We start from the raw sequence: 144,179 nt of genomic DNA on the forward strand, positions 1-144,179 counted from the left end.
TATTTTTAATATTCTTTGCAAGTCTTAAACAGCAGTACATGGTGCAGGGTATACGGTGCAGGATACCCAAAGCACACACAAATCTTGAAGGACAGCCTGAATATTTTGTCCCATCAGTATTAGCCTTGTAGTTGCAGTCTTAACAATAATACAGATAGAAGAGGGCACAGCCAGTAGATCTGTAACCCTCTTCCAGCAATCACAGTCCTTAAGCAGCAACCTATGGCATCTTGTCCTCAAGGAGTACTTTAATAACTTGAGCTACAGGCGAAAGGAACCCACCTCTACATCTGAGCTTCCACAGGCCAATTTCTTCAGGCCCCAAACCTATAGCACACACTGAGGCCTAGTAGCAGTAGCTTCTCTGAAACACAAAAAACATTCTCCTTCCCAGGGGTGAAGCCCCAGTGGGAAAAGAGAGACTGATCAGGCCCTCCAAAATATTTACAAGGTATATTCTCCCCAGCCACACCTTCTGGCTCAGAAAAACATCCCAATGACATAAATCAAATGGAAAAGATGTTCCCCCTTAATGGGACTTTAATGGCCCTAGTGATTGAAGAGTCAATCACAATATGCAATACACAAGTTATAATAGGAAAAAGTTGTAGAAAAATATATAATTTTATTAAATACACATATTATAAAATAAGAATCTGTATATGCAAACGAGATAAGTGGCTGAACAATATAAAAGTCAACATGGCATGGCAATGACTACGTTATACTCATAAGTCCTGGACTGCTGTGATTGGGAGACAAAGCAGAGTCCAGGGATCACACCACACCATGCCATGTTGACTTTTATGTTGTTCAGTCACTTATATTGTTTATATGTACAGATTCCTCTTTTATAATATATGTATTTAATAAAATTGTATATTTATCTACAACTTTTCCTATTATATCTTATGTATTGCATATTGTGATTGATTCTTCAATCACTAGGGCCATTAACCACTTCCCGACCGCCGCACGACGATGTACGTCGACAGAATGGCACGGGCAGGCATAAGGGCTTACATGTACGTCCTTGCCTTCCCGTGGGTCGGGGGCCCGATCGGGCCCCCGCCCGGTGCCTGCAGCGGTCGGTATTCGTTCAGGAGCGATCCCGGATGAGGGGACGGCCATTCATTCATGGCCACCCCCTCGCGATCGCTCCCGACGAATAGAAATCCTTCGTCACATCACTTCCTCTCCTGTAATGTAAACACAGGAGAGGAAGTGATGTAATCTCTCCTCCGTGTCGGTATTTTTCGTTCCGACACCGAGGAGAGAGGATCGGTGAGTTGCACCAACACGACACTACACAGTAGAACATGCCAGGCACACTCACACCCCCCCCGATCACCCCCCAATTACCCCTGCCCCCCAGTCACAGTGACACCAATGTCATTTTTTTTTTTTGCATTGGTGTCATTTGTGACTGTAATAACTGTTAGGGCAGTTAGGGTTAGCCCCCTTTAGTTCTAATGTACCCCCCTAACCCCCCAATAAAGATTTAACCCCGTGATCACCCCCCGTCGCCAGTGTCACTAAGGCTGGGTTCACATTGCAGCGGTTTATGAGAACGAATGTGATTCGCACCGCACTGCAGTGCAAATCACATCCGATCTCTGTGCGATTCGAGTTCAGCCATACAGATAGTATGGCTGAATTCGCATCGCACCCGCCGCAAATTCGCACGGGACCCTTTTTTTGGCCCGCAGCAGAATCGGATCGCATGGGTGTTCACACCATGCGATCCGAGTTTGCAGATCGCACTGCGATATGCGAACTGATCTGGGGGTGTCATTAACATTTCACTGACACTCCCAGCAGTTCGCATAGGGCAGTGTGAACTGCCGCCGGGAGGCATGCGATGCGGGAACCCGCCGCGGATTCGTGGCGTTCCCGCATCGCTCCAGTGTGAACCCAGCCTAATAAGCGATCGTTTTTCTGATCGCTGTATTAGTGTCACAGGTGACGCTAGTTAGGCAGGTAGGTATTTAGGTTCGCCGCAGCTTTTTATAGCGCCAGGGACCCCCATATACTACCGCATAAAGCCCCCTGATTGCCCCCTAGTTAACCCTTTCACCAGTGATCACCATATAACTGTTACAGGTGACGCTGGTTGGTTAGTTATTTTTTTATAGTTTCAGGGCACCCGCCATTTATTACCTAGTCTCACTAGTGTACCCCTAAATTTAGGGGTGTCTACTTTCCAAAATGGGGTAATTTGGGGGGGGGTTTGTGCCATCTTGGCATTTTATGGCCTTCAAAACTGTAACGCCCTTAGAAAGCCTGAAGGCGGTGCTTGGTTTTCGGGGCCCCGTACGCGGCTAGCCTCCCAAAAAGTCCCACATATGTGGTATCCCCGTACTCAGGAGAAGCAGCAGAATTTATTTTGGGGTGTCATTTCACATATGCCCATGGCATGCGTGAGCAATATATCATTTAGTGACAACTTTGTGAAAAAAAAAAAAAAAGTTTGTAATTTTCCCGCAACTTGTGGCAAAATATAAAATATTCCATGGACTCAACATGCCTCTCAGCAAATAGCTTGGGGTGTCTACTTTCTAAAATGGGGTCATTTGTGGGGGTTTTGTGCCATCTTGGCATTTTATGGCCTTCAAAACTGTAATAGGTAGTGAGGAGTGAAGTCAAATATTTACGCCCTTAGAAAACCTGAAGGCGGTTCTTGGTTTCGGGGCCCCGTACGCGGCTAGGCTCCCAAAAAGTCCCACATATGTGGTATACCCGTACTCAGGAGAAGCAGCAGAATTTATTTTGGGGTGTCATTTCACATATGCCCATAGCATGTGTGAGCAATATATCATTTAGTGACAACTTTGTGAAAAAAAAATAAAAAAAAATTAAAGTTTGTAATTTTCCCGCAACTTGTGGCAAAATATAAAATATTCCATGGACTCAAAATGCCTCTCAGCAAATAGCTTGGGGTGTCTACTTTCTAAAATGGGGTCATTTGTGGGGGTTTTGTGCCATCTTGGCATTTTATGGCCTTCAAAACTGTAATAGGTAGTGAGAAGTGAAATCAAAAATTTACGCCCTTAGAAAGCCTGAAGGCGGTGCTTGGTTTTCGGGGCCCCGTACGCGGCTAGGCTCCCAAAAAGTCCCACATATGTGGTATCCCCGTACTCAGGAGAAGCAGCAGAATTTATTTTGGGGTGTCATTTCACATATGCCCATAGCATGTGTGAGCAATATATCATTTAGTGACAACTTTGTGTAAAAAAAAAAAAAAATGTTTTTTTTGTCATTATTCAATCGCTTGAGGCAAAAAAATAAAATATTCAATGGGCTCAACATGCCACTTATCAATTTCCTTAGGGGGTCTACTTTCCAAAATGGGGTCATTTGGGGGGGGGGTTTTGTACTGCCCTGCCATTTTAGCACCTCAAGAAATGAGATAGGCAGTCGTAAACTAAAAGCTGCGTAAATTCCAGAAAACGTACCTTAGTTTGTAGATGTGACAACTTTTGCGCAAACCAATAAATATACAATTATTGACTTTTTTTTTACCAAAGACATGTGGCTGAATACATTTTGGCCTAAATGTATGACTAAAATTGAGTTTATTGGATTTTTCTAATAACAAAAAGTAGAAAATATCATTTTTTTTCAAAATTTGCGGTCTTTTTACGTTTATATCGCAAAAAATAAAAATCGCAGAGGCAATCAAATACCATCAACAGAAAGCTCTATTTGTGGGAAGAAAAGGACGCAAATTTTGTTTGGGTACAACATTGCATGACCGCGCAATTACCAGTTAAAGCAGCGCAGTGCCAAATTGTAAAAAGACCTCTGGTCATTTACCAGCAAAATGGTCCGGTCTGAAAGTGGTTAAAGTCCCATTAAGGGGGAACATCTTTTCCGCTCCATAGATACAGTACGGTAAGTAAACGTTATCACCCTAGGACATGAAATGTGTTACTGGCAGGATAACAGGATAAAAATAAAGGAAACATAAAGCTAATTCAGCCACCACATCTAAGGACTGCTAAACTGCATTATAATAAATATTTACTTAGATGCACCTTAAAGCTCAGAAAGACTAACAACTGCAAAGAGAATTTACCTCTCTCTCTCTGACTTCTTTTTTACTTTTTTATTACAAGACAAATTGCAGACAGCACAATATTGAAAGTGACCTACCCTGTCCAATTTTTCTTTTTTACGATAAGTCTAATAACTAGTTTTTATTACACATTATGCTTTTAGAATGGTTTGTCCTAGTCATATTTTGTGGGCCTTTTGATGCAATCATTCTCTTTTACTTTTGCATGTTAAAGTTTGCAATATTTTGTCATTATATTTTAAATTTTGGGAATACAAGCTTATGCAGCCATTCTCTGTAATTCATATTTAGCTGATTAAGTGGAACACTCTGTGAATATTCTGTATATAGCTTCAAACTGCATTTTCCCAGTGAATAGAGTATGTATGAGCTTGTGAATATAAAAAGTTAAACTACAATTTAAATTGACCTAAGGGAATCTATCATAAAATTATATTTCTAGCAGAAATATTTTCTTGACATCCTCAACCTGATTGTTTAAAAATATTCCACATCGAAGATCCTGATTACATCTGCCACAATCTGTGACCTACAGAGAGGATACCTGTCTATGGACTACTTGAGTCATCCTGGAGCTAATTGTAAGAGAGTAAGACATGTCCTGTAGCCTTATATTTAAAATATATTATCTTCACCCCTAAAAGCAAGGACAGACTTCAGTAATTTCCTCACAGGGCAACTTTGCTGTATTATACCCCTATGGCCATAAATCCTGGCATCTAAGAAGATATATTTATTCTACAAGTGAGGACACATGATAATTTCTCAATGCTTTTTTTTTTTTCTCCATCACATATCATCACATATCATAAATACAAGGGTTCTTCAAAAAGTTTCCACACTTTTTTAAACGTTATATAGCTAAAAGTGCAGACATTTTTTTTAAGACCCCTTGTATGTATATATTTCTATGTATATATATATTACATATAAATAGAGCATATTTAAAGATACAGACATACTGAATGCCAGCTATCATCAAGGGCTGTGTTAAAAACGCTAGGTAAAATTAATACAAGTGTAATGAAAACATGTGTATAACCATGATATAATGCTAGGGGTTTTATTTCTTTGGTAGACTTATTAACCTATAAGTGTTTAGTTTTTGGGCACTAATACCAATCACTGTAGCTGGATGGATAGATAGATAGATAGATGGATGGATAGATAGATGGATGGATAGATAGATAGATAGATAGATAGATAGATAGATAGATAGATAGATAGATAGATAGATTGATAGATAAATAGATAGATTATGATGCCTTGACTCTCAGGACAAAACGGAACACCTCCAAATAGTTTGAAAAGAAAATACTAAAAGAAATTAAATTTTTTTAAGAAAGTGCCCAACAACACTTGGATATAACAAAATGGAAAGAGTGTTCCTGATTTCTCACCTTACCTAGTTGTAAGCAGCATCTAGATCTACCTGACAGCAGATGGGCATCCCAGCACCTGCCTGGCCCTTTTACAGTAGTACACTTTACAAATGGTGTGTCCAACCCTGGTCTGATTTAACAAATCCTGAACAATGCAAATAAGCCTGGTTTCTAAGTCACCTAATGTTTAAATGTTTGCTCTCCAACCCACAATTAAACCTGGGATTTCATAAGCGCTTATGAATTGCAGCTTTAGGTTAATAATAAAAAGGGAAATAATAAGTTTCAACCCATAGACATGCATTTGCCTTAAAACACCACGCCGCAAAAAAACAATATTTCAGCTCTGGGCAGATACTGGTAGGTTAAATAACTTCTAAAAAAAACACGGTCGGACTTTCCGACAACAAGCTCACATCGAACATTTCCCGACGGAAATTCCGGCATAAGTGTGTGGTTAGGAGAGCCCAGTTCAAACTTCTCAAAAGCAAACACATCAGCTCCAGGACCAATATGATATTTCGAGAGTATTTGGGCTGTTTGATTACACTTGACAACCACAGAAAAAATATGGGAGCACAATACCCAAAGAATGGCTACTTAATTTGACTCACAGGTGGATTAAAGAAATAATTCTTAAGTGACAGGGATGTGTGTTAGACAGTTTGTGTTTGTCTGTTTAACTTTTTATTTGGTTAAAAAAAAAAATTGAGGCAATACCGTGGCAGGTTTTAAGCAATGGTTTTGAAGAAGGAACTTGCCACTAGGCAGAATAGACCTATGTTTTCATGATGGGAAATGGATAGCTGTTTTTATTACATTTTCCATAGATCTTGTATTGTCTATTATATGTAAGGCAACCAATCAGAAGGTGCGCGCATACAGCCTGCACCACTTACCCAGACTTCTTACAGTGTGACAATGAATACCAAGTCCATGTATGAAACAATCCAAATGGCAAAGATGAAGATCACGACAAAAGAAAAACTCCTGTAAGAATCTGAGAAGTATCCACTCACATGTAGAAAGAAAGGCACAAACGGGGCGCTGGCGTTAGTGGAATTGTCTGGTCATGGATCACTATCCACAAACTAAATTTATATCATTTTTTCATACAAATAGAGCGTTCTTTTGGTGGTATTTGATCACCACAGTTTTTTTTTTATTTGCTCCTTATATAAATAAAAAAAAGACAACGAAAATTTAAAAAACAAAACAATATTTGTTGCTTTCTGCTTTAAAAAACATATGCAATAAAAAAAGTCTTCATAAATTTTGGGCAAAATGTATTCTGCTACATGTCTTTAGGCTCCTTCTGCTAATTTCATGTTAGTAGACGTTCGGTGAGTGTTGATTTGCGCTTTTCATTTTGCACTTTTCATTTTGCGCTTTTCAGTTCATTTCTGAATGCCCATTTGTCAACCAGCCATGTTGTGGAAATGGAGGAGCGAACATACTATTATTGGCCATGGAGTTATTGCTTTGACCCAAGTCCAGTCCAGGAACAGGAGGAGGAGGATTTCTTGGACCAAAAATGGGTTGCTTAATCGTGAACAATTATGTCATGCCTTTGCTGAGGGAGCTCCAGGAGAATAATCCAGATGATTTTCGGAATTATCTCCGGATGATGGATCCCTGCTTTCACCAACTCTTGGCATTGTTGACCCCCTATTTTAAGAAGCAGAACACATGTGTTATATTTTATATATTTTTGGATACATAGAATACACTTTTTGGTTAAGTTCTATTGGCAGATAGCATGACAAATTTTTTTTGTTTTCTTTTTTTAACCTCCCTGACAGTATTCCCGAGTGTGGCTTGGGGAATATTTTCAGTACCAAAAGCGGTATCCCCGAGCCACACTCGGGATCGCATTGCAGGATCTAGGTACAGTTACTTATTTTGTCCCCAGGATCCTGCGATGTCCTCCCCAATCTGTGTGCGAGCCGCCCTCCGCTCAATGTATCACAGCGCCGGACTCCATTCCCTGCAAATGTGGCGACGCACAGGGACGGAGCACAGGGCCAAATTCAAAAAGTGAAACACACCCTATACATACAGTACATAGTAATCTTACAGATTATATTACTGTATCAAATAATTTCACATCCGTTTTGTTCCTAGTGGTTTATCCAGTGCCCTGCATACAGTTTATATTATAAATACTGTTCTTTCTGCCCGGAAACTGAGATTGTCCATAGAAACCAAAACTGTCCATTTACATCAAAAGTGGTTTTAAACTATCTAGAAAACAGCGATAATAAATTAGAATCACTTGCAGAATTGAGTGATAGTGATTTGTGGGGAAATTTGTCATCAAATACTGAAAGTAATGACAGTGACAATTCTGCAACTGGGCAAATTTCAGTGTTTTTGATTTGATTACATTATTGAATCATTTTTATTATTATTATATTATTATTTGTTATAATTATTTATAGTTATTTGTTATTTTATAATTTATGATTTTGTGTTTCAAACTTTATCATACCGGGGCTGCCTACTAGACAGCCCCGGACAGTGTGTTATTCTTAAGAATTACAGACCTACGATATAAAATGCCAAATTTCCATGCAAAACATTGTATCGCTTTGAGCATCAAAAATCTGAAATAATCATACCACCAGGGAGGTTAATGCACAATAAAAATAATTGTGTAGAATAATACTTGGCTATGTGTTTTACTTCAAATGACAGTTTGGAAGTAGGCCAGTACATTTTCAAAAATAAAATGTAAAATGAACAAGGGACACTAATATATTTTTATCTTTGAGATTAAAAACTAGGGGATAATGATGTTGTGGTAACTTGGCTGAAAAAACCCCCCAAAAAAACAAGCATAATAATATTATTTTGATATCACTAAAAAACAAAAGCATTTTCAAATACATTTGCCATAACTCCATCAGTATCAGCAGCTTCATTATTATTCCCAGAAGAGAAATGTGTGCTGCATTTCACCAATTCATAATTTGCTGCATCACAAATGTTAATTCTCCATTACTAAGAGCCGGTTCACACAGCGGGCGATGCGAGGCAACACGACTCGCCTCGCCTCGCCTCGCTCTCGCAAGTCGCCCCCGTTCTGTACAATGGAACCGTTCTGAGAGGAGCGACTCGAGTCGCTCCGACTCAGAAAAAGGTTCCTGTACTACTTTTGGGCGACCTCGGGGCGACTTGCATTGACTTCTATACAGAAGTCATCTGCAAGTTGCCGCTGAGGTCGCGGCGAGGCAAGTCGGAGTCGCCTCACCGCGCCTGCAGTGTGAACCGGCCCTAATGCTAATTTACAAGACCGACCGCTTCTGTCTCATCCCTGCTTCCGAGCATGCATGTTTGTACTTGGGACTTTTGTGTGACGGACTTGTGTACACACGATAGGAAAATCTGACAACAGACCAGTGTTCGCTGAAAATGTATTAGCCTGCTAACCAACACTAATGCACTGATTTTAGGCAAACAGTCTGTCATTACACAATTCCCTGTCGAAAATCCAATCATGTGTACGAAGTTTAAGTGTATATTGATTGGTTTGAGTGAAAGTTCTAGCATCTACAAGCACCGTGTTCGGTGTGAAACATGTCAGCGGCTGTGCAGTTAGTCTGTTTTCCTACCTAAATGCTATGATTTTAATTACATTTTTGAAATAAAGTTGAAAAATTCGGAGTGCGGCTATCCAGCTACATCTTTTCTACTTCAGTTCCTGTTGCAAACAGAGCCAGCACCCTGTGGGATTGTGGAGACAGCTGTTTTGGGAGAAGTCATTACCTTAGAGTGGTAATTCTTTGTATCTACAAACTATGTTATATATTGGAATTTTTTTAAATACTTTTAATGGCATTGTTCAGCGACTTATAATGGGACACTAACTGATGCTGGGGAGGACAACGACTGACTAACACTGACATTACCAGTGACACTAATACATTGATCTGTGCTAATACTATACACTGTTGCTGTACTAATGACACTGTCACTGTACCTAACAATGTGCAATGTGTGCAAAATATGCTGCTTTTTACTAAGGATCTTTTTGCAGGGATAAGACACAGAGAGAGTATTCCCTTTGTACAGAGCCCAGTGTTTATTGTCAACACAGGGCTCTGGGTTGTGATTGGACACAGCCAATCAGCAGGTCCCGGCCTTAAATCATTGGCTGGGACCTGCTGACAGACTCTTGCTGTGTACAATCACAGCGGGTGTTGGCTGGTGGACTTGCATGCGTACCCTAAACCCAGAAACACTCAGCGACGTACCAGTATGTAATTTTGCCTGTACAGGCCACCCATCTGTGGTACATTGGGTGCTGTCCAAACGTGGTTGAAGATGCTGACAGAAACTCAGAAAGAGCAGGCAAACTGGTGGTGTCTACATAATGAATATAAAGGGGTGGGTCCTGCGCAAATCGTGCCACTCAAATAAAATACACAAATTCAAAATAATATAAATATGTGCATACATACAATGCCGTGAAAAAAAATATAGTCCAAAAAACAGCACGCATAAAAATATATAAAAAATATATAAAAAAATGGAAAAAAGGTTTAATGATAGAACAATAATAAAATGTCCGCTACTCAAGGCTCCCAGAACTCTCACCTTTAAACGAAGTGAATAAGCAAATCAAACAAACTCCAGGATTCTCTTATTTCATTCATAAATAATAAATAATAGCCATCAAGCAATCCAAAGGAGGGATGCAATGATACAATTCCGCCACTAGAGGGCCAGTCCCAGCTTCCAGAATAGCTGAAATGGATCTTCACTTCTATTTCACAGTGTATGGCTCAAAATAAGAGAGAGGAGGGGGAGAGAGAGAAACAGGAGACTTCCATAGTGTAGTAGTTTAAAAAACGGCAGGTAAATTTATTAAAAAGCAGTAAAGACTCTCACATTTTAATTGCAAAAACAAGCACAATCAGGAAGAGGGTATAATGACAACTTCCTCCCGCCTTACTCTACTTCCGGTTCGTCCTCTGGCCAATCCCTACGCGTTACGTCATGTGGCTTCTTCATGGGGATCCGAAGTTTAAGTGTATATTGATTGGTTTGAGTGAAAGTTCTAGCATCTACAAGCACCGTGTTCGGTGTGAAACATGTCAGCGGCTGTGCAGTTAGTCTGTTTTCCTACCTAAATGCTATGATTTTAATTACATTTTTGAAATAAAGTTGAAAAATTCGGAGTGCGGCTATCCAGCTACATCTTTTCTACTTCAGTTCCTGTTGCAAACAGAGCCAGCACCCTGTGGGATTGTGGAGACAGCTGTTTTGGGAGAAGTCATTACCTTAGAGTGGTAATTCTTTGTATCTACAAACTATGTTATATATTGGAATTTTTTTAAATACTTTTAATGGCATTGTTCAGCGACTTATAATGGGACACTAACTGATGCTGGGGAGGACAACGACTGACTAACACTGACATTACCAGTGACACTAATACATTGATCTGTGCTAATACTATACACTGTTGCTGTACTAATGACACTGTCACTGTACCTAACAATGTGCAATGTGTGCAAAATATGCTGCTTTTTACTAAGGATCTTTTTGCAGGGATAAGACACAGAGAGAGTATTCCCTTTGTACAGAGCCCAGTGTTTATTGTCAACACAGGGCTCTGGGTTGTGATTGGACACAGCCAATCAGCAGGTCCCGGCCTTAAATCATTGGCTGGGACCTGCTGACAGACTCTTGCTGTGTACAATCACAGCGGGTGTTGGCTGGTGGACTTGCATGCGTACCCTAAACCCAGAAACACTCAGCGACGTACCAGTATGTAATTTTGCCTGTACAGGCCACCCATCTGTGGTACATTGGGTGCTGTCCAAACGTGGTTGAAGATGCTGACAGAAACTCAGAAAGAGCAGGCAAACTGGTGGTGTCTACAGCCACAAGTAGAGGTGGCTAGATCAGCAAGGGTCTGTCAGATGTGAGCTACGTGCTTCAGGGGCCCCGTCCCCTTTATCAGGAATTTTATAGTATGGTTATTTTGAATCATATTATGTATGGAGTGATGTTGTTGCTCACACAACCATGATCTAAATTAACAGGAGTAGTACAGAGAGTGTGATATGCACTTTGAATGTCCTGGCAGATCTACTAGGAATTCAAGTGCAAAGATGTTATCAGGGCAATCTTTAAAAAAAAAACAAGAAGATAATTAGAGAATGATTTGCCAGCGCCTTTCAAAAAATTAAGTCAGTTTTCAGTATGTTAATTATGCCTTGCCTTTTCCAGTTTATTTTTCCCTGCACAATATTATTATGTAATTTGTATTCTATACTACAGCATTATGGTGAAACAGTATATGCTAATATCATGTGCTGATAAAACCAAAGTTTTGTCTTTAAAGCTGAACTCCAGACAGATATGATACAACACCAATTAAAGCGGTTGTATGCCCTGAAAAAAAACTCTGTAAGACAAAGGCATAATGAGCTAGTATGCATCCCATACTAGCTCATTATGAAATACTTACCCTAGAACAAAGCGCCCGCACCGCCTTTCAGTCACCGCTGAGGAAGCTGACATGTTGCATCTGGATATCTTCTGGGTTCGAAGCCCCAGCGCTGTGAGTGGTAGGAGCTTCTCATCAATCAAGTGTGTTTGGGGAAATGACAGCAAGAGAGCAAATTGTTTTGCAAACTTTATTTTTTATTTTTGCAACAGGGTCACTTTAATAAGAACTGTTTACCAGTACATGGTTATGTTTTGTTTTTTGTTTTTTATGTGTTTTCAGCTTCAAACCACTTCAAGTTAACCACCTTCTGGCCTTTACTGAACAGACAACTATAATATCATCACAGATGAAATCCTTTAATATCATCATACATATACATAAGCTTCCCACACATTTCCTTTTTTCCTGTACAGTATGTGATAAGCACATTTCTGCTGTGAAATAGTATGTTTATTGATTCTCAAGCAGCGGGTAGTATAAGAGGATTCGGCTTGATTTAATAGTGTAACTGTCACCATAATTTAAAGAAGTGAAGTGAGTCATTTAAGAGGAGATATATTCCATGATTTATTATGTACTAATATTTGTACTCTTCGAAAACCCTGTATCACTATATATTTTTAAAGCTAAAAACGTAAATTTTTCACAACAGGACTAGCTTACGTTTACTATTTTATAATCCAAAAAATGACATATGTTTTGGCTGCATTTATATTTTAAGTGTAAGACTTAAAGGGGATTATTTACTAAAACTAGAGAAAAAAACTCAGCTTCCAGGTTTAATTGCCAAAGCTTAATTGAACAAGCTGAAGTCAGAAGCTGATTGGCTAAGATGCACATCTGCACCAGATTCTGAGTGCACCAGTTTTTAGTAAATTTCCCCCCAAAATGTCACTAAATCCACATCATAAAAAAATATCAATAAATGCTTAATTACATCCTGTTCATACTCACTTAGTCACTATGAGATTTGTTTTCTGTATTCTGAAAAAAAAACTGATTTACCCTGGTGCTCTCTATCTCCACCTTCTGTTCATCTCCCCAATTCAGCTAGGAATTTTGCAGCTGTAGTGGCAACTCTGCACATGCTCAGTTTTCAGTGAGTTTCTGAGCACTTTTTCCCTATCACATCTGAACAGCCCATGTGACTATAGAGTCACAAATGTGGGTGTATACACAGTGGTAAATGACAGCCCACTCCCTCCTCCTCCTCCTCCTCCTCCATGCCCACTAATCAGCTAAACACAATGGGGACAGGATGTTATATGTAGATTAATGGTGGCTTCACCTCCCTTCCTTATTCTAAGAAACAGGCTGGAGGGGCGTGACACAGCCCGTGACTGGCAGAAATCTGCCCACACCATGTTAATTCGTTTGTATGGTCATTTAATACAGTTTATTAATATTATTTATTTATTTTTACTCCATATTCCAAAGGCTATTTTTTGGCTATTTTCTTTTTATTTTGAACATGTGATTAGCAGGACTAGATGCTCCTCCTGCTTATGTTTCCTTGCAGACAAGATGGGAACGATCTGGGTCATGTAACAACTGTATATCAATTTGGAAAAAGGTACTTAGATTTTTTTTTTTTATTAAAATAATTACAGTGCCATCATCCACATACAGAAAGACAAGGGAGAATGGAAATTAAGCTGTTGGGGTTTATTTACTACAGCTGGAAAGTGCAAAATCAGGTTCACCTCTGCATAGAAACCAATGAGCTTCTAAGTGTTATTGCCAAAGCTTAATTGAACAAGCTGAGGTTAGAAGCTGATTAGTTTCTATGCAGAATAGAGCCTGATTTTGTACTCTCTGGCTTTAGTAAATAAACCCCAGTGTGTGTTTAATATCACTTTAAGTGTTAGACTTGCAAACTGATGTGTTCATAGATGTTTATAAATTGGGGTAACCATGGTCATAGCCATAGTTTAAGTGAGCATGGCTTAGTAAAGCCTACATGCCACAGCCATCCTATATATATGCTGTATGGAAAAGTTCAGTTCATCAGGAATTGCACATTTTCTACAGTTATAGCTCTCAATGAGCTTTAAAATGCAGCAGGTTTAGTAGAGTTTGGGAGAATTATAAAAATATGCATCCTTTGTCAGAGAGGAGCATATTACAGGCAAGAAACTTATTAGAAAAAAGTGTCCATAAGCACAAATGTAACTTACTGTAAAAGTGGGTACATCACAGGGAAATTCTATACTTTAAGGATGCAACCATATTGCAAAGAGATTTCTTACAACAGGAGTGTAGCCATATTAGAGGAAGGTTCATAATTACAGAGGTGTGCATTATTGATAAAAATGCAGTTTGCTCATTTTGCACTAAAAATCTGTCACATCACTGAAAATGCACCACTATTGAAGAACATCTATAACATTGAGTATAGAGTCTAGTCATACACTAGCATGCTGCAACATCAAGCTTGATCCTCCAGCCATCCACTACAGAGTAGCACCATTATGGAACATGTAGGAAATCCAATCACCAGATATCAGCAATATCACTAAGAATGTACTGATTATACATTAGACAAGTTACTGAGAATACAGATTTTTTTTCACTTTCACTGGAGGCATTATGTGCTGGTGGGGGGGGGGGGGGGACACACAGTCACCCAGATGGGATTTACAAGACTCTATCACTTAAAATAAAATAAAAACTGGTCTCAGGAATAAAGTGCAGGCTTCCTGCACATACAATACCTTCAGAAGCTCTCATTCCCCTTTGCTATGGCTGAATACTGAGTCATTCTGTGATGACAAAGCTCGAAATCTAACATGTAACATGGGTTCTTGCCATAGGTTGTACACAGCCTATTGCATTAAGGTGTGCATCCTAAAGCTCAAACACACATGTGTGTTTCTACATATACAGTATATGAACCAGCACATTGATCTCCCTTCCAGCACAGTAAAAGAGCGTAAATACTTCTCTTATGGCATAGCCGGCAAGAGAGAGGTCTTTCCCATCTTCCTGATGTAACACGGAACAATAATACTAATGTGCATGGGGTGCTTAGGGTGTGTCCAGGCACATCCAGCACACCTTGTGCTCACACCTATGGTTCTTGCCTTCCAAACCCTCTTATTCATATTAACCTATTGCATTCACTGTTTGCTTTGTTGATCAGTAGAAATCTATGTGAGGCAGAGGTGCTGGGCAAGTTGTCTCTAGCAGTAATTAGTGGTATGTAGCTGTAACAAAGGGGAATCAGGTGCCTTTAGATGCCTGCAATTTGTATCTGCTAGTAGACAATTTGTTTTCAGGCCCACTCATCTGCCCCAATCACATTTAACCACTCAGATGTGCAGTTACACACAACCAGCCATGGCGCCTGTCATAGCTTGTTCACTCTGCTGGCCACGGTAGATCAAAAACATCTGTGCACACATACCACAGAGAAATTCTGACACTTGGCATCATTGAGAATGCAGCCTATCTATTCACTAGAGACACTGAAGAGAGTACAGCCTATCTATGTACTAAAGACATAATTTGGATTACAGTCTACCTATTAATTTTAATGCCTGGCAACAGCTATAAGCTATTTTATAGCTCATGGAAAGACTCAGATTACAAGATAAAACACACAGTTTGTAGGGCTCCTGGGCAAGAAGCAGTAATAAAATATTGCAGACAAGCATAAGCTCACCAGATCGGAAATGTGGAAAGAGGAACAATGCTGTTATTTCAAATCTACTATCCTTTCAATTTGTAGCACTGTTTTACAAACAACATTTCTTTCTTTTTCTAAAGCTGTTACAGTCTGAGTGGAAAAGCCTATCCCCTGCCAGCATACTGCAGAGAGGGATCCTTGTTCTCTGCATGAAAACTATGATATTTTTGCAGAGGTCTGACACATCCCTTGTTGTGTCAGAACTAAAGTTCTCCAATCAGCAGGGAGTGTAGTAGAGGGTGTGTCAGACCTCTGCAGAGAAACCACTGCTTCCACACAAAGAGCAAACTGTTGAAGACTTTTTTGCTCAGGCAGTGGATGCTTTAGGAAGAAAACAAAGTGTAACATCATGAACACCTTTTGTTTTGATGCACCCAGAATGCATTCTTCTGATTTAAACTGAAGGTTTTGTTTTACATAGAAAGAAAGAGTTAGAAGTCTGTCAGCATTTTAATGTCAGTGTTTCTGCTGGGTTCCCCTCACTATTAGTTCTGGTGACCATTTTGCCTCTATCCATGAAAAAAAAATGTTTGGGCTTTACATACACATTAGCCCCTAAACGATCAAAATGACCCCTTTGGGTGCCAGAACTAACAGTTCTACTACTATAGCACTTCTTTACCACTTCAATACTGGACACTTTTACCCCCTTCCTGCCCAGGCCAATTTTCAGCTTTCAGTGCGACCACACTTTGAAACAATTGAGTGATTATGCAACACTGTACCCATATGAAATTTTTATATATTTTTTTTTTACACAAATAGAGCTTTCTATCAGTGGTATTTAATCGCTGCTGGGTTTTTATGCTAAAAAAAAAACTAAAAAGGACCAAACATTTTGAAAAAAATAAGTATTTTTCTTTGTTTCTGTTATAAAATTTTGTAAATAAACTTTTTTCATAAATTTACAGTCCAAAAACTATGGTATACACTGTATATCTGAAGTAAATCAATCAATCCTGATGTACTGATGATCTCCTTTCTTGAGGCCTGACAATTACAAGACAGTACAAATATCCCCTAAATTACCCCTTTTTGGAAAGTAGAAAGTCCACAGTATTTAGTAAGAGGCATGACAAGTTTTTTAAAGTTATATTTTTTGTCACAATTGTTTGTAATATAAAACAAATTATCTTTTTTGTTCCTTTTTTTTTTACATGTTTTTTTTTTACATACAGCGACCAGAGCAATACAGTAACATAGTAACACTGTACTACTCTTTTTCTGAATGAAAACTATTCATTCATTGTTTACTATTGGGATTAGCTGTAACTGGCCACAAGGTACAGATGGGCTATGATTGGCCTTGTCTGTACCATGTGATCACTGGGACCAATCACAAAGCTCATCACAATAGTGCACAATGAAAGGTATGAATTAAAGCCTTTCATTGTGAAAAATTGTCATGTGATCTGCTGTAATTGGTCACAGCAATCACATGGTACCTACAATGGGCCGGTACAGTGGTCTGTGATTGGTTGTGGACACAGCAGGTGAGAGATCAGGCCAGAGCACAGCATGATCCTGGGAGGACGTCATATGATCAAGGGGTTAAACTTATAGGGGGTTACACTTATAAAGATATGGGTAGGATGGTGCATAGTTGATTATGTTTGCAATTATACACAGACACATATGCGTGCATGTTTTCTTAGAATATTACAATATTATGCTCCCTGTATATTTTATTATATACAATAAAAATAAAACGTGGCTGTGGGAGCATAAGTATTTTAGGATTACTAATGATCATTTAAGGAATTGTCATATATAAAAAATTCACACTGCATAAAGCTACAATAGAAAACATGGTGCTCTCGGATCACCATCCGATTACCCTGACCCTAAGATTCCCCCAGAGGGAGACGTTCACCAAGATCTGGAGACTGGACTCGTCCCTTCTCACAGATCTTGGTAAATTCACTGATATTAAGCAGACCATAAGTGACTACTTCAGCCACAATGACACTCCAGATGTATCCCCTATAACTCAGTGGGAAGCACATCAATGTGTGGTGAGGGGACATCTGATAGCCATAGCAGCTAAGAAAAAGAAGCAACACCAGGCCATGGTCTGGGAGTTGACGACCAAAATTTCCAAACTGGAAGCGCAACATAAATGTTCACTGCCCGTCAGGGTTGCTTCCGAGCTAGCAGATACACGAGCCCTCTTGTTAGAGGAATTGTTTGAAAGAGCTAGGAAACAACAGTTACTATCCCAGAAGTTTTTCTATGAACATAGTAATAAACCCGGGAGACTCCTGGCCAGATTCACACAAAATTTTACCCTTGCCCATACGGTCCACCACATAACAGATAACTCTGGGGTGATCCATTCTAGAAATGAAGACATAGGGCTCCGGTTCCACATCTATTATAGCCGACTGTATGACATCAAATCGAATGAGCATGACCCTGCCTCCGCCAATACGAAATCTAATTTAATAAGAGATTTTCTTCATAAGTATAGCCCTAGTCCATTAATGGCCGAGGACCAGCAAGCTCTTGAAGTCCCGCTCTCATTAGAAGAATCGGATAAAGCACTAAAAGCCATGAAGCCAGGCAAAAGCCCAGGACCGGACGACTTTATGGCACAATATTACAAGAGCTTTGCAGACATCCTAGGCCCGAACTTTCTTAAAGCATTCAATTCTTTGTTAGCCAACCAGGGCTCTTCTAGTAGCTTGCTTGAAGCGTATATTTTGGTGATACCAAAGGAAAACAAAGACCCGGCCCAGGTAGTGAACTACAGACCGATCTCGCTACTAAACGTAGACGTAAAACTTTTTTCCAAAATAATAGCAACCCGGCTGTCGTATCACGTTTCTGCCTGGGTGGGTCTTGACCAAGTGGGTTTCATCCCTGGCAGGGAGGCCAGGGATAACACCATTAAGGCTCTAAACCTACACCACTGGCTTACTTCCACACAGCGCAGTGGGTTCTTTCTATCTATGGATGCTGAGAAGGCCTTCGATCGAGTGGCATGAGACTACCTGGATGCAGTTCTCCAGGCACTGGGTCTGGGGACCTGTATACGAGGATTTATCAGTGCCCTATATGCAAATCCAAGTGCACGAGTCAGGGTCAATGGTCACTGGTCGGAGGCCTTCTCAATCCAGAACGGAACCAGACAGGGCTGCCCCCTTTCTCCTTTACTATACATCCTTACATTGGAACCCTTACTACGCTGTATACGGGAAAACCCGAATATAAAAGGCATTGAAGTCCATGGAAGTGAATATAAAATCGCAGCTTTTGCAGACGATGTTCTGCTTTTTCTCTCATCCCCACTGACGTCCCTGCCGAACCTGATGCAGAGCCTAGAGCAAGTCTGCCTGATCTCTAATTTGAAAATTAATCTTTCAAAATCATTTGCGCTGAACGTTAACCTACCCCCTGACCTAGTGCAACAATGCCGGATAAACTTCCCTTTCACCTGGAAGGATGATGCCATTACCTACCCGGGCATTCAATTACCCAACAAGCTAGCGGACCTGTATTCTATACATTTTATGGCAGAACTGAAAAAGTTACAGCAAGACCTCTTTAGGTGGAATGCACCCACCATCTCTTGGTTTGGACGAGCATCCATTCTAAAGATGACAGTTCTCCCCCGCATTTTGTATAAAATGCAGACTATTCCAATCAGCTTGCCACAATCCTTCTTTGCGGCCTATAAAAAAATGTGCAGGTCCTTTCTATGGGGATCCAAAAGGGCGCGGGTTAAATGGGCGAAATTGGTACTCCCAAAATCAGAAGGTGGCATAGGCCTCCCTGATTTACAAAGATACTATTGGGCCACCCAGCTGGCTCGGATAGTAGATTGGAAGATACATACCCCCCCCCCCCCACATGTAAGGGATGGAGTTCCCCTGGAACAATTAATTGCAGGACTTGATCTTGGCTCAGCTCCATGGACCTCTAGAAAACATACCCCTTCAGATATCCATTCTCACCCCCTTATTGGTGCAACACTGCAGGCTTTTGATAGGGCCTGTAGGGCCCATGCGGTCTCTGCGAAGGAATGTGCCCTGACCCCTATTAAGGAAAACCCAGACTTTGCTCCAGGGTTATCCAAGACGTACTTATCTGCGGAATGGCCTTATGCAGATATGCAGGCCAGACTTTTTTTTCCAGGGGCAGGTTCCTCCGTCAGAGAGAGCCGTCAGCCCTCTCACTGACCAAGTCCTTCCCCTTCTGGGCTTATTTACAACTCAAACACTACTTAGATAAACCAATGGCTAGGGTAAGCTTCACAAAAACCCCTACCATCTTCGAATCATTATGCTCGGGCCCCTCCCCACAGCGACACCTAATCTCAATACTCTTGAAACATGGCTTCCATGTTTCAGGATTCAGGCAGTACACTACAGACAGAATGGGACTTTTGGGAAGCCCAGTTAAATACTGTATTACCAGACTCTAGCTGGGACCATATTCACTTCCACATTCACAAAGGATCACTGAATACTCACACACAGGAGAATGGGTACAAAATTAAGTCACGTTGGTACAAAACGCCAGAAGTACTTCACAAGTTCTTGTCCACAGTCTCTGATCACTGTTGGAGGTGTGAGCAAGACCTGGGTACCTTCTTCCACATTTGGTGGGAATGCCCAAGGATTCAGCCATACTGGCGGAAAGTACATGATGTGACGACGGCGGTCTCTTCGCTCCCCCTGGAATTCACTCCGGCACAATACCTTCTTCATCATTCCAATATACCCAAGAAAAGATACCATAAATCGATAGCTATGCATATGATAAATGTCTAGGCTGTGCCTACCGGTTCATTGGAAATCTAGGTCGCCTCCGTCAATGAAAGAACGGGCATCACGTATTAACCATATGGCATAGATAGAGGAGCTGATATACATCACCCAAGATCGGGCTACACGATTAGGTAAACGCCTCGGATGTTGGGCTATGAGGAGCAGATTTGTAGTGGTGGCCTTTCCACCCCCTCCCCCAACAACTTTTACCCTTTAACTCACCCCCCAATTTCTTTATCTGTCTCCCTCATCCCCCTTTCCCCTCTCCCCTCCTGCTCTCTTCCCTGTTTCCCCCCCTTTTCTTTTTCCTCTCTTACATTAACCTTCACGAGTCGGGGGCATGGACTGAGGAGCGGCCCCAGGGGCCAGCTCCCTTAGTGCATGCCACCCTCTAAAATAGACATACAGAATGCTAATTTTACTACACAGCAGGGACCCATCTTATGTGAGCTGTAGACAAATAGGCAGGAAGAATTGTGACCATACACAAACCTCAGGATGGGAGAATATTTGAAGATGTCACATAAACATGACTTATTGGAGAATGTTATTGACCTTATAGGAATGGTGGTTTTGAATCCGCATGTTAAAATGTACACTGTGTTGGCGCTCCAGTTGGAGCCGTCTTGCCTTGTAACGTTATTTCTGTACTTTTTTACATTATCATAAATAAGAGAAAATTCTTTATGGAAAAAAATAAATAAATCACAAAAGCTTATGGACCTTACCAGAAGAGTGCTTCAGGCTAAATGAATCACAGTCTAGATCATATGAGGCTTATCTAGCATGATGGCTGAATGCAGTCTACCCAGTTGGATTATTCACATTTGTCTAGCAATCTAATTGTATTTTCCTACTACTATCAGTCTGAAAAATTACTTTTTGACATGGAATAACTACTGATCTCCATTCCTCCTTATAATAGCCTTTACTTTGGCTTTTCCTGTGCCACCCAACTAAAGGACATGATGATGTTGACAATTCTGTGATTAGGACAGAAGAAGGATGTCTAAAAAAGCAGCTTTGGCCAAAATGTTACCTGTATATTTTTTGTTCAGGATCTTTATTTTTATTTTTCACAACCATAAGTTATGAGCACACTAAAAATGGTAAAAACTCTTAGCATAATTTCTATATGTTACGTGTATAAACACAAAAGGAATGTTTGGCTGTGTAAAAAATTTTTTTTTTACCTACTGGTTACTTGGTTTGATGGTACATTTAGGATTGAAAATGTTTTCTATTGTCATTTTAACAGATATCACACTGAACAACATAAGGAGTTACATTCCTTAGACAGTCACAAATAACCATATACGGTGAGTCAGCCCAGTGGCTATGGCCCATAGCTGGACTCCCTTTATTATTCAATATAGTGCTAATATTGATGACTGTCGCTCAACCTCGAGAGCCATTTTGGCCAAGGGATCATGTTGTTCGGCAAAAAAAAAAAAAAAAGAAATTCCATATGTATATAAATAAAAACAAAAAAGAAGGAGAGTCTAGGTCAGAAAGAAACCAGAAGGGGGAGAAAAAAAGAGAAATAACAGATGTGAAAGGAGAACAAAGAGAGAAGAAGAGAGTGAGAGTAGAAGGGAAGCACCAGAACTGCTGAAGAGACTTTCATCGAAAGAAGAACATAGTAGACATGAAATGCGGGAAACAGGGATTATGCAGGTTGTTCCAGTTAAATGATGGATTAGATGGATCACAGTAACTTATATTTTTCAAGGGTATTGTTGAGAGCCAGCATCTCCTCCATTCTTATGGTATCATTCATAATCAAGACCCACCAGGACAGAGGAGGAGTGGTGGTCATTTTGCAGAAGGATGGGATGAGCTGTCTCGCAGAGGACATAAAAATACGGAGAAGACTCTGCTTCTGGGACAACACCAGCCCAGGGAGAATAGAAAGGAGGGCAATCTTAGGGGAAGGCAGTAGTGGTTTATCATAAATTTTACTGTACCATTGAAAGACCTGGGTCCAGAAGGGGCGGACCCTCATACATTCCCACCAGACATGGAGATAGGTTGCTGTAGAGGAGTTTCAGCGCCAACAGGAGGCCAAAGTGGATGGGAACATTTTGTGTAGTGTGGTGGGATCTCTATACCACCCGGACAGGATCTTGTGATTCTTCTCTTGAGTAGCATAATATTGTTGACTTGTGAGTGAAGTGGAACAATGGCTACCACTCCGGCCTGGATATGTCCTTTCCCAAGTCTGCAGACCACATCCTGGTATAAGGTGGCAAGTCATTGTGTGTAAGAGCTTGTAGGAGACTATATATGTTTGAAAGAAGGTGTCTAGGAGTTTCAGAGAGGCAGCACAGTCTTTCAAATTCAGTATGGGGACAGTGTATCTGGGAGGAAGAGTGTAAGTGTTTGGAGATCGTGGATAGGTGGAGGGTGGTGAGCCAGTTGTGAGGTCCCGCCGATACAGATGGTGTCCCGTGCTGTGGGTGTACAAAGAAATGCACTTGGGGCCAGCCGGAGCCTTTGAAGGATCCCAAAGTGGTCACTCCTATGCCCTGGGTGAAAGAAGGGTTGTCAAACAGAGAGGACAATGGGGAGGAGTCAGAGGACAAAGTGAAATATAGACCTCTGTGGTACCAGAGTCTGAGAGAGGCAAGTGTGAGTAGTGAGGAGGCATGTAGGAGTGCCAGGTCGTTGCAATATCCCTAGAGAAGAGCTCCGAGGTCCATAGGAGCTAAGTCCTGCTTTATCATAACTGAACCCTTTTGGGAGGGATGGAGGAACCAATCCATTATGTGTGCCATATGTGTAGCTTTATAGTAGGTCTCAAAGTCCGATAGACCCTCCCAACCTTGTAGCTTTGGGAGTGTGAGCAGCTTGTGTTTTACTCTGGATAATCATCGGTTCCACATAAATCTGATGGCGATGGAACGTAGGGAGCCAAAAAATAATTTCGAAATCATAATAGGGATAGTTTGGAAGAGGTATGAAAGTTTGGCCAGTATGTTCATTTTAAGGGTGTTGATCCGCCCGAACCATGGTAAGGTGGAGCCACCCCACTCTTTCTTGATGGTACATTTAGCCCACACCAGCTACCTTTCTGTTCCTAATAGTGTTAAGGGTTGTTCAAACTGGTGGCACATTATAAATGTAAGCATTTTTTGCATATAATGGCTATGACCTGCTGTCTATTTTTCAGCTTGCACTTTGGCTACAGTAGTGGATATTGACATGAAAAATGCATTGGATAAACAACACTTTATTAACATTTTGTTCAGTATTCTAAAGTCTCTATAAACCCAGAATCTAATTTCAGTGATTTTGGCATTATGTAACCCTCTAACCCTGCACATAGTATTCTTAAATAATTTTTGTAAATCTGTTGCAAAGTTTCTTAGGGCTGCTGGTGTGTATTGGGAGGTAGTCAGTAGTAATGTGCTCATTCTGTTGTATTACACTGTTTACTTTATTTCTGGTTGGATCTTTATTGAAATGTCACAAATTACATTTAATTACTGTATTTATTGGCGTATAACACTCACTTTTTCACAATGAAAATCGGGTGCAAATAGCGCGTGCGTGTTATATGCCAATACAAAAATGTAAGTTTTTTCCTGAAACTTCCCTCTCAAAATGAATGTGCGTGTTATACACCTGTGCGCGTAATACGCCGATAAATATGGTAAGTACTGTTGGCTGTAGCGCAGTGCAATGCAGTGGACTGTGTTGCACCATGCTGTGCTAAAGCAAAGTACCGCATGCTGTACTTTTTTTCAATGCACACCACAGCAGAACAGTGTTGTGAATTATTTTCATAGCGAACAAGGTTTTTTGCCTTGTCTTGCACTGAGCAAGAGTGCCCAGAGCAGTCCCAATGCACCTAGTGTGAACGAGCCCTTATTTTGAGGTGCTGCTAGTATCAGCAATTCCTGTTACAGGCTGGCAATGCTAACCCACTGTCAGCCCGCCTTGCATATGCCTTCAGGTGGCTGTTGGGCTGCTTATTAGACCTACTAGAAGCATGCACTAACCTTCTTCATTTGTTTGGTAGTAAGTTTACCTACTTTTTTTGAGAATTGTAATTTTAGGTAGTTGAAAGGTACTGTGAACAAAACAGTCCTTTACTGCTCCTCCAATTGTGCTTTCACTTATTGAAAAGCAACATAAACTGTATTGCTAAATAATGATAAAAAAATAGTGCAAGAATGATTCTGATGTCATGACATGACATATTAGAAGCTAAGTGCCTTTCAGCCATGAAACATTCAGTAGGTATTCTATTGCTGTATTGCCTACAGGTGGTAACATGTTATCTAAATGTTTTATTTATCCTTAGTTAAATACCCTAATTAGTTCATATTAAATTAGCAGCTATATTCAGATGTATTTATTTCCTAACACTTTGTGAATTTGATTTAAAATGTCCAATAAATACAGTACTATAGAATAGTTGAAGATAATTATTGCAATATTTCACTCACTTTATTATTCAATTGTGTGTTTAATGATAAGCCTTTAAAATAAAAGGGGACTGCTTAAAGTGATTGTAAAGTCTCGTCTTTTTTTTAAATTAAAACTAACAAACATGTTATACTTACCTGCCTTGTGTAATGATTTTGCACAGAGCAGCCTGGATCCTCCACTTCGCGGGTCCCTCTTCAGCGCTCCTGGCCTCTTCTTCCTGTTGAGTGCCCCCACAGCAAGCAGCTTGCTATGAGGGCACCCGAGTTGAGCTACAGCTCTGTGTGTCCATTCAGACACCGAGCTGGGGCCCAGCCCCATCCTGCCCAGCCCCGTCCCCTTTTCCTCCTCATTGGCTTCCACTACGGTCAATCACAGTCAGTCAGCCAATGAGGAGGAAAAAGGGACGGGGCTGGGCAGGATGGGGCTGGGCCACAGCTGCTGAGTCACTGCTGCAGATTCGCTGGATCTAGAGGGACCTCAGGTAAGTATTAGGAGGGCTGAGGGGGGCTGCTGCACACAGAAGGTTTTTTTATCTTAAGGCATAAAATACCTTAAGATAAAAAACCTTTTGCCTTTACAATCACATTAATCTAGTACAATTAAAGTGTCCTCTTTTATTGAGCTCTCATGATATTTAGATTTAGACATAATGGGTAAGGATGAGCCGAACAACCCCCTCCCCCCGGATGCAAACAGGCAAAAACAGGTGAAGAACTGGGAGGTGTCTATAGTATGCCTACAAAGTGTTACATTTTCCTGTGTTTAGAGTCTTGGCAATAAAGATAAAACTCATTGAAAAAAATGGCATGGGTCTGGTATGAATATTAAGGGGAACCCCAAACCAAACATTAAAAAAAAGTTGAGTGGGGGTCCCCCCAAAATCCATACCAGGCACTTCAGGTCTGGTATGGAAATGAAGGGGAACCCTGCGCCAGATTTTTTAAAAAATGCCGTGGGTTCCCCCAAAATCCATACCAGACCCTTATCTGAGCATGCAACCTGACAGGCCACAGGAAAAGAGGGGGGACGATATGGGGAGGGTGCTTTTGGGTCTGACCCCCAAAGCACCTTGTCCTCATGTTGATGGGGACAAGGGCCTCATCCCCACAACCCTTGCTGGTGGTTGTGGGGGTATGTGGGTGGGGGGCTTATTGGAATCTGGAAGCCCCCTTTAACAAGGGGACCACCAGATCCCACCCCCCTATGTGAAATGGTAACGGGTACATTGTATATATACCATTTCACAAAAAAAGTATCAAAATGGTAAAAAAGACAAGAGACAGCTTGGGACGAGTCCTTTTTTAAAATATAAAAAAATAAAAATGTCCCGCAATGTAAATCCATTCTGCCCGATGGACTGAAATAGAAATAAAAAAAAAAAGCCGCAACAGTTCCGCCTCCATGGGAAGCTCCAGCTGAGTGATGCTTCTTCTTGGTGTTATATAGCTGTTATATAGCTGAGGGCGGGGCCACCTAACGATGTAAATGGGTGACCCTGTCCCCCTCTGAAGCCATGGGGGCTTTTTATAAAATGAGCACTTTTGGTTTTTCATGTTAGTATCCCATAGACTGTAACGGTGTTCCGTGGCTTTTGAATTTGCCGAATGACCAAACAACCAAAGTTCAACCCGGACTTATGGTCAGGCCGAACTGTTCACTCATCCCTAATAATGGACCAGGGAAATCCAGATGTCTCAAAATACAGTTCACTTTGAGAACACTTTTTCAGTATAAGGCTGAGGAGTCGGGTCAGGCTTAGGTTTTACTAATGGTTTTACTAATGAGGGACAGGTTGATGATAGGTTGAAGGTTAGAGATATGCACACTAAAAAATGCACATTTTAAGCTTGAAGATTAGTTAAAACCCCCAAACAGAATAAGACCCTGCAGAACAAAAGGGTGGTAGATGCAATTTTTAAAGTCAAACAATATTAGCTCACATATTTATCAAACAAACATTTTCAGAAAAAACATTTCTAAATTTTTGGGAAGTAAAAAAGATGAAGTTGTGTCAAGTAAATAGATACAAAAAAGTCAAGTCCAAAAACTGTGCATATCTGTGAAGTGACAAACGACCCATTATTGGTGACTCTTTAAAAGCCTTTACAGTTCAATTTGGAGTTAAGCATAAATGGTGGCCCTGCAATTACAGCTGTCACTCCATTATGCGTGTCGATACCTAATATGTATAGCAAAATTGTTTTTGTATGTAGCTTCATCTCATACAGGCTTGGTTAATATTGTTAGTGTCTTTATATGCTTGTAAGTGTTTGGTTATGGGTGATTTAAAATGACGTGTTTTGTGATAATACATTTTTTTTACTTTTTTAATTAACTATATTGCTATCACATAGATCCATAATGTGTCCCTGTGCAAATTGTGTTTGATTAACTGCTTTGCTGGCCAGAGCAGCACAGTGGTGTAGTGGTTAGCACTCTCACCAAGAAGCAATAGGGTTGCTAGTTCAAATCCTGACCATGACACCATCTGCTTAGAGTTTGCATGTTCTCCCTGTGCCTGTATGGGTTTCCTCCTACACTCCAAAGACATGCTGGTAGGTTAATCAGATCCTGTCTATAAATTGGCCTAGTATGTGTTTGTAAGTGCATTGGTACCCTACAGAGTAAATGACTGCACTATATCAATATTCTACTCATACAGAAAAATGCATTTAGGGTTTGCATATATTTTATGATAAGGGATTTGATTGAGAGTGAAGGATAAGCCATGAGTAAGCTCCGTGGGCAGAGTGAAATGCATTGGGAGCATGGTTTGTGGGGGGGGTCTAGGCTGAGACTGGCACTTGTTTACATACAGCGGGTCTTGTTTAGGGATGAGCTTCGTGTTCGAGTCGAACGTACGTTCGACTCGAACATTGGCCGTTCGGCCGTTCGGCGAATTCCGAACGTTTTGGCCGTTCGCGTCAAAATTCGAGTGACGCGCGCGCGGACCACAATGCACTGCGTTGGCGCAGTGCATTGCTGCCCGATGATTGGCCAAGCATGCACTGTGACCCCGCATGCTTGGCCAATCGCAGCGCCGGCAGCGAGGAGAGCCATGATTGGCCACAGGCATCCTGCCTGTGGCCAATCATAGCTCAGGCTGTGTAGTGCACGCCCCACACTATATAAGGCCGCCTTTAAGGCGGCCTCCTGTAGTGTGTTACTTTGCATCTGAAGCAGTGGGTGTTCTGTGTACCTTCAACACAGTACACACCAATCGTTTTTGGCTGATTTCCTATCTTGCTGCTGTGTAGTGGTTGTTGTCTGTGCCCTGACTGCAGTATACACCACTATATTCACCTCACCTATATAGCTAGTGATCTAGCTTTAACCACTTAACAACTGCCCATTGCCGATTAACGGCTTCAGGGCGGTTGTTTAACTCAGAGAGGCCGTTAATTAACGGCCTCCCAGAATTCTGCTCTCGCGTGCCCCGAGGTGTGCGCACTCGAGAGCATCCGTGACCGCCGGGTCCATAGGACCCGGCGCATCACGGTAAACGGCCGCTCATAGCGGCCGTTTACCACGTGATTGCTCCGTCAAATGACGGAGTGATCACTTGGAAACAAACCGGCGTCATGTTATGACGCCTGTTCCTACCTCCCCTTTCTGTACCGATCGGTACAGCGGAGGGGAAAGAGATCGGTGTCAGCAGCGATGTGGGCTGCATCTGCAGTGCCCACATCGCTGCTCACCGAATTTAACCCCTCAATTCCCTGCCAATACTCTGCAATACCAGTGCATACTCTGCAGTACCCCGCCATTACTCTGCAGTACCCCGCCGTTACTCTGCAGTGCAGTACCCCGCCATTACTCTGCAGTGCAGTACCCTGCCATTACTCTGCAGTGCAGTACCCTGCCATTACTCTGTAGTACCCCGCCATTACTCTGCAGTGCAGTACCCTGCCATTACTCTGTAGTACCCCGCCATTACTCTGCAGTGCAGTACCCTGCCATTACTCTGCAGTGCAGTACCCCGCCATTACTCTGCAGTACCCCGCCATTACTCTGCAGTGCAGTACCCCGCCATTACTCTGCAGTGCAGTACCCCGCCATTACTCTGAAGTGCAGTACCCTGCCATTACTCTGAAGTGCAGTACCCTGCTATTACTGTGTAGTACCCCGCCAATACCCCGCCAATACTCTGTAATACCCTGCCATAAATTGCCATACCCAGCCATACTCAGAGATACCCAGCCATACTCGGTGATACCCTGAAATACCCAGCCATAGACGCCCCCCACCCCTCACCGCCCTCCGGTGCTTCTACCAACTCGCCAGTACGATCAAAGCCAGAATCTTTTTTTTATTTTTTATTTCAGGCTTCCCAGCCTAGAGGTGAGATGTGGGGTCATATTGACCCCCCAGATTTCACTGTAAAGAGGACCTGTCACCCCATATTCCTATTACAAGGGATGTTTACATTTCTTGTAATAGGAATAAAAGTGATCAAAAATATATTTTTGGGAAAAAAAATGTCAAACTAAAATAAATAAAGTAAAATGAACAATAAAAAAATAAAATAAAAATTAAAGCGCCCATGTCCCCATGTGCTCGCATGTGCCACACATGTGAGGTATCGCCGAGAATGTTAGAGCGAGAGCAATAATTCTAGTCCTAGACCTCCTCTGCAACTCAAAACATGTAACCAGTAAAAAAATATTTAAAGCGTCGCCTATGGGGATTTTTTAAGTAGCGACGTTTGGCGCCATTCCACGGGCATGTGCAATTTTGAAGAGTGACATGTTTGATATCTATTTACTCAGCATAACTTAATCTTTCACTTTATGCAAACATTGGGCTAACAAGTGGTTAATAATAGAGCTTGCAGTCAGTAGTGTTAGGAGTGTGTGCTGTCTGCGTGCTCTGTACCCAGTACATACCGCTATAATATAGGGCAGGCCCCTACTTTCAAACATCCAACTTACAAACATCTCCTACTTGCAAACGCAAGGAGACAGCAGCAAGTGAGATGAAAAAAGATGGACGACAAAACAAATTATACAGGGGTGATAACCCTTCCCTATGTTTTCCAAAAAGCTTAAAGATAGTTTTTTTGACTGGAGCTACACTTTAAAAATGTACCGGTTGAAAATGACAAACAGATTCAACTTAACACAACAAACCTACACAGTCCCTGTCTTGTTTGCACCGCCTGTATACTGCTGTTCTGAGTATATAGGGCCTGGGGGCCACACGCATTTCCTTTTTTTAATATGGGTACGGGGTTCCCTTAATATGCGTACAAGACCCAAATAGGCTGGTAATGGGCAGGGAGGGCTACCCATGCCATGTTTCTCAATGATTTTCAACCATATTGCAGGAACCAGATATAACATTAAAACCGCAAGCAGTTTTAAATGGTGTTATTTCCGTTTAATGTCATTTTGTGCAGGGACTGTTCTAAACACGGGAAACACGTGGCACTTCACAGGCATACTACAGACACCCCCCAGGCACCATATTTAAAGGAATATTTCACTTTTTTTTTTTCACTTTAATCGTCATTAAAATCAGTGCTCCCGCCAAAACGGTAGTTTTTAAAACTTTTTTTTGCAGTGACCCATGTCCCCTGAGGCAGGAGGCAGGTCGCCAAACCCTTTTTAGGACACTATCTTGCATATTAGCCGTTAAAATGAGCACTTTCCAATTCGAACGTTCGAGTCCCATAGACTTCAATGGGGTTCTAACGTTCGTACCGAACGCGGGGGTCGTTCGCAAGTTCTGGTGCGAACCGAACCGGGGGGTGTTCGGCTCATCCCTAGTCTTGTTCTGATGTGCGGCTCCTGGGGCCCTTATCTACCGGTGAGGGTTAAGAGCTAGGATGAGGTTTAAGGTTTGTGTGTAATGCCAAAACATCATATTTGCTGTAAGCATCACTTCCTTATACAGCGTATAAAAAGCCAAAACATTAAGCACTGCCATTTGAGGTTTCCAGCCACAAGTTGTACACATTTACTAGTTATTCGGTGAACACATCAACATCATGGAACCAGTAAATGAATGACATTACACTTTCTATTAGCCAGTACATAGCAACAGAGCAGGAGAAAAAACAATAATGAACTGTTTAACAAAATCAACTTTGAGTAAATGCCACCTGTCTATTGCAACCTCGCAGTAACTACTAGCTTTTGAAACATGCTACCAGTAAGTAAATGCTCCCTATTAGAATGTGGTGCTTATTATAACCTTTCACTTGAATATGCTGCCAGTCAGTAAATGACACATTTTGAAACATCAAAGGAAAAATAACACGTCTAAAGCTCTCACTTTTGTGCAATATATGATCTAATGCTGTTTTCTTTGAGAAAGGATGAGAAGTACAAAAAAATATTTCAAAGGCATTCCAAATGTTATTAATGTATTGTTATTGAAGTTTATTTTTCTATATTTATACCTGTTTGTATTATTCATTATATACATCTTCAGCACATGAATCTTATAGTAATTGTTTTCCCCCAGTACACATCCTGTGCTCTGTTTGCTTTGAACAGTGAAAATGTTTAAATAATTCAGTAAGAAAAATGAACACAAACTCCCTGCTGATTAAAGAGACGGCCCTGTATAACTCAATAGCTGTATGTCGGGCAACCTAAACAACAGTATTAGTTGATCCCTCTAATATTTCGCAATGTCTTTTTATGTCTCAGTTGGCCTATTTTCTTTCATCAATGTTTGAAGCATACTACTAGCATTCTTCCAGATCCCAAATACTGCCCTTCCTAGAGTTAAAGTGGTTGTAAAGTCTCCAAAATAAACTCCCATGATAGGTTCTCTTATGGGGCAATAGTAATGGCAGTGTGTTTTTTTACAGCAATATAAACTCTAAATGCCTTTTCCCAGCAGTGTTTCTGTGCAGTCATGTGGTTTTCTCGGGTCTTCCTGTCAAGCAGAGAGCCTCCAGTGGGAGGGGCTCACATTCCTTTGCTGGTTTAGTTTCAGTTTCAGGAGAGGAGGGCAGGGGTAGAGAGAGGAGGGGCTTCACATATACCATGGAAAGGACAGGAAGGGAGGGGGGAAGTGGGCGAGAGGGAGATAAAGATGCTATAGTGAGAGCAGGATGATGAAAAGTTTGTTTACTGACAGGAAACAGGAACAGGCAAGATCAGCCAGGTATTAAACTATATGGAAAAGGATACATAACATTGCAACTAATTATTTGCAAAAAAATAATGAGGGAAGGAGGGATCAAAGATAATAAGAAAGTATAATTCGATCAAATGAAGGATCGATTGATTGAAGGAAAGACTGGTCGAAGAAAGGATCAGTCGGTCAATCACAGGAAGGATCAGTCAGTCGATCACAGGAAGGATCAAAGTAAGGAAAGCTTGGTCAATGTATTGCAGGAAGGATCAAAGTAAGGAGAGATCACAGGAAGAGTCACAGGAAGAATCGGTCAATCAATCGCAGGAAGGATCTAAATAAGGAAGGATTGGTTGATCGATCACAGGAAAGATCGGTTGCTCACCATGAGCAGAAACAATGTACCAACTACATTTACTAATAACAGGCAATACCCTTTTTAGTGCAATCTAATGGATATACAGTTGTCATGGTTATGCAGTAATCTTACCTGCTTACCTCTCCTCATGTGTTCAGACTAAGAAGCCAGCCACTTCCACCTGGTGGTTTTTATAACCTCTCCTCTAAGCATGGCTCCACCCCAGGCCCTATCGTGGAACCCTATATTAACCTGTGCACTGCAAGCCTGCGGTGCTGATCAACCATTGTGTATTTACTGTTTGTTTGGCTTCCTGTTTCCTGCTTGCCATGTGCTCTACATTTGTCTATGTTACCGACCTTGGCGTGTTCTCGACTATTCCTGTCTACTCATGACCCTGACTTTTTGGCATGTCCCCAACTATCCCTGACTGCCTGTGACCCTGAACCTTTGGCGTGTACTCTGTTGTTCCTGTCTGCTAGTTGCCCTGACCTCTACCTTATCCCTTTACTATCCTTGTTGTTCCAGCCTGCTGTTTCCTTCTTCTGTAGTCTACAGTGAGCGTGAGCTGTGAGACCCTAGGGGCCGCGACCTGGTGCCAGACTGCAGAGCAGTCCATCCTCACCACTAGAGGCTCTGGTGAACACCTGCTGGCTCTTAGACTCCGCGCCCTGGGGAATCTATGCTCTAGCTCTAACTGGGATCTGTGTTAATGATCCAGTAGACTTGCTTCCTGAATCTCCCTGGGTACAATCCGCAGCAGTCAGTCCTAGGGTCCACTACCTTAGCGGTGCACTTCCGACTCCTAAGAGTGCATCTGTCACCTGCTCTCAGGTGACTTGACAACAGTCAAATCAGTTTGCATTGTTTATATAGTAAAAACATTATATTGCCATTCTTTTCTTTATAATGTAAATCTATTTTTTTTTACTTAGTTCTGAAAAAACTGGAGTCTGTCAAATTTTAATTTTGTCTGTGTCCCTATTAAGGAGATTTTCTGTCATGATATGTAGAAGGACTAGTACCACTACTCTGTTATACTAAAGGAGAAGAGAATGTTCACTGGTTTGCTCAGCCTAACAAATAACCATTGTGTTCAAAAGAAATGAATAACATGATTTTTTCTTTCCCATTTTTTGATGATTGACATTAAGAGAACAACATATAACAAAGTAAAAACTCTACTCATTAAGAAAATTGGACCATTGTTTTTTGCTGTTGTTGTTCGGTTTTTAGATTTAAGAATGCATATTGAATATACACTAGAGCTTAATTATTGCTATGACAATGTAATCCTATGGTGACTGTGCCTACCCTTATTATCATGTGTCATTATTTACCAGCTGGAAGGAGACCTGCTATCCAGAGGGCCACAGGGTAAATGATGTCATTACAGGGATTATAAGATCATTATGCTGCATGTTACGTGACTTAGAGACCTCTATAGACATTCATGTGCTTGAGGACACTAATGGCATCCAGTCAGCTTCTGCAGTGGCTCTCATCCCATTAAGCCTAGAAAATCCTTAGGCTGATCTTCAATCATCATCAGATTCAAAGTTGTACTGAAAAATGACAGTTGGAAAATGAAAGTTTTGATATAATGGATTTCAGTTTGAAATCCATTTTTATTTCAAATACTTAATGGATCGATGCAGTTTTGGACCTTATACCAGGAACTACAATGTCACTCACTTATTTCTATAAAACCCTGTCATTAAAACACCTCACTAGCCAGGTTTCAACAGCACACTTTCTATGCCCCCTCTAAGATGGCGGCCATATGAGTAAGGGACAAAATAATTAAAAGCTTTATTTATTTATATACTTATTTTGTTTAGTAGACTTGCATTGTGCTTATGTGAATTTCCATGCACGTCATACATGTAGCATTCCAATGCAATGCAATGCATTGCACATGACACCATTGCCATGGTGTAAACAGGACACATAAAAACAATTGTTTTCTATGTTTTCTTGTGATGACTTTCATTCTTTCAGGGTGGTAAAATGCAGGAACAGGACCTAAGGCGTTTTCATGTGTACATAGTATGTTTAAATTGCACTAATTTGTATGTGTTTAAAATTTATTTTTTCTTCATCCTTTCTTAAAATTGATATAGCTCTGCCACATAGCACAGCTAGCCCAATGATGTGATCTTTCACTCTTAAAGCAACAGAGCTAGGCTACCTCTCCACCCTAACCCCTTGCAGTTTGGTGCCCTTTACAGAGCATTACTAAGATTAAGTCAAATTTAGGTATATGAATATAACATAAATAAGTATATTTAATATTTTTTTACCAAATTCATAAATGTAGTTGTTACTGTTTTTATTTTGGGCATTTAAGTTTAATATTCCTTAGTTGGTCATTATTTCCACACTCGGATAGGAGTGAGATTAGCACAACTAATCCACGGAACTTAATTGTTATTAGGGCCAGGGACAAACCAATACGCGGTACTTCCAGCCTTTTGATTATTCTGCCTATATATTTACTCATCTGTTAGAGGTTAATCCTCTATTGTAAAAATTTGTAACTTTGTTCCTGAATAGTTTTATCTTCTATAGATCACATGCTTGTGAGTGTACCCTGTGTTAGTCATTCCATATTAAACCAAAATTTTGTTTCATTTTGCCAACATAGTTAAAAAAAAGGTGATAAATTCTGATCTGCTACTAAGGGCAACAGCTCTGTTTTAACTTGCAATCATCTTTCATAAATCAGACCTAAAGCCCCATTTTAGACTCATATCAGCAACCACTGTCAGAGTAAATTAAAACTGAAGTTTAGTTTTTCTTAAAGTGATTCTAAAACCTTTTTTTTTTAAAAAGAACACGTTATGTCTATCTGCTCTGTGCAATAGTATTGCATAAAGTGACTTCAAACTCTCCTTCTCTGTGTGCCCCAATAACAAGCTGCTTGCTATAAGTTCACTCAGGTAGGCTTGATCCCAGGCTGGACTGTGTGTGTCTATAGAATAGGCTGCCGTGGCTCTAAACCCAGCCAGCGAGAGAGGTGCTTTTTCCAGGGATGCCCAGTTCTCCTCACAGGTACTAAAAGTACAATCAAAGGCAAAACTTTTTTTTCATTTTGGACAGAGTGGAGATGGATTAGAACACTTGTCAGTTTGTATTCCTGTCTGGGCCCCCCATAAGGAAGATTCCCCTCTCTGTTTGTCCTGTTTACCATTATCATTGAAAGTAAAAGAAAATCCCAAATGTTGGGTTGAAAAGTAATAGAGGGGACATCTTCCAATGGAGACATTAGTTCTGGTGACCTGGGGTCTCCAAGAGATTCCCACAGTTTGAAGGGATTTCCTCTCACTTTCTGTTTGGCTTTGGGACAGGACGTAAAGGGAAATCTCCCCAATGGGACATAAATGGCAACAAATAAACTGACCGGGGTTATAACCCTCCCATACGCCACACAATATGAAAAAAAAGAAGTTTTGCCTGTAGTTCTACTTGAACTTCTGGTGCTGCTGGAGATTATGAGTATCAGGTCTAACACATGTCTTCTGTCTTCTCCTCCACTGACAAAAGCCAGTGCATTCCTTCCACAGAATGTAACATGTTCTGTAAATGGGGGAAGACTGGATAAATGACAGAATGCTCCCCGACATTCACAGAATGTGACGCATTGTTTGAAAACTAGGCAATGACTTGTTAGCGGAGGGGAAGACAAAATGGTGGGCATCTGTCAGGACCTTCTTCATTATACTTCAATGTCAGATCTGAAGCTATTAACCCCTGCAGCACCAGAGGTTCAGTGCCATGAAGAGGACTGGGCATTACAGCAGATATTTCTACAGGAAACATCAACCTGCAGGACGGGACATGGGACATACTTTATTGCACTTTATTTTACTTTAAGTTATGTAAACACAACTTACTGACACTCTGATATTAGCAGGAAATATTTCTGCAATAACCATAGATTAATATTGCCAAAAGACAGCCACTACAATGAAAAAAATGTTTAAAAAATAGCCTGATATAGTATATTTAGTGCAGTGCCCTTATACTCTAAAACACCAAAACACAGGCACAGAGATTATCAATGCGGACTATGGTTCATAACTTTTACAGCCAATCAAGGCTGATGCCTAATCACCTCTAACAGGTTTGCCAAATAGCTTCCAGGCAGCAAACAAGTATCGCCTTGTCACCAAATTTAGTCTAAGTATAATTCATAGGGAATATCACCATCCATAACAAATTCAGCATGCAGGCTGTAAACACAACATTGCAGATGCAGTCTGACAAAAAAAGACCTAAAATAGAATGACTGAATGACTTATCTATCGACGTGTACACACATCGCATGGTCACCCCAGCACTCCAGCAAATGACGTGCTGGAGATGCCGGCCTCTTATATCCCCTGCTCGGTCGGTGCCTACAGTCACCGATCGAGCACAGACGAAAAATAACCACTGCGCATGCGCCAGTGATAGGAACCCCAGTCAGCCTAAAGGACCCAGAAGGTATAGTGGGGTAAAGAGAGGGGAGGTGCCAGATGGAGGGTTATGCAGCCATTCTGGACAAACCACAGCAGGCAGACTGACTCCATCAGAATCCTCTCACATCCCTGTCATCCAGGTCCATGGTAAACACCAGTAAGATCTGGTGTGAGGGGTATTAGATGGATAAATTAGCTGGTACAAACCAGATGAATGAACCAGGAAAAGTCCTGCAAATGCCCCGGCTGTCCACGTGACTGCACACATGGCCAATAGCAGATGTCACAGGGAGCGATCCTCACCCAAAACACAAGGATTGTCTGAGAAATCCAAGGGGTTACATTACCCAAAATACTGGTGAACCTCCAGTGGGTATGCAACAAACTGGATAGAATAATTACTCAGTAACATCCAAATACAACAACCCAAATGCATACTTTTACACCATTTGTGTCTATTCAATACTATACAGTCATTCAACATACAATATCTGCACAGGGAGGCAGAGAGAGTACAGGTGAAGAGGAGAAGAGAAAACATGGAACAGACCACAAAATATATTACAAAAAAGACTTAAAACTTAATTATTTATTTAACCCCAGGTATGTGGTGGTTTTTAAATCATGAATCCAGCAAGTTTCTATTTGTAACAGAGTTCGAACTGTACTTTCAGCTCTTGCATGTATAGGTACATGTTCAACGGCCATTATTTTAACCATATTTATATCAAAGTTATGTTTTAGGCCCACATGTCAGCTGATAGCTGTATCCATGAGGCCTTTCTGAATTGGAGTAATATGATCCTTTATACGTTTATAGAATGGGCGGTTGGTCTTGCCTACGTAGAAACTTCCAAATAGGCAGGCATTTGGCCAAATATACCACTCCTATAGTCTGGCAAGTAACTTTGTATTTTATAGATTGAACTTGACCATTAGGAAGAAAAATTTCACAACAGTGTGATATAAAACGATAAACATCACATCTTCCACATGCAAATGTGCCTGTTTTTGGTGCAATGGTCCGAGCTGTAATCTCAAAATGGCTCTTTACCAAACGGTCCTTAAGTGAGGGTGCCCATTTATATGTAATTTCCGGGTAAAGTTTGATATGTTTACTGATGGTAGGATCAGCCGTTAAAAGAGGCCAAAAGTTATCCAGAACAGTTCTTATTTGGGTATGTTGTCTCGAGTATTGGGTTATAACTCTCACTGGTTGATTTGAGTTTTTAGATTTAGTTGAAAAAAATAAGAGTTTATTTCTTGTTTGTTGACTTTATTGTATGTCTTTTCCTGTATAATGGTTTCCTGTATAATGAGGAGCACAAAAACTCTTTATCATCAGAAATTTCCACATCCAGGAAATTAATTCTGCGCTGATCAGATTCTATAGTAAACTTTAAATTGAAGTTGTTTATGGAAATAAATAGAATTGCGAAAGTTAATTCCTAGTACCGGACCAGAAAAGTAAAGCATTGTCAATGTATTGATACCAGGACATCATGTGCCCTAGAAGATCAGAACAGTCATCATGTGCAAATAGTTCCCTCTCCCACCCCCCCCCCCCCCCAGGTACAGGTTGGCATACGATCCCCCTGCACTTGGAAGTAGTGGGAGGGACCAAACATAAAAATGTTATGGATAAGGATGAACCTGAGCAATTCTATCATAAATTGGTTGTATTTGTCTGCTAGTTGTCCCCTTTCTTTCAACTGATTTTCTACAACTTCTATTCCTGTGGTATGTGGGATAGTGTTGTACAGGCTCTCAATATATATTGCCAATAGCCACATTTTTGCAGGGTGATACACGCCATCAATGATTTTCAAAAGGTCAATGGTGTCCTTTATATATGAGAATAACAAGGTCATGTGTGGACATAGATATTTATCCACAAGAGAACTAGCATTTTTTAGCCAAACTCTGACAACCAGATACAATTGGTCAACCAGGTGGATGCGTCATGGATTTGTGTATTTTAGGCAAGGCATAGCAGGTGGGAATTTTTGGTTCTCTAATGTTTAGATAGTTCCATGTATCTTTATCTATAAGGCCTTTGTGAAAGGCTCTCAAAATGATATGACGATATTCATTGCAAAAATTTTCAAGGTTGGTAGCATTTTTTGTTGTCTAGAATGTCAAGACACATTGGGGGTTATTTACTAAAGGGAAATCCACTTTGCACTGCAAGTGCACTTGGAAGTAAAGTCGCTGTAGATCCGAGGGGGACATGCAAGGAAAATAAAAAACAGCATTTTAGCTGTCACATGTTTGGATGATAAAATCAGCAGAGCTTCCCCTCATTTCAGATCTACCCCTTAGATTTAAAGAAACTGCACTTCCAAGTACACTTTCGGTGCACTTTCAAGTGCACTTGCAATGCAAAGTGGATTTGCCTTTCGTAAATAACCCCTATTGTGTCATAGTTCTCAACATTTATAACAACAAGGTTTTCCCTTTTTATTCTGACGGTTTGATGACTATTCGGGGATTATTCTGAAGGGATGTTATAGCTTGTTTCTGTTTTTTTTATTATTGAGACCTAAGTACCCAAAGTTCATTTTTCAATCTCTCTTGCTGGACAAAAGCCCAGATGTTAGGGTTGTTGCTAAGCAGAAGAAATGCCTTGGATTTAGGTTTGAAGGATACAGATGGGGAAAGGCAACACCAAACTTCAATGCTCAAACTGGGATAAACCAGCAGCCCATCTGCTTCAGTGTGGCCTTCTTCCCACAGATACATCAAATTATCCAATGCCTGAAGTTCATCCAAGGTATAATCCAACAAAGTTGAAGAATTCCCAGAATCTACATAGTGGACCGCAGTGCCAAAATGTATAGCTTTAATAGTATTTTGTGAATATGTTTATGCATGTGATCTGGTCTTTGCTACTTGTGAAGTAGTGGTGATCTGTATATCCCCTGAGAAAACCAGTTTTGGCGAAACATGTTGGGATCCGAAACCACATCATGATCATCTCCACATATGGACATCAATGAGCATTGTGATATGTATTAACTATTTACAGGCTGACGGCCCACGGAACCGGCTTTATTGTACGTTGGCTTGGGAACTCTAGTTTGTGGGCGCTGATCTGTGTGTTTCCCCAGGCAGACCATCCCCCATACAGTTAGAACACACCTGCAGGGTACACATTTAACCCCTTGATCACTCCTGATGTTAACCCCTTCCCTGCCAGTGTCATTAGTACAGTAACAGTGCATATTCCTAGCACTGATTACTATAATAATGTCACTGGTTCCAAAAAAAGTGTAAAAAATGTCACTTAGGTGTCCGATCTGTCCGCCACAATGTCGCAGTCCTGCTAAAAATTGCAGATCGCTGCCATTGCTAGAAAATTAAAAAAAAAAATATGCCATAAATCTATTCCCTATTTTGTTGATGCTATAACTTTTGCACAAACAATACATGCTTATTGCAATTTTTTTTTACCAAACATATAGAAGAATATATATCGACCTAAACTGAGGAAGAAATTTGTTTTGTTATATATTTTTTGGGATATTTATTATTGCAAAAAGTAAAAAATATAGCTTTTTTTCAAAATTGTTGATCTTTTTTGTTTATAGTATTGTGTTAGGTATTACAGGGGTGATCAAATACCACCAAAAGAAAGCTCAATCTGTGGGCATGGTTATAATACCACTATGCCCTATTGCTTCAATATATACTCAATAGAGATGAGGTGCTGGATAGTATATTGTCACCCAACCGTTATTCAAGCTACCAAATAAAAACTAAATTTCAGCTTTAAAGCATTACCATTCTAGATAACATTTCTGATACAGAAAAAAACACTATTATCTTGCTAAAGCTTTTTTAAAGATAGGGTACAGTGTTGCCTTTTCCAGTCTCTGTAATCTGTATAATTCTGCTAGAGGCTCAAGCAGCAAGGGACAGAAAAGGAAACAGAAAAGAAAAAAAGAAAAAAAATCTCCTTTATTCTGTACAGATTTCAGTATGGAAGCACAGCTAATAAGTAAGGAGAAGCAGCCATCACTGGACATTTTAACATTATAGGCAAAGTTGCAGCCCCCACAGCTCTGTAGCTAGACTTTAGGATTTACTATTGTATGGAGCTGGGGATGCAAGTTTGATCTAGGTAGGAAAGGAGAAGTAGCATGACAGATGAAAGCGATTACAGTAGAATGGGGTCACGTGTGCATTGCTGCAGGTCCTATTCCTATTCTCACTGCTCGAACAGATTTGTCATTACTTCTCTGTATCACTGCAGGTACTAATATTTCTATAGTATATTTGACCTTTTTTTTGCACACCTATAAATCAGTCTACAGTCTACAGTACTACTAGTTCTATCTTTCTGTCTAACAGCATGTAGAGAAACATCCCAAAAATGTGTAAACTACAAAAGCAGTATGCCATTTGTTTTATATTCCTGCTTTATGTTATATGCATTTTTAAAAGAAAATAACAATCTACAGTAAGAAATAATCATATCCTTCAGATACATATAAAATGACTGAAACTATAACAGAGAGTAATATTTGTTAATATATTATTTTCTATTCTGCTTTTAATATATTACTTTCTCAGATCTTGGTAAAAAATAAATAAATAAACTGCCTTTAGATCTAAAAGTGACCCTGTTGATAGATTAACCCTTTCATGACTAAGCCTATTTTTGGCATTTGGTGTTTACAAGTTAAAATCCATATTTTTTGCTAGAAAATTACTTGGAACCCCCAAACATTATATATATATATATTTTTTAACAGAGACTCTAGAGAATAAAACGGCGATTGTTGCAATATTTTATGTCACGCGGTATTTGCGCAGCGGTGTTTTAAATGCAACTTTTTGGGAAAAGGGACACTTTCATGAATTAAAAAAAAAAACAGTAAAATTATCCCATTTTTTTTGCATAATGTGAAAGATAATGTTACGCCGAGTAAATAGATACCAAACATGTCACACTTTATAATTGCACGCACTTGTGGATTGACGACAAAGTACGGTACCTAAAAATCTCAATAGGCGACGCTTTAAACATTTTTTACGGTTACCAGGTTAGCGTTACAGAGGAGGTCTAGTGCTAGAATTATTGCTCTCACTGTGACGATCGCGGCGATACCTCACATGTGTGATTTGAACACCGTTTACATACGCGGGCGCGACTTCCGTATGCGTTTTCTTTGCTTCGCGAGCTCGCGGGGACGGCGGGCGCTTTAAAAAAAATAATTAATTTTTTTATTTATTTTATTTATTTTAAAATGACTAAATTGTTTTTTTTTAAAAATAATAATAATTTGATCACTTTTATTGCTGTCACAAGGAATGTAAACATCCCTGGTGACAGTAATAGGCAGTGACAGGTACTCTTTATGGAGGGATCGGAGGTCTAAAAGACCCCCCACCCCTCCTTTACACTTCAATGTATTCAGATCGCCGAAAACGGCGATGCTGAATACCGGATATTTTTTTAAAACCGGCGCCATTGGCAGCCGAGTAAACGGGAAGTGACGTCATGACGTCGCTTCCGTGTTTACTATGAGGAGACTGGAACGAAGCCAATTACGGCTTCGTTCCAGTTCCTCCCCAGCGGCCGGAGGCATCGCAGCAGGAATCGATCGGGAGCACCGGTAACAGCGGCGATCCCGCTCGATCGGGAGCACCGGTAACAGCGGCGGGAGGTGGCGGGAGGGGGGGACGTCCCCTCCCGCTCCTCCGGCATAACAGCCAAGCGGCTTTTAGCCGCATCGGTTGTTATGGCTGGATAGCCAATCGCCTGCTAAAAAAAAACGGTACCGAGATGATGCCTGCAGATGCAGGCATCATCCCGGTATACCCCCTGGAAGCCGAGTACGCACATCTGTGTACGCTCGGGGGGAAGGGGTTAAATTACTTAACAAAAAGTCTTATCTACAAACAAAATTACTAATACCTGTTCAGCTGCTGAAGCTGCTAATCTATTGTCTCTTGAAGTGGAAGTTTAGCCTAAAGCCAGGTACATGCTATAGGTATTTTTACATTTAACCCAATAGGTTGAACAAAAAAAACTGTCAATTCCAGTTGGAGCCGATGTACTCACTATGCAAAGTATGTATAGCAATCTCCTCTGTTGAGTTGCTGAGCGTTGATTGGGGGTCGGCCGGCTGCTGGTAAATGCCTGGGAAGTAACGCTACCAATAGAGTTACTATGGGGCTTCTGTTGTCAGCTGCCACTTCTGCCTCTTTTGCACAGCATTCCTACAGTAAAGCATGGAGGTGGTAATATACTGTTATGGGGGTGTTTCTCTGCAGCAGGGACTGGAGCACTTGTCAGGATAGAAGGAAAAATGATGGTGAGGAAAATCTGCTGCCCTCTTCCAGAAAGTTGTCAATGAGAAGAAGGTTTACCTTCCAACATGACAATAACCCAAAGCACACAGCAAGAATGACCACACCGTGGTTGAAGGAGAAACAGGTGAATGTACTTGTAGTGCTTAGTCAGAGCCCAGACATAAACCCCATTGACAATCTGTGAAATGACGTGAAGACTGCAGTCCACAGACGGTCACCATAAAATCTAGATGTGCAAAGTTAGTAGAGACATATCCCAACAGACTAAAGGCTTGAATTAAAGCAAAAGGTGGTTCAACAAAATACCGACACAAGGGGGTGATCCCTTTTCCAACTCTCATTGCCTATTAAGTAAATACAGCTGAATAAGACAAAAACTTCTTTTTAGGCTACAAAGCAACAACATGTGATTATTTTAAGGGGGTGACTCTTTTCTTTACCCACTGTATATTATTCTTATTATTGTTATACAGGATTTATATAGTGCCAACACTATACTGTATATATATATATATATATATATATATATATATATATATATATATATATATATATATATATATATATATATGTATGACAAAGTACTGGCAAGTTACCCTGGATAGCATGTCTTTGTGATGTGACTGTAATTGCCATCTTTTGAAGTAACAGTAGTAAAAAAAAATGGGGCTAACTTTACTGTTGTCTTATTTTTTAATTCAAAAAAGTGTATTTTTTTCAAATAAAGTTCTGCGCAAATACGGTGTGACAGAAAGCATTACAACGACCTCCATTTTACTCTCTAGGAAGTATAATGTTTGGGGGTTCTAAGTAATTTTCTAGCAAAAAAAAAAATCTGTTTTTAACCTGTAAACAACAAATCTCAGAAAGTGGCTCGGTCCTTAAGTGGTTGCCTTCCCAAGCAGTTCATTATGTCTTCAACAAGTCATGTCTTCAACAAGTCTGCCTACTGTATGTTTGCACCAATGATGGTTTGCAAAATCAGCATTTCCAAGCATTTTGAAGCTGTTTGAAATGCGTACAAAATGAATGTTTTTTTGTTTTGTTTTTTTAATAGGAAATACTTACACTGTGACCTTATGCCTAACAGTGTTTAAGAAGAATATTCATATTATCTTATCTTTCACTGTAGTGTATAAATACACACATAAAAATCTCTCTTAAAATGTCCATAAAATGCTTATAAACCTAGCTAAATGTGCGTACGTGCTTTCTTAGTCCCCAGAAGTCACCACAATATGTTTTAAAATACTTGAAAATTGCCCATTAGACACTTAGCAAGCTCCCATAAAATGAAAACACTCACAAATACTCAGACATAAATGTTAGGTATGCCGACTTTTTATGCTCAACTTGTATAACAGATTAACTGTCACAGTGTAATACAAAAGTAATTCTAGAGATAGCTATACTGGATAAAACAGGGGGGCTGATATACTAAAGGAGCAGGGAATGTTCACTTAGCAAAGTAAATGGTCCCTGAACTTAGTAAATGAGGTGAAGCTGTGTTTTACCCAATCATGAGCTTGAAAATGTTTGCACATGATTGGGTGTTCAAAATTACCACAGGTTCATCTTATTTACTAAGATCGCTGAGCATTTACTTTAGGAACCCCTGTTTCTTTAGTAAATCAAGCATCAGAGAAAAATAATTTACACCTGTATATGTTTCTTTCTGAAAAAGCAATAGATATTAAAATAATATGTTACAAAAGCTACTTTTTTCAACCAACTGCTAATCGCTGCACAAAGGCAAGATAAATTTAGAATGTACTGACTGAATAATGTGATCTAAACACATGTGGAAGCTTTGCATTTAATGATAAAAATAATAATTGGATTTGGAGTCCCTGTAATCCTAAAACACAGTGGGGGAGATTTACTAAAAGTGGAGCACTCAGAATGCTGTGCAGCTGTTGCATGGTAGCCAATCAGCTTCTAATTCCAGCTTGTTCAATTAAGCTTTAACCAAAAACCTGATATCTGATCGGTTTCTATGCAGAGCTGCACTCAGAGCTCCAGATATTGCATGCTCCAGTTTTAGTAAATCTCCCTCACTGACCCCCAGTAACTAAACGCCTTGTCCAAGTTACCATTTTGCCACACGTCTAAAGTTAGCCATAGACGGTTCGAATCTTGGCCAGTTCAGCCAAGACGCAAACCATTTATGGGCAGGCAGATTTTACCCAACTCTGTCCATCGATCAACTTTAGTACAACCAGCATGTTGGATTTTTTATTTGATTATTGCCAGCGGCTATAGCTGCTACTAATAATTAAGCCTAGAACACACTAGTAGTTTTTTTTTTTTTTTGGTCAACTCAGCAGGGCTAAAAAAAACTGACAGCTCAGGAGGAGCGACTTTACTAAAAATCTGATGTTAGTACAGTGACCCCCCCTTCTGTGCTATTGTGTTGCCCCCACCAGAACACTCTAGTCAGCGATCTCAGCCGATCGGGAACCGATCGGCAGACCTTTTCCGGTCATGCCCCATCGGCATCTGTCGGATCGCCTGCAGTACATACAGGCCGAATTTCGCCTGGTTTCTATTGAACCAGCCGATGCCGTCTGAGATTCAGCCCATGTGTACTAGGTTTAACTGTGTGTTCTCCCAACAGGGGTGGCTCCCCTTGTTCCCTCCACCAGGGGAGCACAATAGCTCAGTGGAATGAATTTCCCTATCAACACTAACTGTGTTGATGGGAGAATCAAGCAATTTTCTTTCCTGCAACCTGTGGTTGCAGGAAAGAAGATCTCAACATCTATGACTGGCTTAACAACTTTACATTAAATGATAAAAACTAAATTTAATTCTGAATTTGTTGTGAAGTGGTGTAACAAAATGACCACGCATTAAATATAGCTAAACATTCTGTCCAGCTAAAATCCTTGAGCCTATGCTTCATTTATGTATTATTTTAGTAATGCCAAATTTTGATAAAAACAATACAGCAGTGGTCAGCTCTGGGTTCGTTTGCCTTTCTACATACATACATTTTTACAACATTGTTTTACAGGTTTGATAGAACTCTAGTTGGCAGTTAGGATAAACGGTTAAATCTGTAGCTGGAATTGGTTTGAGTTGTCTTACCAACCTAAACATTTCTAATTCTTTCTGACAGTTTTCTAATGCAGACGTTCGTGATAAACTGCACGTCCAGGGTTTGACCTCACTTTTCTCCACTGCAAGTTAAAACAATAAAGCTTGGCCAAAGGCTGCTTTAGCCTGTGACTGGGCAGTAAAGGGACAGCAATATACTTAATGAGGTCAGCTCTTTCCTCCAGCCAGCCTGTACTATGCAATGATGGGTTTGTGGTATTGCTGTAAAAAAAACGAACAGACTTTCGAAACTGAATTAGTTCGTTCGTGTGTGGCCAAGTCCGTTCGGAAAGTCAGTCGGAACTGCGCTGAAAAGTCAGTCGGGAAGACCGTCAGACTAAGTCCGGTCGTGTGTATGCGGCATTAGTCTGGAGGGGGGGGGGGGGTAGCAGATTCAGAATCACTAACAAATTGAAGCCAAACTCCAGATCCCATTTAATAAGCAGTTACAGCAAACATTTTTTTCCCCCCATTTGGATAAACGTTTTGCATATTAAATAAAAGCTGATCATTTTAATCACCTTGGCCAGTGTTAAGTGGTTTGTTTCATCAATGAAAACTGATACATTCTGCTGGAAAGTTTGTGCTGTGTTAGCAGGTGAAAATAAAAGAAAAAAAGCCTAAAAAGAAGAAAACAAATGCAGCCATCAAATCTAAGAATTGTAAGCTGCAATGTGATCAGTGTTTGCTTTTGGGTTTAATACTGCTTGAATTAAGTAATAACTTTATCATTACTTAAAGTGACACTAAGGTCTGGCTTGAAAAGAACAACAATTCATATATTCTTAACCCAAAAAAGTACCGTAGCTTCAATTTCACTTTTTTTTACTGCTGTGATCTTACTTTCTGTTAGAGGATGGTTATGTTCATTCTGTATAGCCCACTGTATGTAGGAATGCAGCCACCCTTTTGCTCACTCCCGAGATGGACTAGAGACTATGGGATGTGTAATGTGCATGGAGCACAACTAATATACACTGCTAATTCCTAGACATGTGCAGAGTAAAATATTTCGTTTCGGAATTTCGTTTTCGTCTGAAAACTTAATTTATTTAGTTACTCCCGAAATTCGTTTTTATTTATTTCGTTTTTCGTTCAAAAATTGCATTCGTCCGAAAATCCACATGAATTACGGTCGAATCTGTCTTTGAAGGCTTATGGTGTCTGTCGATTAAAGTCTATGTCTATGGGACTCCAAAAGTTCAAAATCTAAAGTGCTAATTTTAAAGGCTAATTTGCAAGTTACTGTCCTAAAAAGTGTTTGGGGACCCGGGTCCTGCCCCAGGGGACATGTATCAATGCAAAAAAAAAGTTTTAAAACGGCCGTTTTTTCGGGAGCAGTGATTTTAATAATGATTAAAGTGAAACAATAAAAGTGTAATATTCCTTTAAATTTCGTAGGGGGGGTTGTCTATAGTATGCCTGTGAAGGGGCGCATGTTTCCCGTGCTTAGAACTGTCCCTGCACAAAGTGTCATTTATGCAGGAAAAAAAGTCCTTTAAAATCACTCGCAGCTATTATGAATTGTCGGCTCCCGTAATACAGAGAACACTCATTGAAAGTCATTGATAAAAAAAAAATAAATAAATAAATAAAAAGCGTGGGGGTCCCCCAAATTCAATTACCAGGCCCTTCAGGTCTGGTATGGATATTAAGGGGAACCCTGCCTCAAATTTAAGAAAAAATTTGACGTGGGGTTCCCCCTAAATATCCATAACCAGACCCTTCAGGTCTGGTATGGATATTAAGGGGAACCCCGCGTCAATTTTAAAATAAAATTGACGTGGGGTTCCCCCTAAAAATCCATACCAGACCCTTTATCCGAGCACGCAACCTGGCAGGCCGCAGGAAAAGAGGGGGGACGAGAGAGCGGCCCCCCCTCCCTCCTGAACCGTACCAGGCCACATGCCCTCAACTTTGGGAGGATGCTTTGGGGGTCTGTGACCCCTCAAAGCACCTTGTCCCCATGTTGATGAGGACAAGGGCCTCATCCCCACAACCCTGGCTGGTGGTTGTGGAGGTCTGCGGGCGGGGGGCTTATCAGAATCTGGAAGCCCCCTTTAACAAGGGGACCCCCAGATCCCGCCCCCCCCTGTTTGAAATGGTAAGGGGGTACAAAAGTACCCCTACCATTTCAGAAAGAAAGTGTAAAAAATGGTTAAATAAAACAAACACACTTTTGAAAAATTCCTTTATTAAAAATAAAAAAAAAATTCCAGCGGCGGTAATCCACTCTTGCTATCCAGCGACGGACGGTCATCTCTCCAGCGATGTCTCATCTCATCCAGCGCAGCGATCCATCCTTCTTCTGTCTCCGTGTAGGAGACACTGCAGGCATTCCGGCGGCTGACGTTTCTTATATACGGAGGGCGGATAAGCCCCCCGCCCGCAGACCTCCACAACCACCGGCCAGGGTTGTGGGGATGAGGCCCTTGTCCTCATCAACATGGGGACAAGGTGCTTTGAGGGGTCACAGACCCCCAAAGCATCCTCCCAATGTTGAGGGCATGTGGCCTGGTACGGTTCAGGAGGGAGGGGGGCCGCACTCTCGTCCCCCCCTCTTTTCCTGCGGCCTGCCAGGTTGCGTGCTCGGATAAAGGGTCTGGTATGGATTTTTAGGGGGAACCCCACGTCAATTTTTTTTTTAAATTTGACGCGGGGTTCCCCTTAATATCCATACCAGACCTGAAGGGTCTGGTTATGGATATTTAGGGGGAACCCCACGTCAAATTTTTTCTTAAATTTGAGGCAGGGTTCCCCTTAATATCCATACCAGACCTGAAGGGCCTGGTAATTGAATTTGGGGGACCCCCACGCTTTTTTATTTATTTATTTATTTATTTTTTTTATCAATGACTTTCAATGAGTGTTCTCTGTATTACGGGAGCCGACAATTCATAATAGCTGCGAGTGATTTTAAAGGACTTTTTTTCCTGCATAAATGACACTTTGTGCAGGGACAGTTCTAAGCACGGGAAACATGCGCCCCTTCACAGGCATACTATAGACAACCCCCCCCCTATGAAATTTAAAGGAATATTACACTTTTATTGTTTCACTTTAATCATTATTAAAATCACTGCTCCCGAAAAAACGGCAGTTTTTAAAACTTTTTTTGCATTGATACATGTCCCCTGGGGCAGGACCCGGGTCCCCAAACACTTTTTAGGACAGTAACTTGCAGAATCTTTTCTCTCTGTCAAATCTTTTTTCTCTGTCGAATATTTTCTCTATATAATCTTGGACTAATAGAGGTAAGGTTAGGCACATTCGACCACAGGTTCTATAGACAGATTGTTATCGTCAGAGTCATGTCGAATCTCCTATTCTATATCGAACTGTTGTAACAATGAAAACGAAAATAAAGCATTTATTTATGTTGGATCTTTCGTTTTTCGGATTTTGTGCTTTCGTTATCGTTTGTCAAAACGAAAACGAAAATAGCTGTAATTCGGATGAAAATGCATTCGGACGAAAACGAATGCACATGTCTACTAATTCCAACCACATGGAAGAGAGGGAGAAAAGGAGAAGAGAGGTACAGGAAGTACAAAGGATGTTACAAGGAGGCAGAAAACACAGCAATAAATAATTTCATGAAAAATAGTATAATAACTTGCCTGCTTGGCACTTTCACCCCCTTCCTGCCCAGGCCAATTTTCAGTGTTCATGCAACACTGTGCCCATATGAAATTTTTATGATTTTTTTTTTTTTAGACAAACAGCACTTTCTTTTGGCGGTATTTTTTCACCACTGTGTTTTTTAATTTTTGCTAAATAAATGAAAAAAGCCCAGAAACCTTATAAGTTTTTATTTAGTTTATTTTATACATTTTTGCAAATACATAATTTTTCTCCTTCACTGATGTGCACTGATGAGACTGCACTGAGGGACACTGATAAGTGGCACTGATGAGACAGCACTGATGGGCACTGATAAGGTAGCATCGATGAGGCTGCACTGATATGTGGCATTGATAAGCACCGATGAACACTGATAGGTGACACTGATGGGCACTGACAGGCATCACTGATGGGCACTCAATGGCGGCACTGATAGGCATTACTCATGGGCACTGAAAGGCAGCATTGATGGGCACTGATGGGGCTGCACTGATAATCAGGGAATTGATAATCAGGGCACTGATGATCAGTGCCCTAATTATTGGTGCAAATGTCACTTGTGTGGATTGCTGCTTACCAGCTCTACTCCTGTCAGCATGAGGAGAGGACAGCCAATAACCAGTAAATCCTGTTTACACTGTGATCAGCTGTGATTGGACACAGCTGTCATCATGGTAAAGGGCTGCTGTGATTTGCCCTTTACTCAGATCTGTGATCAGCTGTGTAGGGAACACAGCATCATAGAGCTCTCCTGATGTGCGCCTCTGGGAGCAGGGAGGTGTAGGGAGGCAGGGTTCTGGGCAGGAATGGTCCATTAGGGGTGCAATGGCGCCGCCCCCCGCAGGCCGCCAGACTCATAGCTTTTTATGAGTTTTTTCAAGCACATGATTAGAGCCTAAGCTCTTGTACACACTGTCGGAGATTCCGACGGAATGTGTCCGATCGGACCGTTTTGTCGGATATTCCGACTGTGTGTGGTCTACATGGGACTGTTATCGTCGGAGTATCCGACGGACCAAGTTTTCCAACTTGTTGGTAAAATTTTCAGACAAAGTGCTCCGATCGGACATACTCCGATCATGTGTAGAGAATTCCAAAGTGCCACGCATGCTCAGATCAAATTCCTACACCAAAGCTATTGGCTACTAGCCTGAACGTAGTCCCGTCTTAACGAAATAACCTCATCACGTCGGATTTTCCGACAACTTTGTCTGACTGTGTGTATGCAACAGTTTCGGAACAAAATCAGTCGGACAAAATCCGACGTATTTGGTTGTCGGAATCTCCGACCGTGTGTACAAGGGCTAAGGCTCTTATTGGCTTGAAAAAGGTTGGGCTCGGGGGAGCAGTGCTCTGCTCCCCGAACCCACCCACTTGTGACACTAGCAAATTAATATTCGCTATTGTATTCCAGCTTCTCCTCCCGGCCAATCAGGACAGATGTGCAGTGCTTTACTTTATTTTATTTCTTTTTCAACAATGTCGCACACAAATAATTTTATTTTTCTTGAAATCCATAGACAACAAACGCAATAAACCTAAAAAATGCACGTATTATATACTTTGATTAGTGTTAGTAAAAAGTGTTACTGTAGATAAAATCTTTTGATCTTGGGGCTGCTTTATCCTCTAATGGTCCAGTTCTGCTGTATGGGTACTGAAAGAGGCTGATACCAAATTAGGTGCTTACACTGCTTATTTAAAAAAAATAAAAAGAAGCTTGTAATGAAGTCTTAATGATTACAGATCTGCTTTAAATTAGGTCTTTTATATCTGCCCAGAGTTTAGATTTAAGAAAAGATACAATAAAACATTATTATAAATAAAAGTCTGCCATTTATTGTAACACAGGTCTTTCTTTTTCCAAAACATTATGCTTCTTCGATCATGAAGTAAAAAAAAAAGCCTGACCAGGGTTCTTCTGACATTCTTCTTTCGTACTGCTGTGAGGAATTCAGGTTCAATAACACTCATATTTATATGCTAAGTACAAAATTGGGCTTAGATTGCCTTATTACTCACCTGACTGTATATATAGTCCAACAAAACTGGGAATTCCAAGGCTCTTTCTGCCAGCTATCTCAGTGGGTATAGTTTTTACACTTAACAGCAGCTGTTTGTCAATTTTATTATCTCTCTGCCAAACATTCTGACTCAGCTAGTCATCAGCCAAGTCAAGGGCTGTATTTATAAAAAATGTGAAAAATACACATTTCACTTACGGATGCACTTGACTTTCTACACGCCCCACTTCACATTGTGAACTTTGTGGAAAATACAAAGTCGTGAGGTATTGTTTTTTCTAAATGTCCCTATAACATGGTGATGGTACGATGGTATTTCTCCATTATGACTTTATATAGCTGAAAGTAGTGAAGCTGTGGGTGAGAAGAGATAAAATAAAAACACTTTTCATGGCTCAGTGAATATCAGGTGTGCAAGGTTACCGTGTATCTTGCAAATAAAAATAAAAAAATAGTAATGGTAACGATATGTGAAGTAAAAAAGGCATCATACTGTGGAAATGCAGACAAGAGAAAATACATTTTGGTAATGAAATAATAAAGTTTTGGCAAAACACATTCTTTTAATAGTCATAATAAGTACGGTATGTCTTTGATTGGATTGCTAATGTCTGTAGTAAAATATCAAGATATGGCTGTGCTTTACATACTAGATGGCAGATAGTTTTCATTTTTGCATAGGGAGATTCACTTTCTCCATTTGTTCCAGCAACCATTATCACTAGGCTACAAGTGAGGGAAAGATTTTGCCACAGGAATGGAAGAAATGGAAAATCTTCCAATGAGTACACTCCCAGTGTTGTTCCAGTGACAACAGCTTAATAGGGGAGATTTCTTTTCACTTCTGATTGTATCTTCAGGATAGGAAGTAGAGGGGAGTCATCCGAATGTCACACAAATGGCAAAAAAATCTGTACTCTATCCAAAATAAAAATGGGCTTAAAGCCTCGTACACATGATGATAATACAAGGAATGATTGTCTGTTTTTTTTTTAACCACTTACAGACCGGACCATTTTGCTGGTCAAAGACCAGACCACTTTTTGCGATTTGGCACTGCGTCGCTTTAACTGACAATTGTGCGGTCGTGCGACGTGGCTCCCAAACAAAATTGACGTCCTTTTTTTCCCACAAATAGAGCTTTCTTTTGGTGGTATTTGATCACCTCTGTGGTTTTATTTTTTTGCGCTATAAACAAAAATAGAGCGACAATTTTGAAAAAAATGCATTATTCTTTACTTTTTGTTATAATAAATATCCCCCAAAAATATATAAAAAAACATTTTTTTCCCTCAGTTTAGGCTGATACGTATTCTTCTACATAATTTTGGTAAAAAAATCGCAATAAGCGATTATTGATTGGTTTGCGCAAAAGTTATAGCGTTTACAAAATATGGATAGTTTTATGTCATTTTAATTATTTTTTTTACTAGTAATGGCGGTGATCAGCAATTTTTATTGTGACTGCGACATTGTGGCGGACACATCGGACATTTTTGACACATTTTTGGGACCATTGTCATTTCTACAGTAATCACTGCTATATAAATGCAGTGATTCCTGTGGAAATGACACTGGCAGTGAAGGGGTTAACCAGTGGGTGGCAGTGTAGGGGTTAAGTGTTCCTAGGGGTGTGTTACTAACTGTGGGGGGGTTGGGCTTTCATTTAGTGAACACTGATCTCTGCTCCAATCACATAGAGCAGAGATCAGCGTCACAAGTTGCTAGGCAGAATGGAGAAATGCTGTTTACACGGCATTTCCTCCATTCAGCCGTCCCATGAGACGATCGCGGGTATGCCTGCGGCGATCGAGTCCGCGGGACCCGCGACCGGACTCACAGGGCGGCATTGAAGATTGGATGTACCTGTATGCCAATATGCCTGCCCGTGCCATTCTGCCAACGTACATCGGCGTGCGCTGGTCGGGAACCGGTTAACATATCAAAAACCAATAGGTTACTAAAGTTACGAAAATTCTTGTATGACAGAATACAACTTCAGATGTAATATAATATATTGAATTGTAATGTATTCTTTCATTTCTTGGTCTTCTAATTTTTTTTATGGATGAATACTGTACTAAACAAAAATTGTTTATTCTGGTATCATAGGAGAAATATTTTTGTGCTTGGCCCTTCAGATAATTTTGTATGAACTGTTGTGATCATCTCTCAAAAGCTGTGTACTAACGATCAGATTATCGTAAGATCACTTTGAAAGTGATATTTTTTGTTCAATTATTTTTGTTGTTGTTGTGTGTACTAAGCATGAAGCATGTCTAATGCCTAGTATACACGAAGAGAAAATGAGACGTAAAAAAATATTACTTTCAAAGCGATCGTATGAAAATTTGATGAAAACTACACAGCTGACAGTTCATGCAAAATTATCCAAAGGGACAAGCACAACGTTTTCTCATATGATACCAAAACAAACGATTTTAATGTAATCAGTACAGTATTCATCCAATAAAAAGACCACGCTGCTCGGAAATGAAAGAATACATTCCAATATAATACAATAAGGGACAAGCACAAAACTTTTCCTCATACGATACCAGAATAAACAATTTGAATTTAATCAGTACAGTATTCGTCCGATAGAAAGTCGGAAGACCAAGACTATGCTTGATCTGAAATGATAAAATACATTACAATACAATACATTACATCACTTCCAAAGTTGTATTCTGTTGTACGAGAATTTTCATCATTTTAACCTCCCTGTCGGTATGATTCAGTCTGGCTTTAGGTGCTGAAAGCGGTACAATTATTTTGCATGGAAATTTGGCGTTTTTATATTGTAGTCATGTAATTCTTAAGAATAACTCTCTTAAATCTGTTCAAACCAGAGTCTAGCAGACATCCTGGGTATGATAAAGTTTATAATATAATAAATAATAATAAAAATTATTCAATAATGTAATCAAATCCTAAAACACTGAAAAAGGGACACTTTTTGGTTGCTATGGACAATCTCCAAATTTCAGGCAGAAAAAACAGTATTTATAATATAAAAGTGCATGCAGGGCATTGCACAGACCACTAGGGGCAAAGAGGGTGTGTCATTTTTAATACAGTACTGTAATATGTAAGATTACAGTGCTGTGTGTGTTTTGTGTCTTTTTACTTTTTTGAATTTGCCGCCGTTCTCCGCTCCCGTGCGCTGTAACGTCGCAGGGAACGGAGCTCGGCGGCATTCGGCACTGTGAATTGAGCGGAGGACAGCTCGATCACACAGTGCGGAGGACATCGCTGGATCCAGGGGACAAGGTAAGTAAGTCTCACTGTGTCCTCCCCTGCATCCAGCGAAGCGATCCTGAGTCTGGCTCCTGTTAGTAAAATCCCAACCCGAGCCAGATTCCAGGGGTTAATAACCTATTGGTTTTGGATATGAGACTAACATGCAAAAAAAAAGGAAGATCATTCATCCGATAGTTTCATCGCATGTACAAGGCTTTAAGCTTGATAGAGCTTTGTATATCAGCCCCTACCCCCAAATATGCTCATAAGTTATTGCTAGATGTAATCTAACTTGCCATAATTTTGGCACGGTTGCCACCAGAGACAGTATGTTCCATAGGGAAGGCATTGTGACATGGCTCAATAATAGTTCAGCATGCTAGTCCCACCAAACCACTTACATCACAGCTCTAGCTACCATTTTTTATGTAGTTTTGAATGGAGAAGAGGAGAAATAGAGCATCTGTTGGATTTTATGGCCATCTGTATCTCTATTGAATACAGGATATTGTCTAGACAGGAAGTGATGAAAAATCAGGGGACACAGAAAAGACAAAACACATTTTGTTAGGTTGGAAAGAAATGTTATTATTGCTATCTGTGCCACCCTGTTCCATTAAACACCACACCAGTCATTTCTTGTAAGGGGCAAAACATAAAAGAAAAACTTTCCAATGGGGGCACAAACAAAAAAAGGTTGTATCTCATGTTTTCTTAGTTATGGGGCATTTACCAGCAGTTTGTTCTACTACCTGAGGTTCTGCAAAGTCAGGCTTGTATCAAAGGTTCAAGAACCCCCAACACCTGGGCTTGCACCTAGTGAAATCAATCATTCTAACCATTGTGCATACTGCAGAAGTTCAACAAAATAATTGAGACTCTTTCAAATCTTGGTAGCACCAATCCACCTACCTATATCTCACACCAGTCCAAAATGGAAGCTTTTGGCCAGCACAAAAAAGAGGCAGGACAAATGTAGGCAACCAGTGTTGTTGGGTTAGCATCTACTATATTTAAATATGTATTCAGATCTCTAGAAATTACCGTGTATAGCTCACTTTTGAATAGGAATGAGACATGTAATTTTGCCAAAATAAACCTCAATTCATCAAGCAGACTGCTTAAGCATGACTTTTTTTTTTTAATCACATGGCTTTGTTTTCTAACAAGACTATATGAACATCTTTATAGCGTGACAAGACAATCAACGGTTTTGTTTATAAACAAAGCCACCCCTTACACTAACAAATAGCTAGCTTTAGTGTTAGCATTAGGAAAAAAAGAAAAGAAAAATTGAAACTTCTAAGGTTTGACCTCAAATTATATGGTTTTGGTAAATCTGAAGGAAAAACTCAGCAGAAAAACTGATAGTTTATATGGGGCTTTAGTGTTAGGGTTATGCATAGCATTGGCATTAGAACCTTTCCTCTGTTCTTCAGTATAAAACAGAAAGGGGCCTGTAATGCCTATTGTACCATTTAAAATCACCAAAAAACACCTAATTTGGAGAAACAATTTTGCTCATCTGCATTCAAGTCAGGCCGCGTACACACGCGCGGACTGTTCGCCCAACTTTGTCCGTCAAACAGTTTCGGCAAACAGTACGCTCAAAATGAGCATGGACGGACATGGCCACACACGACGGACGAACAGTTTGCTGAAACCGTGCGCGATGACGTGAACGGCACGTACGACGGGACGAAAAATACGACGTCCTATACACTGCATTATAACTTTCGGCGTGTAAATCCTTTCTGAGCATGCGCGGAACTTAGTTTGACGAACAAGCCTACACACGAGCGGACTGTTCGCTGAAACAAGGTTTCAGCGGACAGTTTTTCGGAAATTCCGTAAAACCTTGTTCGTCAAACTGTCCGCTGAAACTGTCCGCTGAAAGCCCACACACGAGCGGACTGTCCGCCCAAACACTGTTCAGCGGACAAAGTTGGGCTAACAGTCCGCGCTGTGTACGCGGCCTCAAAGCACAACAGCCTCTGTAGACATAAGTGAGAGATCCCAGATCAGACACACACCCCGTTTGTGAAGCAAAAGGAGGAGAATGTTTATAGCAACTTACTGTTTCTGATTTTACGAAAAGAGACACTTCTACACATGAGAAATATGTGTCAATTACAGTATATAACAAAATATCCTAATTGATCGATTGATACTATATTTCAGCTGACAGATCATTTTTTAAGATGACTCTCTGTTCAGCTGACATCATTTTCAAGGTGACGCTCCATAAAACATACAGTAGATCATTATGACTGATGGATCTTTGAATAGAGTAACCATCTATATTTTATATTATAGAAAATTAATCTTACAGCTATTCATGACTATAGTCTAATGCCATGTACACACGGCCGGACTTTCCGACGGAAAATGTGCTATCGGATCGTGTTGTCGGAAAATCCGATCGTGTGTGGGCCCCATCTGACTTTTTCCATCCGAATTTCCGACACACAAAGTTTGAGAGCTGGATCTAAAATTTTTCCGACAACAAAATTCGATCGTTTAAATTACGATCGTGTGTAGACAATTCCGACGGACAAAGTGCCAGGCATAATAAATCACGAGACAAAAGCTATTAGCTACTGGCCTGTTTATAGTCCCTTCATACGTGTTTTACGTCACCGTTTTCAGAACGATCGGATTTTCCGACAATTTTGTGCGACCATGTGTATGCTAGACAAGTTTGGGCCGAAATCTGTTGGAAAAAATCAAACATGTAGCACCATGCCTACCAAATCATTTGTGCATTTAGGTTTAGACACAGCGACAGGTCACTACAAACGATTTGATTCTAGTGTGTTGCAAGGAATCTTTCTAATGAGTATTGACACTGAAAAATAGCTCCTTTTAGTACTGTTTTGACCAGTTTTGAATTAGTGCCAATTTGTGGCAATCGAATCCATTCAATTACCTAATAAAAGGTCGTTTTGCACTCCTTACCAGTTTATCCACTGTTTTAAGAGCCCATTGTGAGTCCCATCTTGCCCCAAAGTTGCCCTCATACATTTCTGGGTCATTTTTGGTGATTGGAAGTCACCAGGCATAAAAGTGAATGTCATTTATATTGCTGAAGGGAAGAACAAACTTTACCAAAAACAAATAAAGGCTTGCAAAAGTTCAAACTAAGGCATTAACACCATTATAATATTTACAACAGAATTGTGGACCAGTTATTTAATATACTATTTCCGTTTGACCCATCAGCAGTCAGCATGAGTGACCAGGGGAACTAACTCCTGGAATGCAAACATACATTGTAGTTTAGCTTCCTCTGCAAATATCCACAAAATATGATGCTAGGGCAAGAAGACAGATTTGGAAAATATTAAATTAACCTACAAGTTTAACCTATAAATGTCTGGATTGGAGACCAAAGAATGCGGACATACGACATACGAATGCGGACATACGAGGGAGACTAAATTTGCTCTCCAAAATGTTTCACAGGTTTTCTTGCAATCAACAGGAAATTTTAAAATACAGTAATATTTTACCCATATCCCATGCAACTTTTAAGAGACACTGGTACTGTTGAGAAAATCAGTGCCCTTCATCATCATCATACTTTTTGAAGGGGACCCTCTCTAAGCACCCTCCAAATGCTGAAGGGCCTCTACACTTGCAGCCCTTTTAATTTGGGAATATGAGCCTAAATGCATTATGTGCTGGGGTCCGAGCCATAGTCAAAATTTATTTTTGATTTTTTTTAAATAAATAACAAAAAAATAAAAAGTGGGGTCTGTGGATTTTCACCTCCATGACCTTGTATCAAAATGTGCATACCCTGTTGCTTTCACATTTCACATTACTTACTTATCTCTAATCATGGATTTATGAAGACTGAATTGGAAAGGCAATTTTACAGAACTTTTGTGGTTTGCAATGTAATTATGTATATTATATAATTTTGTAATTAAAGTAAGGTTTTTCCGGTAATGTGTGTTATCACACAATGTTAACTGACCTAATCGAATGAAATGAGTGTTACAGAGGAATTGCATTTTATATTAACTGAAATACACACTTTAATTCTTAAAATAAATGAGACCACAGACATAAAGGTTTGACCTTTATGACAAAGTATCACGTTAATACAAAATGCATCATCAAAATGATCTAATGACACTATTATTAAAATACTGGGGATATTTTAGAATATTTCAATACCCTAAAAATTGATAAACTAATTAACCAAGAAGCTTAAACTTGAAAATGAATATGCATTTGTGTTTAACCACTTCCCGCTCAGCCTATAGCAAAATGACGGTGGTTCAGTTATCCTGACTGGGCATCATATGACGTCCTTCAGGATAACAGACGCCGGTCACCTGTGGGGGCACGCATTGCGGCGATCGGTGGAACGGTGTTTCAGTCTGACACACTGCTCCACTGATCTTGGTAAAGAGCCCCCGATGGAGTCTCTTTACCACGTGATCAGCCGTGTCCAATCACGGCTGATCACGTTGTCAACAGAAAAAGAAGTCTGACAGACACAAGTAGAGGAGAGCTGATCGGCGGCTCTCCTGACGGGGGGGGGGGTCTGCACTGATTGTTTATCAGCACAGCCCCCTCCCTCGGATGCTGACACTAGACCACCAGGAGAGCCGCCAGGACCACCAGGGAAGGGGATGTGGATGTAGATGGCCAGGTATGTACCCCATGGCCATCCACCTTTGCAAATGATGCCCAATCTGTGCCAATCAGTGCCCACAAATGGTCACTGACTGGAAACCATTATATACGATGATGCCCAGCAATGCCACCATCAGTGTCATCAGTGCCACCCATCAGTGTCCATCAGTGCCACCTATCAGTGCCCATCCATACCCATCAGTGCCCATCAGTGTCACCTATCAGTGCCACACATAAGTACCCATCATTGCTACCCATAAGTACCCATCAGAGCCACCTATGAGTGCCCATCAGTGCCGCATACCAGTGCCACCTATCAGTGCCCATCAGTGCCGATAAATGTTCCAAAAAGATGCTTCACTGGCATTTTTTTTATGTTTTTGATCTCATTAATTTAGAAAAAATGCTAAAAACCGCTAATGCTAAAACCTATATTGCAAAAATGCTAGAAAACTTTAAAAAACTCACTGCAAAGCTACTGGTGCTTTTATAACGTTATTATAATGTCCAGTGTGTATGAGGCTTAAAGGATGCATTTCTTCTATTTGTTCTCTAGTGTTAACTATACCATTACAAGCATTTTTGTTAGTTCTGTTTGGTAACTGTGGTCCTGTGTCTTCTCCATACTTTCTGCGATATCTGAGAGGCTGAGTGGTTGAGTAATTTAGCAAAAGATGCTGGGCAGGACTAAGTACATTCAATGTCAGCCCACAATAGAGCTTAAAGGGAATCTACACCCATATCTTAAAAGTTACAACATACGCACTTTTAGAAATGTTTAGTAATGCTAACTAATATATATATTTAATTTAGCACTTATACTAGTATATATGATACTTATAGATAATCACAGGAAAGGGAGGACCCCCACCATGCCAACATCCAATATATGTGTGTGTGTGTGTGTGTAAGGATGGAGAAAACTCAAAAAAATTACTTTGTAAGCGCATAATGAGAGGAAACCTTATATAAATATAAAATTATATACTCTGTTACAAAATTGTTAAAAAATATACGAGAACATACGAGAACGCCATAGTGATGGACACGGTCAACAGATACCCAATAAGGCAAACGATGGGTTCCCAATCAGAACACAATAGAACAGTAGGGGAGATTGCTGTATTAACATAGGATAGTTAGTACAGCGGCTCTGATCGGAGCTGTCAGGTTTTTTTTTTTTCGTTCAGCCCACTGAGTTGAACAAAAAAATAAACTAGGAGTGTGTACTAGGCGTAAGGCTACTCAAATACAGATCTGATACTACACTTATTACAGGTAATTCAGGATATACTGTATATTAGACAGCAGCAGTAGCATATGTAGTGAATTAAAAGGTGCCATTTGATTTGTATATAGCAGAAAATGAAAGAACCATAAACCTTAAAGGGAAAATGAAAAGAATAAATAATAGAACATTTTTATGCATAGATTTTTAAAGCGGCATTTTAATTGTTTTCATTATGTATATAGGATATTCTTAAAAAAAATATTAAGTAGAGTGCACACCCATGATGCTGGTGTCACGGAGCATTATGGGCTTTCCAAAGAGACCACAACAGAAGATTTTTGATAGATGCCACTCTCTAATTGAAAATTAGTGCAGAGCCATATGAAGTAGAGAAAGAGAGGAGGAGTGATACTAAAATCTAATATTTTTTATTTAAAAATAACAAACATGTTATACTTACCTGCTCTGTGCAATGGTTTTGCACAGAGCAGCCCAGATCCTCTTCTTGCTGTGGGGGCACCCGAACCGAGCCACAGCTCCATGTGTCCATTCAGACATGGAGATGTGGTTCAGCCCTGCCCCCTTTCTCTCCTGATTGGCTAACTGACTTTTATTGACAGCAGTGGGAGCCAATGGTGTTGTTGCTGTGTCTCAGCCAATCAGGAGGGAGAGTCTCGGACGGCCGAAGCATTCATGTACATCGCTGAATAGAGATGGGGCTCAGGTATGTATTCGAGGGGCTGAGGGGGGCTGCTACACGCAGAAGGTTTTTTTTTTATCTTAATGCAGAGAATGCATTAGGATAAAAAACTTTCTGACTTTACTACCACTTTAAAGGGGTTGTAAAGGCTTGTGTTTTTTCACCTTAATCCATCCTATGCATTAAGGTTAAAAAACACCTTGCAGTCACTGGCCCCCTAGCCCCCCGTTTTACTTACCTGTGCCCCAAACTTCTGTTGGTGAATCTCCACGTCCCTCTCTCCATGGATTCCCGGTTCTTGATTGGATAGATTGATAGCAGCGCAGCCATTGGCTTCCGCTGCTGTCAATCAAATCCAATGATGCGGGCACTGGGGGCAGGGCCGAGTCCTGCATTCAGCCTCTATGGACACCGAATGCTGGACTTGGGAGCATGCCCGCATTGGTAGAGCACTTCTCCAAGGGGGTTATCTAATGTGGGGAGGAGCAGCAAGAGCCGGCGAAGGACCCCAGAAATGGATGTTCGGGGCCACTCTGTGCAAAACGAGCTGCACAGTGGAGGTAAGTATGACATGTTTGTTATTTAAAAAAAATAAAAAACTATCCTTTTGTATCATTTCAAGGTAGAAATAGGCTGGTAACCATTTTAAAAACAGTATAGAAAGCACTGACTGGTTAATGATATGTAAACATTAAATGATAGTATGCAATTTTTTTTTTTTTTTTGCCAAAAGCATAAAACATTAATGAAACATATACCACATTTTAATGTGTGCCAAAACTTTTTAAACCAAATAACTAAACTGACCCTGCTGCAGTGCAGATGCAAAGCCTGATATGATGTGTTTTCCCATTACTGATAGATTGAGTTTAGGTCAGAATACCATTTTGGACTGGGAAGATACGACTTTAGAAAATGTAATCATCCCTGTTGGCAGGTGTTCATTTTTAAAAATGTTTCTGCTCTGTAAAAAATGGTTCCTCAGAGACATGTTTCAAAATCTTGACTTTCATTTTTCTGAGGGAGAATATAAGTTCAGAAGTGTTTTTAAAACACTTTGTAATTATAGTTGAATGTATTTATTCTCCCATAAATGTTGAGAAAATAGACAAGTTAGGCAGCTTTTAAAAAACGTGATGCTTAATAATCCTAATTTATTCAGTACACTGAATCTGGTTGAGAGTCAAAATATACCTGTATACAGTATGACAGCAGCAAAATCATTAATTTAATAGGACACATTGCCATTTATGTTTTAAATCTGCATGATTATATGGACTTGCTTGATCATTTTGTGTTGAATAATTGCTGTCTTATGCTTTACAGTTGTATAGTTGTACAGTTGTTCTGTAGTAACTTAACATTGTGTAAAACATCATCGTGTTGGAATGGGTTAAAGAGTTAAAAGAAGCTGGCTAGAATTATTGCCCTTACTAACAGTAAATGCTGCTTCAGATGCATTCAAGTGCATCCAAAGGGATGAAGCTAAGGGGAAAATATTACTGGGAGTATGATATAGGCCCCCTAACCTGAGGGAGGAGAGGAAGATGGACCTCCTATCAGAATTTGGATTAGCAGCAAGGATGAGAAGTGATATCATAATGGGGGATTTTAATTATCCAGACATAGACTGGGCGGAGGGAACCACATATTTGTCTAAGGCTCGCCAGTTCCTAAATGTCTTGCAGGACAATTACATGGGTCAGACGCACCAACCATGAACAAGGCATTACTAGATTTACTGATTACCAACAATACAGACCTGATCACGGATGTGGAAATATGGGGCAATTTAGGAAACAGCGATCACAGGTCAATTGGCTTCAGTATAAATCACACAAATAGGAAACACAAGGGGAACACAAAGACACTAAATTTCAAAAAAGACAACTTCCCTAAACTACGAACCTTGCTAGAAGATATAAATTGGGATAAAATCTTAGAAACAAAGAACACAGAGGAGAGATAGGTTTACTTTAAGAGCATTTTAAAAAAGGGCATTAGCTGTTGCATCCCATTGGGAAATACATTTAAAAGAGGGAACAAAAATCCTGGATGGCTTAATTCTAATGTAAAAATGCATATAAAAGCTAAGGAGAAGGCCTTAAAAAAATACAAGGCTAAGGGATCATCATCAGCATTTATACTTTACAAAGAATGCAACAAGATATGTCAGGGTGCAATTAGGGTGCCTAAGATAGAATATGAAAGACACATAGTGGAGGAGAGTAAAAACAAATACCAAGAAATTCTTTAAGTATATAAACAGTAAAAAAGAAGGACAGACCATATTGACCCCATAAAGAATGAGGAAGGACATCTGGTGACTAAGTGTGGTGAGATGGCAAATGTATTGAATTTATTCTTCTTCTTGGAATCAGGGGGCTTCAGTAACCAAAACGGCAGTGTTTTTCTTCATGACACATCACAGGAAGCACCCCAATGGCTAACGGAGGACAGAATTATAAATAGACGTGGGAAACGTAACATATCACCGTGACCAGATGGCTTGCACTCAAGGGTACTTAGGGAACTCAGTCAAGTAATTGCCAGACCATTGTTCCTAATTTTTACTGACAGTCTGCTGACTGGAATGTGACCAGCTGATTGGAGAAAAGCCAATGTAGTACCAATATTTAAAAAGGCTCAAATTACATCCCTGGGAATTACAGACCAGTTAGCCTAACATCAATAGTATACAAGCTCTTGGAGGGGATGATAAGGGACTATATACAAGATTTTAGTAATGAAAACAATATCATTAGCAGTAATTAACATGGATTCATGAAGAATCATTCTTGTCAAAGCAATCTATTAACTTTCTATGAGGAGGTGAGCTGCCATCTAGATAAAGGAAGGCTCGTAGACTTGGTGTACCTGGATTTTGCAAAAGCACTTGACACAGTTCCCCATAAATGTTTACTGTACAAAGTAAGGTCCGTTGGCATGGACCATAGGGTGAGTACATGGATTGAAAACTGGGGCGAGATCAGAGGGTGGTGATAAATGGGGAATACTCAGAATGGTCTGGGTTGGGAAGTGGGGTCCCCCAGGATTCTGTGCTGGGACCAATCCTGTTTAATTTGTTCATAAACAACCTGAAGGATGGGGTAAACAGCTCAATCTCTGTATTTGCGGACAACACTAAGCTAAGAAGGGCAATAACTTCTCTGCAGGATGTGGAAACCTTGCAAGAAGATCTGAACAAATTAAAGAGGTGGGCAAGTACATGGCAAATTAGGTTTAATATAGAAAAATGTAAAATAATGCATTGGCTGGTAAAAATATTAATGCAATCTACTCACTAGGGGGTGAACCTCTGGGGGAATCTAGGATGGAAAAGGACCTGGGGGTTATAGGCTCAGCAATGACATGCAATGCCAAGCTGCTGCTAACAAAGCAAACAGAATATTAGCATGCATTAAAAAGGGGATTAACTCCAGGGATAAAGCAATAATTCCTCCACTCTACAAGACTTTGGTCCGGCCTCATCTGGAGTATGCTTTCCAGTTCTGCGCACCAGTCCTCAGGAAGGATGTACTGGATATGGAGGGAGTACAAAGAAGGGCAACAAAGCTAATAAAGGGTCTGGAGAATATCAGTTATGAAGAAAGGTTGTGAGCACTGAACTTATTTTCTCTGGAGAAGAGAAGCTTGAGAGGGGATATGATTTAAATTTACAAATACCATACTGGTGACCCCACAATAGGGATAAAACTTTTTCACAAAAGGGAGTTTAATAAGGCACGTGGCCACTCAAAAATGAGAAGAAAAGAGGTTTAACCTTAAATTGCATAGAGGGTTCTTTACTGTAAGAGTGGCAAGGAGGTGGAATTCCCTTCAACAGACAGTGGTTTCAGTGGGGGACATCGATAGTTTCAAAAAATGATTAGATAAGCACCTGAATGACCGCAACATACAGGGATATACAATGTAATATTGACATATAATCACACACATAAGTTGGACTTGATGGACTTGTGTATTTTTTCAACCTCACCTGCTATATAACTATGTAACAAGTGGACCCCCAGATTCCACCCCCCATGTGAATAGATAGGGGTACATTGTACCCCTACCCATTCACCAAAAACATGTCAAAAAAGTAAAAAACTACAGGAGACAGTTTTTGACAATTCCTTTATTTAAAAAAAGTGTCCCGTGATGTCCATCTATCTTCAATCACGGTGCTGATGGACCTGAAAAATAGTAAAAAAAGCTCCACCTCGATGGGAGGAGTCCTCCTGACTGCTGTCTTTTCACGGTGATGGGTGTTATATAGGCAAGGGCAGGGCCACCCAGTCACGTAAACAGGTAACCCCGCCCCTCTGACATCACATGACGTCACGTGAAGTCAGAAGGAGGCAGGGTCACCTGATTACATCAATGTAGGGGTACAATGTACTCGATACCCATTCACATGGGGGGGCGGGATCTGGGAGCCCCTTGTTAAAGCCCCCCACCAGCCTGTTGTGGATATTTGCCCTCTTCTCCCACTGCAACACCAGGTCACAAAGTAATGCAAATCTCAACAGGGACACAAACAGCTAAAAGAAAGAAATGGACAGAGATTGAATACCAATCCAACTATATATTAAAGAAGCGATAGTCACAGCATACACTTTCATTTTATAGCATCAGCACTGTAACAACTATACAAACAATGATTATCTCCGACAATCCAATCCAAGCTTACTTGAAAAATCTCATTTCATGTTGTGTGGTCCGCCTATCTGCTGGTCATCACTTTCCACAACTTCCTGGATTCCCTGCATGCTTTGCAGCTTATTATCTACTCCTTATATTTCATTTCAAAGGACAACATATCTCATGGTGCCTTGCTGCCTACAAGCTGTGATTGGTGTACAGACTCTGCCTCCATGAAACTCCTCCTCTCAGCACCTCTGTAGATCAGAATGCAGGCTCTGTGAAAGGTGTGACACAGCAGTGCCTACTCACAGGGCATAGTGAATATGTGCCACAAAATATAAAGAAATACATATTTGGGGATCTTCACAGAATACGTTTACAAATAGTGATGGCCGAACGGTTCGCCCGGCGGTCGTTTCGCGGCGAATTTCCGACTTTCGCCGTCCGCGGGTTCGAACGCCTTTTTCCGTCGTTCGCCCCGGCGGACTTACGTGTTTAATGTATACAAGAACTTTAACCTTTCGTGACACGTTTATCATGTGTTACAGGACAACCAATTGAGACATGACAGCTCATGGACACTTGGACATTCCCCCTAACCTATAAATACACCCGATCCGGTGGCCATTTTACATTCTTTCTTCTGTCACTGTAGGGAAAGGATCCTGTGTGGAGTAGGGACAGAGAAAACGCTAGCTATTTGGTACACAAAAGTTCTTTTCAGGACTGGTATAGGTGTTAGGTCAGCAGCCTGAGTTTCTTTTGTCAGTTTAGATAAAGGGACAGAGCGCTGTATGCTGCTATTTTAGGGACAGCTCAGCCAGATTAGTCTTTCTTCATCATCATCATCATCATCATCATTAGCTGTTACTATCAGGTCCACAAAAGAGCTGTTCCAGCTAATCGTTCCAGCCTACTCTTTTTTGCCAATTTGTATAGGGACAGGCAGGAAGCAGTGTGTCAGGCAGTGAGGATAATTTTAAAGACTTGCTGTTACTATTAGTTCCACAAAGGTTCTTTTCAGGACTGGTATCAGTGGTACGGTAATAGGCTTGTACACGTATAATATTCTTTCTTCCAAATATAGAAAGAATATTATACTTGACTGCTGCCCTTCTGCTGCAGTCTGCTAATCATTCACAACTCACTTGTTCCACAAAGCTCTTTATCAGGACTGGTAACTTGGTCTGTCTAGGGTGCTACGGTACATAGGCTTGGGTGCGGTACAGTCTGCTGTTCTGTAAGGACCGCTATCGGTCCACAATACATAGGGTTGCCGTGCACTACTGCTGACCGCTGCCCTATACTGCAGCAGTCCTTCATTGGTATAGGGACTGACGTACAGTCTGCTAATCACTAACACACAACCTGCTTGGTCCACAAAAGTTCTTATAAGGACTGGTAACTTGGTATAGGGTGCTACGGTACATAGGCCTGAGTGCGTTACAGTCTGCTGTTCTGTAAGGACCGCTATCGGTCCACAATACATAGGGTTGCCGTGCACTACTGCTGACCGCTGCCCTATACTGCAGCAGTCCTTCAGCGGTATAGGGACTGACGCACAGTCTGCTAAACACTAACACACAACCTGCTTGGTCCACAAAAGTTTTTATAAGGACTGGTAACTTGGTATAGGGTGCTACGGTACATAGGCCTGAGTGCAGTACAGTCTGCTGTTCTGTAAGGACCGCTATCGGTCCACAATACATAGGGTTGCCGTGCACTACTGCTGACCGCTGCCCTATACTGCAGCAGTCCTTCATTGGTATAGGGACTGACGTACAGTCTGCTAATCACTAACACACAACCTGCTTGGTCCACAAAAGTTCTTATAAGGACTGGTAACTTGGTATAGGGTGCTACGGTACATAGGCCTGAGTGCGTTACAGTCTGCTGTTCTGTAAGGACCGCTATCGGTCCACAATACATAGGGTTGACGTGCACCACTGCTGACCGCTGCCCTATACTGCAGCAGTCCTTCAGCGGTATAGGGACTGACGTACAGTCTGCTAAACACTAATACACAACCTGCTTGGTCCACAAAAGTTCTTATAAGGACTGGTAACTTGGTATAGGGTGCTACGGTACATAGGCTTGAGTGCGGTACAGTCTGCTGTTCTGTAAGGACCGCTATCGGTCCACAATAGATAGGGTTGACGTGCACCACTGCTGACCGCTGCCCTATACTGCAGCAGTCCTTCAGCGGTATAGGGACTGACGCACAGTCTGCTAAACACTAACACACAACCTGCTTGGTCCACAAAAGTTTTTATAAGGACTGGTAACTTGGTATAGGGTGCTACGGTACATAGGCCTGAGTGCGTTACAGTCTGCTGTTCTGTAAGGACCGCTATCGGTCCACAATACATAGGGTTGCCGTGCACTACTGCTGACCGCTGCCCTATACTGCAGCAGTCCTTCATTGGTATAGGGACTGACGTACAGTCTGCTAATCACTAACACACAACCTGCTTGGTCCACAAAAGTTCTTATAAGGACTGGTAACTTGGTATAGGGTGCTACGGTACATAGGCCTGAGTGCGTTACAGTCTGCTGTTCTGTAAGGACCGCTATCGGTCCACAATACATAGGGTTGCCGTGCACTACTGCTGACCGCTGCCCTATACTGCAGCAGTCCTTCAGCGGTATAGGGACTGACGCACAGTCTGCTAAACACTAACACACAACCTGCTTGGTCCACAAAAGTTCTTATAAGGACTGGTAACTTGGTATAGGGTGCTACGGTACATAGGCCTGAGTGCAGTACAGTCTGCTGTTCTGTAAGGACCGCTATCGGTCCACAATACATAGGGTTGCCGTGCACTACTGCTGACCGCTGCCCTATACTGCAGCAGTCCTTCATTGGTATAGGGACTGACGTACAGTCTGCTAATCACTAACACACAACCTGCTTGTTCCACAAAAGTTCTTATAAGGACTGGTAACTTGGTATAGGGTGCTACGGTACATAGGCTTGAGTGCGGTACAGTCTGCTGTTCTGTAAGGACCGCTATCGGTCCACAATAGATAGGGTTGACGTGCACCACTGCTGACCGCTGCCCTATACTGCAGCAGTCCTTCAGCGGTATAGGGACTGACGTACAGTCTGCTAAACACTAATACACAACCTGCTTGGTCCACAAAAGTTCTTATAAGGACTGGTAACTTGGTATAGGGTGCTACGGTACATAGGCTTGAGTGCGGTACAGTCTGCTGTTCTGTAAGGACCGCTATCGGTCCACAATAGATAGGGTTGACGTGCACCACTGCTGACCGCTGCCCTATACTGCAGCAGTCCTTCAGCGGTATAGGGACTGACGTACAGTCTGCTAAACACTAATACACAACCTGCTTGGTCCACAAAAGTTCTTATAAGGACTGGTAACTTGGTATAGGGTGCTACGGTACATAGGCTTGAGTGCGGTACAGTCTGCTGTTCTGTAAGGACCGCTATAGGTCCACAATAGATAGGGTTGACGTGCACCACTGCTGACCGCTCACCTATACTGCAGCAGTCCTTCAGCGGTATAGGGACTAAGAGTTTTGTCACAGGGTCATTTAAAAAATGACATGCAGAGGAAGAGGCAGGCCCTTCCGCAGGGGTGGTAGGGGTAGGGCAGGAGCAACAGGCTTGAGCCAAAGTGGGAAGTTGCAGAAGGTGCGTTCAATTACTTTAAAGGATGCACCAGACTTGGTTGAGTGGCTCGCTCAGCCTTACTCTTCTGCACCCTCCTCATCCTCTCGATCTGCACCCTCTTCTTCACTCTCTGCTATGTGCACCCCCAAAGACACTACCACCAACAACACGACCACCACCACCACCACCACATACCTTCCGCTTGAGTCACTGGAATTATTTTCCGATCCATATCAAGAGGACATTTCTGATGCGCAGCCACTCTTGGTATTGGATCAGGAAGAGGAGGTAGCAACAAGCGCTACTCAGCAGTCTGACGCCAGTACCCAGATCAGCCCAAGGAGGAGGTTGGTCCCCGGTGTTGCTGCCTACTCTACTTATAGCGGTGGGGAAGGTGACGTTGATGATGACGTGTCTAGTGATGTCACGTGGGTGCCCACAAGAGAGGAAGAGGAGGGGAGTTCAGAGGGAGATATGGACCAGCAGATAGGGAGGAGAAGCAGCAATGACTTACATTGCACAGCAGGGACAAAGCAGACTGCAAATGTATCAGGAGCGAGTCATCGACCATGTACGGTCACATCTGGCGCTCCCAGGACACCGGCACATGGCTCCGCAGTGTGGGCTTTTTTTAACGTGTCCGCTGCTGACAATAGCGTTGCCATCTGCAATCTTTGCAGTCAACGCGTTAGTCGCGGTAAGCCCAATACTCACCTAGGGACGACCGCCTTAAGAAGGCACATGAGCAGCCATCACCGAGCCCAGTGGGAGCAACGGAACACACAAAGCCACACTGCAGGCTCTCACCGTCCAGCCTCGTCTTCTACTTCTCCTTCTCCTCTCTCCTCACAATTGTCCTCCACTCCACCTTCCATCACGCCAAGCTCACATTTTTCTGCAAAAAGGCAGGCTTCCGTGGGCCTAATGTTTGAGCGTAAAAAAATGATGACGCCGGATAACCCTCTTGCCCAACGGTTGGCGGCTGGCTTGTCAGAACTCATAGCCCGCCAACTACTGCCATATAAACTGGTGGACTCGGAGGCCTTTCGCAAATTTGTGGCCATTGGAACACCACAATGGAAGGTCCCAGGAAGGAAGTATTTCTCAGAGAAGGGCATCCCAGAGCTATATGGCCATGTTCAGCGGCAAGTGAATGTATCTCTGGCACACAGTGTCGGTGCCAAGATACATCTGACCACAGACACGTGGTCTAGCAAACACGGGCAGGGAAGGTATATCAGTTTTACTGCCCACTGGGTGAACCTTCTGACGGCCGTCAAGCATGTAACCCGTGGCACCCGTGTAGATTTGGTTTTACCGCCACGGATTGCATGCAGGCCTGACTCTTCTTCTCCTCCTCCTACTCCATCCTCCTCCCTCTCCTCCTCAGCTGCCTCCTCCTTTTCCGCTGCTAGCGTCTCTTCCACTGCACCGCCCAAGCTCCCCAGAACCTATTCCACATGCCAGGTGAGACGTTGCCATGCCGTGCTGCGTCTGTTGTGCCTGGAAGCAAAGAGCCACACTGGCCCGGCACTCCTTTCAGCTTTGCGTTCACAGGCAGATGAGTGGCTAACACCGCTCAATTTGACAGTTGGTAAAGTGGTGTGTGACAACGGTGCCAATCTGCTTAGCGCATTGAAACAGGGCAAAATCACGCACGTGCCGTGCATGGCACACGTCTTAAACTTGGTCGTGCAGCGATTCCTTGTCAAATACCCTGGGGTCCAGGACATCTTGCGGCAGGCAAGGAAAATCTCGGCCCATTTCAGAAGATCTTACACGGCCATGGCTCGCCTTGCTGACATTCAGCGGCGACACCATCTGCCGGTCAGACGTCTTATTTGCGATTGCCCGACGCGATGGAACTCAACCTTCTATATGCTTGATAGGCTGCTCCAGCAGAAACGTGCAGTTAACGTCTACCTGTATGAACTCTGCGAAAGAAACGGTTCTGGGGAGCTGGGTTTTTTTTCACCGCGCCAGTGGCTGCTCATGCGCGACACATGCAGACTTCTGCGGCCATTTGAGGAGATCACCAAACTGGTCAGTCGCAGCCATGGCGCCATCAGTGACATGGTACCTTATGCCTTCTTTCTGGAGCGTGCATTGCGTCGTGTCATTGATCAGGCTGTGGAGGAGCAGGAGCGGGAAGATGAGGAAGTCGCAATGCTGGATGAATTCCCAGGGGGGGCTACTCTATCTGAGACAAGTCAACAACAGGAGTCTGATGAGGAGTCAGAGGAGGATGGTGCCGGGGCGGATGAGCAGGAGCAAGAAGAGCATGCTTTAAACCTTTCTGGGATCCCTGTTGTGCGAGGATGGGGAGAGGAGAATGAAGAGGACGACATTATCCTGGATGATGAGCAGGAGCCAGGCCACCACACCGCTTCCACTTTAGTGCAAATGGGGGCCTTCATGCTCCAGTGTTTTAATAGGGACCCCCGTATAAAAAGCATGAGGGTCAAGGACCAGTACTGGGTGGCAACGTACTTAGACCCCCGGTACAAACACAAAATGGCGGAAATGTTACCGCCGTCGCAGAGGGCTGTCAGAATGCAGCACTTCCAGGCCTTGCTTCGAGAAATGCTGCATTCTGCTTTTGCGTGCGCTGGCAGAGGAGCAATTCCCACTCCCAGAGAAGGATTTGCGGGTACCAATCCAACAGCGCCTGCAAGAAGAGGCCGGTTTGAAGATGTGTTGGTGACTTCGGATATGAGGTCATTCTTTCAGCCGACCCATCGACAGGTGTCATCCGGATCCAGCATCAGGGAACGCCTAGACCGTCAGGTGTCCGACTACATTGGGTTAACGGCCGATGTGGACGCTCTGAGGAGTGATGAACCCCTAGACTACTGGGTGGGCAGGCTTGACCTCTGGCCAGAGCTTGCCCAATTTGCAATCGAACTGTTGGCTTGCCCCTCATCCAGTGTCCTGTCCGAAAGGACGTTCAGCGCAGCAGGGGGGATTGTGACCGATAAGCGTACTCGCCTAGCTCACCACAGTGTTAACTACCTCACATTTCTAAAAATGAATGAGGCATGGATCTCGGAGGAATTCAACACATGTGATCAGTAGACCATGTATATGTCTATAAACAATTTTTGGAATCAAGCACACAGACCTTCTTAATTCATTTGGCTCACTTCCCTGACCCAAAAAAGCACACCGTACTATATGCCCCTACCCTCCTCTTTGAAGAGGTTGAGCGGTGTCATATTTCTACTGGGGCTGCTTATTATGAGGGGTTCCCACCATCCCTGTGCTGTGCTGACTTCCTCCTGGGTGTTCTTATTATGAGGGGCTCCCACCATCCCTGTGCTGTGCTGACTTCCTCCTGGGGGTTCTTATTATGAGGGGATCACACCATCCCTGTGCTGTGCTGACTTCCTCCTGGGGCTGCTTACGGTGCTGCTGTCAGCGCTGTATGTCACGGAGCTGCTGTCAGCGCTGTATGTCACGGAGCTGCTGTCAGCGCTGTATGTCACGGAGCTGCTGTCAGCGCTGTATGTCACGGAGCTGCTGTCAGCGCTGTATGTCACGGAGCTGCTGTCAGCGCTGTATGTCACGGAGCTGCTGTCAGCGCTGTATGTCACGGAGCTGCTGTCAGCGCTGTATGTCACGGAGCTGCTGTCAGCGCTGTATGTCACGGAGCTGCTGTCAGCGCTGTATGTCACGGAGCTGCTGTCAGCGCTGTATGTCACGGTGCTGCTGTCAGCGCTGTATGTCACGGAGCTGCTGTCAGCGCTGTATGTCACGGAGCTGCTGTCAGTGCTGTATGTCACGGAGCTGCTGTCAGCGCTGTATGTCACGGAGCTGCTGTCAGCGCTGTATGTCACGGAGCTGCTGTCAGCGCTGTATGTCACGGTGCTGCTGTCAGCGCTGTATGTCACGGAGCTGCTGTCAGCGCTGTATGTCACGGAGCTGCTGTCAGCGCTGTATGTCACGGAGCTGCTGTCAGCGCTGTATGTCACGGAGCTGCTGTCAGCGCTGTATGTCACGGAGCTGCTGTCAGCGCTGTATGTCACGGAGCTGCTGTCAGCGCTGTATGTCACGGAGCTGCTGTCAGCGCTGTATGTCACGGAGCTGCTGTCAGCGCTGTATGTCACGGAGCTGCTGTCAGCGCTGTATGTCACGGAGCTGCTGTCAGCGCTGTATGTCACGGAGCTGCTGTCAGCGCTGTATGTCACGGAGCTGCTGTCAGCGCTGTATGTCACGGTGCTGCTGTCAGCGCTGTATGTCACGGAGCTGCTGTCAGCGCTGTATGTCACGGAGCTGCTGTCAGTGCTGTATGTCACGGAGCTGCTGTCAGCGCTGTATGTCACGGAGCTGCTGTCAGCGCTGTATGTCACGGAGCTGCTGTCAGCGCTGTATGTCACGGTGCTGCTGTCAGCGCTGTATGTCACGGAGCTGCTGTCAGCGCTGTATGTCACGGAGCTGCTGTCAGCGCTGTATGTCACGGAGCTGCTGTCAGCGCTGTATGTCACGGAGCTGCTGTCAGCGCTGTATGTCACGGAGCTGCTGTCAGCGCTGTATGTCACGGTGCTGATGTCAGTGCTCTGTATTACGGTGCTGCTGTCAGTGCTCTGTATCTCCTGCACCCTCTTGTTTGCCTACCCTGGTCCCTGACCTTCCCTCTCCTCCATTGCCTTCATTAGCTCCATAGTCCTGAATTGTCAGAACAATTTCCCAAATAAAAAAAAAATGCTTGTAGTTATCGATCCCAAATTCACCTCATACATGTATTATGCTATTGTCCAGGTGGTGGGACTACGTGCTACCCCCTAATAATTACCCCGTGGCCGCAAATTCGACCTAAAGGTTTGCGAAATTCGCCTCCCATTGAAGTCAATGGAGCCCGCGGCGAACGGTCGTTTTCGCGAACGTTTGTGTCCGTTCGCGTTTCGCGTTCGCGAAACGTCCCGTCGGAAGTTCGTCCATCACTATTTACAAACTTCAAGAGCATTCAGATTAATAGGAGTAAGGTATAAATACATGAAATATAGTGGAAAGTTGTATATGGCTTTACATTTTGACCGCAGATACACAATTTTAAAAAATGCCAGTGTTCCACTATAAAGGAGATTCATGCAAATTATTTTGCTTTATGTGAGCTGGGCAATCAGTCAATTTGCATATTAGCATCCCTTTCAGCTTGGAGAAACACACTTCTTGCTGAATTATTATATATATAAACTGCTCTGACCTTAACATCTATAGAAAGGTTAGGTTTAGATGAGATTTCTTCAAGCAATAACTACACAGCAACATATTATACAGCTACTTCTCATGTTTTATTAGCATTTATTAGCAAAAGCTAAGAAATATTGTAAAGTTTTTATAACAGATTGCAAAACATTATCTTGTTAAGCTTCCCTAAAGAGATTTCCAACAATGCAACTATATCTTCCAAACTAACCGTAAACAGTATTTCAAATTTACTTTCGTTATATTTTCAATACCTACAGGCTTTTGTTTACTAGCCACGAGATGGCACTGACTTCCTCACAATCCTTTTTTTTATTAGCTCTAACTTTGGACAAAACACTTTTGTTGGTTACATAAAAGAGTTTTTACATGTAAAAAAGGCAGTAATAGAAAAAAAAATGTATGTGGAAAAAAATTGCTTTAATCGTGTATGCAACACTAAAAAGTTTTTTTTTTCCCCTGTTATTTGGTGAATAATATAATTTATACACCTAAATCAGTGATAACTACTAGGATCATGAGGAAATGGTTTAAAGAAGATCTATAGTGTGGAAGTTGCATACCTCTCAACTTTGTAAAATGATAAAGAGGGAACTTTTTAGCACAAGGACCAGGACATGGCCCTGGTTACATGAACCAAGAAGATCTAAAATGATTGGCTAAATCATACAAGAGCTTTTTTGACCTCTATTTTTCCCTTATGTTAGCTTTTCAAATACCAAATGCAGTAACATAGAGGTTGGATAAAAAGTTTAGTGCAGCATGACACTTTTGATAGTAAAATAATACATGTTGTATAGAAATGAACACATCAGACCAAAAAGAGGAACACCTGAGGCTGTACAAAGGACAGAGGGATTTGGTCTCAAGAGAAGCACAGTCCCTCCAAATAAGGGACAGCTGGGAGCTATTACTATTATTATTATTATTATTATGCAGAATTTAACCACTTACTTACTGGGCACTTAAACACCCTTCCTGCCCAGACCAATTTTCAGTTTTCGGTGCTCTCACACTTTGAATGACAATTACTCAGTCATGCAACACTGTACCCAAATAAATTTTTTGTCCTTTTTTTCCCACAAATAGAGTTTTCTTTTGGGGGTATTTGATCACCTCTGGGGTTTTTATTTTTTGCGCTATAAATGAAAAAAGACCGAAAATTTTGAAAAAAACGCATATTTCTTTGTTTCTGTGACAGAATTATGCAAATTATTAATTTTTCTTCATAAATTTTGGCCACAATTTATACTGCTACACATCTTTGGTAAAAATAACCCAAATTAGTGGATATTATTTGGTCTTTGTGAAAGTTAGAGAGTCTACAAGCTATGGTGCGAATCGCACAAAATTGATCACATCTGATGTACTGGTGGCCTATCTCGCTTCTTGTGACCCGAACAAGTCAGGAAAGTACAAATACCCCCCAAATGACCCCTTTTTGGAAAGTAGACATTCCAAGGTATTTAGTAAGAGGCATGGTGAGCTTTTTGATGTTGTAATTTTTTTCCCACAATTCTTTGCAAAATTAAGATTTTTCATTTTTTTTTTTCCACAAAATTGTCATTGTAATAGGTTATTTCTCTCACATGGCACGTGTATACCACAAATGACACCCCCCAAAAAATTCTGCTACTCCTCCTGAGTATTACAATATCACATGTGTGGGACTTTTTCACAGCCTGGCCACATAGAGAGGCCCAACATGCAGGGAGCGCCATCACGTGTTCTAGGAGCATAAATTACACATCTAACTTGTTGACTACCTATTACACTTTTGAAGGCCCTGGAGCACCAGGACAATGACACGTGACACTGATGACAGATGGCACTGATACGTGGCAATGATGACACTTATACGTGGCACTGATGACACGTGGCACTTATGACAGATGGCACTAATATGTGGCACTGATGACAGATGGCACTTATACGTGGCACTGATGACATGTGGCACTTATCCGTGGCACTGATGACACGTGGCACTAATACATGGCACTGAAGACACGTGGCACTGATGACAGATGGCACTAATACGTGGCACTAATACGTGACACTGATGACAGATGGCACTAATACGTGGCACCAATGACGCGTGACACTGATGACAGATGTCACTGATAAGTGGCATTGATGACACGTGACACTGACAACAGATGGCACGTGACACTGACAGGTGGCACTGATGACAAATGGCACTGATACGTGGCACTGACAGATGGCACTAATATGTGGCACTGATGACAGATGGCACTATGTGGCACTGATGACACGTGGCACTAATGACAGATGGCACTTATACGTGGCACTGATGACAGATGGCACTGGGGGCAAATGGCACTGACAACAGGTGGCACTGGGGACAGATAGCACTAACAGGTGGCACTGGGGGCAGGTAGCACTGGGGTGGATGGCACTGGGGCGGATGGCACTGGGGCAGGATGGCACTGGGGTGGATGGCACTGGGGTGGATGGCACTGGGGCAGGGTGGCACTGGGGCAGGATAGCACTGGGGGAGGATGGCACTGGGGGAGGATGGCACTTTTTTTAACTTTTTTTTTTTTTTACACTCACGGCCGCTGCAGCCGTTCATCTCTCCCTCCTCACACGCTGTCTGTGTGAGGAGGGAGAGCGGCGCTGAGAGATGATCTCATATGTTTACATATGAGATCATCTCCCATTGGACACGCCGATCGCGCTGTAAACGGCCGCTGTGATTGGCCGTTTACAGCGATCTGTGTTTGCCTGTCTCCGGGGGACACAGCAAACACAGAACTTCCCCGATGCGCGCCCGCGGCGGCGCGCATTGCGGAAGTAAATAACAGGACGTCCAGGGACGGCCTCCCGGACGAAAGCGCCTGCTCTACGGCCGTCATTCGGCTATAGGGCGGGCGCGAGGAGGTTAAAGTGTACAGCACTTTATAACAGGAGGGCAGACAATATAATTGCAATACAAGTCAATACAGGAGGAATCAGAGGGTCTTGCTTGTTAGAGCTTACAGTCTAAAACAGAGAGTCAGGTGATACAAAAGGCAATAACTGTGGGGGATGAGCTGATGGCAAAAATAAAAGTACAATTGTTAGATGGAGGCAGGATAGGCTTCTCTAAATAGAAGGGTCTTCATGGCTTGACAGAGTAGGAGATAGTTGGACAGATTGTGGTAGGGGGTTCTAGAGGATGGGAGAGGCTCTGGAGGCGAGCATGGGAGAAGGTGACATAGGAGCTGGAGGGCAGGAGGTCTTGGGAGGAATAAATATACCAGTTTGGCTGGTATATTGAGACAAGCTCAGGGCAGAGTTGTGGAAAACGTTATAAAATGGTGTTGTTAGTATTTTGAATTTTATTAGTTGAGTGAGCAGAAGTCAATAGAGGGATCAGCAGAGACGGGTAGTGAACAATGAACTATTGGTAAGATGAGTGAGTCTGGCAGCAGCATTCATGATGGACTGAAGGGAGGATAGCCTATGTAAAGATAATCCAATGAGCTGGGATTTGCAAGTGGCCGAGGTGCGAGATAACCAAGCGTGTTTTTTGGAGATATTGGGGTGGTTGAGGGAGCAAGATTTGGATAGTGTTTTCATATGGGGCTGAAAGGAGAGTTTAGAGTCCCAAATGGCACCTTGGCATGCAGAGACAGACTGATAGTTGTGCCAGTGATCTCAACATAGAAGTCAGCAGAAAAGGCACCTAAAGAGGAAATATTATGAGCTCAGTTTTGCATAGCTTGAGTATGAATAAGTGGTGTGACATCCAGAGTGATATTTCTGCCAGTAAATTAGTGATACACATGAAGACTGATGGCGCAGCTGAGGGTTATCAAGATAGATTTGGGTGTTGTCAGCATAGAAATGGTAATGAAAGTCATGGGAGGTTGTCCTCTCATTAGCTGTCCCAGGGAGGAGGTGTGTATTGAGAATAACAGAGATCCAAAAGCAGAAGGTGCAGTGGCATAGGAAATATGAGAACCAACAAAAACTAACATATGTGGTAGTATACTTGCAGCAAACAAATGATCCTCATCTAAAAATAATAAGCCGAGATAGAAGATAACTAAATATTATGGGGCTGATTTATTAAACCTATAGAGTGAAAAATCTTGTGCAGCTCTGCATAGAAACCATTGGCTCCCAGTTTTTTCTTTTTGTTAAAGCTTAAATTGACAAGCTAAAGTTAGAAGCTGATTGCCCACCATGCACAACTGCACCATATTTTGCACTTTAAAGTTTTAGTAAATTAAAGTTTTTTTTAAAGTCAGAAGTTTTTTTTTATCTTAATGCATTCTATGCAGGCCTCCTAATGCTGTGTACACATGACCGGACTTTCCAGCAGACTAGGTCCGATGAAATCAGTCCGTCGGACAATCCGATCGTGTGTGGGCTAATTTGATCGTTTTTCACATAAAAAATTTGACGGACCTAGAAATAGAGCATGTTTCAAATCTGTCTGACGGACTCAATTCCTATAGGGAAAACCGTTCGTCTGTATGCTGGTCTGACAGACCAAATACGACGCAAGGGCAGCTATTGGCTACTGACTATTGAACTTCCTTTTCTAGTCCCGTCGTACGTCATCACGTTCAAAATGAATGGACTTTCGAACAGACTTAGTCCGTTTGTGTGTGGGCAAGTCCGTTAGTTCGGAAGGTCCATCAGAACTCTGCTGAAAGTCCGTCGGGAAGACCGTTGGATTTAGTCTGCCGGAGAGTCCAGGTGTGTGTACGCGGCATGATACTTACCTGAGTCCATCTCTATCCAATGATGTTCACAAATTGCCAGAAATGTGCAAATGTGCCATGTTAAAAAGTTATCTGCATTCAAACTGCAAAGTCAGTGACCCATTTTTAATGCAGCAAAATTACAGTGTCTGCTGATAGCCCAGTCTCTCAACAAGTTATACAGACAAATTTGAAATCCCCTAGATGTCTCCACATTCTGTAATGTAACGGGACATTTGCAACAGAACTGAGGCCAGAGCAGCCAGTCTCCAGTAATAGCAAACAAATACTCTTGCGCATTAGTGTGATGGCCGGGCGATTGATAACTCAAGGGATAATGTCTTTGGCCTTGCTGCACTCTTAGATAGGGCATATCCTAGTAGTCACAGAAAAGATAAAAAGAAAAGGGCGCACCAGCCTTGTGCATTATCCCAAGATAATTTATTAATAAAAAAAATCTGTAAAACACTACTCACAAACATGTGATGAATAAAACACTTGTGAAGACCACTTGGATGTGGCAATCAATCATAGAGCCAACAGTCTCCATAAAGCAGAGAGGAGGACCTCAAAACTACTGTTGGCTGATGCGTTTCGAAGGAGTACCTTCTTTCTCAGAAGAAGGTACTTACATATAGTAAGTAGACACTCCCACAGACACAATCTACACTTGTAGATTGATAGGACACATCCCATGAGAGACTCGAGTCACCTCCCACAGCCAGTCTCCAGACCTATGTAATGTGGGAAGGGGCAGTGATGTCATCCTCCTGCAACATCATCCAACTCTGGAGCTTACTCAGGATGGACATTTGCAGCAGAGAGGCAGGGAGGGAGTGTAGATTGATGAGTGCTTGTTGGGGGAATTGGGCTGTCAGGAGACATTGTCAGTTTGCCCTGAATAGACAGTGTCTTTTGACACAAAGAATGTATTACTGTGTATTACTGTGTTTAGTATTTATTATTTATTTATTTATTTCATTTATTTATAGTGATGTCAATTTACGTAGCGCTTTACATATACATTGTACATTCACATCAGTCCCTGCCCTCAAGGAGCTTACAATCTAAGGTCCCTAACACATTCATATATACTAGGGCCAATTTTAGACAGGATCCAATTAACCTACCAGCATGTCTTTTAGAGTGTAAGAGGAAACCGGAGTACCCAGAGGAAACCCACGCAGGCATAGGGAGAACAGGCAAACTACAGGCAGATGGTGTCGTGATCGGGATAGTATTACTTAAAACTGTAGCCAAAGCGATTTGTATTGCACAATAACAATTATGCATTAAAATAATAATTGGATTGCAGTAATAATCTTGAGTAAAGGATACTGTAGATTTACATGGGTCATTATGAGCAATTACTGGGCTATTGAAAAAACTGTATGTATAAATCTGGGCTGAGTGATCAAAGAATGTGAGGCCTAAATAACATATTGGTCATGACAATCCAGAAAACCTTTAGGCTTGTTCTATTCCTCATGGAGCATGTGTCACGTTTGATTTAGTAGTGGGAAACAGAACAAGTCTAGTCTTCCTTATACCATCTAGAGTCTGTATACATAGGTAGAAAAGAGACTCTTTCTATGTCCAGTCATATAATTACATACCCTCTGAGCTTAGTTTCTCCTATGAAATGTTTTGTATATTTAAAGTAATAGTGTTGCCAGACTTTTGAAATTCAAATATTTTTATGTTCTTAACCACTTCAGCCCTGGAAACTTTTACCCCTTAATGACTAGAGAATTTTTTGCGATTCGGGACTGTGTCACTTTAACTGATAATTGCTCGGTCATGCGTTGTTGTACCCAAACAAAATTGGCGTCCTTTTTTCCTACAAATAGGGCTTTCTTTTTATGGTAATTAATCACCTCTGCGTTTTTTATTTTTTGCGCTATAAACAAAAAAAGAGTGTACATTTTGAAAAAAAAAAGCAATATTTTTAACTTTTTGCTATAATAAATACCCCCCAAAAATATATAAAAAAAAACACATTTCTTTCTCAGTTTAGGCTGATATGTATTTTTCTACATATTTTTGGTAAAAAAAAAAAAAAAATGCAATACGTGTATATTGATTGGTTTGCGCAAAAGTTATAGCATCTACAAAATAGGGGATAGATTTATGTCAGTTTTGTGAAAATTTATTTTTATTGAAGATGATTTGTTTAAATACAGAACATAGCCTTTGTGCATTCCCTGGCTAACAAATACAGATAGCACAAACTGCTAAATAATACAACTTATCAAATACAAAGAACAAAACATTCCATACACTGCGCTCGGCCGTTCTAATAATTTATTTCAAGGATTGATGAATTACAAGGAGATTCCTGCTGCCTCTAGAACAACAGAGTGATACATCAGGAGAACATTTACTCACAGTGAAGCATGAGTCTCTCTCTACAAAGGAGTAAAACAGTATATATCTTAGGCTAAACCATATTAGGGGTGAAAAGATTCAGTCCATGGACTCCTGATCGTCAGCTGTATAGTCTGAGTCTGTCCACAAGTGGCAGATCTCAATTTTTTTAGGGCAACTCTAGACTAATAGGTAGATTTGTACAGGGGTACAACCCTATTTATTAGCTGCTTCTAGAAAGACAAAGTAGGGGCCGTGGCTGATTTCCACTTGCGCACTACCGACTTCCTGGCATAAAATAATAAGAGATCAAATAAAGTACGCATAGCCCTGTTAACCTCTCTGGCGGTATGATTATATCAGATTTTTGATGCTGAAAGCAGTACAATTATTTTGCATGGAAATGTGGCGTTATATATTGTAGGTCTGTAATTCTTAGGAATAACTCACTTAAATCTGTCCAAACAAAAGTCTAGTAGACATCCCAGGTATGATAAAGTTTGAAAAATGAAATCATAAATTATAATATAATAAATTACTATAAATATCTATAACAAATAATAATAATACTAATAATAATTATTCAATAATGTAATCAAATCAAAAACACTGAAATTTGCTGAGTTGCAGAATTGTCACTGTCATTACTTTCAATGTTTGATGACGGATTTCCCCATGAATCACTATCACTCAATTCTGCAAGTGATTCTAATTTATTATTGCTGTTTTCTAGTTGGTCTGAAACCACTTTTGATGTAAAGGGATACTTTTTGGTTGCTATGGACAATCTCCAGTTTCCAGGCAGAAAGAACAGTATTTATAATATAAAACTGCATGCAGGGCTTCTGGACAAACCACTAGGGACACAAGGGAGGTGAAATAAATTGATACAGTAATGTAATCTGTAAGAATACAGTGTACTCTATGTGTAATGTGTTTTTTACTTTTTGAATTTGGCGCCATTCTCCGTCCCCATGCATCGCAACGCTTGCAGGGAACGGAGCTCGGCACTGTGATAGATCCGGCGGAGGATGGCTCACACTCAGAGTGGGGGACGCATCGCAGGATCCTGGGGACAAGGTAAGTAACTTTGCCTGGATCCTGCAATGCAATTCGAGTGTGGCTCGGGATTACCACTTTTGGTACTGAAAATCCACCCCGAGCTACACTTGGGACTACCGCTAAGGAGGTTAATGGCCAAAGAGTCAACTAACCACAGAAGACAAATTCCAACCTTTACGGGGAAATGCATAGTAGTCAGGGTATATATGAACTGGGCCACATCCCACCAATAGCTACTAATCTGAGGGTACTCCCAAAAGATATGGGCAAATCCCGCAGGGTCGCTAGAACACCTCCAACATCAATTTATGGCATTTTTATAAAAAAAATATTAGTAATGTCGGTTATCTGCGAATATTTTCTGGACTGCAACATTGCGGTGGACAGATGGGACACTTTTGACACTATTTTGGGACCATTGACATTTATATAGCAATCAGAGCTAAAAATAAGCACTGATTACTGTGTAAATGTCACTGGCAGGGAAGGGGTTAAATACTAGGGGGCAATCAAGGGGTTAAATGTGTTCCTTCAGCGTGTTCTAACTGTAGAGGATGGGCTACCTAGGACATGACAGAGATCACTGCTCCCGATGACAGGGAGCAGTAGATCCCTGTCATGTCACTAGGCAATACAGGGTAAATGCCGTTTCCCCACCCCCTGTGACACCCTTGGAAAGCCACGGGGCAGTCCCCATGTGTCAGAGGTGGTGGGGCCACTCATTTGCGTAAACGGTGGCCCGCCCCCTCTAAGGTCCCAGGAAAGCCATGGGAAAGTCCCTGTGCATCAGAGGGGGTGAGTCACCATGTGGCCCTGTTCTCAGTTATAAAAAAAATGTCACCTGCGAGGACACATCATATGGTGGGTGCTTCCCATGGAAGCAGATAGGTGGTGGCTTGCGAGGGGGGGGTTTTGGTCCGCATGGAGAGAAGAAGTTGAATGGACTTTGTAGGACTTGTCCCAAAGGGTCTTGTGTTTTTTTTTTTAAATGTTGACACTTTTTTGTGAAATGGTACGTGTACAATGTACCCGTTACCATTTCAAACAGGGGGACTGGGATCTGGGGGTCCCCTGTTAAAGGGGCTTTCAGATTCCAATAAGACTCCCACCCGCAGACCTCACAACCACCAGGCAAGGGTTGTGGGGATGAGGCCCTTGTCCCCATCAACATGGGGACAAGGTGCTTTGGGGGGCTACCCCAAAGCAGCCTCCCCATGTTGAGGGCATGTGGCCTGGTATGGTTCAGGAGGGGGCGCGCTCTCTCATCCCCCCTATTTTCCTGCGGCCTGCCCGGTTGCATGCTCAGATAAGGGTCTGGTATGTATTTTTGGGGGGACACACACAACATTTTTTTTATTTTGGCATGGGTTTCCCCTTAAAATCCATACCAGACCCTTCAGGTCTGGTATGGGTTTTGAGGGGGGCCCCTACACCATTTTTTTATTTTGGTGCAGGGTTCCCCTTAATATCCATAGCAGACCTGAAGGGCCTGGTATGGAATTTGGGGGGACCCCCATGCAATTTCTATTTTGTAATTTTGGTTTAGGGTTCCCCTTAATATTCATACCAGACCCAAAGGCCCTGGTAATGGACTGTGGGGGATCCCATGCCGTTTTTTAAAATGATTTTTATCTCTATTGCCGGGACCGACAATTCATTATAGCCACTAGTACTTTTAAATTACTTTTTTTTCCTTTAGAAATGTCATTTTGTGCAGGGACTGTTCTAAACACGGGACAAATGCCCCACTTTACAGGCATACTATAGACTCCCCCCAGGTACAAAATTTAAAGGAATATTTCAATATTATTGTTTCACTTTAAGTATTATTAAAATCACTGCTCCTGAGAAAACTGACGTTTTTAAAACTTTTTTGCATTGATACATGTCCCCTGGGGCAGAAGCCAGCTCCCCAAACACGTTTTATGACAATACCATGTATATAAGCCTTTAAAATTATCACTTTTGATTTCTCACATAGACAATTCATTATAGCCGCGAGTAGTTTTAAATATCTTTTTTTCCTTTAGAAATGTCATTTTGTGCAGGGACTGTTCTAAACATGGGAAAAATTTGCCACTTTACACGCATACTATAGACCCCCCCCCCCCCCCCCCCGGTGCGAAATTTAAAGGAATATTTCACTTTTATTGTTTACTGTAAGCATTATTAAAATCACTGCTCTCAAAAAACTGGCATTTAAAGAAAAAATCATTGATTCATGTCCCCTGGGGCAGCACCTGGGTCCTCAAACGCTTTTTATGACAATAACTTGCATATAAACCTTTAAAATTAACACTTTAGATTTTTCATGTTAATGTCCCATAGACTTTAATGGTGTTTCCGAATTTGCCCCGAACATTGCATATTGTTCAGTGTTTGCGGAACATCCAAACAACCAAAGTTCGGCCCGAACTTAAGCTTGGGTCAAACCGTTTTCCCATCCCTACTCAGCCATACTCAGCTGTATCCAGCCATACCTAGCCATCCCAGCCATACTCAGCCGTAAACAGCCATATCCAGCCGTACTCAGTCATACTCTGTCGTACCCAGCCATACTCAGCCGTACCCATCTGTACTCAGCCGTACCCATCTGTACTCAGCCATACTCATTCATGCTCAGCCATCCTCATCATCAGCTCATCCATTCCCATTCATGCTCATCCATGCCACATCAGTTATCATCCATGCCACTACAGTGGCTCACAAAAGTGTAATAGGTAGTCAAATTAGATTTGAATCTTATACCCCTAGAAGACATGATGGTGCTCCCTGCATGTTGGTCCTCTGTATGTGACCACGCTGTGGTAAAGTCTCACACATGTGGTATCGCCGTACTCAGGATGAGTAGGAGAATCTATTTTAGGATGTCATTTTTGGTATGTACATGCAATGTGTTAGAAACATTGTGTAAATGACAACATTGTGTAAAAAAAAAATAGAGTTTTAATTTTCTTTACACATTTTACAAAAACTTTTAGAAAAAAATGACATGTTCAAAAGACTCAATATGCCTCATAGATTATGCATTGGGTTGTTTTCTTTCCAAAATTTTTGGGGCATTCCCATTGTCCTGGTTGTAGTCAAGAGGTAGTCAAGAAATATATAATATGCAATTTATGCTCCAAGAATATCTGATGGTGCTCCCTGCATGTTGGTCCTCTGTATGTGGCCATGATGTGTAAAAGTCTGACACATGTGGTATCGCCATACTCAGAAGGAATAGTAGAATGTGTTTTGGGGTGTAATTTGTGGTATACATATACTGTGTGAGAGAAATTACATGCTAACATAACAATTTTGTGAAAAAAAGACAAAAAAATCGTGATTTTGCAAAGAATTGTGGGAAAAAATGACAACTTCAAAAAACTAACCATGCCTCTAACTAAATACCTTGAAATGTCTACTTTCCAAAAAGGGGTCATTTGGGGGGTATTTTTTACTTTCTGGCTTGTTAGGGTCTCAAGAAATGAGATATGCATTTTTTTTACAGCATTTTCAGTCTTTTTTCTTTTATAGCGCAAGAAATAAAAAACCAGCAGTGATTAAATACCACCAAAAGAAAGCTCTATTCGTATGAAAAAAGGACAAAAATTTCATATAGGTACAGTGTTGCATGACTGAGTAATTGTTATTCAAAATGTGAGAGCACCGAAAGCTGAAAGTTGGTCTGGTTAGGAAGGGGGTTTAAGTGCCCAGTAGGTAAGTGGTTAAACTCAGTTGCCAAGGAGCATACAGACAGTATGGTTTGTTTTCAGACATTCAGAAGGTTTAGAGAGACTTTAACAGAGATGAAAGTGTAAGAAGAGATTTACCGGCTTTTCCTCAAACGTGAGTAGAGGAGAGCTGATCGGCGGCTCTCCTGATAGGGGGGGTCTATGCTGATTGTTTATCAGCACAGCCCTCCCTCGGATGTCAACCCAGTACCATCAGGGATTCCACCAGGAACACCAGGGATGGCCACCACTTATGACCACCAGGGATGGCATCCCTGGTGGCCATGGGTGGCAATGTGTGCCCACACATGATGCCAATCAGTGCCCACCAGCAATACCTGCCAGTGCCTCCTAATCAGTGATGCCAATTAGTGCCATCTATCAGTGTCAATCAGAACCACTCATCAGTGTCCATCAGTGCCACTTACCAGTGCCCATCCATGCCCATCAGTGCCCACCTATCAGTGCCTATCAGTGCCACCCATACGTACCCATCAGTGCTGCCTTTTACTGCCCATCTATGTCACCAATGAGTTCTCATCTGTGCCACCTATAAGTGAACATCAGTGCTGAATATTAGTGCCACATATCAGTGCCCATCAGTGCCGCCTATCAGTGCCCATCAGTGTCTCATATCAGTGCCCATCATCAGTGCCCATCAGTGCTACCTCATTAGTGCCACCTTATTGGTGCCACCTCATCCGTGCTCATCTACGCCACCTTATCAGTGCCCAGCAGTGCAGCCTCATCAGTGCCCATCAGTGAAGGAGAAAACGTACTTATTTACAAAATTTTATTACAGAAACAAAGAAAAAAATAATTTTTTTATTTGTTTAGCAAAAAATAAAAATGGCAGAGGTGATCAAATACCACCAAAAGAAAGCTCTATTTGTGGGAAGAAAATTATAAAATCATTATTTGGGTACAGTGTAGCGTGACCGTGCAATTGTCATTTAAACAGCGACAGTGTTGAAAGATGAAAATTGGCTTGGGCAGGAAGAGGAGAAAGTGCCCTGTATTGAAGTGGTTAAGAAGGGAATAGAGTCCAGTCCAGTGTTTGAGACAATCCGGATTCTACACCTCACCATGCTTCCCATAAGTGCAATAAATCATTTATTTTGAGGTCACTACCTATTTTTTTTTACACTTGGAAAATATAACAACACCTTTAACCAAATGTGCCTGGGATCTTTTTGGCATGTAAAAGCACTTAGGACATTCACAATGTAGTTGTTGGTAATTTGGAAGTCAATATCTATTGAAGATCAGTGCCAAAAGCACTACAACTTCAAAAGATGTAAGCCTTATAATGAAGCTCATAGTACTGAGTTTATAGTATCTTAGGAGCTCATTACTGCTTTTAGGGAATCTGGCTGACCTAGAACTAATCAGTTTATTAGAGAAAAAGATGAAAATGATTTTGATAAAACCAGATGAAACATTTAGGGGAGATTTACTAAAATTTGTGCACTCAGAATTTGCTTGCTGAATTAATCTTTGACAATAAATCCTGGAAGCTGATCTATGCAGAGCTGCACCAGATTTTGCACACTCCAGTTTTAGTAAATCAACCCCTTACTGTCTAGAACTAGTTAAAAGAAAGCTGAGCTAAGATTCCTTTAATAGAATATATTTGGCTGGAGCAGAAAATGTTATTCCTGCAAGTCTGGGATGTTTAGAGACAACAATGAACACCACATCTGGATATGGATTCTGGATGATGTTAAGTGAGAAATTAATTGGAAAAGAATAGTGTGTCACTGTTCCCTGAATCTGAAGAACCCTATAGTTGCTGTATATCAAAGCTCGCCATAAATTGTCTTTTCCATCAATATTTGCCATTCTTCAAAAGCAGATATAGCCGTTTTCAAACATAAACATGTAAATGTTTGCTGTCTGATAATTTGTTCTAAGACTGCCGAATGTCCTCTGTTTCTGAATTATCTGCCCTGCCTAACTCCGGGACTTCAGTGTCAAAGATAATCTGCAGACTCAGGGCATGAATGAAGATTGATATGTCTCTGAACAACAGAATTTAATATTTTACTTAGTGAGATCGGTGATTGAGCATATAATTTAAATAAGTATCTGATTACTTTTCTGCAAATGTTTGCTAATCCCATGAAGATTTATGTTTTTGTTATCAGTAGTTTATCAATATATTATTTTATTTAAATAATAACATTATTATAATATTTTATCAATATTATATTATTGATGATGGCCCAACAAAGGTTTATATTACCTTTTTTGCTAGAAATCTGTTTTCTATAAAATACAAGATTTAAAAAAAAAATGGTTTCATTTGTTTGCAATTTTTCAATTTTGATAGCAATGTGAATACAAAACAGGTGAATTATGTTTGTTGTCAATAACTTTATTTAGACCAAGCATTCATTTTTGAGGTGAAACTCGAATACCGCAAAAACACATGATTGGACTTTCCGGCGAACCAGAGTCCATCGGACAATTCGATCGTGTGTGGGCTTCAGCTGACATTTTCTTCCCAAAAGTCCAGCGGACCTAGAAATAAGACCGGCTTCAAATTTGTCCACTGGACTCAGCTTTTAGCGGACAAACCGTTCGTCTGTGTGCTAGTCCAACGGACTAAAACCGACGCTAGGGCAGCTATTGGCTACTGGCTATTAACTTCCCTATTCTACGTCATCACTTTCAAATCCGTCGGACTTTTGGAGTGATCGTATGTGGCCAAGTCCATTCGTTTGAAAGTCCGTCGGATTGTCTGCCGGACCAAGTCCGTTGAGAAGTCCTGTCGTGTGTACGCGGCATAAGGTTCAAGTAGCCAGGATAGCCAAATGGACTCAACAGGAACACAATATCCCAGATATTATTACTGTAACATCCCTGAACAGGGTCAGAGTAATTACTGAAAGATTAAAAAAAGCATTGAGAATGATTTACTATAGATCAATAGACAGTTCATTTTGAAAGGAAAGTTGCACTTTACGAAGGAACTCCCCCTGAGATTAGTGAATGAAGTGAAGTTCTGCTCACTTCCATCATCTAATGGTGCAAGCAAATGTTTTGTTTTTTTATTATTTTTCTTGGATATTCTTTGCAAAGTGATATTCACTAAGCTCTGGGGAAATTCCATTGCAAAATGAACATTCTATAGCAAAGTGAACAGCCTACTTGCCTTTAGCAAATCAGCCCCATTATTTCAGTGTGTTTGTAGGGTTGCCCTTATTGAGCATGATAAATTAAATAATGAATTATTAATGGAATTGCTCAAGTCTTCATAAAATAATAATTTCCTCCTTCCGCCAAAACTGCTTATGTTTAGGATCTTTTTAATATTGCTGTGGTTATGCAGCCATGTATGAACCACACTTGGTCTGAGGGTCATGGTCAGTCTTCACTTGTAAAGAGAACTGACCTAGGGCAGCTTGGCCATTTGTAGCACTGTTCTACAATTCATTGCAGTTCTTGATTCCTTCAGAACAAGCATATTCTCTAAGGCAGCAGCATTGGTCTGTGAAAATATTTAAATGTCTACACAGTATTATACATTTTAGATTTAGCTGAATCTATCGACTGTCAACATTCACAAAAAAAGTCATTTTGGCATTGTGGAACTAGCACTTTTTTAAAACAACAAAATGTGATATAGTTTCTTTTGCTAGAGGCATTTATTTCAATGTGTTAACAGCACAGAGGGAGGTCGTAGGAGGATTCTCCTTGTCATTGTCTCTTCGTGTATATATATACTATTCATATAAAACTTGCTGACAGTAGTATTCTTGGCACCATTTCATTTTTTTACATTTTATTTTAGCATTTACTGTGAAGTAAGGATTGTGGGCTAGAAAATAATCTTCAAATGATAAGGTTATTGCCTTTAAAAATGGTTATTACCTGAAAATATATCTAGTTATTATGACACATTTTTACATTCAGAGTGCTATATATTTCTAAGTGTGTGAAACAATTATAGTATGTCCCTAATTTATGTAAATTGTAATATTTATTGTCACAGTCATTTATATTACAAGGTACTTGAAGAATCTATAATTTAATATGCTAAGCTAATTGGCATGATTTGTTTTAAGAGTCTAGAATTATGTCTATGGCTACTGTTAAACTTGTGCACTGTGTTATTGGTAGAACAAAATAGAGCTGCACAAAGGAAATATTTATAAATAATATTGAAAACATGGATCTAGCTGGTTCATGTGCATTGGGGAACATGTGGGTAGATTCTGAAACTGTTGTTACCTACCACACTTTCTTTTGTGAGACAACATACATTTTGTGTGCATTGTTGTACTACATCATATAACATTTTGTACCCTTGTGTAACTTCACTACATTAGCCAAGGGCTGTCATAGTAGAACTGTACAATAGGTACAGGCAGTGGCGTCTGGAAGGGGGGGCTGACTAGGGCTGTTGCCCCGAGTGGGCCCCCAAAAAGCCCTGGGCCTCAGCGTTCATAATGACAATTATTAGACTATTTATTCTAGCAAAAAGTAAAAAATATTGCTTTTTTTAAAAATTCAAAATACCGCCAAAAGAAAGCTCTATTTGTGAGGAAAAAAGCACATCAAGTTTGTTTGGGAGTCACGTTACATGGTGGCGCAATTGTCAGTTAAAGCGGCGCAGTGCCGAATCGCAAAAAATGCTCTGGTCTTTGGCCAGCCAAATGGTCCGGGCCTGAAGTGGTTAAATAATTTCAAAATTCAGTGATGAATCAAAACATACACAAGTGAATGAAATATAGTCCTTGATAAATCAAAGGTTCATATTAAAAAATGAAAGTCCATCAAAGTAAACTAAAAATCTGTGTTGTACAGTCCACCCAAAAAAAAATGGTCTTCTACCATGTGCCCAATCCTTATCTAAATACATTTTTGTTTACAATTTAAAAGGACCATATATTTTAAAGCTGAAAATATATTTTGTGTTTCATGTTTGATTAGTCTTAAAATACTGTTTTGATTTGAACCTCTGGGGTGATGTCCTATATAAAACTAGGGATGAGCAAAAGTGCCTGGTTCAGTTCATGAGCCATTCAGGCATTTGGTGAACCCATCGTAAAGTCTGAAAACTGCAAATTTTAATTTTAACCCCATTGAACGTTATGAGGGCAGGCCTCCTGGAAATACATTCTGCCAAGTTTCATGGCTAATGAGCAAGAGATTATCAACAAAAGACATGGGGATGATAATAGTTTTTGCTGAAACACCTGATTTCTTTTTTTAAACCAGCTGAAATCACCCGGTGAAAGTAGCAACCATTACAGATCTAAAAGCTATATCAAAGTGTATTCTTAAAAAAAACAATAAAGCTTAAGCCCTCAACTTTGTACAAATTGGCCAGTGGCAAAACAGCTTGATAGTTAGTGAATGCCTTTTTGCTTTGCAGTACCATATTGAATTGTCTTTGAAGTTTAATAAAACATCAAAACAATCCACAAAAACACATAAAAACCACAATACCACATTTCCTGAATACCTTCCTATCCTTATATCCCAAACTGTTCTAAAAAAAAAAATTGTGGATATAAGATATGTGTTTGATAGAAATTGGCTGTCATCAGGACAGTAAAAAATACTTGAATAGGCTGCAAATAAAAAAGAGACCTGCAGTGGGTGGGCTTTTTTAACATATCTGCTGCCATCAACACTGTTATGCCAACACCCTCTGTCTGGTAAAAGCAACAGCCATTTGGTGACCAATACACAAGGAAACACATGATGCTACACCACAGAGCTAGGTAGAACCAGCACCTTAATGAGAGGTGTCAGCAGCAAAAGGCACTTGATACTTATTCCTAATGGGTTTCTAGCAGCCACCTTATTTTAGAGTGCTGTTATTGCAACCGTTTTCCTCCTCCTCTTCCTGAAGGGAACAGAGCAGATCTTTTCTTTTAGAGTGCTACTAATGTGCCATTTTCATCTTCCACTTACTGAAGGACATATAGCAACCACTTAAAATGTGAGTGCTTTTAATTTGGCCCTTTTCTCCCCCCTCCTTCTCAAGAACACATAACAAACATTGTATTTTGAGGACTACTAATACACCATTTTCCTCCTCCTCCTGAGGGGCACATAGCAGCCATTTTTTAGGAGGACTGCTAATGTATCAATTTCTTCCTTCCCCTCTACTAGGAGTAGATTGGGTCGCTGACAGTGAGGAGGAGGGATGTGGTTCTGGCATTCGGAGGCAGGAGGAGTGTATCAAAAATGTAAAAAGCCACCTGCCATTCTACTAGGGCATACAGCACACATAAGAGGAAGTAATTATATGTCAGGGAATAGGACAGGCTGCACCATATGTTCATAGACTGCCCTTATTTCCACAAATCTTCCTTTAATAGAAAAAGACAGAGGGAGTCCAAATAGTCCTGATGCTGTGTTTGTGGCTGTTAAATGCATTTATTTTACACATTTACATATTTTACACATTTACAAAATTGACATATTTACAAAATAATTTTGCCCATTTATTTTGGGCCTGCTAACGAGTCTGTTTCATCCTCTTCAAAAGCACATTTCAGCTATTTATTGTGGGACCGCAATGCACCCTTCTCCTGCCTCCTCAAAGAGAGCATAGCAGCCATTTATTTTGGGACTGCTAATGCTTTCTTTTCCTCCTTCTTTATGAGGACAAAAATCAGCCAATTGCCTTTCTAGTTTTACTCATATGCCCCTTTTCTCCTCCTCTTCTGCTAATCTCACCCTATCAGCACCAACTAACTATGGGAAGTTGTAGGATTTTTTTCTAGCTGCTATCCCTGTCCTCATGCCAGCTTTGCGTACCACCCTGTTTTTGCCTATTTAGTGGCCTGTACGGATCGATGTGTACAAAAGCGTGACTCTGTAGTTCTGACACATGTTTATATCTGTTATGGAAACAAAATAATTGAGATATTAAAGACTTCTACTAGCGTTCCAGAAACAACGTTTTTTTTTTTTTTTTAATGAGCTGTTGGCAAAGCAGTTTATAAAAAAAGATTAATTGATTGCTTGTGATATTCCTAGCTAAAAAGCATTTCCACTTATGGAGTTTTTTTGCATTTTTTTTTTTTTTAATAGACAATGGCCTACTTAATTTCGAGAAGTCACACTTATAAAAGGTAAACTCATTTTTGTAACATCTGCTAAAGCGAGGAGGATCATTATGACATTTTAGAAATGTTTCCATTTGTTACAGACAGGTGGAAGATTAATGAGATATTATCTCTGTAATAACATGAGCTGCATATGAGCTGCGAATAAAAAAAAAAAAAAAAAGTTAAAATGGTATTTTTTTCATTTATAAGAATTTACATGATAAAAAATGTATCCGATTATGCTAATCCACTAGTTTTACATAATTGAAAATGAAACATTGAGGTTTACAACGCTTTCCCTTAATGTAATTTTCAGCCTGCTGGGCCATGGGAAAAAAAATTAGAGTGCAACAATGTGCACTGACTGGGAAATGACTTCATTTGTTGTTTTTTATCCCTACCCACTGAATAAGCTTTACCACAATAATAAATGTACTAGGATTACTTTAGTGGTTTCCTCTTGAAATGGTGTTTCCACTTCTATTTCAGAGACTTAGGCTATTTTGTTATTATACACATTGTTGGCTATTCCTGCTGGACAGAGTTTGGTAGGGATACAATGAAGGGTCTGGCAATAGTACAGTAACAGTGAAAATGAGCTGCTCACTCTTTGGAACTGATGAATCTAACTAATGCAGTTAAATTGGAGAGATGAAAATTAGCAAAATATTTAAGTAGTTGCAAGTAGAAATAAATCAGATTTCATCAATCATTTTATGCATTGGCGGGCTATTGTCAACAACTCCAGTTTTGTGCTCATTTTTTTCCAGTGTTAATGCATCATCTCTATTGTGTCATTAATGAGAGTTACTAATTCAAAAAATGCTCTAAAACGTCATTGTGATTAATATAAGGATGGAGACACAATGGAATGCTTGGTTGAAGTATTCATAGTTCAAAGAAAATAGTAACTCGTTATGGTCCCATTTAGTCTGTTAAATATACCACTGAAAGTGTTTTGTTATGGGTGTTCAGTAAGTGCAGAAACACTTGCTGATCTAGCCAAAACCTTTATATGTTAAAGACTTTTTCCAAAAAATAAGTAAACAGTTAACTGTTAACATTTGGTATGCCTTGGGTTATAGGCATAGGCGTGCGCACAGGTTGTGCTGGGTGTGCCTGGGCACACTCTAATCATCCTGTGCGGTACAGATTTCCAGCCCCTGTGTCCCCCTCCCTGCAGCGTTGCTGGCCACCCTTCTCTCCCATCAGCTATTGCTGTGGGCACATAGGGGGATGTGATGGAGAGTGGGGGAAAAGGTGTAATTTTTACTCCTTTTTCTGAACGGACATAGTGAGCGATCGGTGCTGATCACTCACTGTGTTCATTCTTAACTCTGCTTACTATGCTTCAGTTTCTGAATGAACAGGCAGCCACTAAGCACAGAGCAGAGAAAGGGACTGGAGAATCTCTGTTCTAAGTCCCTTTCTCTGTCTCAAAAGGGAGACATTAGGGGTCTGTTTAGGCTAATTTTTTTTAAACAATATTGTAAAAAATAATAAAAAATAAAGATAATAAAAGTAAAAAACTACTTACATGATCCACTGCCCCACTAACACCATCCACTGTGCTACTGACAACAACCTCTGCCCTACTGACACCATCCACTTCTCTACTGACACTGTTCATGTTTAAATACATTTTTACATTTTAGAATGTTTGTTTACATTTACTTATAAGACTATATTTACTGTATATTTAAAAAAGGACCAAGATACAGTAGGTGACCACGTTATTGTGTCTCGGTGAGATTGACACCCTGTGAGCCCTGTCGCATTAGCCAGCGCAGAGCCAGCTCACATCGGGAAAGGAAAAAATTGTATTTTCCTTTCCCAATGAGCGACAAGCATTGCTGACATTGAGGCCGGGTTTACACTGGTGCGGGGATCCGACTTGGATTCCCACCAATACCAGGCACTGTGTTTGGTACGAATCTTGAGGGAGAACTCCACGCCAAAGTTTGAATTAAAAAGAACAGCATGGGTTCCCCTCCAGGAGCATGCCAGGCCCTTAGGTCTGGTATGGATTTTAAGGGGAACCCCTACGCTGAAAAAACAGCGTGGGGGTCCTCCCAAAATCCATACCAGACCCCTATCCAAGCACGCAGCCCGTCCGATCAGGAAAGGGGGTGGGGACGAGCAGTGCTTTGGGGTGGGGGGGGCGGAGGGGGCTGCTTGTTCTCTCTGAAGAAGAGATGCTTGAGAAGGGATTTAAATGATTTAAATGTACAAATACTATACTGATGACCCCACAATAGGGATAAAACTTTTCTGCGAAAGGATATTTAATAAGACATGTGACCATTCACTAAAATTAGGAGAAAAGAGGTTCAACCTTAAACTGCATAGAGGGTTCTTTAGTGTAAGCATGTGGAATTCTCTTCCACTGGTGGTGGTTTCAAAAAAACATTAGATAAGCACCTGAACAACCACAACATACAGGGATATACAATGTAATACTGACATATAATCACACACATAGGTTGGACCTGATGGACTTGTGTCTTTTTTCAACCTCACCTACTATGTAACTATATTTACACCACGCATGTAGGTTTAAGCTTTGGGGTGCACACCCTAGTGCAATAGACTGTGCACAGCTTTGGTTACAGGTCTTCTCTCTTTTCATTGTTTTATTAAGTAAGCCCTACACGTTTATAATAGGTAGGCATGACTGTCCCAAACGAAAGCAATGGTAGGCACAGTTTTACATAAAATTTGACTTTTTCAGGAGATTTTTGAATATATCTAGTGTCAGATCATAAAATAGGGCAGTTTAGTTCTGTTACTCCATCTGGCAATACCAGTTGTTATTGAAACAAACAAAATGATATAATATGGCTGGTATTGTTACTTCATTATCATTATTTTCACAGCATGTTGTTATAATGTTTTATACAACATAATGAGACTAATGTACTTAAATTAGTTGAGAACTTTCACACAATATATTGGATAAATATTTACTTCAATTATCCAATTATCTGAAAAGCAGATTTCTGTTTACTTATTTCTTTTGCACACCATTGGATAATTGAATATTCACACGATTTAGTGTATGATGATTCTCAACCACATTAAATCAGCCTCACCATCTGTTCGGTTTTTATGCAGGTAATTATGAAAGTCCAAACCAGCAATATTTGGAAGCACTTCCTGTGCAGTTTACATCAGGTTCTATTCATTTTGTATTTATAGTTTTCACTGACTAAAGCCAAGCATAGACTAATCAAATTTTGGCCGGTTCAGCAGGAACTGGCTGGGATTTGATTAATCTATGGGCAGGCTATTTGTGCTGAATTTAATCCATTGATCGACTTCAGTACAACCAGTCTGTCAGATTGTTTGTGTGCAATTACTGCCGGTGGCTATAACTGATAGCAGTAATCATTGTGTTCTCCCGGTAAGGAAGGCTCCCTGCGCCACCCACAGGCAGAAAGCAATAGTGCTGCAGGAGGGATTTCCCCATCAGCACTGACTGTGTTGTTTGGGGATCAAACGATTATCTACCCTGCAACTCATGGTTGCAGGAAAGAAAATTACACCATCTATGGCTTGCCTTGATCGAAGTAGTTCTGCAACCAACCTGGTCTCTTGAAAGATCATTTAATGGAGGAGATTATATTTGCAAGTCTTATATATTTTACAACTTGTAACATATAAAATATAAAAGTGTATCTAAACCCAAGAACAAAATATAATATATTGCAGCTTTCGAATTCTTACATGTGGTGAATACATTTGTTTTTTTCTTGCAGAGTTTTTTCTTTTATTCTCATCTGGTGATCCTGTCAGTAGCACACTTCCTGTCTTGGGGTAGGAATAGGCTCTTGCTATATTGTTTCTGTAAAGGAGCAGTTTTGGCAAATTAACACAGCACAATTAACTTAAATTAAAATTTTACATACAGCAAAACTCTAGTTTTAGATATTAATTAAACATGTGATGCCCAAAACTTCTTGGATTAAAAAAAGAAGCTTTCGATACAATACTCACCTCCTCCAATGACAATGAGCTGTATGTGTCTATGGACAAAGGCAGTGTGGCTAGGGAATGAGCCCACAGGTGTGCCACTATAGGAAGAGGAGGAGCCAGGAGCACTGGCATCGAACCCAAGAAGAGGAATTTTGTGGCTGTTGTGTACAATTCCATTGCACAGAGCAGGCAAGTATAAACCTCTTTGTTAGATTTTTAGTTTTTTAAATTTTGAGTTTACAATCACTTTAAGAAGCAACTAACTTAAGCTTAAAGTACAATGGAATGTGTTCTTGTGAACTGTAAATGGCTTGCTTAAAGGAACACCCCGCTCATGTTAACAGACTCATGCCCACCGGCCATCAAATGATGGCCAGGCGGCGCAGCTCTTGTTCTGGGCGAGCATCATATGTCGTCCTCCCACAACGACCACTCTTGCACACCCATGGGGGTGTGCATCGCGGCGATCGGGGGTGTGGTGTGTCAGTTTAACACACTGCTACACCCATCTCGGTAAAGAGCCTCTGACGAAGGCTCCTTACCACATGATCAGCCGTGCCCAATCATGGCTGATCGCGATGTAAACAGGAAGAGCTGTTGATCAGCTTTTCCTCACTTGCATCTGACAGATACGAGTAGAGGAGAGCCGATCGGCTGTTCTCCTGACAAGGGGTCTTTGCTGATTATGTATCAGCATAGCCCCCTGCAGATGCCACCAGGACCACCAAGGATTGGCACCACCCTGGACCACCAGGTATGCCAACCTAGACCACCAGGCAGCTGCCTATCAGTGCCCAGGCAGCTGCCAATCAGTGCCCATCCCCAATGCCTGCCAGTGTCATCAGTGATGCCTATCAGTGCCGCCTATCAGTGCCCAGCAGTGCCGCCTTTCAGTGCCCATCAGTCCCACCTATCAATGCCCATCAGTGCTCCATATCAGTGCCACCCATCAGTGCCGCCTATCAGTGCCAATCAGTGAAGGAGAAAACGTACTTATTTACAACAGAAAAAACTTTTTTTTTTCTAAATTTTAGGTCTTTTTTTATTAAAAGTGAATAGTGTTGCGCTATCTTCAAAAAACCCTGCCCGTACAGCTAAAAAAGTGCTAATTGCCAAAATCGCAAATAAAGTTCTAATATATTACTAAAAAAAAGAAAAATACATCTCCAAAAGGTATTCCAGGTATTCCAGGTGAACACAGTACAAAAAAAACAAAGCCACTGGGCTAAATTAAATAAATTAGAAAAAGTGCAGATAGACCAAGCCACTGAGCTGCATAAATTAATAAATTTAAATCAGACTTGGTGCAAACAAAACAAACCAAAGCCCCTGGGCTAAGTGAATTATTTGTGCAGGTGGATTAAAAGGTACCGTACTTATTCAATAGAGTCCACATTTTCCAATCCTGGGCGCATCGAGTACTTCAATTTAATAGGGATATCCCAAAAACTTGTCATCAAACTTATCCTAAATTCTAGGTGGATAGTGAATCAAAGAGATAATCCTGCTTCCTCCGCTCCAGGACATATATTTAATCATAAAAAACAAAGGAGAAAGATCATTGCGCAATGTTTCTCATACTGACAAGAAGGATCAGCGAAAAAAAAAAACACTCACATGTGTTTGAAATACACAGAGCGCCTCTCACAGAACTAATGGTCAGATCGTATCACACCGCTTGAGTCTGCAGTCACTGCGCTGCCAAGCTCTATCGTGTAGTGTCACAGGCTCCTCTGCCTCACGCGTATCATCACCATCACATGACTGTCTCAAAGAAAGTCTTTGAGAAAGTCACGTGGCGGTGATGATATAGGTGTTATTTTCATTTATCATCCACATTTGTGCTTGAGTTTTTCTGATTTTTGATTTTTATTTTTTTATTTGTTTAGCAAAAAATAAAAAAAGCAGAGGTGATCAAACACCTGCTGACCTTCTGACTTCTATACTTTGCCATGGTTCCCCCATACTCTGCCCTGCTACCCCCTGTGTACTGTGTTTGCTTGACATCCAATGCTCTGCCCTGCTGCCCCCTGTGCACTGTTTATCTCAGGTTACATAGTTACATAGTTAGTAAGGTTGAATAAAGACACCAGTCCATCCAGTTCAACCTGAGTGAGTGCCTACAATTGTCCCTATCCCTGTACATCGCACACTCACATTAGTCCTACCCTCAAGGAGCCCACAATCCAATTTCCCCATTCATATACTAAGGCCAATTTTTGGACAGAAGCCAATTGACCTACCTGCATGTCTTTGGAGGGTGGGAGGAAACCAGAGTACCTGGAGGAAACCCACACAGGCACAGAGAGAACATGCAAACTCCAGGCAGGTAGTGTCATGGTTGGGGTTCAACCCAGAATTGAGGCATCTACGCAGTGCAAGCTGGGAGTGGGGCTTTGTGTGGGTGTGGCTTGTGTGTGGGTGGGGACACAGGGGGCCCCATGATCTCCTGTTTCCCGGGGGGCCCCATGAGGTGTCAGTCTGCCTCTGCTGATCCTAGCTCTACCAAGTGCAGGAAATGCCAGCCCACCTGGCTGCTTCTTCACCAATCTACCCGACTGACTCTTCACCAGACTCTTCACCAGTCTGCCCAACTGACACTTCACCAGTCTACCCTGGCTGACTCTCCAGAAATCTCCCAGGGCAAGGTTAGGGAAGATTTAAGCACACTACTTTATTCCAGAGAGACCTGCTATGTGTGGCAGACTCTCCCCTGTCTGTGCTGTAGTACTCACACTGTCCACCTTGCTCCTACTGCCTCTCAGAGAAGACTCCTTTCAAACTGATTTTTTGCCAGGATCCTCCCAGGCCAGCCCAAGGCAGAGCACTCCCTCCAGACTAGGCACCAGAGATCTGCCTGCATGAGTCATCCAAAACATGGTCAAACTTTGCAGTCTTACCCTTCAAGATACTGACCAGCTTTTCGTTAAGCATGATCCATGTCAGTTTATTTTTCATAATAGCTAGATCTATCACTAGTTTCTTCCAATCGGTCGTTATATTGATATTTCCATCGAGAAATATAAAGTGAATTACAGTCTGAACATGTTTGGGAGCATCAACGACAAGCTCATTAAGAAGAGCCTGCTTAGAGTTTTAAACTATATTCACAATTGTCACAGAATAGATCAGGGAGTGAACTCTAATCCAAAATTGGCGAACCTTGGTACAGGTCCACCATATTTGGAACATCGTACCAGATTGACCACATCCCTGGCACATTTTCGAGAGGCGGTCCAGCACCAGGTACCATCTAGAAAGCACCTTATATCCTCCCTCCACTGGGGCTGTATTCATGATATGCTTATATGTGCGAGAAGACCACTTCTACCAATCACTCAAATCAATCTCCTCTCCTAAGTCCCGCTCCCATACCATGGAAACATCTGGATTCAAAAGCAGCGAGCATAGTAATATCATCTTTAGATCTCTGCAATGAGCGCAAAAAGTGCAGAATCTGCTGCAAACGGAAATGCAAATGGAAGCACTTTCGATTGCTGCTCAAAGTAGGAGATGGGACAAATTTGCTTATGGTAAAGAAAATGACCTATTCTATACAGGCCCTTATCAATCCACCACTGGAAATCCTGTCGACATAGACCAGGCAAAAATGCCAGATTGTGGAACAGGAGGGCCACCCATGGAGTGTATGGGGATCGAAGAGGCATAGCCCTACAGGACCAATCCCAGACCTGCATAGAATGAGAGAGAGAAGGGCACAGGATTGATGGACGCTGCCGAAATGGGATCCACATGAAAAGGTCAATAGGAAGAGGCCCACAATAATGCTCTTCTGGGTGCGACACACAGAGGAAGATATCTGAGCCAACTGGGCCACCTGCACCACTCTATGGTATTGTTAAAGTTCTGGGACCCCCATCCCCCCAAGCTTGCACACATTATACGGCATACGCCGGGCCAATCTATGCCCCTAGGGCCCCAAATTAACCTCCTAGGTTGGGACTGCTATAGGTAGAATGTGAAAATAGTAAAGGATCCTGGGGAGCAGTGGCAGCTGGTGTTTTCTTGGGGGGGAGAAAAAATGCACCCCGTGGGTTGGTCGGTCTGGTAAATTGGTGCCCCTGCACCCCTAATGGACGAGCCACCACTGCTGGGGAGTACTACCATTTTGATTGAAGCAACTCTACCTATCCAGGAAAGACCACCCAAAGACCATTGTCCCAACTTCTGCAACAACTGAGTAAAAAGCCTCAAATAATTGGATCGATAGAGCGTTGCCAAAGAAGGGGTCAATTTATTGGCAAGGTAGGGAATGGAATTCAATTGCCATGCAAAACTATAATGCCCCCGGAGACTCTGTGAGACATTCCTATCCAGGTGACACATTCAGGGCTTCTGACTTTTCCCAATTGACGGCTAAGCCAGAAATGTTTCCAAAGTGCCAGGAAGAGATCCAGGACTAACAGCAGGGAAGTATGTGGAGAGGACAGAAAGAGGAGCAGATCATCTGCAAACAGTGACCATTTTTGTCTTCTACCCCCACTATTAATATCTAGTATATATGGATGGACATGGATTGCCCCAGCCAGGGTCTCCTCAACAATTACAAAAAGAATAGGGGAGAGAGGACACCCCTGCCTAGTGCCTGACTGGATAGAGATTGGATCAGACAGGTAACCTTGTAGGCGTATCTGGGCCGAGGGGTTGCTATAAAGCACCCGTAAAGATGACAGGAATTGAGAGCCAAAGTTCCACTTATGCAGTTTTCTAAAGAGATAGCCCTATGAGATATTATTGAATACCGCTCCTCCTATCCCAGGAGGTTTGAAGTACCAAGATCAAGTCTATGGCTTGTCGTATTTGATCTGAAGCCTGACGGCCTGCTCTACATGAATATAATTAGCTATATACTGGTTCAATCAAGTAGCATAAAATGTTACCAGTAATTTGAGGTCACCATTAATTAGTGAGATAGAAGAATAATAATTCAACATAAAAATACACTTTACGACCTTCCCTTTGACATATCAGAATATTAAATAGTATATCTATGCATATACTGTATGTTTTTATATACAATAGCAAAACAGTAAAACAAAAATCTAATTATAATATAGGATTTAGTGTTTTCTGATTCAATTACATGCAGTAAGAGATCAGTGAACATGAAAGCCACGTTCATTGATCTCACCCATTCTTTATACTGAAAAAAAGCTGACAAAAAAAAAGAGGTAGGCAACTTAATGGCTGGTAAAAATAACAAAACCCAGCAGCAACAAAGAGCAGCATTGGAGGGGCAGGAAAGGGGGTCATGAAAGCATAACCATTATTGAATTAAAACAGCCAAAGGCACAGTTTGGTTGTAGGCTCCTGGTTGCTTAGATTACCATGAGCTCACAGACTGAGCAAATTCAACCGATGTGAGGATTACTGAGCCAGCGTGCTGCAAGCAGTTCTGCTCCACTATGGCTCTTACATGGGTTTCAGTGAAAGGGTTAATGATTAACAGTAATTTACTGTGTATTTATGCAGAAGCCATAGTTCAAGCCGGGAGAGGGGAGGGGCAGCAATGTAGGCCAGTAATGCTCCAATGCATTGCACACTGCTACCCCTCTTACGCTAGACAGAAGAGCTTAAAGAAGGGAAGAGACGTTTGAAGACCTCATTGATATGTTGCTGCATTTTTAATGTGCACTCAAAGGGCAGGTTGTAGAACAGGCTGTGTTGTCCAACCGCACTGCAGTCTGCAGAGGTATCAGGGAGTACTGGGTTTTGCTATCTTGTCTGTCAGGGGATGCCTGGATCAAAAGACCAAATGACCAGAATTACATCTTTTAGGTAGTAAAAAAGTCCCCATATACATATTTCTACTGTGTATGTAGGTCAGGGCTGCTCAACCCATATGAGAAAAGGAAAAATAGAACAAAGCAATGTCCCAAAGAAGAGCTATAAGGAGTATCAGCCACGGTATGTCAAATTTATAAAGTAGCTTTATTGAAATTACGGGTTTAAAATATGGGCACTACAAGTGTTGAATAAACATAGCAAACACCCAGTCATTCTATCAGCAGTCTTTTGAATCCAGTACTCGCTGACAGGATGGACCATCCTGAAATTTAGGCTACGTACTCCTAGCTTAGCTCTATACAATTGACCTACCTTCTGAGGTACCGGTAATTCCTCTACACTATAACCACACAGGTCCGTTACTTGGACATGCAGCATGCGCAATTAGCGATTACTGATCACTCAGGATCAAGAGCAAGCACCTCCCCTTCTCTTTGCTAGCAGCCTCATTCCCCTCATAGCTGGTCCCTGCATGTGTGTGTATGAGTAGGGCCTTATGGCTGGCGCCATATTGTGACAACCTCATTTTTGTCTGTATGTGTTTTTACTATTGGGTATACTTGGGGGATGGCTCCATTGCTATGTTTATTCAATACTTGTAGTGGCCATATTTTACACCTGTAATTTAAATAAAGCTAGTCTCTAAATTTGGCATACCGTGGCTGATCCCACTTATAGCTCTTCTTTGGGACATTACTTTGTTCCATTTTTCCTTTTTTCACATTTTGACTTATTTGAGCTTTGGAGGTATACTGTCTCACCGATGAATTGCCAATTATCATTAATACATGTTGCTATTAGGCAACCCAGGAAAGTGGATTCCATGTTTGCTCGCAATCCATTTAAAGTGCTCAAACCATGGCCCGTGGGCCACATGTGCCCTTTGATGTGGTCATCAATCTCAAACTGAAAGCAGGAGTTTGGTGCACGTTCAGAAAGTGCACCATACCTGCAAGATATAGAAGTCTATGGCAAAAAAAAGCTAACCCACATGAAAGCCACAGGGTAAACCACAGTGCATCCGTGTAAAAGCAGCCTTATAGGGGGCTCCATACAATAAGGGCTTTTACATTTGCAGTTTGGGGGGGGGGGGGGTCAGTGGTTTTTACCACACACCCTCAATCACTGGTGGAGACTCTGCCCTATGCTCCAGGGGGCCCTTACAGCCTCCTTGTTACATTCTGTTTTACACTTTGACAAGAGGGGTGGCAGGAGCAGCATATGCAGGAACTGATCCTCTTCATTTTCCTCCTGCAACTTCTGAAAGCTGGTTTAGCAGGGCTGCTATGGCGACTCTGCCCTATGCTCTAGGAGGCTCGTGCAGCCTGCCTGTCACATTCTGTTTTTCACTTTGATGGGATGGGTGGCAGGAATGGCATGTACAAGAATTGATCCACTTGCAACTTCTGAAAGCTGGTTTAGCATCAGGGGTTGCAATGGTGACTCTACCCTATGCTCCGGGGGCTCGGGAAGCCTCCCCTTTTCATTCTGTTTTTCACTTTGACAAGAGGGGTGGCAGGTATGGCATATACAAGAACTGATCCTCTTCCTTTTCCCCCTGCAACTCCTGAAAGCTGGCTTCTCCTCTCCCTCCTGTCGGCATTTAGCAGTTACAGAAGGAAAATGTTCATAGTAATCCTATGGAGCCACTTCTGCATGCAGGGACTAGAGCTGTGTCTCCCTACACTGTGTGCATCAATAGAAACACACAGTGCCAAACCCCAGGATGCCAAGGCACTCCCTGACTCCTCTTTTCTTCTCCAAACCAATAAATGGGCTGGAGACTGCACTGTTCTCTGTTACATTTTTCCTCATGGAAGCAGCAGGAGCGCAGGAGCCAACAGCACTGAAAATTGTTAACTGCAAGTGCTGAGTTAAGCATTTTAACAAATAGTTTACTGGATAATGTTCATTTTATTGTGTCCAATTTCTGAAGCTTGATATTCTGAAGGTTTAATACTATGTTAAGGCATTCTCTAGAGCAAGCAGACTGAAAAAAAGTCAGAAATTGGATGAAGAATAAATAACTCTCTCCATCCTAAATGCAAAATGAATACAACATTCAATGATGTAACACTTTGTGGAGCACTTACTTTTATGTTTCTGGACAGATAATCACTGTTTCGTTGGTTGCAGATTTTAACATGTGGCTATAATGTTGATGTTTCTATTATAGACTTTCACTGTAAGAAAGCTTACATCTGTTCTTTTTTCAATAATTTATTTATGTAGATACATTTTAACTGCAGCATTTCATTTTTTATTCAATTGTATTCATATTTTATTTCATACTATGAAGTATTTATTCAAAGTATCTCTTTGTATTATCAGTGTGTAATAACAAGGTGCTAGCATGCAGCATGCCTTGAAAAACTTCACTTGCTGTATTTGTATAAGAAAATTTATAGATGATTGATGTTTTTCTGTCATGATGTTCAAATTTCATAGACAAATTGTTTTAATACTGTGAAGCTGAATACACACATAAATTCAGAATGCTGGGAGATGCACTGACCATACACAAATACCAATGTGTCAGTTATATAATTTTCATAGCTGTGTAAGATAAGTTAGCCTACTGAATTATGTAATATTCAATTCATCTATGTATATGATTGCACAAAGTCATGCAATTGGAGGCTGCTCTGTGCATGGTGGGTGCACAGGGACAATTATTACATTTTAACTCCATTATGAGAAGTGTTCATGTAGACAAGCCTACAAGCGGAAATTCCGATCGTGTGTATGCAATTCCGACATGCCAAAAATCACGCATGCTCAGATTCATCTACAAGACAGAAGCTGTTTGCTACTGGCTATTGAACTTCCTTTTTCTAGTCCCGTCGTACGTGTTGTAAGTCACCACGTTCTTAAAGATCAGAATTTGGTGTGACCGTGTGTAGGCAAGACAGCTTGAGCAGAATTCCGGTAAAACCATCAGAGCTTCTTCCGATGAGAATTCTGATTGTGCATAACTGTCATTATGATACTTAGATACTTAGACGCAGTCTGAAAAGCTAACATAGAACAAGTATAGTGATAAGTAAGGGCTCATTTACACTTGCTTTGGGTTTAACACACTTTAACGGGTAGTTTACACTGGCTGCAAAAAAAGGCTTCGGACACGCTTTGTTAAAGGACTCTGAATGCCAGTCAAAGCTCTTGTCACTAAATAAAATGGTTAGCTTACAGTCCTGTTTACACCTTGCTTTTGCTTGGTGCTTCATATAGGCTTTAGTGGGGCTTGGGTGAGGCTTTGGTGGGGCTTGGGTGGGGCTTTGGTAGGGCTTTGGTGAGGATTCAATATATATATATATATATATATATATATATATATATATATATATATATATATTTATGGTCAAAGCCCTATGGCCGATACGGATATGAACAAATAGACTTACCATAAGATTAACAACATGAAATGGACCTGAAGTGTGCCCTGGTCTGATGGTCGGTATACCAAAATAAGGGGGCATACCCTAGATTAGAAATTAATATTTTGTGAAGAGAAATTAATTTGAGAAATGCCCTGAAAAGGGGATGGGAGGGTGGGTGCCGCGCACCGGAAACCGACAAAGACCACAGGCGAGCGGGCTGGTTAAATACCCTCCGGGCTCCTCCCATAAATTCAGGCCACCATACTGGCCTTCCTACTTATGGTCGAAGCCCTATGGCCGATACGGATATGAACAAATAGACTTACCATAAGATTAACAACATGAAATGGACCTGAAGTGTTTCCTGGTCTGATGGTCGGTATACCAAAATAAGGGGGCAAAAACATTCAGGTAGGGGTGTAGTTTTATTAGTTTTAGCTTAATTAGTTGAGCAAGTTTGGTGAATGCTTGTGCCATTTCCACCCGAGGATTGGGGATGTACCGGGCGAGGTAGGCAGGGTTCCAACTGCTTAGTCTCTCAATGACGTGACTTGGGACCCATGCCAACATGCTGCCAAGGGTGCTCAAATACTAAAGAGTGACCACGGTATGGACCGGGGTCGAGGTGTAGGCTGCATAGAAGAACCCCATGTGTTTGGGAAACTGGCAGGTACACAAGTGTTAGCACGAAAAGGCAATAGGGGACTAGAGTTTACGCGTTCCGGTAGGAGTGACAGTAGGTAGTCGAGTATGGTTACTCGACACCAAGCACTGCTTGTTCTATAGAAATGGACGTCTATCCTGGAGCCAGATTGCTGGGTTTTTAGACACTGCAAGGTGGAGGATGAAATGGTGTTGGTATCGAGCCAAGTGACGACTATGCAGAACTTGGCCTGCGGGATTGCTGAAGGCCTGGAATGAACATACAATGGACATTAAACTGGTGCCGCCAAGATAACTGCAGCAGTCTGCGCAGGAAGGACACAACCGAGAGCGGTCCAGACCTAGCTTCATCAACAAGATGAACCTCGGCCCAGTTGTCAGTGGTGAAATCCACAGCTTGTCCTGTCCTGACATGACCCCAGAGTCGAGAGGCTGTCATGACCGGGTATAGCTTGAAGAGGGAGGAAGTCCAGGTAAACCCGGGGTTTAGGAGTATCCCTGATGCCATGGTTCTGTAAACCAGTGGTGGCCAAAAATTGCAGCGAAGCCTGTGGAGGCTGTGGCATCTGTCACTACCAGGGGTGACAGGGGCATCGTAGATGGTCTAAACATCGCTACACCAATCCATGCAGTAAGGAACCTTCCGACATTGATAGGTCTGCTATTGCCACGGCATCTAAATTAAGGATCTGAGAGGGGTCCTGTGTCCGTGAGAGGAAGACTAGGAGGCGTGACAAAGATCGACCCTGGGGAATGGCCCATATTGCAGATTTGAACATTCGTCAGGTGGTGTCTGTGTAGAACCTGGCTGCCAGTGCTACCAACAATAAATTGGCTAGGCCATGGAAAACCACAAAGGGCCAGGTAGATGGCCACTTGGATGACTAGACTGGGGAATATGCAAGGATTTTATATGTCCCTAAAGATGGCAGTTGTGATGGGCGAGCGTTGCCGTTGGCTATGGGCTGATGCCTCTGGATGCCTCATAGTGGGGATCTTACTGTATGGGCCGTAAAGACAGATGGCTCTCCGGGCCCTGTAAGGATAAGAAATGCTGAACGCTGGTTAGGTATAGCCTGAGCGTGTTACAGGAAGAAGCCAGTTGCGTGTGTCAACACGATCCTGGTGCAGGACGGAAGTTTAACTCAACTGTCCTAAGGGAGAGACAGACAGAAAACGGTGAGTGGCTTGTAAGAAAAGCCACAGGAGACAAGTGGCCAATTAAGTGCTGCTGAAAACGACGTGTAGCCAGTTTGTGTGCCACTGAGAATGTGCTTGCAAAAGAATGATTGCAAGAAGTTATGCTAAGTCGCGAGCCTTGGCATGATTGCAAAAGTTGTGTTTAAACGTGTGCTTGCGACAATTGCGCGGGAGTTTGTCACTGGAGAAGTGTTTGTAGTGACTGTGAGAAATTCGTATTACCGCATGTGCTTTGCGAAGACTGCAGGAGTTGTGCTTGAACGTGTGTTTGGATGCGTGCTTGCAACGATTGCAAGATGTTATGCCAAGATGCGTGCTTGCAACGATTGCAAGATGTTATGCTAAGATGCGTGCCTGCAACGATTGCAAGGAGTTACACCAGGATGCATGCTTGCCATGATTGCAAGATGTTATGCTAGGATGCGTGCCTGCAACGATTGCAAGGAGTTATGCCAGGATGCGTGCCTGCAACGATTGCAAGGAGTTACACCAGGATGCATGCTTGCCATGATTGCAAGATGTTATGCTAGGATGCGTGCCTGCAACGATTGCAAGGAGTTATGCCAGGATGCGTGCCTGCAACGATTGCAAGGAGTTATGCCAGGATGCGTGCCTGCAACGATTGCAAGGAGTTATGCCAGGATGCGTGCCTGCAACGATTGCAAGGAGTTATGCCAGGATGCGTGCCTGCAACGATTGCAAGGAGTTATGGTAGGATACATGGGTAGCCAGGTCGGAAAAGACAGAAGTCCATCCAGTCCAACCACAAATCAAATAAATAAAATATCGCACAACCCGACATACCCAATTCTACACCCACAGCTGATCCAGAGGAAGGCAAAAAACCCCAGCAGAGCATAGCCCAATTTGCTACAGCAGGGGAAAAAATTCCTTCCTGATCCCTCGAGAGGCAATCAGATTTTTCCCTGGATCAACTTTACCTATAAATATAAGTACCCCATTATATAATGTACATTTAGGAAAGTATCCAGGCTTTTCCTAAAGCAATCTATTGAGCTAGCCAGAACTGCCTGCTAGCAATGATTGCAATAAGTTTGTGCCTGCACATCTGCTTGCAACGATTGTAAGAGGTCTATGCTCGAATGCGTGCTTGCAATGATTGCAAGAGGTCTATGCTTGAATGTGTGCTTGCAACGATTGCAAGAAGTCTATGTTTGGATGCGTGCTTGCAATGATTGCAAGAAGTTTACGCTTGGATGCGTGTTTGCAATGACTGCAAGAAGTCTACGCTTGGATGCGTGTTTGCAACGATTGCAAGAAGTCTATGCTTGTATGCGTACTTGCAACGACTGCAAGACGTCCATGCTTGAATGCGTGCTTGCAACGATTGCAAGAAGTCTATGCTTAAATGCATGCTTGCAACGATTTGCAAGAAGTCTATGCTTGGATTCGTGCTTGCAACTATTGCAAGAAGTCTACGCTTGGATGCGTGTTTGCAACGATTGCAAGAAGTCTACGCTTGTATGCGTACTTGCAACGACTGCAAGACGTCCATGCTTGAATGCGTGCTTGCAACGATTGCAAGAAGTCTACACTTGAACGCGTGCTTGCAACGATTGCAAGAAGTCTATGTTTGGATGCGTGCTTGCAATGATTGCAAGAAGCCTACGCTTGGATGCGTGCTTGCAATGACTGCAAGAAGTTTACGCTTGGATGCGTGTTTGCAACGACTGCAAGAAGTCTACGCTTGTATGCGTACTTGCAACGACTGCAAGACATCCATGCTTGAATGCGTGCTTGCAATGATTGCAAGAAGTCTATGCTCAAATGCGTACTTGCAACGATTTGCAAGAAGTCTATGCTTGGATGTGTGCTTGCAACGATTGCAAGAAGGCTACGCTTGGATGCGTGCTTGCAATGATTGCAAGAAGTCTACACTTGAATGCGTACTTGCAATGATTGCAAGAAGTCTACGCTTGAATGCGTACTTGTAACGACTGCAAGACGTCCATGCTTGAATGCGTGCTTGCAACGATTGCCAGAAGTCTGTGCTTGGAAATGTGTTTGCAATGATTGCAGGCAGTGTATGCTTAGGTGCGTGCTAGCAGCGATTTGCAAGAAGTTGTTTTTTGGATGTGTATGGAATGAATCCGATATAAATCGGTCGTACAAATGAAAACAACTGAAGCCCGCCGGAACGAATCGGTGCATGTTGGATGCGACCGACTCGAATCGGGGCACGATATATGACGGTCAATTTAATGAAAAAACCTATTATGACAGAGGCATAAGCCGGTCGTGCCGCAACTGTGACTGATGGTGAACCGGACTCTGGAGCATGCACTGAAATGAGGCTAAAGCACTGGGGCTCACTGTAACGAATCGGTGCATGTATGCAACTGGATTCGAAACGGAGCGCAGTACGTGGCGGTGAAATTATTTTTATTGCCATGACAGAGGCACAAATCGATCATGCCACTGTTGCGACTGTCCGTTAATCGTGCATGCTCTGAAGCATGTACTGAAATGTGGCTGAAATACCTGGGGCGCGCCGAGACGAATTAGTGCACGATGCGACTGGATTCGTATCGGAGCGTGATACGTGACAGTGAAAATGATTTCCCATGACAGAGACATGAATCAGAGAACTGAAACCTGCAACCGATAATGAATCCTGACTCTGGAGCATGTACTGAAATGAGGTCGTAACCAACTGGGGCACATCGAAACGAATCGGTGCATCACGGATGCGACTAGATTCGATTCGGAGCGTGGTAAGTTACAGTGAAATGAGTGACAAAAGTTTGCCATGACAGAGGCCCGAATCGGTCATGCCGCGATTGCGACTGACAACGAACGGGACTCTGGAGCATGTACTGAAATGAGGCCGAAAAATACCTGGGGCACGCCGGAACGAATTGGTGCATCGTATATGCGACTGGATTCGTATCGGAACGTGATACGTGACAGTGAAATGATTTCCCATGACAGAGGCACGAATTGGTGCGCTGCAACCTGCGACTGACAACGAACGGGACTCTGGAGCATGTACTGAAATGAGGCCGAAAAATACCTGGGGCACGCCGGACGAATTGGTGCATCATAGATGCGACTGGATTCGTATCGGAACGAGATACGTGACAGTGAAATGATTTCCCATGACAGAGGCATGAGTCGGTGACTCAACAAATGGGACTCTGGAGCATGTACTGAAATGAGGCCGAAAAAGCAACTGGGGCACACCGGGACGAATCGGTGCATTGTGGATGCGACTGGATTTGAATCGGAGCGCGGTAGGTGAGAGTGAAATGATTTGAAATGATCCGAAATGGTTTGAAATGGTTCAAATGGTTCGGCCTTGACATGGCAGTGACCGGTGTCCATCAAATCCACGAGAAACATTGATTAGTCTGTGGAGCAAAAAACAGTGAGACACGCCTAAACGAAGCTGTGTCTTTGCATCGGCGTGAGGTACACAAACACCAAAGAAATGTTTAGTATGATAACATTACGAGTAGTAGACAGACGTCGCGGCTGTGTGTAGGGTTTTACGAATAACTCATAAGTTTGATATCGAGGTTTAGTGACGAGACATTTACAATGTATGAAATGACAAGTCAACCGAAAAAACCCTACCTGCGACAGCCGAATCGACGCGTTAGTATGTGAATTGCAAACGGGAACGAGGACCTCGAACAACTACGAAACGGTAACTCACGGACGCTAATGAGTTTCGAAGAGTCGGCCTAGTGATGTCGTGCCGCGCACCGGAAACCGACAAAGACCACAGGCGAGCGGGCTGGTTAAATACCCTCCGGGCTCCTCCCATAAATTCAGGCCACCATACTGGCCTTCCTATATATATATATATATATATATATATATATATTGAATCCTTACCAAAGCCCTACCAAAGCCCCACCCAAGCCCCACCAAAGCCTCACCTAAGCCCCACTAAAGCCTATATGAAGCACCAAGCAAAAGCAAGGTGTAAACAGGACTGTAAGCTAACCATTTTATTTAGTGACAAGAGCTTTGACTGGCATTCAGAGTCCTTTAACAAAGCGTGTCCGAAGCCTTTTTTTTTTGTGTGTGTATAATATGTCTCCATCTCTCAAAGTCTCCCTACCACCATATAAAACCATATACTAGGGTGAAACATATCAAAAGTAAACTCTGGATGATTTGCAGTCTTGTAGCTGAAATATTGATGCACACAGTGGTTGTTCATATATAAACAGAATTCGTGCAACTGATTCTGTCTACTGGAGATTCAAAATTGGTCTAAGCCATATTCATTGTGCTTGAATTTATCAGAATTGTTTTAGTTAGTTATACCAACTGAGCTCTCATTTCATTCTTATAGGCAACTGCTACGGTAGGGTTGGAAGCAGGAGACACATTTTTAGTTTTGGGTGAGTGGGTGTATTTTGTGAATGTTTGCCTAATGAGGACTATCCTTGAATGAAAAAAAAACATGAGTTGTGTTCTGGAGAAATTCTAATAGTAATATTAATCAAATATTCTGCATGATATCTCTTTATAAAATTTGTGAATTTAAATGAACCAGATTGAAGTGTAATGCAGTAAAACGCATTTCATGCTGTAGTGTACAATTATACCCTCCTTAGTAATAAAAGTCATGTTGTACTGTGTGCAATTCTGTGCTCATCTGGGTGAAACTAGATTGCAGCAATTCTGTTTTTCATTTGAGGTTACTAGAGTTGAACATTATAGTTTGCTGCTACAAATAACTGATATACACCACATTCAGTGACTTCTGGGGATAAGCAATAAATAGCATTTTGCTGCTCTGAAATTGTTTTCCTGGGCAATGGCATGTCCTTTTCCATTGTTTTATTCATTTTGTAGGCTCATCTGCAAATCATCAGTGTAGCATATAAACATGGAAGCCCAAGAGATTTTAAAGAGAGGCCTTTGCAGAGTGCCTACCAATCATATTTACTTTGGCTATGGATAAATCTAGGCTACTGATGGCCTCTCTGCAAAGATAACCAGGGGTTAATTTCCTTTGAAGGCAACATATTAAGCCCCGTACACACGAGCGGACTTTTCAACATCCAAAGTCCGTCAGACCGAGTCCGTCAGACTATCCGATCGTGTGTGGGCTGCAACGGACTTTAGCTTCGCAAAAGTCTGACGGACTTTAGAAATGAAGCATGCTTCAAATTTTCCCGACGGAACTCCGCCGGACCCGGTCCCCTTCGAAAAATCCGCTCGTGTGTATGCTACTCCGACGGACTAAAACCGACGCTAGGGCAGCTATTGGCTACTGGCTATGAACTTCCTTATTCGAGTCGGGTCGTACGTCATCACGTTCGAATCCGTCGGAGTTTAGTGTGATCGTGTGTGGCCAAGTCCGTTCGGCCAAAAAGTCTGTCAGAACTCCGGCGGAACTCCGGCGGAACTCCTTTGGAAGTCTGTCGGACATAAGTCCTCTCGTGTGTACGGGGCTTTAGGTGTGATTCAACAAAGTGTTTGTGACACATTTACAGTGTTATGATGATTTGAATTGAGGGTATTCAGTAAATCCTTACCAGCATGTTCCTGGCACTATGGCCCTAAAAAAAAAAGACAGATTTATATCTACATCACCTGTTTTAAAACTTTTCCTACACATGCAGCAAACTCAGCTTATTTCCAATTGTGTCACTTTTACAAAAGTGGAGCTACTAATGCACCAAATAAAAAAAAAAATCACTTCCATTTTGTAAATGAGACATACTCAAAACTGGTGTAGCTAATCATTGTAGCAGAAAGGCATATTTGCCGTCTCTACCCCTTCCCTGTCACTGTTTTTTAAGGATGCTGTCAGCCTCCTAGTAACCAGTGGCACCACAATGAGCTGAGACTAGTTCCCCATCAGGTCATCTCTCTCCTTGTAATTGACAGCAGGCATTGGACGGATTCTATAGCCAATAGCACACTGTATGTTGGCCTAGGAATCACCCACTGCCTGCTGTCTTTGAATCCCCATCAGGTTCCGCCTCCCAAGATACAAAACTTTCTGCTTCGGGGTGACAGCACAATGTGCCTCCACAGGTGGTACATTCCCCAGATGTATGTGTCCGTTGTAGACATGCCCTACATTTGTCATGTGAAGACACTTCAGAATTCTTAAAGCCTGGTTCACACTACTGTGTTTGCATGGGCATGGCAGCCTATGCATTTGAATGAGCTGCTGTGCCTTCATTTTAAGCAGGAAAAAGTGTCCAACACCATGTGTAAAATTCAGTGGTTCCAGCACCTGAAAATGTGCTGCATTTTTGAATATGTGTGGGTGCCATTAAGAATGTATGGCAACCCTGCATGTTTATGAAAAGCAGCATGTTTTTGGTGTTTTTTTAGTTTTGGATGGAATGGAGAGGGATTAGAACTCCCAAATTTTGAGCTGTCCCCAGAAAAGTAGTGAAATTATCCAATGGAGACACTAGTTCTGGTGGCCTGGGGGTCCCCAAGGAATATATTGTTTTTTCCCAAGGAAGTGAAGGGAAATCTCTGAAATCTCCAAAATGAGACACAGATACAAAACAAATCTGACAGGGGTATAACCCTCCCTTACTCTATCAAAAAAGAAAAGTTGTGTCTATAGTTCTACTTTAATAAGGGAAAAGAGCAACAAGCAAATGTATTCAGTAGAATGTCTGAAGGGTAAAGGTGTCTAAATTGCATATTTAAGCTAGAGTACAACCAGTGGATACCCTGTTTCTTGGTTATACTATATATTAAGTTCTAGTGCATAGGGTAATACAATAATGCTTAGTTTTCCTTCTTGACCTTTGAAATGATTAATATATTTATTTTTTAGAACACATGGAAACCTAGCTGTAAAATACATTAAGAATATTTTCCCTTTGATGCATTTTAAATGGATGCACAATGGAAACCCAGGCCTAGATTCCACCCTTTCAATACACATTCACAATTTATTGAAAGTGAAATGTCGTTACGGAACAACATGCCTGAAAATATATCACCTAGGAATTTTAATAAGGGTAAAATTATTTGCATAAATACTGATGTGCATATTCCTAGTTGATATTCTAGAAAATGCTATTCCTAGAAAATCATTCCACATTAACATTCAGCGCACATTGGATGGAATACCCAAAAGCTTGGAACTTAGCTTTTACATGCCATAAAGAGTCTGAATTGCTCTCAGCCTAACCCTTGGGATAACTGCACATCTGCAGGATAATTGTATATATAATTCAGATGGAAATGATTGAATGCAAATTATTATGTCTATTTCTTTAAAAAAAAGTCAGAAGGGGATGTGTATTTAGGTATGGTAGCTAACTCAAAGCTTCGTAGAAATACAATATTCACCATCTTCTGAGAACACTGGTGCTGGGTATTGCCTTACAGTTCTGCTTAGTGTCAGCAGCAGCCAGTCACAGTGCATTCTGTGCTGCTTTTATTTAGTGCTATAATGTGGATATCATCATAATTTATTACCTGGGTTTGGTTCCTAGGACATTCATCAAGGTTAATCTAAATCCCATTAAGGTCAATGGAAGCCAAATTATTAAAATCTGGTATTTTTCAAGGCATTTTCACCCTGGGGGTACATGTACCAATGCATTTTTTTTCTTTCAGGGAGCATTATTTTAATAATACTTTAAGTGAAGCATTAAAAATGCAAAACTTCCTTAAATAACATGGCCCGGGATGCCCTAAACCTGCCTGTTAAGTGGCAAGCAATTTATATTGCCGGCTTGTATTTCCTGGCTGACCTCCCTCTGTTTGTAAGTGGATTCCCTTCTACCACACTAGACTTTTAGCCACCTACATCCTAGGAACTGAGGACACAGGAGGGCCAATGGACCCCTCCACAAAGCATCTTGTCCCCATGTTGATGAGGACAAGGGTGTCTTCCCCCATCCCTGGCCTGGTGGATGTGGGAGTCTGTGGGAAAGTGGCTTAATCTGAAAGAGAAAAAGGAGAAAGTGCCAACTAAGTGCAGTAATAAAAACAGACTTTAATCCCAAACAGTTAAAATGCTCATGGGATAGGATAAACAGGATCACTCATCATAATAAGAGGTACCGCCGCGTGCCTCCGTTCTGCAGGATCCGCCAGTGTTCACCTAGCCACTGATGTATGGATGAAGGCCTGTAGAAACTCTGTGTGCATAGCCTGTCTGCAGCACCTATCCTTCCCCTCTGTGATGTTACATCCTGCCCACGTGTGCACTCCAAGCTGGTCGAGGAGACTTCCGGGTTATCATTTTAGTGTCCTAGGCTGACATACATCCACCAACAGCTGGGTGAACACAGTGGCGATGCCTCTTTTTATGATGATTGATCCTGTTTCTCCCATCCTGTGAGTGTTTTTAACCATTTGAGATTAAAGTCTGCTTTTAATATTGCAATTTGTGAGCGCTTTCCCCTTTTCCTCTTCTTCTTTTCATACAAATAGAACAAAAAAAGACAGGAACATTTGAAAACAGAAAACTATATTTTCTATTTTCTGTTATAAAACATATCCAATAAAAAAAAGTCGAATTTCTTTATACAAATAAGAAAAAAAAATGGTGCGTTTATTCAGTAATGTGACATGAATTAATGTACTTAAAGAATGAACATGATAAGTATCCAAAAAATAAATACATGTGAATAAAAGTCCAACTAAAGCCCAATGGTAGGAGTCAGTTCATATAAAGATAAAAAATCTCATAGGGGTAACTTGATAGAAGAAAAAACAGACAGCACATCAATCCAAACATCGACTGTTATATTTATGAATTGGCCGCTCACCTCCACAAATGACCCAAAGGTCAAACAGGGCTCATCAGATAGTCAGATAAGATATCCTGCTGTAAAGACATCCAGGTCCCAATCGAAGATGAAGAACTACGTCCAGATCTTGGTATCAACACTTATTGGGAAATTTCATATGTAGAGGAAACAGCTTGCTCCAAGAAATGGCACTTCTTGTATAAATGTCCCACAAAGGAAACAAAGAACAGCCATAGTGCAATATTGCCAAGAAAAAAGGAAATGTATTAAGTAAAAGAAGCTTCTTACATCAAATAAAAATAAAAAGTGCAGTAAGAAACAATGGGAGTAGTGACACACTTGCCTCCTCACCGCACTTCTGTAAAACGCCAACAGAAATGACATCACAAGGCACCACCAGACGCGTTGCATCACTGGTCACGTGACTTCCTCATAGATAGGAGCCAAGTGACAAGCGCCGGGTATTTATATCCCCTCCAACCAATGGGTAAGCCTAATTAACAGGTGAGTCATCAGTTCATCTGTGTCCAATATAATTAATTGGCCAATAAGAAAAAATATCCATCATGGCCAGAGAAAACTGCCTAGCAACTGAAAGATGACAGGTTGCACAAAATACAATAAAATAAAATCTCATGGCCAGAGAAAACTGCCTAGCAACCGAAAGCTAATAGGTTGCACACAATACAATAAAATGAAATAAATTAAATACAACACTAAAAGGTGGACAAACATGAAACATTTTAGACATTCAGTATGCAAATTGATACAGAAGTATTATGGCAAAGTGGGAAAAAGAAAGTGTGTACAAAGACCCTCCGCATGGACTCCTATTATACAAGAGGTTTATTGATGACATCACAGTAGTCTAGACAGGCGATGAAGAGAGTCTTAAAGGGTTCTTCCAACAGCTAAATGTTAATACGAACAATATACGGCTGTTATTGGATTATAGTAACACATCAATACATTTCTTGATCTAACTATAGAATTTAAAGACCAAAATTTCATAATGAAAACCTTTTTCAAGCAGGTTGATCGGAATAGCTACATTTCAACAGATAGTTGCCACCATGATCCATGACTCATCAATATACCAAAAGGTTAGCTGATCAGATTACACAGAAATTGTACGAATGAACACGATTTCAACGAACAGGCAAGATTTATTGGTAACAGATTTGTTCAAAGAGGATACAATGAAGATTTCATTAACCATAAAATAGAAGGAGTCATCAGAATGGAGAGAACATCTCTAACGATAGACAATAATTGAAGGAACAACCTATGATCTCCCTATTATTCTGATAATGTACAACATAAGCAAATAGAAAAAATATTTAACCACTTCAATACCAGACACTTAAACACCTTCCTGCCCAGACCAATTTTGAGCTTTCAGCGCTGTCGCACTTTGAATGACAATTGCGCGGGCATACAACACTGTACCCAAATGAAATTTTTATCATTTTTTTCCCACAAATAGAGCTTTCTTTTGGTGGTATTTGATCACCTCTGGGGTTTTTATTTTTTGCTAAACAAATAAAAAAATACCGAAAATTTTGAAAAAAAAATGTTTTTTTTTGTTTCAGTTTCAAAACTTTGCAAATAAGTAAGTTTTCTCCTTCACTGATGGGCACTGATGGGGTTACACTGATGGGCAATGATAAGGCGGCACTGATGGGCACTGATGAGGTGGCACCAATGAAGTGGCACTGATGAGGTGGCATTGATGGACAACCGAAATGTGGCACTGATAGGCGGCACTGATGGGTGGCACTGATGGGCGACACGGATGGGCACTGATAGGTGGCACAAATTGGCACTGATAGCTGGCACGGATTGGCATGGATGGGCATGGATAGGTGGCACAGGTAGGCATGGGTTAGTCGGCACAGTTGGGCATGGGTTAGTCGGCACAGGTGGGCATGGGTAGGCAGCACAGGTGGGCATGGGTAGGCGGCACAGGTGGGCATGGGTAGGCACTGATAGGCGGCACAGATGGGAACTAATAGGCAACATTGTATTATAATATATTGTACTAATGGATGCCAATCAGTGCCAATCAATAATGCATGCCAATCAGTGATGCCCATTGTGGGCACTGATTGGCATCCATTATGGGCACTGATTGGCATCCATTGTGGCACTGACTGGAATCCCTGGTGGTCTAGGGTGGCATACCTTGTCCTTGGCATCCCTGGTGGTCTGGTGGCGTCCCTGGTGGTCCAGTGTGGGCATCCTCGGGGGGGCTGTGCTGATAATCGATCAGCACCGACCCCCCCTGTCAGAGGAGCAGCCGATCGGCTCTCCTCTACTCGCGTCTGACAGACGCGAGTGAGGAAAAGCCGATCACCGGCTTTTCCTATTTACACTGTGATCAGCCGTGATTGGACACGGCTGATCACGTGGTAAAGAGTCTCCGTCGGAGACTCTTTACCGAGATCGTAGTTGCCGGGTGTCCGACTGACACCCCGCAACAACGATCGCCGCGATGCGCGCCCCCGGGGGCGTGCAGCGGCTCATAATCCTGATCACGTCATATGACGTCCGGTCAGGATTATGCAACCACTTTGCCACCGTCTATTTGCTATAGGGCGGGCGGCAAGTGGTTAAGAAACATTGGTCCATTCTAGGAGCCAAGTCCCAGTTGTGTACCGTCTACCCGTAGTTTCGAAATTTACATATAGGCGAGCACCTACCTTACAGGATATGATTGTGAAGAATATCCCTGATCCTCCTAGTCAAGCAACTAGCTTCACCTTCTTTCAGGGAAAAGGTTTTTTTCCATGCAGGATATGTTATGCATGCAAGAATACTAAGCGGAATAGCCAAAAAGGCTATACATTCAAATCCACTGTTACCAATAAGAAATATCAGATCAAAGATTTTATTTCTTGTAGGACAGAGGGGGTGGTGTATGTCCTCCAATATCTGTGTTTGAAACAATATATGGTAGGACTAAACGCCCGATGTGGAAAAGGATTAGAGAGTACATTCAAAAAATTTGCAAGGGGTTTACTAAGCATAGTGTCCTTAGACATTTTTGCCAATTCCACTCGCAGGACCCTTCAGTATTGAAATGTTGGGCAATTGAAAGATATAAACCCCACCGGAGAGGGAGTAATAGAGTTAACACACTGAGAAAATGTGAATCGAAATGGATTTTTGAAACTAAATCTTTTCATCCTCAAAGGTTAAACATTGATTTTGACCTTAATTGTTTCATTTCTGATTTCTAGATATTAATTTTTTCATTTTCATTTCCATTTCTATTTACTCATCTATCAAGTTTAGTTTTATGCAATGGAACCACTGTTTGATGTATGTATGAGCATTCCAGGTCATTTTTATATGTTTTCATATATTAAGTATCCTTTCAGTGGTGATATTGTTCTTGTCCACTAGATGTCATCCTCTCATACTTACTTAGTATGTTTATAGTTGTTTATATAAACTACATGTGGCAGCACTATCATTTTTTTTCCCCACTAGATGTCACCATTATCATCTCCTCTCTCTCTCGTTCCTATTGTGTATATTTTATATATTTTTTATTTAGTTTTTTCTCTTCAATATTCCTTTTTGGAAAATCTTGTACGAAAAATACAAAAATTTTCCACGTTTGTCTGCCTTTTAGTGTTGTATTTAATTTATTTAATTTTATTGTATTGTGTACAACCTATTACCTTTCGGTTGCTAGACAGTTTTCTCTGGCCATGATGGATGTTTTTTCTTATTGGCCAATTAATTATATTGGGCACAGATAAACTGATCACTCACCTGTTACTAGGGCTTACCCATAGGTTGGAGGGGATATAAATACTGGACTCTTGTCACTTGGCTGCTATACCGGAGGAAGTCACGTGACCAGTGACACAACGCATCAGGTGGTGCCTTGTGATGTCATTTCCGGTGGCATTTTACGAGGCGAGGTTGTCACTACTCCCATTATTTCGAACTGCAATTTTTATTTTTACTTGATGTAAGCAGCTTCTTTTACTTAATCAATTTACTTTTTATTTGGCAATATTACACTATGGCTGTTCTTTGATTCCTTTGAGCACCATTTATACAAGAAGTGTAATTTCTTGGAGCAAGCTGTTTCATCTACATATAGAGTTTCCCAAGATCTGTTGATACTAAAATCTGGATGTAGTTTGTCTTTGCATGGGACCTAGATGTCTTTACAGATCCATCAGCAGGATTTCTCATCTGATTATTTGATGAGCCTTGTTTGACCTTTGGGTAATTTTTGGAGGTGAGCGGCCAATTCATAAATATAACACTGCTATATTAGATTGCTGTGCTGTCTGTTATTTCTTCTATCAAGTTTACCCCTATGATATTTTAATCTTTATATGAACTGACTCCTGCCATTGGGCTTTAGTTGGACTTTTATTCACATTTATTTATTTTTTGCATACTTATTATATTCATTCTTTAAGTGTATTAATTCATGTCACATAACTGATTAAGCGCACTACTCTTATTTCTTCTTTTTACATGATTACACAGTGTTTTTTGGGTACACTACCAAGTGGTTGCAGATAATTCACAGTCACTATACATGTATTATATATATTTTTTTCTTTTCTGAGTTTATTTTGACTTTATTCACTGTAGGTTGATGGTTTATATTTTCTTTAAAATTATACATAGTAGCACACCAGTTTATTCCTTTACATCTATTTTTTTTTATACTTTTTGGCCAAAATGTATTCTACTCCATGTCTTTGATAAACAAAATCTTTGGTAAAAGTATTTATTGATAGGTTTGTTGAAAAGTTAAAGGGTATATATACTGATGGCCATTCTAATTTGTTGAGGCCCTTAAAATGCCAAGGTAGAAAACAAATACCCCCCAAATTACCCCTTTTTGAAAACTAGACAGTATAAGGTATTTAGAAAGAGGCATGGTGAGTTTTTTTTTAAATTGTAATTTTTTTGTCACAATTTTTTGAAAATTAAGAAAATAAATATAATTCGTTTTTTTTACATTTTTTGTTTGTTACATACTGTCACCAGCGGAGTACAGCATCATCATAAGACTGGTGTTCGACTCGAACATAAAGCCCATCCCTACCTGTCACAGTCCATCAGAGTACCCGGGTACCTGTCGCAGTCCATATGAGTACCTGAGTACCTGTCACAGTCCATCGGAGTACCTGAGTACCTGTCACAGTCCATCTGAGTACCCAAGTACCTGTCACATTCCATCTGAGTACCTGAGTACCTGTCACAGTCTATATGAGTACCTGAGTACCTGTCACAGTCCATATAAGTACTCGAGTACCTGTCACAGTTCATCTGAGTACCCAAGTACCTGTCACAGTCCCTAGGAGTACCTGTCGCAGTCCATATGAGTACTCGAGTACCTAAGTACCTGTCACAGTCCATATGAGTACCTGAGTGCCTGTCACCGCCCTTCAGAGTATCTGAATACCAGTCACTAGGCCATCAGAGTACCTGAGTACCTGTCACCAGGCCATCAGAGTACCCGAGTACCTGACACCAGGCCATCAGAGTACCCAAGTACCTGTCACCAGCCCATCAGAGTACCCGAATACCTGTCACCAGCCCATCAGAGTACCCGAACACCTATTTGCAGCCCATGCCTCATAGAAAATACGTTGCGGTGTTTGCTTTCCAAAATGGGGTAATTTTGTGGGTAATTCCACTATCCTGGTGCTCAAGGACCTTCAAAAGTGTGAAAGGTAGGAATGAAATGAGATGTGTAATTTATGCTCTTAGAACGCCTGAAGGTACTACTTCAATGTTGGTCCTCTGTATGTGGCCAGGCTGTGTAAAAGTCTCACACATGTGGTATTGCCATACTCTGGAAGAGTAATAGAATGTATTTTGGGTATAATTTTTGCTATATACATGCTGTGTGTTAGAAATATCTTATAAATGGACAACTTTGTGTAAAAAAAAAAAAGCGTTTTCTTTTTTTTCCCACATTTTTCAAAAACTTCTGGAAGAAAATGAACCATTCAAAAGACTCATTATGCCTCATAGATTATACTTTCGGGTGTTTGCTTTCCAAAATGGGGTAATTTTGTGGGCAATTCCATTGTCCTGGTTCTCCAGGGCCTTCAAAAATGTAATAGGTGGTTGAGAAATTAGATATGTAATTTATGCTTGTAGAACGCCTGAAGGTCCTACTTCAATGTTGGTCCAGGCTGTGTTGGTCCAGGCTGTGTAAAAGTCTCACACATGTGGTATTGCCATACTCGGGAAGAGTAGCAGAATGTATTTTGGGGTGTAATGCATATGCTGTGTGTGAGAAATAACTTGATAATATGACAATTTTGTAAAATGACAACTTAAAAAAACTCACCATGCTACTTATTTAATACCTTGGAATGTCTACTTTCTAAAAAGGGGTAATTTTGGGGGGTATTTGTACTTTCCTGACTTGTTAGTGTCTCAAGAAATGAGATAGACCTGATCAGATGTGATCAATTTTCAGAGATTGGCACCATAGTTTGTAGACTCTATAACTTTCACAAAGACCAAATAATATACACTAATTTGGGTTATTTTTTACCAAAGATATGTAGCAGTATAAATTTTGATCAAAATTTATGAAGAAAAATTACTAATTAGCAAAATGTTATGACAGAAACAAAGAAAGGGACATTTTTTTCCACAAAATTTAATTTTTTTTAATTTATAGCACAAAAAAAAAAAAAAACACTAGTGATTAAATACCACCAAAATAAAGCTCTATTTGTGTGAAAAAAGGACGCCAGTTTCATATGGGTACAGTGTTGCATGACTGAGTAATTGTCATTCAAACTGTGAGAGTGCTGAAAGCTGGAAATTGGTCTAGGCAGGAAGGGGGTGTAAGTGCACTGTATTGAGATGGTTAAAAAAAGTTCTCCTTTATATCTCAATAATGTCAGTAAAATTGTAATGCAATTAATGATTATTGACACACTGATAAAGTAAATACTGATTTGTTTTAATTAAATTTTCTTTATAATAGGGTTGTAAATGTACTTTTGGGGCCATCAAGCAGTTTCCAAAGCATGCTGCATTATTTCTCACCTAGTATTTATGTAAACGATTAATTTATTACAGTTTTTCTGTGCTGTGACATCGGAGAGTAGAAATAAAAAAAGGCAAAATATTGCTTTGAAACTCAGCCTAGGGCACTAAATCTGGATCTGATCCTAGAGCACATAATCCATTTACACTTCCTGAAGCAGCATATTAACAGCAAGATAGCAACTTTGTGCTTTAATTGACCCACAGACGCCTGTTCTTCAAAGTATTGCCATCTGTTTCCTTTTCTAATTTGCCATTTTGTCTATCACTTCTTTCTCTGTTTGTTTCCTGTGGTTTGCCCGGGATGTAGTTATGATAGCTGTATGTCATCTATCTATTTTGTTTACTTCATTTTGCTAGTTGGCAAACATTACCTTCCCCTAACAATATAAAATAAAATCAATTAACAATCATCAATCAATCTTCACTGGGACAGAATCAAACAAAGTAAAATATTCTACATAAAAATCTGTGCCAAGGAAATAATGTGGCTACGTTTGTGCAACTAAAGGCTGCAATTTTATCTTACCTTCTACATACCTTCCAATTTTTTGAGATGGGAATGAGGGACACCTATTAACAAAAGTATGCAGGCACAGGACACCCACCCTGCCACACACCCTTAAAAGGAGATTTATACAAAAAATATTATTAGTTAAAACCACAAGTGCTTTTTTTAACACTTCTATTCCTTTATATTGGCTTTTGAAAGGTACACATGAAACAATTTAGAAACTGGTGACAGGTTTAGCACTGGGAAACACATTTTGATAGATAAATAGTGCACTTTATATACAGGTATATCCATCAGACCAAAATGAGGGATACATGAGGAGGAATGAGGGACAGAGGGACATTGTTCCAAATCAGGGACAGTCCGTCCAAATCAGGGACAGTTGGGAGCTATGCCTCTATATAACTTTATATTTGTATATGTGTAATATTTATTTACTCCCACCAACCTGCCTTCAAACCTGGGAAACTCAGGAGTCACCTGACATTTTGGGGAGGCCTCACAAAAACATAACTAGATCTCTAGCAGTGTCCCAAACCCCTGTTATTCACCCAAAAAACATCTCCTAAGCTTACAGCTGAATACGACTGTCCTATGAGATTGCCTGAAGTCCAAATCTCACAAGAATTATTTGTGATCCTTGAGCCTTAACCACTTAAAGCGGGAGTAAACCCATCGATTTAATAGTTTAAAAAAAACAGTTGCATTCCCGGCATGCTGGAAATGCTAACTGTCACATTGGTTGAACTGTCAACCAAACTGTCAAACCATCCAATGGTTGGTGTCATAACTGATCACATGTGCAGCATCATGGCAGTTGAAGCTTAAACAGTTGCCAAGATGGCAGCTTCCATGGCTGGAAACGATTGCAGGGTTTACTTCCACTTTAACCACTTGCTTACTGGGCACTTAAACCCCCCTCAGTCCCAGACCAATTTTCAGCTTTCAGCGCTGATGCACTTTGAATGACAATTGCGCGGGCATACAACACTGTACCCAAATGAAATTTTTATCATTTTTTTCCCACAAATAGAGCTTTCTTTTGGTGGTATTTAGTTACAGCTCGGAGTTTTATTTTTTGCTAAACAAACAAAAAAAGATGCAAAAAAAAAAAAAAAAAAAATCATGTTTTAATAGTTTGTTATAAAATTTTGCAAACGGGTCATTTTTCTCCTTCATTGAAGTGCGCTGATTAGGCGGCACTGATAGGCTGCATTGGTGGGCACTGATGGGCTGCATTGGTGGGCACTGATGGGCTGCACCGGTGGGCACTGATGGGCTGCGCCGGTGGGCACTGATAGGCATAGTTAAGGCGGCACTAATAGGCACAGATAAGGCGGCACCGATGGGCACAGATAAGGCGGCACTGATGGGCAAAGATGGGCACAGATAAGATGGCACGGATGGGTGGCACAGATAAGTGGCACGGATGGGTGGCACGGATGGGCACTGATAGGTACCACAGATAGATGGGACTGATGGGCACTGATAGGTGGCACTGATAGGTGGCTCTGATAGGTGGCACTGCTGGGCACTGATGGGCGGCACTGCTGGGCACAGATGGGCGGCACTGCTGGGCACTGATGGGCGGCACTGGGGTGCAGCACCTTTGAGGCAGATTGGGTGGCACTGTGGGTGGCACTGTGGGGTGGCACTGTGGGTGGCACTGTGGGTGGCACTGTGGGTGGCACTGTGGGTGGCACTGTGGGCACTGTGGGCACTGAGGGGGGGCACTGACGGGGGGCACTTACTTTTGCTTTTATTTTATTTCAGGATGGCACTGCGGGAGGCAGGTGGGCACAGGCAGGTGGCAGGTGGTCCCTTTTTTCATGGCCGTGATCGGGACCGATGTCCCGATCACGGCCGCCGGCGATCGGCTTTTTTTTTCTCTCCTCGCGCTGTCAGCGCGAGGAGGAATAATAGCCGATTACCGGCTCCGTTCTATCACATGATCAGCTGTCATTGGCTGACAGCTGATCACGTGATAAGGGGTCGGGATCGACCCCTTACACGGATCGGTGATCAGGCGAGTCTCACGGACTCGCCGATCACAGAGCGCGCCGCGCGCGCCCCTCAGGGGGCGCGCAGGCCGCTCGTAACCAGGACTACGTCAATAGACGTAGTCCCGGAAATGTAGGTCCGCGCTAATGCCGTCATTTGGCAATAGCGCGGATCTGTAGTGGTTAAGGACTAGTCTCCTTTTGAGATTTTGGTGTTTACATGTTTAAAACATTTTTTTTTGTTAGAAAATGACTTAGAACCCCCAAACATTATATATTGTTTTTTTTTTCTAACCCTAGAGAATAAAATGGCGGTCATTGCAATACTTTTTTTCACACCGTATTTGTGCAGCAATCTTACAAGCGCACATTTTTGGAAAAAATGCACTTTTTTGAATAAAAAAAAATAAGAAAAGAGTAAAGTTAGTCCCATTTTTTTTTATATTGTGAAAGATAATATTATGCCGAGTAAAGTGATACCCAACATGTCACGCTTCAAAATTGTGCCCGCTCGTGGAATGGCATCAAACTTTTACCCTCAAAAATTTCCATACGCGATGTTTAAAAAATTCTACAGGTTTCATGTTTTATGTTACAAACGAGTTCTAGGGCTAGAATTATTGCTTTCACTCTACTGATCGCGACGATACCTCAAATGTGTGGTTTGACCACCGTTTTAATATGCGAGCGCTACTCACGTATGCGTTCTCTTCTGCGCGCGAGCTCACGGGACGGGTCACTTTAAAAAAAAAAAAAATTCTTATTTATTTTACTTGATTTTATTTATTTTTTCACCGTTTTTTTTTTTTTTTTTTTTTTATTGGGTCACTTTTATTCCTATTACAAGGAATGTAAACATCCCTTGTAATAGAAAAAAGAATGACAGGTCCTCTTAAATATGAGATCTGGGGTCAAACATTCCTCAGATCTCATATGTGGACTTAAATGCAAAAAAAGCATACGTTTTGCAGAGGTGACATTGCATGTCTCTTCTGCAATAAAAAGCCTTTCGTTCACAATTCTTTACTTTTTTTACATTTTTAAAAAAAATGTTTTAACCTTGGGTAGGGCCCTGGTAGGGCTACAGCCAGGAGGGTGAGCAGAGAAAGATAAAGGCAGACTTTGATACTGGGTGGGATGTCAGATCAGCGGAGGATGAATCAGCTAAATTATATAGATTATGGCTGTGTGTGTTATAGCTGATTTATTTAGTATAACTTATGGTTGGGCAGTTCAGATTTGAATAAACATAATACAAAAAACAGTATGTGTTTTCATATATAGTTCATTATCATTTTTTTAACAAACTTTCAGCTTAAAGTGGAACTCCACCAAAAAGGGGTAGCTCTGCTGGTTCGCACCCTCCCCCACACCAGTGCCACATTTGCCACTTTTTATTGGGGAGGGGAGAGCGAGTACCTGGTTTTGACAGGTACCCACTTTCACTTCCAGGTAAGATTGCCAACTTGCGATTCACGACATTTCCGGGCCCTCCTCCTTCCCCCCGCTGCCTTCTGGGACACATACAGGTCCCAGAAGATGGCAGGACCATTCAAAAAGTGCAGCGTGACTCACGCATGCACAGTAGGAAGCAGACCAGAAGGCTTCACTGCTGGTTTCCCTTACTTACAATGCCTTACTTACAATGATTGACGAATCAGCTCAGGGTGCCGACAATGCGGGATCTCTGGACAGGTAAGTGTCCTTATATTAAAAGTCAGCAGCTACAGTATTTGTAGCTGCTGACTTTTCTTTCTTTTTTTTTAAGACTGGAGCTCCTCTTTTATCTGCATGCACACTACACCGTACCTCTTGCATCCTAGAAGTGATTCTTGCCATATGTTCTTATTTAGTATCTTAATACAGTATGCCGAACAACATTCTATGGCTGCTCAACATCCCTTTTACATACATCCTCATTTTTACCCAACTTGTTTCCACGCAGCACACTTGTAAGAACCAAAGGACTTAGGCAGAGGCAGCAGAGCACAAACTTTGACATATGAGAAAAGCTTTCTTTTCAGAATTGGAAGAATACTCTGAAGTCTTGGATATTTTTGTTAACCGCTTGAGTCCCCTGACCTTTTTCTCCCCAAATCCTCTTAAGTCCCAAAATGTTTAGTTTTAGCAAAGTTTCCATTCTGTACATTGTAGCAAATATGGATACATATATTTGTATTTCCTTGCTTTTTATGGGGATAAATAGTAACAAATTAGAAAGAAATGCATTTTTATAAAAGTCTGCTGATTATAATATCACATTAGTGTAACTTTTATGTAACATAGCTGGATGATAAAGCTCAAATTAATAGTATGCGTTTTACTAAAAGAGCACTTTATTCCTCTTTCAATGCACAGGAAAAAAAATGGTTCATATAATTTGTTTTTTAATATACAGTATATACATACAGTATATACACTATATTACCAAACGTATTGGGACACCTGCCTTCACACACAGATTAACTTTAATGGCATCCCAGTCTTAGTCCGTAGGGTTCACTATTGAGTTGGACCACCCTTTCAAACTATAATGGCTTCAACTCTTCTGCTAAGGCTGTACACAAGGTTTAGAGGTTTAGGAGTGTGTCTATGGGAATGTTTGACCATTCTTCAAAAAGTGCATTTGTAATGTCAGGTACTGATATGGATGAGAAGGCCTGGCTCGCAGAGTTAGCTTGAATTCATCACATTCTATTGGGTTGAGGTTAGGACTCTGTACAGGCCAGTCAAGTTCCTTCACCCCAAATCCATGTTTTTATGGACCTTGCTTTGTGCACTGGTCCAAATCATTTAATGGAGGGGGATTATGGTGTGAGGCTGTTTTTCAGGGGTTGGACTTGGCCCCTTAGTTCCAGTGAAGGGAATTCTTAAGGCATCAGCATATCAAGACATTTTGGACAATATCATGTTACCAACTTTGTAAGGACAGCCAACATGACTGTGCACCAGTGCACAAAGCAAGGTCCATAAGGATAAAACACCTTTGGGATGAATTCGAGCGGAGACTGCGAGCCAGGCCTTCAGGTCCACATCAGTGCCTGACCTTATAAATGCGCTTCTGGAAGAATGGACAAACATTCCGATAGACACACTCCTAAACGTTATGGACAGCCTTCCCAGTAGAGTTTAAGTTGTTATAGCTGCAAATGGTGGGCCAACTTAATATTGAACCCGACGGACTAAGACTGGGATGCCATTTAAGTTAATATGCTTGTAAAGGCATGTGTCCCAGTACTTTTGGTAATATAGTATAGTGTAAATATTTTATTATATCTTTTCATGTGAAAATACTGAAGAAATTACACTTTGCTATAATGCAAATTAGTGAGCGTACAGCTTGTAAAGCAGTGTAAATTTGCTGTCCCCTCAAAATAACTCAACACACAGCCATTCATGTCTAAACCATTGGCAACAAAAGTGAGTACACCCCTAACTGAAAATGTCCAAATTGGGCCCAAAGTGTCAATATTTTGTGTGGCCACCATTATTTTCAAGCACTGTCTTAACCCTCGTGGGCATAGAGTTCACCAGAGTTCCCAGGTTGCCACTGGCGTCCTCTTCCACTCCTCCATGTCCACATCACAAAGCTGGTGGATGTTAGAGACCTTGCGCTCTTCCACCTTCTGTTTGAAGATGCCCTCAGATGCTCAATAGGGTTTAGGTCTGAAGACATGCTTGGCCAGTCATCACCTTTACCCTCACCTTCTTTAGCAAGGCAGTGGTCATCTTGTAGCTGTGTTTGGGGTCGTTATCATGTTGGGATACTGCCCTGCGGCCCAGTTTCTGAAGGAAGGGTATCATGCTCTGCTTCAGTATGTCACAGTACATGTTGGCATTCATGGTCCCCTCAATTAACTGTAGCTCCCCAGTTCCAGCAGCACTCAAGCAGCCCCAGACCATCACACTCCAACAACCATGCTTGACTGCAGGCAAGACAAACTTGTCTTTGTACTCCTCATCTGACTGCCGCCGACACACGATTGACACCGTCTGAACCAAATAAGTTTATCTTGGTCTCATCAGACCACAGGACATGGTTTCAGTAATCCATGTCCTTAGTCTGCTTGTCTTCAGCAAACTGTTTGCAGGCTTTCTTGTGCATCGTCTTTAGAAGATGCTTCCTTCTGGAACAACAGCCATGCAGACCAATTTGATGCAGTGTGCGGCGTATGTTCTGAGCACTGACAGGTTGACCCCACACCCTTTCTTCCTCTGCAGCAATTCTGGTAGCACTCATATGTCTATTTACCAAAGACAACCTCTGGATATGATGCTGAGCACATGCACTCAACTTCTTTGGTCGACCATGGCGAAGCCTGTTCTGAGTGGAACCTGTCCTGATGAACCAATGTATGGTCTTGGCCACGGTGCTGCAGCTCAGTTTCAGGGTCTTGACAATCTTCTTATAGCCTAGGCCATCTTTATGTAGAGCAACAATTCTTTTTTTCAGATCCTCAGAGAGTTCTTTGCTATGAGGTTCCATGTTGAACTTCCAGTGACAAGTATGAGAGAATGAGAGCGGTAACATCAAATTTAACACACCTGGTCCACATTCACACCTGAGACCTTGTAACACTAACGAGTCACATGACACATGGGAGGGAAAATGGCTAATTGAGCCCAATTTGGAGATTTTCACTTAGGGGTGTAATCCCTTTTGTTGCCAGCGGTTTAGACATGAATGACTGTGTGTTGAGTTATTTGGAGGGGACAGCAAATTTATACTGTTATACAAGCTGTACACTTACTACTTTACATTGTAGCAAAGTGTAATTTCTTCACTGTTGCCACATGAAAAGATATTATAAAATATTTACAAAAATGTGGGGGGTGTACTCACTTTTGTGAGATACTATATATATATATATATATATATATATATATATATATATATATATATATATATATATATATATATATATATATGTATATATATGTATATACACACACACACATAATGTTAGAGAGATTTGAAGCTCAGCAAGTGATTGTTTCAGTTAATGGGCTTGGTGAAGGAACCTGGCTGTTACTGATACTAGAATCTGCCAGGACCTACAGGCGCTAGAGTCCATGTACAATTTTGAAATGGAGCTGTAACAAACAGGGACTCATTTACATTAAAAGCACACCCTTTACTCAAATTAGCCCATCCTCCTAATTGAAATTGACCACACCCCTTTTGATGTGCAGATAAACTTCACTCCAGGTTGCCACTTGACAGCTCTACAGATGTATACTTACCTGTATTCCCCAGCCATAGCCTGCTGTAATGTTAACTTTTTTGTATGTTGCTTTCCAGTTTTGTAAACATTCAGTAGCTGAAACCTCATCTCCAACCGTTCCTTCTGGCTATTGATTTATGCAGGGAACAGGAATATATGATCATCACACAGTGGCGGCCTGTCAATAGGGTGCGCATGGGTGCCGCACCCCCAAAGCTAGTCACAAAAAAAAGAAAAAAAGAAAAGAATAAATAATTTTAAAAAGGTACACTGTGTTCGAGCATCGGACACAGCACACTATGGAAGCGCAACACCAATGCAATCACGCAATTGCAGGCAAGACGCTTCATTTGCGGGGTTTTGTGATGCTTTGTAGCACAAAGTTAAACACCTCTACGCACCCTTATGTGTCATTCTTCTGAAATCTTTCTGTTGATTGGCACCGCCGTAGGAGATAGGCGGTGCTTTTCCCAGGCAGTGACGTCACTTCCGGTTTCTGTGTCAGCGTGAAATCGGCTTTGTGAATGCAGAAGCCAGGTAATGTGATCTGACATTCTGAGTTGTTGTCCACCCATGTACAGAGACATGTCTCTCTGTCTCTCTATCTATCTATCTATCTATCTATCTATCTATCTATCTATCTATCTATCTATCTATCTATCTATCTATATCCATCTGTATCTATCTGTATCTATCTGTGTCTATCTGTATCTATCTGTCTCGCTGTCTATCAATTTGTCTGTCGTTTTGTCTGTTGATTTGTCTTTCTGGAGGCCCTAAATAAAGCACCAGCCGCCACTGTCATCACAGGAAGCTTATAGGTGTCTCTGACATGCAGGCTGTGATTCATACCTTCCAACTTTCTGAGATGGGAAAGAGCTTGTAACACAAAATATGGAAGCAAAGTACATGCCTGTGCCATGCACCTAATTACGCATACACTAAGAAGACTTATGCCTTGTAGACACGCTCGGATATTCTGAGGGATTTTGTCCGAAACTGGTGTTGTATACACACGGTCGGACAAAGTTGTCGGAAAATCTGATTGTTAGGAACGTGGTGGCGTTCGCTTCGCACGACGGGACTACGTAGAGGCTAGTAGCCAATAGCTTTGGTCTCGTAATTTTATCTGAGCATGCGTGGCACTTTGTCCGTCAGAATTCTCTGCAAACGATCGGAAAAAGTGACAGTTTGGGAGTAGGCAGTTACATTTAAAAAAATAAAATGTAAAATTGACAAGGGACACCAACATAGTTGTATCTTTGATCTTAAAAACTATGGGATAATGGTGTTGTGGTAACTCACCCAAAAAAAAAAAAAAAGGCATAATAATCACGAATGTTAATTCTCTATTACGAACGCTAGTTTACAAGACCGACCGCCTTGCTTCCGAGCATGCGTGTTTGTACTTTTGACTTTTGTCTGATGGACTTATGTACACACGCTCGGAAAATCTGACATTTGTGCATAAAATTTTAAAACCTGCTATCCAACATTTGTCCACGGATAATCCGTCAACAATTGTCCGATGGAGCATACTCATGGTCGGATATTCCGCCAACAGCCTGTCATCCAACATTTCCCGTCGGAAAATCCCATCATGTGGAAGAGGCTTTAGAATTCAGATCGGTCGAAAAAAACAATTAACTGATTAGAATTTTGTGTGAAGAAATAGCTGGTTGTTAACGTAAAGAAAAGAATGACATCAATTGCCTGTGATTAAGGACGGATATACATCAGGGGACACTTTTTTATCTTTTATTTTTTAATAAAGAATTTGTCAAAAAATGTTTCTGTGTTTTTATTATTTTTTGACACTTTTTTGGTGAATGGGTATGGGTACCACTTCAATATAAGACACTTATACACCCTTCCTGCCCAGACCAATTTTCAGCTTTCAGCTCTCTCGCACTTTCAATGGCAGTTACTCAGTAATGCAACATTGTACTCAAATAAAATTTTTATAATTTTTTTCACACAAATAGAGCTTTCTTTTGGTGGTATTTAATCACCACTGGGTTTTTTATTTATTGCGACATACGTGAAAAAAGAGTGAAAACTTTGGAAAAAAAAAACTCACTTTTTTTAGATTCTATTATTATTATTATTATTATTATACAGGATTTATATAGCACCAATAGTTTACACAGCACTTTACAACATTGGGGCAGACAGTACAATTACAATACAATTCAATTCAATACAGGGGGAAATCAGAGAGCCCTGCTCGTTAGAGCTTAGATTCTATGATAACATTTTGAAAATAAATCATTTTTGTTCATACATTTGGGCCAAAATGTATACTGCTACTTATCTTTGGTAAAATTAACCCAAATAAGTGTATATTATTTGGTCTGTGTGAAAGTTTTAGTCTACAAGCTATGGTGCAAATCGTTGAAAATTGATCACACCTGATGCACTAATGGCCTATCTCTTGAGGTCCTGAAATGTCAGGAAAGTACAAATACCCCCAAAATTACCCCTTTTTGGAAAGTATACAGTCCAGGGTATTTAGTAAGAGGCATAGTGAGTTTTTTGAAGTTGTAATTTTTTCCCACAATTCCTTGGAAAATGAAGAAATTATTATTTATTTTTTACACAAAATTGTCATAATAAGTTATTTCTCACACAGCATAAGCATACTTCAAATGACACACCAAAATACATTCTGCTACTCCTCCGGAATATGGCAAAACCACATGTGTGGGACTTTTTCATAGCATGGCCACATAGAGAGGTCCAACATGCAGGGAGTACGGTCAGGGCCCTGGAGCACCAAGACAATTTAATTTCCCACAAAATGACCCCATTTTGTAAAGCATACAGCCCAACCAATATTCTATGAGGCATTATGAGTCTTTTGAAGGTTTTTTCCAAAAGTCTTTGAAAAACGTGGAAAGAAAATTAAAACTTTTTTGAGACTTTTACACAGCCTGGCCACATAGAGAGGTCCAACATGTAGGGAACACCGTTAGGCGTTCTGGAACATAAATTACACATACAATTTCCTAATGACCTATTACACTTTTGAATTGATAACCTATTGATACATCTGAAACTCAGAATAACCAAAAATTTTCCGAATTTGTATTCAGACTGAAACAAATTGCACATGTCTAGTCTGACTTCCCTTTCCCTTTCATGTGCAGGTACCCAATGGGGAATAACTAGGTCTCTGACTATGAATCAGTGGGTTTTATGTAAGCTAAATATATGTTATACTTGGCAGCAGCTTCTGTAAACATTGGCAAAGGAAAGGGTTGCCTTATAGCTATAATTTGCACAGATACAGTTGGTCATATATTTGTTTAAATTATATTTTTATAATAAAAACTACAGGAAATCAGTGGAACTAATTGTAACCACACAACCTTGATTTAAGCTCATAGCATGCTTGCCCACATATTCAGCTACCTAGCAATATTGCATACTAGAAGCATGCAAAAAGAGTCCTCAGTGAGAACATGTCACAGACATTGTAGGCTTTCAGCATACCTCATGAGATTATTTTGTAAGACGAGGAATATTTGTTCCACATGAGGGAGCCGAAGACCAATTTCTCCAAGAGCCATTACTTGTGCTATCACTGAAACATTACATCCTTAGGTAATTAACTGAATGAAGAAAAAAATTACACTTCTGAACAATACAATACCTACTGACAGCATTGAGCAGGCAATCTTTATTTTAGTTTGAATTTAGTGAATGTAGTATATTGTGTAATTTATATGTAATTTATCCTTGTAAAACCAAGATAATCTCTGTACTGTCTAGCACTGCACCCTGAACAGATGCTCTCCTAGCATTATGGAAATTATAAGGATTTTCAGAGAATTTTATGATAATGAAAAGGTTTATTGCTATATTTTAACTTTATGTAGTTAGTACACATATAGTTACATAATTGGTGAGGTTGAATAAAGACAACAGTCCATCCAGTTCAACCTGTGTAGGTGTGTGTGTGCGTGCATGCATGTAGAAAATCATTTCCCATATCCCCGTATATATTATTTTCGCTAAGATGCACATCCAAGAGTCTTTTAAAATAATCCATACTTCCTGCCGACACCACTACTGTGGAAGAGAGTTCTACATCCTTACTGCCCTGACAGTGAAAAACCCCATACGCAGCTTAAGGTTAAACCGATTCTCTTCCAGTCTAATCGTGTGGCCCCATGTCCTTATACACTCCCTGGGGCTGAAAAGTTTCATACTTACGTTGAGATATTTGTATATTGCGATCATATCTCCTCTCAAGAGTCTCCTCTCCAGGGAGTATACATTTAGGGCTTGTAGTCATTCCTCGTAATTGGGGTCCTCCAGGCCCCATATTAATTTAGTTGCCCTTCTCTGGACTCTCTCCAGCTCCAGCACATCCTTTCTGAGAATTGGTGACCAGAATTAGATGGAATCCTCCAGATGCAGCCGAACCAGAGTTTTATAAAGTGGCTGAATTATTGTTTTATCTGTGGCGTAAATTCCCTTTTTAATTCATGATAATATTCTGCTGGCTTTGCTTACAGCAGCTTGGCACTGCAAGCTATTGCTCAGCCTGTCTTCTACTAGGACCCCTAGATCCTTCTGCATCCTGGAATCCCCTAGGGTTTCTCACCCAAATGAATAACTTGCATTCACATTTTTATCCCCCAAGTGCATTACCTTACATTTACCAATGTTAAACTTCATTTGCATCTAGTAGCCTACTCCATTTATTTATTCAGGTCCTCTTGTAAAGTTTTGATATCCTGCTGTAATGTGTATTGCACTACATATTTTTCCATCCTATATATCATTTATAAATAAATTAAACAGAATTGGTCCAAGGACAGAGCCTTGGGGTATCCCACTAACCACTCTAGACCATTCTGAGTACATGCTATTTATCACCACCCTTTGGACTCGACCCCGCAGCCAGTTTTCTATCCAAGAACAAACCCTATGGTCTATACCCACTGACCTCAGTTTGTAGATTAAGTGTTTGTGGGGAACTTTATTGAATGCTTTTGCAAAATCCAGATACACCACATTCACCGGCCTGCCCCTGTCCAGATGGCAGCTCTCTTCCTCGAAGAATGTTAATAGGTTGGTTTGGCAAGAGTGATCTTTCGTAAACCCATTCTGATGACTGCTAATGATACTGTTTTCATCAGAACATTTTTGGATATGGTGCATTATCATATCCACATAAAACCTAAATAGTACCCACAAGAGGAGGGGGGTTGGCATGTCAAAGAGAGCCATCCTAATCCCCTCCTCAAAGACCCGTCAAACCCCAATAATGGACTGCCATCCCTGAAGGCACAGTCGGCCCCACAGCACGCATGGCTGTCAGTCACAAAAGATGGCTGGTGGCCAATCGTGAACCAGAATGCATGGACTAGGAGGTGCAACTATACATAAACAAAAGCCAGCAAACCACTGACTCAATGGTCACATGTTCTGCTGACCAGCAAAACCCCCGGAGTAGGCAGCGTGACCCTGCGCGAGCGAAAGCTAAAAGGCTGCTGACGACATGATCACGTGATCCACCCAGTCACCTGACAGACATCGTGGTCACATGATCAACTGAGTCAGCTGACTGATCTGGCCTATCAAAAGTCCGTACACCCACCGCAAAACAGAAATGGGTGTAACAGACAAAGAAGACTCCAACCCGAAGGGCCAACCCCGCGCACACAACGCCGCAACCTTCCACCCCTAACAATGGGAGCGGCGCGCGGCGGTGGTGATCCCAATGGAGCAAATTTCAAATACCTCACCTCCCAGTGACATCAAAAATTTAAAAATATATGTATATATAAAGGGAATGAACTAGGAGTGGGGAACCACCTGAATAACCTAGGCTGAATGAATAAATGTATTTATATCCCACTCGACATTCATCCCAAATGGAAAATAAGTACAAAGCTCAAAAATCAAATACGTTTCGAGATGAGAAACCCCACGTAAGCGAGGTCCTCCCCTCCAATGAGGTTTAAAGCGATCATTTACAAAAAATTGTGTACCTATGGGGTCACGGTTATGGTGTTGTAAGTAATGATGGGGAACACTATGATTAGTCTTACCACCCTTGATGTTATTGATATGTCCATTGATTCGAATTGAAAAGGATCTAATCGTGCATCCAATATAAAGTTTTTTTACAAGGACAATAAAAAAGATACACAATATATTGAGTGACATAGGTGGTAAAGTGCTCCATTTGATAGATACCCTGAGTGACCGATGACTGAAATGTATCACTCTTATGTCTGCCACTAGTGTTGTGTAAACACACATTATACTTGCGGCAGGGAAAGTAACCCTTGCACTGGAAAAACAAAGAGACTCTTTTGGGGATCTATCACGTTGGGTGCAATTTGACCTTGAATGGATCTAGCCACCCTAAAGACCACACCAGCCCTTTCAGGTAATACTGGGCCTAGAAATCGATCATTCTGAAGAACACCCCAATGTTTATTCAAAATCTGTTTGATCTGTCTAGAGTGAACATAATAGGTGGTAAAAAGTGACCACCTATGTTTGTTATTAGGTATTTTTTTTTATTGTTGTTGCAACAATGTGTTACCAACGATCTGTACAATCCAATCGATCTCAGTTTCAAGTTCATGTAGTGGATAGCCTTTTTCTAAAAATCTATGTTTCAAGGTGGCAGACTCTGACCTAAAGTCTCCCACCCGGGTACAGTTCCTAAGCAACTGGAAAAACTGTCTCAGTGGGACTGACTTCAGCCACTGAGGATGGTGACAACGGCGTGAAATAGGTGGTAAATTCAAGTCAATGATCAACCACCTTGATTTCAAGGTCAAGAAAATGTACCGAGGTCTTACTGACCTCATGACTCAAACAAATGCCCCTATTGTTCAAATTTAACAATGACATGAATCCATCTAAGGATTCTTGACTGCCTTTCCATAGGAGGAGGATATCGTCTATATACTGCACCCAGAGGACCAATTCTGGTCTCTTGGGGGCATAGACGACATCCTCCTCCCACTTGGCCATAAATAAATTGGCCAAACTGGGGGTATACTTAGCCCCCATGGCAACGCCTCCAGTCTGTAAGTAAAACTTTTCCTGGAACTAAAAGTAGTTGTGACACGCAGCGAATCTGAGCAGGTCCATAATGAAATTGCGCTGACTACAGGATAGGGTAGGGTTCTGTGACAAATAATATTCTACTGCCTCAATTCCTAGCTTGTGTGGTATGCAAGTATATAGGGAAGCTACATCAGCAGTTGCCAGGATCATATCATCCTGGTATATGACAGATTCTAATAATCTAATAGTGTGGCCCGTGTCCTTCAAATACGAGGGCACCAATCGAACTAAAGGTTGTAGATGGAAAACTACATATTTCAATATTCTGGCTGTGACCGAGTCAATGCCACTGACTATTGGTCATCCAGGGGGTTGACAGGGTCCTTGTGTACCTTTTGGAGGGAATAAATGGCTGGAATGCATGGTGCAAGGGGTACAAGAAACTCTCTCTCCTTTTTGTCTAAGATGCCCAATGCAAAACCCTCATCAACTAACTCCACCAAAGCCTGCTTATACCGCAGAGTGGGGTCTACCTGAATTGGAGTATAAGTATTAGAATCACCAAGTATTCTATCCATCTCTTCAATCCATCTGTTATGTGGTCTGGGCGGGATGTATTTCAGCCCTTTATCCAATACAAGTTTCTCCTTTTCCGTTAGACAAACAAAACTCAAATTCAGAGCACAAGACCCTATCAAAGCCTTTTTCTTTTTGCTTTGGACCCTCCACCCACCTCGGGTGCCTCTCTTCCTTCTCGGTTTGCTGAAAAGTTCTGTGTTGGTTCGGGAAAACCCTGATAATGAGGACGTCCGGGATAACTCTGATTGTAACTATAAGGGGACCTAGTGTGAGGATCATCCTCATTATCAAAATAGCCATATGTATTCTGATACATTTCCCCCATTCCCATCTCTGGGGTTGGGCTCATATGTAAGTCTCCTATCAGGGTTGGGGGCCTGTGAGTGAGCCACCTCCATCCCCGGTACCTCGTTCTCAGACGGCGCAGAAGTAATCAACTTCTTCTGCCAATTGAAAACAAGATTAGTCTTATAGTCTGTAACATCTCTGTTATATTTCTTTTTTTTTGTTGTTCTTTGATGTTTCTCTTCTTTCTCCAAATGATTCCTCAAATTTGCAGAAAGAGAGATGTATTCAGGAGAAGTTTTGTAGGGACTAAGCTTTTCATTTAGATCTTTGATTTCCTTATCTATAACAGATAATTTAAGCTGTTTCTTGTCAACCAAAAAGGCTAGAAGTTGGAGACCGACCTCATTGAAATATCTGAAGCATGATTTGATATCCAAATCACACTGTTCTGGAGAAACATCCCAACGAAGGCCTCTTAGAACCATAAGTTCTTTAATATACTGTTCCAAGAAGACCGTGTCCCATTGGAGATGTATCTCTGTAGTCAACAATTTTTTTTAGTCTGAGAAACATACCACTAATTTCAGTGTCAGATCCAATAGTGGTGAACACACCCTCCGTATTCAGTGACCTCGGAGTGTGATAATCAAAAACATCCATAGACTTCCGGTTCCGGCGCCGCATGGAGTGACTGCTCTCCTCCTTGGCTCCCGCATCACGGCCCCCAAATCTGCTATTAAATCCCGCTGAGCGGCCGGGCACCTGCGGAACACCCCCCCGGAGGCATCCCACACGATCATGGACCGGTTCCTGGAGAAAACCGGACCGCGAGCACACGCGCCGTCCGCGACCGCGGCGCGGCCGCAAATCGAGGCCCCGGCTTCGGCCTACTCGGCCCCCTTCTCTCCACAACGCGCAGCAGACATGGAGGTGAGCGCTGATACTGTGCCCCCCCCCTCTCCACAAGCACCACCAGCCTCTCCAGCCCCTCCATCACAGAGCAGCCTCTCCACGCAGCCTGCAGGGGACTCCACCACAGAGCGCATTGCCCAGGCCGTGGCCGCACTATTATCCCCCATGATCACGGCATCGGTGGAAAAAGCTGTAAATGCTGGCATGCAGCAGCTCAAGGCCCAAATAGGCGAACACCACACCAGACTGAATGATTTGGAACACCGTCTGTCGGACATAGAGGAAGAACTTTACCAGGCCCAAGCCACGGAACGCTCCCAGGACAGAACAAATCAATATGTTCTACAGAAGCTTGATGACCTGGAAAACAGGGCCAGACGGAGCAACCTGCGATTCGTAGGGATCCCCGAGTCGCTTCAGTCCTCGGAGCTGTCTAACTTCTGCGCGGTGCGCATCCCAGAAGCCCTTGGCCTTCCCGGCCCTTGTACGGTCGAACGCGCACATCGCATGGGTCAACCGGCACCAGAACGCAAGTCACCTAGACCTATCATCGCAAAGTACCTAAACTACTCAGACAAGGCCCTGATCCTGCAGAAATTCAGGCAAGCACGCTCTCTACAGGTCGACGGGATCAAGGTCCTAATCTTTGCCGAAGCTTTTCTCCGCTCCCTACACCAGGGTGCACACCCTCACACCCCTTCCAAAGCATCACCGCTCAACCGCGCCCTGGATCAGAGGAGCCCCCGGAAGGACTCACCCAAACGCTTCAGGGCTGCTGCCCCTGATACCCGCCATCGGGACGTCCCTTGTTGATGACATTTCAGCCCTCCTGGATCCATCTTTCCTCACCTTTTAGGTGACCTTCTCGCCAGGTCCATCAACCTGACATATTTTTGTGAGTTACTATGTTGTTATTTTTTTTTACTTTTTCTGGTATCGCCCAAGCTTGCTCACGGTCCAGCCTGTTGATACTTGACTACCTCGGCCTTCAGCGCTGCCCCCATCCAATGGGCACACCATCAGTGCTACTGGCTACCTATGTTCTATTTGACGCCCTGGCCTAACTATACCAGGAGTTCCCACCGCTCCTGATCTCGCTGCTCTTTTTCTTTTTTATCTTGCGGCCACCTGCCTTATCTTTTTTTTTTTTTCTATATAATACCGTATTTTTGTTTCCTTTTTTGTGACAGTGCACTCTGCCTTTCCTTTTATTATTCAGTTTTTTTTATCCACCCATGGGTCCTCATATATGTACTGTTTTACACTAATGTGGGTTTGTTGCTTTATTACGAATGTTTATTACACTGTGCCTTACTCCTCCTGGAATCACTGCGTATGTTCACTGCCGCAACATGGCACGCGCCCTTTTTGGCTCTAGGGGCGTACCCGCACCCTTGCTCGATTTTTTTTTTTTTTTTTTTAGACCCATTGCCCGGACGCTCGCGTCCTATACCTCTGGGCCGTGCACTGGGGGCTGGCCTACACAGTGACTCCATGCGGAAAAAAGTGAAGTTCTCTCCAGTGTATATGTTTATGTTTTTGTTTATATTTCAATTTGCTCCACTCCTTTACTGCCCCCCTCCCCCTCTTTCCCTCAGTGCCAGTGTCTCCTTCCTGAACATCCTATTTCCCTTGTCCCACATTACTTCCAGGTCCATTTTCTCCCAGCAACAATTTCTTCTGCCTTGCCCACCGGCTGGCGATTATTTTCTAAAGCCTGCCCATTTCTTCTTCTCGTCACCCCTGACTTAAGAATAGTCTCATGGAACGTGAAAGGCCTCAGATCACCCAATAAGAGAATGAAAGTACTCCGACACCTAAAAAGGTTGAAAACAGATATCGCCCTATTGCAGGAAACCCACTTGTCCGCCCCAGATTTTCATCGCATGCGGAAACTCTGGGTCGGCAAAGTCATAGGCTCCAACGCCGTTAGTCGCAAAGCGGGTGTTCTCCTATTAATCCACAAGAACCTCCCGTGCGAGGTGCTGTCCACGCACTCAGATTCCCAGGGCAGGCTCCTCTCGCTCCACGTCCGCTTGGGGACTAAGGAACTAGTGATCACGAATGTTTATGCTCCCAATAACCCTACTAAGACTTTCTATAGTGACTTGACTTCTTGGCTACTCCAGACCTCCCAGACCCCCCATTTAGTCGGCGGTGACTTTAACGACATCTTGCACCATACAGACGACAGGTCCTCCCCCCCACGTCGCAGGGCGACTAGTGCTCCGTCTACTCCCTCCCACTTTGCTTCCACCATGGAATCTCTCCGTCTTCGCGACCTATGGCGTCTATCTCACCCAGCGGACAGGGAATACACCTTTTACTCACACCCCCATAACATGTTCTCGAGAATCGATTATTTCTTTGGCTCTGACGATCTTATACCAAATTTGTCTGAAACTGAAGTGCTCGATATTGCTATCTCTGACCATGCCCCAATCTCTGTTAGTCTTGCTAACTTAGATCTCCCACCTCACCCAAGACTGTGGCGCTTCCCCTCGTATCTCCATGACAACCCAGACTTTCAACATTTCATGGCGAACTCCTGGCGCGAATACTCGGAGGCAAACTCCCCCCATTCGGACTCCCCCAACCTCTTCTGGGATGCCGGCAAGGCGTTCCTCAGAGGTCAGATCATCTCCTATGCCTCCTCCTTCAAAAGGAACGCACTATCTCATTACAAACGGGCTAGTGCGCGACTACATTTAGCTCAAAGGTCCCTCTCTACTAACGACTCCCTTGATAACAGAACCGAATGGCAGGCG

This window comes from Lithobates pipiens, unplaced genomic scaffold, assembly GCF_037356315.1.
Source record: "Lithobates pipiens isolate NorthernLeopardFrog02 unplaced genomic scaffold, aLitPip1_a1.2 Scaffold_13, whole genome shotgun sequence".
NCBI classification, from domain to species: domain Eukaryota; kingdom Metazoa; phylum Chordata; class Amphibia; order Anura; family Ranidae; genus Lithobates; species Lithobates pipiens.